Here is a 144,179-nt window from a genome sequence, read left to right as displayed (position 1 = left end):
TTCCACTTCATTTCCTTCCTTCCTCCTTCCCTCACTTCTTTCTTTCCTGCATTCCTTCCTTCCTCCCTTCCTTCCTTCTTTCACTTTTCTTTTCTATTCTACTATTTAAAAAATAATGCTGCATTCTGATTTCTAGTCCTGCATGTAAGGAGCTGAACCACAAGGAAACAGCTGAACAAACTGAAAACCTAACTCTTCTTAGATCCATCAGAGAATTGAGGTCACAGGCAAACCATTGCCCTGAAAACAGGAGAATGGCAGAAAAAGAGAGCTCCAGCTTCCCTGGAGGAGACACCCAGGAACAGAGGCTCTCAGCTGGAGTCAGTACCAGCAGGAATGCGTGATCTGTAGCTGACAAATTGCTAGAGTCTCTATGTGCTAGCCTGAGAGCTAAAGACTCTCAGATTTTATCAGTGGAGGCCCATGCTTTCCTCAGTTTTACCTCCAAGCGTTCCACCAAGTTCCTCACTGAAAAGACCAGAGAAAATTTCCCTTCATGCTTTCAGGAGAGAAAGGGGAAGAGTACCCAGTTAAAAATATGCCCAAAGTGTTCCGTTCTTAACCAAGGACTATGTGCAAAAGGAACTATCTTACAAGCAGCTAACTAATGGGTTTTACAAGAGCCTAAATGACATGGGGGAAGGGAATGGTGAACCACAGTCCCCTCTAGCCTTCCCGTCTCTTCTAAGGGTGGGGGGTGGATGTGGAGGGTGGGGATGGGAATTGGGAAGGCACTTGTGGGGATCGTAGCCTACAGGCCCAGGCTCACTGAAAGACTGAGACCTGATCATAGGATTATAGAATGCTTCCCGTCCTCCCACACCTTACTATGACATCAGTAGGGCTCTTACACAGTGACAGAGGACTGCAACAGAAAGAACTGCAAAGTCTCAGTCTTATTCAAGAAGTCTCTAGGAAAATCCAGAGACAGCAGGGGAGACCCAGAGGAAATTTTCACCTCTGACATCTACAGCTACAGCAAACAGTAAACACAGCCTGACTGCTACCCAGATAAACATAAAACCTCACATTAAAAGGTCTGTTAACCTCAGTTCCTTTTACCGGGTACACCATGTCTGACTTTCAACAAAAAAAAATTACAAGGCACGCTAAAAGGCAAAAACAGTCTGAAGAGAGCAATAAGCATCAGAACTAGACTCAGATATGGCAGGGATGTTGGAATTATCAGACCAGGAATTTAAAATAACTATGATTAATATGTTAAGCACTCTAATGGAAGAAGTGGAAAACAAGAGTGAACAGATGGGTAATGTAAGCAAAGACATAGAAACTATAAGAAAGAAACAACAGAAAATGCTAGAAATCAATAATACTGCAAAGAAATGAAGAATGCTTTTGACGAAATCATCAGTAGACTGGGCACAGCTGATGGAAAAATCAGCAAGCTTGAAGATATGTCAATAAACTTCCAAAACTGAAATTGAAAGAGAAAGAAAGAGTGAAAAAGATGTAACAGAATATCCAAGAACAATGGAACAACTATAAAAGGCATAACATGTGGGTAATGAGAATACTAGAGAGAAGAAAGAGAGAAATAAACAGAAAAAAAATATTAGAAGTAATAATCATGGCTGAGAATTTTCCAAAATTATTGACAGATTCCAAACCACAGTGCTTAGGGGAAAATTTATAGCATTGGATGTATAATATTAGAAAAGAAAAAAGATGTAAAATCAATAATCTGAGCTTCCACTGTCGAAAACCAAAGTAAAAGAAGAGCAAATTAAATCTAAAGTAAGTAGAAGAAACGAAATAAGAACAATTAGAGCAGAAATCAATGAAATTGAAAACAGGAAAACAATAGAGAAAATCAATGAAACCAAAGGCTGGTTCATTGAAAATTTGATAAAATTGATAAACTTCCAGCCTGGCTAATAAAGAAAAATAGCAGACACAAATGACTAATATCAGAAATGAAAGAAGGACCATTCTTTCTTTAAAGAAAGAAAGGTATTAAAAAGCTATAAAAGTGATCAGAGTGGTGGAGTGAAATACTTTGAGGCTCTTTCCCCCCAAAGAAACTTTGAACAACCAGTAAGAACTGGCAGAAACATATTTCTCAAAACTCCAGGAAAGAGTTAAAAGACTGCAAAAACAGGGAGAGTGGCAAATCAAGAGAAAGTCTACTTTAAAAAATGGTGGGACCTCATGGCACTCTGGCAGGCACCAGCTTGGTGCAGAGCCAGCCTGCACTCCCAGTACAGATCCCTGGTCATTTCTGGAGGTATCAGAGTAACCCTGCACACATACTGGGAGCATGTATGTCTGACCCAATGTGTCCAGTGGTGGTCTCAGGGACTTGCTAGCCTGTAACTTTCCCTGCCTATAGATCATATAGTTCACAGCATTCTCCTACAGAACACTGTGGGTGAATGGTCAAATTGTGCTACAGGGAGTAAGGGATTGCTGCCTGTAGGACATACCATGCAGTGCCCAGGACCATGAAGAAACTGTTTCCTAGGGAGGAGGGGTCATTTAGAACCACATAATCAGAGAATTCCTAGGGCTGTACATGCATACCCAAGACAAGATGCATATGCAGAAAGGACCAGGCCTGGTGCTGTTCTCCAAACTCACTGAATGGATAAACCCAGAGTGAGAGCACTCACATAGATCAATCTGCAAAGACTGGGAAAGGTGTTTTCTTTTATTATTATTATTTTTTTTTTGTTAGCTCCTCACATTCAAGGAAAGCTCTGACATAACACTAGCTGGATACATGTTTAAGGAACAGAAAGTTCAGAGTCCAAATTCCAGCAATAGCACATTAAAAAATCAAAATACCCAGGCTTCAATAATAAGTTAGAAAACATACAAAGAAACAGGAACCAATGGCCCAGGGAAAGGAGAAGAGTAAAGCATTAGAAATCACCAGTGAGGATGACCAGACTTGTGACATACCAGATTAAGACATAAAAAAAAAAGTTCCTAAACATGCTCAAAGATCTAAAGGAAAATATGGACAAAGAACTAAAGGAAATCAGGGAAACACTAGATTAACAAAAAGAGAATATAAATAGAGAGATGGAAATTATGAAAAGGAAGCAAACAGAGCTGACATCCACAGTAACAGTAAATTAAAAATTCCCAGCAGATTGGAGCTGGCTGAAGAAAGAATCAGAGAATTTGAAGATAAGACAGTTAAAATCAGTCTGAGGAGCAGAAAGCAGAATGAAGAATACTACATAGAGCATGAGGAATCTGTGGGGCACCATCATCAAGCATACAAATAAATACATTGTAGGAGTCCCAGAAGGAGAAGAAAGAGAGAAAGGGGCAGAGAGAATATACAAGTAAATAATGGCTGAAAACTTTCTAAATCTAACAAAAGGCATGAATATACACATCTAAGATGCTCAACAAACTCCAGACAGGATTAACCCAAATAGATCCACACCACATTCACACTGTTGAATGTCAAAGACAAAGAAAGAATTCTGAAAACCACAAGAGAAAAGCAGTATGTCACATACAAGAAGCCTCAATAAGATTAAGTGCTGTTTTCTCATTGGAAAGCATGGAGGTAAGAAGCAATGGTCAGAAATATTTAAAATGCTGAAAACAAAAACTGCTAGCCAAGAATTTCATACCAGTAAAATTGTCTTTCAAAAATGAGGGAGAGAGGTGGGGCAAGATGGTAGCAAATGGAGGTGTGGAATTTGGTTCATCTTCTAGGGTAGCTAGTAAATAGCCAGAAACTGTCTGGAACAAATGTTTGGGGGACTTCTGTGACCAGACATATATTGTACACAAGTCTGGAATGGGTGGAAGGGCCAAGAAAACCATGCAGAACTGTAAATAAGTCTTCCAATCTGTGGAGGCTGGCATCCCCCCCACCCACCCACCCAGCACAAAAGGCAGCTCTGGAATCACTTCCCCAAGGGAAAAAGAAGCAGTCTTCATCAGGAGCAAGGAAGGTAGCACAATCAAGCTCCAACTGCAGATTTAACTAAGAAATTCAGACTGCCTAATACAAGCTCCAAGCCCAGATAAACAGAGAAAGGACAAAAGGAACCTGGAGCTCTCTCAGTGGCAGACAGGAAGTGGGGCTGATGGAAAGCAACAACAACCAAAACAAAAACAAAAACAAAAACAAACAAATAGAAAAACCAGAGGTGTTTGGAGTTGGCTGGGTGCAGAATACTAGAAAAAAAGGTAGTGCCTCTCCCCAAAAGGGGCAAATAGAACCAGGTACCAACTCTGGCTCTTGATTGATGAACTGGGGGGCTGCAGACCAGCTCTGAAAAGTTGTTTTTTGTTTTTTGTTTTTTACTTTTTAGCATAAACAAAGCAGCAGACTTTTTCAATTGTCAGCACTACCCCAGGCAAGCGAGGGGATAAGGACTATCTGAGAGACAAAGTACCTAGTCAGGTGAAGGAGATAATTCCCTGAAGGGCATATCTTCCATAAGAAAGGGGGGCAGGGCTCTCTGTTCTGGTTTGTTAATGCTGCCCATTATGCAAAATACCAGAAATGGATTGGCTTTTATAAAAAGGGGCTTATTTGGTTACACAGTTACAGTTTTAAGGCCATAAAGTGTCCAAGATAAGGCATCAACAATCGGGTACCTTCACTGGAGGATGGCCAATGGTGTACAGAAAACCTCTGTTAGCTGGGAAGGCACGTGGCTGGCGTCTGCTCCAAATTCTGGTTTCAAAATGGCTTTCTCCCAGGATGTTCCTTTCTAGGCTGCAGTTCCTCAAAAATGTCACTCTTAGTTAGCACTTGGGGTGTTTGTCCTCTCAGCTTCTCTAAAACAAAAGTCTGCTTTCAAAGGCCATCTCCAAAATGTCTCTGTAAGCTGCAGCTCTAATCAGATTGTCAAATGTCAAAGACAAAGAGAATTCTGAAAGCAGCAAGAGAAAAGCAATCCATTACATGCAAGGGAAGCTTGATAAGACTGTGTGGATTTCTCAGCAGAAACCATGGAGGCAAGAAGGCAGTGTTATGACATATTTAAGTTACTGAAAGAGAAAAACTGCCAACCAAGAATTCTGTATCTAGCAAAACTGTCCTTCAAAAATGAGGGAGAGTCTAAAGTATTTTCAGACAGACACTGTGAGAGTTTGTGAACAAGAGACTGGTTCTACAAAAAATTCTAAAGGAAGTGCTACAGGAAGATAGGAAAAGACAGGAGAGAGAGGTTTGGAGAAGGGTGTAGAAATAAAGATTATCAGTAAGGGTAAAAAGGGGAAAAATAAGACATGACACATAAAATCCAAAAGACAAAATGGTAGAAAAAAGTACTACCTTTACACTAATAACATTAAATGTTAATGGATTAAACTCCCCAATCAAAAGACATAGACAGGCAGAATGGATTAAAAGACAGGACCCACCTATATGCTGTCACATTTTAAACCCAAGAACAAAGAAAGGTTGAAAGTGAAAGGCTGGTGTTTCAACCTAGCTTAGCGCCCAGACTGAAGAACACACCAGGCATGGAGTTGGATACGTGTTTAATAGGAGTTACTTACAGGAGTTATGGTTCCATGGCAGCACTTGGCCAGGAAAGGTGGAAGTTTGTGCTCTGCAAAAGCAGAGAGGGCCAGGGGGTGGTTCATAAGGGTTAGGACAAGGGATGTGTGAGAACAGAGTTTCAGCAGGGTCTTGTTTCACAGGGTGTGGAGATTTGTTATCAACAGTGATCCGGGGAGGGAAGTTTCAATGCTTTGTTTACATTTTTTTTCCTCCCATGGGGAGGTCTGATGACTTTTAACATCTGTCCTGGTCAAGTAGGCAGCTTTGTGAAATCACAATGGAGGGGAGGGGGCCCAGGTCCTGGGTCCCCACAGTCCACTCCCACATAGCAGACTATGTTGACCCATAGGACAAACATTGCATCCATAGGCAACAGAACACTGGAAGTCCCCCTGACAGAGACAACAAATTCACAGAGATGCTTTCATGGCCAAGAAAGGGAATCAATTCATTTAGACAAGGGGTCTACTGATAATTGCTGAATCCTGCTAGGCCAGTAGGATAGTTCACAGTCCAATTCACAGGGGTCACAGCCCAAGGAAGGCTGGTAGCACCTGAAGATGACAAATCCATGGAAACCCAACATTGAGTTCAATTGTGGGTGAAAGTTACTGCAGCCCACTGTAGGAAGGTGTTTGCTAGGGTGTGGTGGAGAAAAAGAAAGATGCTTATGGGGAACAATAAGGGGTAATTACATGCTAGCGATCCATTAGTTGACAAGTTACCAGGCAGAGGAACATTAGGGGAGGTTGTAAATACCAGATACTCCCCCTCTGCAAATCTTGAGTTTTCTATCATTACATTAATTGTTAATCGGGACATAAGAAGGGTCCACATGGTTATGCATAAGGTTTCCATGGGAATAGGAGGCCCCTGATTGGTGATAAAGATTTTATCAGGCATTAGGTCTTATTACAATATTTTGGGTAACTCTATTCCTCAGGGACTTAGGACTCCTAACCAACATGGCTGCATAGGCCAGTTCCAAGATCAATTGACCTCATTTTCCCCATTTTGTATGGTTTGAGGCACAGGCAGCAATTTCCCCTTTAGGTTGTTATGTGTTTGGCCCTTTAACTTGGATTTTTAATACTTGCATTGGTCCCACTGTTAGCATTTCAATAGGAGCTGGGGCTGCAGCTATTGGTGTGGAGTTCAGGCAGGTTAGGACCTGATGAAACCTTTTTGTTATAAAGATTTTATAGCCCAAAGCCCATGCTTGGGTCATTTGTCCAGTGAAAGGGGTCCCCCAATCACTATTTGTGTAGGTATGCCATACAGCAGGCACACTCTTTCCAAGCAGCTGATGGTGGCCCACGTGTTTGCCTTCCCCACTGTGAAAGCTAACAAAAGTCCTGTAGTCATGTCCACAGCAGTAAAAGCATACCTCAGTAATGGAAGGTGACTGATAATAATCCATGTGTTACATCTGGTGTGGTAGCCTATGTGGTTGACACAGGACATTGGCAGACATCCCAGATGTCTTTCTACAATTCTTGTCATTTCAACAGCTACCTCAGGTACAGTAACTTTAGCTGTTTAATACTCTGTATAAGACACTGGTCTGAGAATCTCATGCATTTTTGCACTCAGAGGGCTAAGATGAAAATACTGTGCTCTAGCAGGTAGGCTTTCCATTTGATGAGTGTGTTCAGTTGGCACTGCCAGAGCATGTCTTAGAAGCCTTGTCAGTCACCCACCCCTGAATAGGGATGGCTATTTTTAAGTTGACTGGGCATCTCTGTGTCAGTCCCTCCACTTTCAATAAGGCATTATATGCAGCACACAATTGCTTTTTTAGGGGGCTATATCTCAGTTCTGTCCCTTTCTGTAATGGTGACCAAAGCCAAGGGGCATTCGTTCAGAATATTGCCTCTGCCACAGACTTTACCCAAAGCCAATGTTAGCACTGACTACATCCAATTCACAGGGCAGGTCTGGATCTATGCTCCCCAGTGCTTGTGTTGTGCTATTGCCCTTTTTTGCTTTTTTAAATGCAGCCTATTGGGAGGTGTTCCATTCCCAATGATACTTAAAAAAATAAACAGAAAGATACAAGTGCTACAGAATATGTGGAGAGAGAGATATACTTATTCACTGTTGCTAGGGAAGTACAATGGTGCAGCCCCTCTGGAGGGCAGTGTGGTGGTTCCACAGGAAGCTAAGCATGGGGTTGCTATATGATCCTGCAACTCGTCATTTGGTACATACTTGGAAGAACTGAAAGCAGGGATAAGAACAGGCATTTGCACAATAGGGTTTATTGCAGCAGTATTCACAATTTGCAATGGATGGAGGTGGCCTAAGGGTACATGGAGGACAGGACAATAGACAATAGAAGAAAGAGGCATAAATAAATATCTCTGGTGAGGGTAATAATATGGATAATATAAATGTTGGTACTACAACTTGAACTTGATAACTGCTCTTAAGGTGGTTAGGTGATTACATAAGTCAATATCCTAGTTCCTAGGAAATGTACATGTCAATATTAAGTGTTCAAAGAGCATGATGTAAGCAACCAACACTCAAGTGTTCAGAAAATGGATATAGATAGACAGAAAGATAGATGATAGATAAAGCAAGATAGATAGATGGATATTGCAAATGTGGCAAAATGTAAAATTTGGTGGATCTGGGTATCTGGGAGCATAGGGTTATGCTGGAATTTCCTGTATGGGGTTTGTATATTTTTTGTAACTGTCTTTTAAGTTTGAAAGTATTTCAAAACAAAAAGTTTTTTTAAAAGGATGTAAAAATATTATGAAGAACTCTGCCCACAAATTTGCCAACTTAGATGAAATGGACAAATTCTTTGAAAGACACAACTTACTGATACTCATACCAGGAGAGATGGGTAATCTGAAAAGGTGTATATCTATAAAAGAAATTAAATCAACAATTGTGGTCTTCCAAAAGAAAAGGCACCAGGCCCAGATGGTTTTGCTGATGAATTCTACCCAACAGGTGAGGAAGAAGTTATACAAATTTTCTACAATTTCTTCCAGAAAATAGAAGCAGAGGGACCACTTCCTAATTCATTTTATGAGGCCAGCCTTACTCTAATACCAAAACCAGAAAAAGACAATATACAGGAAGGAATATTACAGACCAATATCTCTCATGAACATAGTTGAGAAAACTCCCAACAAAATATTAGCAAATCAAATCCAACAATGTACAAAAAGAATTATAAATCATGAGCAAGTGGAATTTATTACAAGTATGCAAGGTTGATTGAACAGCCAAAAATCAATTAATGTAATCCACCACATCAACAGGCTAAAGAAGAAAGAAAATCATATGATCATATCAATAGATGCAGGAAAGGCATGTAACAAAATCTCATACACATTCATGATAAAAATGCTCCGATAAAAAATCATTCATGATGACAACTAGGAACAGAAGGGTACTTCTTCAACTTGATAGAGAACATTTACAAAAATCCTACCATCACCAACATACTTAATGGTGAGAAACTATATGCTTCCCCCATAAGATCCGGAACAAGGTGAGAATGTCCCCTCTTATTACTCCTTTCAACGTTGTATTGGAAGTTCTAGCTAACCCAATTAGATGAAGAAAAAAAAAAGGAAATAAAGGTATGCAGACTGGGAAGAAAGAAACACAACTGTCTTAATTCACATATGATATGATTGCCTAAGTATAAAATCTCAAAGAATCTACAAAACAAAACCTAGAAATAAAAAAGTGAAATAGCAAGGTTTCAGGATACAAGGTTAATATACAAAAGTCAATTGCTTAACTATATACCAGCAGCGAATAATTGGTTAAAATTTAAAACACAACACCATTTACTTTAGAAAAAAACACAAATACTTAGGTTTAAAAACAACAATGTATATACAAGATTTAGATGAAAAAAATCAACAAAACTTTGATGAAAGAAATCAAAGATTTTCATAAATGGAGAGATATTCCATGTTCATGGTTAGGAAGACTCAATATTATTAACATGTCAGGTTTTTCCAGCTTTGTATATAAATTCAACACAATTCCCCTCATATTCCCAGTAGGTTATTTGGTGGATATTGACAAATTGATTCTCAAGTTTATATGGAAAGGCAAAAGACCCTGAAATAGCCAACATCATACTGAAGAAGAACGAAGTTGGAGGACTGACAGTATCCAACCTCAAGATTTACTGTAAAGCCACAGTGATCAAGACAATATAGTATTGGTAAATGAACAGACAAATAGACCAATGTAACAGAATAGAAAGCTCAGAAATAGACCCACACAAATAGTCAACTGATCTTTGACAAAGGAGCAAAGGCAATTCAATGGAGAAAGGATGGCCTTTTCAACAAATGGAGCTGGAACAACCACATATCCACATGCAAAAAAAATTGAATGTAGATACAGACTTTACACGTTTCACAAAAATCAACTCAAAATGGATCACAGACCTAAATGTGAAACACAGAACTATAAAACTTCTAGAAGACACCATAGGAGAAAATCTAGGTGACCCTGGGTTTGGCAGTGACTTCTTATATACAACCCAAAAGCACAATCCATGAAAGAAAAGTTGATAAGTTGGACTTCATTAAAATTAAAAACTTCTGCTCTGTGAACGACACTATTAAGAGAATGAAAAGACAAGCCACAGACAGGGAGAAAATAGTTGCAAAACTTATATCTGACAGAGTACTTGTATTCAAAATATTAAATGAACTTTAAAAATTCAACAAGCAAATAAACAACCCAATTACAAAATGAGCAAAAGAGCTGAACAGGCACTTCACCAAAGAAGATACACAGATGGCAAATAAGCATATGAAAATATGTTCAACATCATATGTCATTAGAGAACTGCCAATTAAAATGACAAGATACTACTGCACACCTTTTAGAATGGCTAAAACCCAAAACACCAACATCAAATGTTGACAAGGATGTGGAGTAGTAGGAGCTCTCAAATGTTGCTGATGGGAATTCAAAGTGGTACTACCACTTTGAAAGACAGTTTGCCAGTTTCTTAGAAAGTTAAACACAGGCCTACCATATGATCCAGCAGTCATGCTTCTAGGTATTTACCAAAGGAGCTGAAAACTCACATCCACACAAAAATTTGCACGTGAATGTTTATAGAAGCTTGATTCATAATCACCCCAAATTGCAAGCAATTGAGATGCCCTTCCATTGATGAATGGGTAAACAAACTGCAGCACTTCTCTACAATGGAATATTATTCAGCAATAAAAAGAAATGAGCTATCAAGCCATGAAGTCAGTCTGAAAAGTCTACAGAGGGAATGATTCCAACTAAGTGAGATGAGGAAAGGGTAAAACTGTAGAGACAGCAGAATATTAGTGGCACAAAGACTTGGAAGGTGTAATCCCAATCTCAATGAGTTGATGGTCTGGTTGGAGGATCATATAAGAACACAGATGATGAATAAATACAGCAAGTACCATAAGCTGCAATGAGTGTCAAGATGTGTGTCTGGTTATGGATGAGAGGCAAAATTCCTCAAAGAAGATGGCATTTGAAAGGAGAATGAAGGGTTGAATGGAATTTTCATTAGTGGAATTAAAGGTAGGGGTTGAGAAATACAATAACACAAAGAAGGAGTGAAACTGTAGGGATTACATGATAAGTTTAAGAACATTAAATAGTCAAAACTGGTTGTCGTAAATGCTACCGAAATAGTGCGTGGAGGCTAAAGAAGAAGTCAAAGAACCCTGTTTCTCTGTGTCCCCAGAACATAATGCAGCATGTGACAAATACTTGGTGATCAGAGAGTGTTGAAAAAAGATCAAATTAAAACATGCATTAAAATAAAAAAAAAAATCCAAGCACCGGGACAACTATAAAATAGTAATAATATCCAGCAGCATTTATTACTGTTGAAACTGCTGGGTTAAGGCAAGTCAGGTGAAGGCAAGGCTGTGACAAGGAAGAGTATTGTGCAGTGAGAATGAATTGTACATGAAATGAGTGGAAAATAAGTTTGGAGCCATATAGGAAAGCTTTGCATGCCATCCTGTGGGATTTGGACAGCATCTCAAATACAACAGGGAATCATGAAGGTATATGGTCCCATGGTCTTGATTTAGTAGCAAACATGAGGGGGTCAGTGTGTGGAGAAGTGATGTGGAGTTTACATTGAAACTGCACTGGCCATTCATTCATCATGATGAGCTATCTGACCTCAGCTCTGCACTTGGCCTTACCGGCCCATTGTCGTGAAGCTTTAGAGTAGGATCTGGGGACACAGGAAGAAGAAAATGCTCAGGTGCATCAGGAGGCACCCCTCATGGAGATGAAAACCTGCCGCAGAACAGGATGCTGTTGGCCGTGTTGTGCCTGATGAAGAAAAGGAAGGGATGGTCGGCACAGAACCGCGGCCCTGACTCCAAGCAGCATTCCACAACCACCATAGCTGAGGCAGCGGTGGCTTCCGTGCCCTCCTCGTTGACTTCCACAAAACTCTTGTGCACGAACTTGGACAGGAACACGTCTCTCTTGGCTGACATTGCAGAAAAGTCTGCCTTGGCCTCTTGGAAAGCGTCAACTATTCCCAAATGTTGAAGCACAGATTCCATGTCGTAATTCTCTTCCAGTTTAAATCTTGGAAGGAAAACTTCCACTTCAGTACTCCTCATATGATCTGGTTGAGTCCAGGCTATGAGTTTCTCGAAAGTGAGATGCTTTTCCACCTGGAAGACCAGAATGAGACTTTAAGGCTCCCGCTTCCATGCATGTCTACACGCGCACCTACCTACTCTTTCTCCTCTGGCAAGATGGGTGCTGATGCCAAAACAGGGTCTGCAGCAACTTTATCCACCAGGGAGTATGTGTGACCCGGTATCCCACTGCTTCCCAGGTGCATGCACACCTTCCTCGCCAAGTAGGGGACACACCCAGCAGCCTTGAGGTGCAAAGCCTATGGTGGCTCCTCCACTTACCCACAACTTCCAGGAGAAATCCTTTATTCTGACAATTGCTAATATCTAGATGTGCCAGTCTGGATGTATTATGCCCCCCAAAATGCCATGTTATTTAATGCAATCTTGTGGGGGCAGACTATTAGTGTTGATTAGGTTGGAACCTATTGATTGAGTGTTTCCAAGGGGATGTGACTCAATCAGCTGTGGGCAATAACTTTGATTGGATAATTTCCATGGAGGTGTTACCCCACTCATTCAGGGTGGGTCTGAATTAAATCATTGGATCCATATAAAAGAGCTGACGAACAGAAGGAACTCAGAGCAGCTTAGAGAGACATTTTGAAGACGGCCATTGAAAGCTGATGCTGACATTTTGGAGAACACCATTTTGAAAAGCAACCTGTGAGCAAGTAGACACCAGCCACATGCCTTCCCAGCTAACAGAGGTTTTACAGATGCCAATGGCCTTTCTCAAGCGAAGGCACCCTTTTGTTGATGCCTTACCATGGACACTTTATGGCCTTAAGACTGTAACTTTGTAACCACATAAACCCCCTTTATAAAACCCAGACCATTTCTGGTGTTTTGCAAAACAGCAGTATCAGCAAACTGGAATAGGAGATGACTAGGTTTTGTTGTTTTTTTTTTTTCCTAACTATGCTTATTTTTCAAGAAAACAAACCATTACTGGTAAGAAAAAAAGACAAGGGAAAAAAAAGCTGCTGCGTGGCCCAACCCAGAAGGGAAATCTGACAAGCAGGAGGATTCTGCATGGTTTCTGGAGAAGACATGTCACAGATAGGGTATTGGGCGGAGTGGGAAAATGGGTTGCTGCTTGGGTCATAGAGACTCCTTCACACCTAAGTAGCCTATTATCTACTGGGTAGAAGATTTGCTCTCTCAATCTAGTGATCCCTGTTGAAAAGAGAAAGGAAAGTGGGGAGGCTGCATTTTGGGTGCTTCTAGCACCTCAGCCCCCAGCCCTGAGCTTCACATTTCTGTGGCTCCAGCCCTCCTTCTCTCCCCTTGTTAGTTCAAAGTATAATCTTTTCTCAGGCAATATTTCAGGTTCTGAGTACAGCAAAGGTTCTTAGATGTTAAAATAATAATGTCAATATCCATGATTATGACATTGATAGAGGGCTTACAATGTGCTAATCTTGCAAGCTGGATTATCCCATTTTATTCTCACAATACCCCCATCAGGTAGGTATTTCACTAGCCCCATTTTAGAGATGAGAAAACAGAGGCCGAGACAGGTTAAATAATTTTGCAAGGCCACACTAACAATAATAGGAGAAGTGGGTCTCAAATACAAATCTGATTCCCAAGCCCATGTGCCCGGACACGGCTCAGCTGCCTGGCCTACCCACCTCAGCAACCTGGCAGTTAAATACACTAGATGTAAGTCGTGCACGAGTTCTATCTGAGAGAGAAAGGACCTGATGGGAGTCACTGGATTCTTTCAGCAGAAATTCAAGTGGCTAGAATGGCAACCCCATCTCTCACCATGTTTAGGTCCACATCGTCATCAGGAAGCAGAATGACCATGCTCAGCTCATCCCCTGCGTAAGGCAGTTCCAAGATCTGGGCACACACCTCTTTTACATAGGTCATTTTAAATGTAGATTCCTGAAACATCATCTGCACTGGCTTTTGCTCCTTCTGATGGGAATGAGCAGAGGAGCATAGAATTAAAAACGGATGCTAGAAAGAGGCAATATAAATTTCTGAAAGCACAGCAGTGGACTCCGCCTTTCAGCTAGAACCCAGGATAGAAACAATATTTGTGCTGTAGCCAGCACTTGGAAAAGGTCCATCAGCAACTCCTCCTCATTATTAAAAGACATGCAATATTAGTCTGGGAAAGAAAATGTTTAATTAAATAAAGTGTGATGCTCTGTATTTTCCAGAGGGGTAGTCATATTTTTCTCATTTAAAACATGCTCAGCATGTTTTACCTAAGAAAACATCTAAGAAATTAACATAATCAAATAAATTAAATAGAAAATCATATATATATATATATATTTAATAAAATTTGCCTCTTCTGCTTTATAGTATATAATTCAGTGGTATTATACTCATTATTTTGTGCAACCATCACCACGATCCATTACCAAAATATTTTCTTCGACCAACACAGAAACTCTGCACCCATTAAGCAGTAACGCCCCATTCACCCCCATCCCTCTAGTCCCCAATAACCTCCAAACTACTTTCTCTCTCTATGTATTTGCCTATTCTGGATTTTTCATACAAATGAATTCATACTATATTTCACCTTTTGGGTCTGGCTTATTTCATTTAGAATAATGTTTTCAAAGTTCATCCTTGTTGTAGCATGTATCAGAACTTCATTCTTTTTTGTGGCTGAATAATATTCCATTGTGCAGATATACCACATTTTGTTTATCCGTTTGTCAGTTGATGGATATTTGTGCTGTTCCACCTTTTGGCTATTGTGAATAATGCTACTGTGAACATTGATGTACAAGTGTCTGTTTGAATCCCTGTTTTCAATACTTTTGGGTACATAACTAGGAGTGGAATTGACAGGTCGCACGGTAACTCTATGGTTAAAGAAAATAAGTTTTTACGATAATCGTTACTGATGAAAGTGGAAAGAAGCTGATGAATTTACACAACGTGGATGGGAGTGTACATTGATAAACCCCTCAGGAAGCTGCCTGGCAACCAGTATAAAGAACCGTATATGTCTTCATGCATTTTAATCCAATTTTCCAAATGCTGATACTCTAATAAGGAAATAATAAAAATACAAAGGAGGTATATGCTTGCAGAAGTTAACTGCATTTATTAAATTAATTTTTCAAATTGATATAGAACATCTATTAGAAAAATTAAAATATTTTCTAAAATCATTGCTAGAAAACTTCTCTTCTACTCCTTTGTAACTAGAGGGCTGATATTTTAAAAATTTATTTAAAGGAAAGTAAGTACAATGTGATGGTTAAGTTCATGTGTCAACCTGGCCAAGTAATGGTGCCCAGCAGTTTGGTCAAATGCACAGGCCTAATTGTTACCGCGAGGACATTTCATGGACTTAAATCATCCTTTTTCCAGCACTTGGAAAAGGTCCACCAGCAACTCCTCCTCATCATTAAAAGGCAGATGCAACATTAGCCTGGGAAAGAAAATGTTTAATTAAATAAAATGTGATGCTCTGTATTTGCACCTATGACTGATTCCATCTACATCAGCTGAGGAGATTGCCTTCAACAATGAGAGACATTTCATCCAATCAGCTGAAGGCTTTAAAAGGAGAAGTGATGACTTCAGCAGTCAGAAGAGAGAATTTTCATCCCTTCCCCAGCTTCTCTTGGGGAATTCACTGAAAACCTTCATTGGAGTTTCCAGCTTGCAGTTTGCCCTACAGAATTTGGACTCGTGCATCTCCACAGTTGCATGAGACAATTTTATAAAAATCTCATAATATTTACAGATACCTCCTTTCGGTTCAGTTTCCCTAGAAAACCCTGACAAATGCAAATACAGTATACCTGATTTAAAAAAACAAAAAAGAGTGGTTTTATCTGTTTTCCAATGGCATTAAAACAGCATATTTTTAGGGGCTGGGGGACTGGGCAATTTTAATGTTTGCCTCAATTGGAGTTATACTTCACTGTGAAGATCAAGGATTCTATCTTGATAGTACGAGTATGAGAAAGCTGTAAATACTGAATTAATAGGACCAGTGGCACCTTTATCTGGCAGGAAGTGTGTATAATTAAAATACATATTATTATAATTTTTAAAATACCTGACCATAAACATGCTTTCTCATTCTCTCCCCCTACTCTACCCTGTGTTCACACCTCTATATCACACTATCGTAACACCTGCATTTTACTTTCTATCTAAATAATTTGGGCTTAAAGGGAAATTTTCAGTTTCCAGAACTGAGTGGCAGCAATGAATATATGAGAAATTATCAGAGGCAGTGAGGGCCATGATCAAATGCAAAAAAAATTATGGGTAGCAAATTTTTATTCCTTCCGCTTTTTTCTAATGAGTTTAAAAATTCATTTAGAAATATGTTAAGTACAAACTCTAACTGGCCATTTAGGCTTTTACAAAGTTAAATTGTTCCATTCAATTTCATCATCGAACTAGCAAGATATTGAAAGCTTCTCCTCACCTGGTTAATTTTAAAAGGCATTTTCCGCGTGTAAGTCTTGTCAAACTGCTCATTCCACCTTCCCTTGAAGTAGATGGCGTTGACAAGAACCAGCCTGGTTTCTGGACCAAGGGAGTCACTTGGTAACAGCTCTCTAATTTTACCTTTCAAGAAAAAGTAGAGACAACATGCAGTTGATGTTTATAAAAATGTAATAAGTAAACCACCAGAAAGCTACTGGCAGCTCCTTGATCATTAATCAAGAATGAACCGCTCTTTTCCAAATATGCTAATCTTGAGTCGTAATGAACAGACATCAAAAACAACACATATGAATGGTATTCATTATCACTGGCACTTGGAGAACATCCACAAAGTTGATGAGGGTGAAAGACTTCTACATGACTCAGGGAAAGCAGGTTGGTAGAAGGTGGATGCAGTGCACCAGGCTGGAGAACAAGTCGAGCAGGAAATGAGAGATGAACCAGAAGGGTCTCAGTTCACTCATATGGTTAAACAGAGCTTTTGATCCAGTGCTCCAAGAACACATCTGGTTCCACCATCCTAGGACCACATGTGGACACATCAGAAGCAGCCAGAACGAATAATGCATGGAGAGCTAGCTGGCAGTGGGCCAGGTGGGCACATGAGGAGCTTCCGGAAGCCTCTAGAGCAGATGTTACTATTTGATCCTCTAAACAGAGCATCCATCGAGTGTCTTGGGAAAAGGTTATTCGGGGCAAGTGGAAGGTATTCCCTTTGTCTCCTGGATGTCCAGGTGTACCTTTTCAATGACCTAAGAGAATCCCTGCTAAATTCACTATCCCAAGAGGGCAGAAGTGGCAAAATTCCACTTCTTCCTGCAAGAAGAAATGGGGAGATAATTGCTATGTCTTTGGGGAAACTTAAAAGCTTGCCCTCTAGTTCCTTACTGTCTCATTTATTAAAAAAACTGGAACGCTCCTAGTGGTACCAAGTATAGTTGGTGTGCAGTGTTTTGCCTGGTTCGAACATCACACCATCATCGACCTTGGGTACCAAGGATGGAATGTGTCACTCTCTGAAACAGAAATGAAAAGACTCCTTCTGTGGGTATTTTCAGTCTGTGGAACTGACCAACTCTGAGGGAGGGTTTGTAGATGACGTGGAAGTAGAAGGAGACTTATCCAGTCTAATTAAGGGGGGCTAAGTGGAAGACATGAACGATAGGCAGTGGAATAAATAACATAGCGTGTAGTATAAAGGAGGGAGGTGGTAGAAGTCCACATAGAATCTAGACAGGGAGACTAAAATGAAGACTTGCTCATCAGTCTCTGTCTATCAGACACGATGGATCAGCCTGACAATGCAAGCATTACAGGTCAAGTGAAAGTATTTTTCAGTGCAAGTCATTAAACTGGAAATCTTGCCTAAGTTCCTTCAGAGGCTTGTATCAGTTCCTCTGGTCTTGGGAGAAATGTTGCCAAAAACCCCATGATCTGACTCACAAGATTCAGTATGTCAAGAGGCCCAGCCAGTCAACATCATCCTGAGCATCTTAAATACTAGTGAAATCAGAGGAGGAGGGGGAGGGGGAGATAAAGTAAAATTCTACCTTCCGTCTTTCCTGAGACCCAGGTGTTTATATGCTTCCTGGACTTTTCTGCAGCTGTGATAAAGGACAGCCCCTCCAGCTCAGTGTGGTAGAACCGAAGGCAGGATTCCTGAAAGGTCTTTGGAGAGAACGTGTTGAATGAAGCTGCATTGCTAAGTCAAATGTCAGCAAAAGTTTCCAAAAGTTCCAAACCTTATATACTGTTTATGAGAAAGGGCATACATGCATCTGAAAAATGATCACCTCTTAGTCTAGTTATTACAATTTTGGACTTTATAAATAGGTATGTACCAAACCATGAATAACCAGAGATCAATAAATGAATGTCACAAGTTGTCAAATTTTAAATAATTTGAGATATGAAGATAGAATTATGATTACACAATAAAATTTACCATAAGTTTCTCAAGTTCCCTAGGGGCTTTCTCCCAGCTTCTATACTAGTTCATTGTTCTATCCATTCTACTCACTGAAAGGAATTCGTAAGTCTTTTCTCCAAAGAGCCTGCTGGCTGTTCTTAGCAAGTACTGAGTGCCAGGTTTGTTAATTTCATTGAGAAGAAACTGGAAACCCTTATGAATGTCTTCCCCAGCATTTAAAGAAAGTGCCTGTTGAGAAAAATAATGAAGTATCAGTATTATTCTTTGGTCTCAAAAAAAAAAAAAAAAAATACAAGCAAATTTTTTCTCAAATATTCCATACAATTTTTCCTTTAAAAGATGATTGTTTTTATTTTTATTGAGAGTTTAATACATACTAGAGAAGCAACACCAAGTGGAGGGGGAGAGGAGTGGAAAAAGAAACAGAGAGAGAGAATGAAAGATAAAATGATTTGGCTATTCTGCTTGAGTAGATCTCTCTTATTTAAAAGATGAACAATAGGGGAAAAATGAGAAGGGTGAGAGGGGTTCTGAAGACAGGCTGTTATAAAATCCTGCATCCCAAGGAAAGCTCTCTCTAAGGGTTCACTGGGCATCCTCAAACACGAAAATGTGAATCAGATTGTAAGCAAAAAGAAACCTACTCTAAACCTCAGAGAATGACCAGGAAGTGGAAAATGACTTAAATGAATAACCCCTATAAGAATGTTCTCAAGGGAAAGGAAAGTCACAATGAAACCCAAAAAACACCCACACAGGTTTGCAGCTTGCAGTGGTACAAGCTTTTAGATTTTGTCCCAGGCACAGGTCTCCTGCCCATTTGGGTAAACCTTTCAGGGACAGGGATCGATTCTTAATTATTCATTAATTTGCAGTACCCAGAATACTGTCTGGAACATTCCAGGTGTTTATATTTAAATGTTTGTTAAACCGTTTTAACTTGTGCTTATACAAGTCTGTGCATATAGTTGCAGTACATGTCTTTTTTTTTTAATTAAGTTGTGGGTTTACAGAATAATCATGCATAAAGTACAGGATTGCCATCTACCACCCTATATTTTCCTTTTTTTTTTTAATTAATGAAATTGTAGGTTTACAGAAAAATCATGCATAAAATTAGAGTTCCCATATGCCACCCATTATTAACACTTCCATAGGTGTGGAACATTTGTTACAATTGATGAAAGCACATTTTTATAATTGTACTTATTAACTATAATCCATAGTTTACCTTAGGGTTCACTGTGTGTGTTGTGTAGTTCCATGGAATTTTTAAAAATTTTTATTCTAGTACCATAAATACAACCTAAAATGCCCCCTTTTAACTACTTTCAAATATATAATTTAGTGCAGTGAATTGCATTCACAATGTTGTGCTACCATCACCACCATCCATTACCAAGTTTGCATATTTGCACATTTCTGCTTTATTCCCTTACTGAGCTAGAAAAGCATGTTGGCACATACACTACTCAAAATAGATATTAATCCACCCTTCCTTACCAGTGAATAATTATAGTAACAAAATCTTTTCTTCCCAAAAAAGAGATAAATTTTAGTGGCTTAAGTTTAAAATATTTTTGGTATCATTTTCTAAGTAAAGATGAAATGCTAGTGCAAAATTCTGATAGTCCTCTTCCAGGTTATTCATCGGGGAAACTTTTCCCCAAAACCTCACTAAAGGAGACTCCCTGTCTTCTCCTTTCCATCTCTTTCCCCCAATCTACCCCATCTCCTGAAAAGAGCACGTGTGTGCATGTGAGTGTATAATCACGCATATGTGCATACATGTGTGTGAGTTAGTGTGCATGCATGCACATGAGTGTGAATGTGTGTATGTGTGGGAGCATGTGAGCACATGTGTGTTAGAGTTGTGTGAATGAGTGTGTGAATGTGTTTATGTGTGTGTGCATTTGTGTGTTACTGTGTGAATGAATTTGTGAGTGGAGCACGCATGTGTGTGAGTGTGTATGTGTGGTGTGCATGTGGTGTGTGTGTGTGCGTACACACGCCAGGCTCCCCTGGCCCAGGCGTCCTCCATCAGCAGTCTCCTGGGAGTGAGGTATGAACTGATGACACGGCACAACAGCTGAGGAGCCAATCCCTGCTTCTGGAGGACAGGCGCACTTACCTGGGCCATCTCAGCCGCCGTGTTTCCTTTTGCCCCTAGCAGGACCATGGCCAGGGCTGAGGAGATGCTCACAGGAGAATAAAACACATTGTGTGAAGGGCTGTCTTGACACAGTATCTTTAAAAGGCGGATGGCAAAGGTGCCATTTGCTTCAGAGAAAGCATCCATGGTGCTGGGTCTGGAACCGGAGAAAGAAGAAAAAAGAGAAACCCACCTCAATGCACCCCATGAACGTTTATCGTCCTACTACATGGCAATTTTAGAATGTCCTTTTTTTTTTTTTTTTCCATTTTAAGGTCATACATAGTTTAAGTGGGAAGAAAATCATTTACTGCTTGCTGCTCTCCATCTGCAACATAAATCTAGATTTTAACGTAATGGGCTAAGTGTGCTGGTGGCAGCAGATCAAATTTAACCTGAACACCTCAGGGCAATCAACAGAACTGGCTCCTGCACAGACAAGCACATACATGCACACAGCATCCTGAGAATAAAGCCACAGGGAGCTGCAAACTCAGATCCTTTTTCTTGAGAACCAATTCCTGGCATCCCGGGGAGGGGGGCAGGGAGGAATGACAGAGGGTCGGGGAGAAAAGAGGAGGAAAGCCCAAGTGATAAGCTTCTTTGTTCTCTAGTCTGGTCTCCAAAACACTGTGCTTATTCTTGCCGTCAGTTTAGGAAGGGTCCTTTTTGCTTTTCAGGTGTGTCCCAAGCCATGGATTTCCAGCTGAGATGCTAAGCAGACCCAGAGATAGGCTTAAAACACCATCTAGAGTCAGCAGTAAGGCAGAGAGGGCGCTTCCATCCAAAGGATGTCAGATATGTACAAGGCTACCAGGCAGGCCTGTGGTTACACATCTGAAACTGAAAGTATCACCCGCCACCCACCAGCCCCAGCCCCGCCTGCCTCCAGCACAACATAGAATAGGGACCATCACTCAGAGGCCCTTGGCAGTCTCCCTGCCTCCTTCCATCTCTCCCTCATCCCCCAACACCAGTCACCCACCGCCTTGTCCCACCCCTAAACACCTCTGGAATCTGTCCACTTCTCTTGTTCCTGCATCTGGTCTCCTCAACTGCCTCCCTCCCACCTGAGATCTGGGGGCCTCGGGGCTCCACCCTGTAACCAGCCTGTGCATACCAAAACGCAAGCTCATCTTTTCATCCCTTGAGCATATAAAGCTCAATGCCCAAGTTTATTTCAATAGCCTCCCGGGTGATCCTCTTCTGGCCCCCTCCTCCTTCTCCAGCCGTGCTCCCTCTCACAGCCTCTACCTCTAGCCATCCGGAACCTCTTTCAGTCCATCAAAATCACCTCTGAGTCTTTGCAAACATGGTTGGCCCAACCTAGAATAGTCCTCGCCCCCGCGCCCTTTCACCTGGCTCATCTCACTCATCCTTCCAGGCTCTACTATAAGCATCCCGGCCTCAGGAGGATCCTGGAATCCCTACCTAAGCGAGCTCCTTCCCATCCTACACATCTTGGCCACAGTCCGTCACTACTGTCCCCTCCAGACTATAAGCTCCTGAAGGCAAGGGCCGCGTCTTGTACCCCTAAAACGGAGCCCAGGAGAAAGGAAAGGCTCAGTAAGTTTGCGCTGAATTCATAAAAAGGATTGGGAGGACAGCTGCAAGGATGCAGATGACGGGTGAGAAATGGAGAGGAGACTGAGCAGGCAACGCAGAACCGGGCTGCAGGGGAACGGCGCGAGGAAGCAGGGAGAGGGGTGGGTTAAGAGGGACAGCGCGTGACTTGTCAGGTGTCTCATAGCACTGGCCCAGCTAAACCCCAGCTCGGCCATCCACCAGCTGTGCTCCAGAGCGCGTTTCTATTTCTGAAAACACAGAGATAACGGCGCCTCCTCCGGTCTCTTTGTTCTGCCCTAGCTGCGCGGCCTCGGTGCTCATCTGTAGCGGGGGATCCTCAAACCCGCCCTCGTCATCACAGCCTGGATTACAACCTCACTGCCCCCACCCGGACCTCCCCGCGCGCCCCACCCGGCGATGCGCCCACCTGCAGGGTCTCAGCGAAGCGCGGTCTCCCGCAGCTCTCCAGGCCCGAACCGAGGTGCCCGAAGACCCCGAGGGGGCTGCGGGAGCTGATCTTGCCGCCCCACGGGCCTTATAGCAGCCTCCGCGGTCTCCGCCTGGCCCCTCCGCTTCGCGGTACTTCCCAGCTTCCTGCCCCCAAACCCTGGGCGGGGCGCGCGCGCGCATACGCCGGGGCAGGGAGGGGGGACTCGTCCTCTCAGAGTCCTGCGGCTCAGCCCCGGCGCCACCTCGCCAGGGAAGGGGGCAGCTGACGCCCCAGCCCCGCACGTGATCCCCTCCCCGACCCCCCTATGCTCCGGAAACCACAGTTACGCACCTGGGCGGGCAGCGACCACCCGTCGGTCCCCCTCTGCGGGACACAGAGTGAATAGAGCGCGCCGCTCCCAGCTCCTGCCAGGGCGACCCCAAGCTGCATTCTGAAAGGGAAAGCGATTTGAAATTTACTGATGGCTGGAAGCTCGTGATGCAGTTATGTGCGGAGATATACTGGGATTCCGGGAAGAGGCGAGAGAATTTGGAGTTCCGTGCTTTTCTACTTACAGCCAGCAAAGGTAGAGTGGCAGAGTCCTATTGCAGCGTAGGAAGGTGCTGATGGATCTTTGTTCCGCGCTCTTGTCTTATATTTATGAGGGATTCCGTTAGAACCAAAGTATTTGTTCCAGATGCCACAACTGATCAACAGCCAACCTCGCCCTTGAACCCAGATAGGGAACCAGGACTCCCGGTACCTGAGCTCTTTGCCACGCCTGGTGATGGGGCGGTGGTGTCAGGGTGTGAGCCCCTCTTTCATTCTGCTGCAAGGCCAGAAGCAGATACTGACTCAGACTGGCTGGGGCCGTTGATCACAACTTCTGGGGGTTCAGAGTCCCTGGTGGAGCAGAGACCCACACTTTTCTCATCACCTCACTGTGCCAGTGGCACCCTTAGGCTGGTCACGGAGGCCCCGCCGTTGGAAGCATTACATGTTGACACCATGATGTCCAGAGGAAGAGAACAAAGCAAATGGCTTCCTCGCTGAGGCAGGGAGCTTTTCCCGGGAGCCTTGTCCCTCGGCAGATTTCCCTTCTGGTTTCAAATTAACCAGAATGAGTGCATTCTCCTTAGGGCCTGAGTTAGGGTGAGGCAAGTGAAGTAACCAGGGCACAAAATTTAAGGAAGCACATACTCGTATGCTCCAGCCCTGCACTTGCACGACCCTGCGAGTGAGCATATCCTCAAAATGTGTGCCCCAGCTGCCTTGCTCTACCTCTTTCTTTAAATAACAGCTTTATTGAGATATAATTCACATACTATAAAATTCACCCTTTGAAAGTGTACAATTCGGTGGTTTTTAGTAGATTCACAGAGTTGCACAAACACCACCATTTGTGATTCCTGAACATTTTCATCACCCCCAAAAGAAACACCATACCCATTAGCAGCCACTCTCAATTCCCCTATCCCCTAGGCCCTAGCAACCACTCATTCACTTTCTGTACCTGTGGATGTACCAGCTGCAGTCATTCATACAGTAGGATCATACATTTTGTGGTCTTTGGTGACTGCCTTCATTTTACTTAGCATAATCTTTTCAAGCTTCATTCTCTGGCTAATTTTCCATTGTATGCATTTATTACATTTTGTTTATACATTTTTTTGCCATTTTTTAAAAATTCAATTTTATTGGGATATATTCACAAACCATTCAGTCATCCACAGTGTACAATCAGTTGTTCACAGTACTACTATATAATTGTGCATTCATCACCACAATCAATTTTTGGATGCGGGTAGCTGAGCTTGTGCCTCGACTTACCAGGCCTGGGCCAGGGGACCTGATATCACCCCCTGGGGAGGGTAGTAGGTACGGGCGTGAGTGCCCTCTGCAGCCCCCCCGAGCCTGGGGAGCGAGGTCAAGGCAGCTCCCTTTTCCTCACCCAAAATGCCACTGGCAGGGGAGGCTTGCCGGAGGAAACCGCCTTTCTCCCAACTGCCCTTTCCCCTCTTCCTTATCTTACCCACATACTCCCTTGTGCCAAGGCCACTCCTGCCACCGCCAGTGCGCATGCACCGTGGCCAGAACAACCCCCGCCCGCTGCAACGGCTCCTGCGTCCTCTCAGAACCAATCCTAGCCCCTCTTCCTTCAGTATTGCCATTTTAGGCTACTTCACCTCCTTTCCAGCCCTGCCCCTCTTACCAGCCTATATAACCTGTAATCACCCCTGAATAAATCTCTTTGGCGCATACTCCTACTGGATGAAGAGTGTTTTTGTCCTTATCGCCGCCCTCCACACCTTGCACGCCTCTCGCCGAGGACCCTGGCCACGTCCTCCGCCTCGCCCTCGCCTCCGGGAAAGAGCCCCCGCCGCCGGTACCCTTTAAGCAGCCCCGAGAGCTGAGGGCTCGGCTACCGGCCGCCACTCCCCCTAGAAGCAGTAACCCCGACCGCATTTGGACATTTTTGTTACCTCACACACAAAAAAATAAGAATAAAAATTAAAGTAAAAAAGAACACCCAAAACATCCCACCCCCCCATCCCACCCTATTTTTTATTTAGTTTTTGTCCCCATTTTTCTGCTCATCTGTCCATACACTGGATAAAGGGAGTGTGAGCCACAAGGATTTCACAATCACACAGTCACACCATGTGTGCCAGTTTGAATATATTGTGTCCCCCAAACGCCATTATCTCTGACGTAATCTTGTGTGGGCAGACGTTATCAGTGTTGATTAGATTGTAATTCTTTGAGTGTTTCTTTGGAATACACCCCACCCAGCTGTGCGTGATGACTCTGGGTAATTTCCATGGAGGTGTTGCTCCGCCCATTCAGGGTGGGTCTAAGTTGATCAGTGGAGCCATATAAATGAGCTGACATAACAGAAGGAGCTCAGTGCAGCTGTGAGTGATGTTTTGGAGAGGAGCTACAGCCAAGAGGGACACTTTGAAGAAAGCACAGGAGCTGGAGATGAGAGAGAGTTTGAAGACAGCCTTTGAAAGCAGACTCTTGCTCCAGAGAAGCTAAGAGAGGACAAATACCCCAAGTGCAACTAAGAGTGTTATTTTTGAGGAACTGCAGCCTAGAGAGGAATGTCCTGGGAGAAAGCCATTTTGAAACCAGAACTTTGGAGCAGATGCCAGTCACGTGCCTTCCCAGCTAACAGAGGTTTTCCGGACACCATTGGCCATCCTCCAGTGAAGGTACCTGATTGCTGATGTGTTACCTTGGACACTTTATGGCCTTAAGACTGTAACTGTGTAACCAAATAAACACCCTTTTATAAAAGCCAATCCATCTCTGGTGTTTTGTATTCCAGCAGCATTAGCAAACTAGAACACCATGTAAGCTATATAGTTATACAACCAACTTCAAGAATCAAGGCTACTGGATCACAGTTCAACAGTTTCAGGTATTTCCTTCTAGTTATTCCAATACACTAAACACTAAAAAGGACTATCTATATAACACATAAGAATAACCTCCAGAATGACCTCTCAAGTTCATTTGAAATCTCTCAGTCACTGAAACTTTATTTTTTAGTTTCATTTCTCTTCCCCCTTTCTCAATACCATGATGCCAAGACCAGGCTCATCCCCGGGAATCATGTCCCACATTGCCAGGGAGATTTACAACCCTGGAAGTCATGTCCCACATCGTGGGGGAGGGCAGTAAGTTTATCTGCCGAGTTGGCTTAGAGAGAGCAACAAAAGAGGTTCTCTGAGAGTGACTTTTAGGAATGATTATAAGTAGGCTTAGCCATTCCTTCGCAGTAACAGGCTTCATATAGGCAAGCCGCAAGATCGAGGGCTCGGCCTTCTAAATTGGTAGTCCCCAATGTTTGTGAGAATATCAGGAATTCCCCAGGTGGGGAAGTTTTTCCACATTTTCTCCAATCCCTCAAGAGGGCTTTGCAAATACATTTTATTCTCTGCCCAAATTACTCTGGGATGTACCAGGGTTTCACAATAACCTGTACAAACCAACCAGATTTCACTCCCTATTCAAAGTTCCATGTAATTATGATATTTGAATAAACTGATCATACAAGTTAAGTTACATAGTGTGCTACAGAAAATATAGGTTCTGAACCAAATAAACATCTCTTCTCTTTGTCTCACATAGAAGTTGAAGTTTTGAAGCACAGTCAATATTGTCCTTTACCCTTTAGTCTGATTTACCTTAGTTCAAACCATGTCCATTTTACTCATATTTCTAATTGAAGACTGATATTTTTTTCAGACCCTTTAACATTTTCTGTATGGTATAATGCTGTCATTCATAGCTGCCGAACTCTGGCACTGAGTCTCAGTGTCACACAAATACCCAAAGTTCCGGGGATCGACCAGGTTATACACAAAGAGTTCAGCAACTCAGAATTCAGAAATAGCCTTTACAGCTCAGGAATAGATGTAACTGCTGTAAGAGCTTACAATCTAGGAACATTTACAATAAGCCTTCTCCTGATAATCTGTGCTCAGATTTCTCAGAGTTTGCGCAATATAGTTAGTTCATATTAGTGAGGCATTATAATGTTTGTCTTTTCATTTCTGGTTTATTTCACTCAACATACTGTCCTCGATGTCCATTCATCTAGTTGCATACCTCACAACTTCATTCCTTCTGGTAACAGTTAAATATTCCATTGTGTGTATACACCATAGTTCACCATTCTGTTCATTAGTCGATGTACCCTTAGGCCATCTCCATCCACTGTGAATCGTATTGCTACCACAAACCCCACTGTGCAAATGTCCCTTTGTGTTCCTGATTTCAGTTCTTCCAAGTATATACCTAATAACAGGGTTGCCAGACTATATGAGAACCCCATGCTTAGCTTCCTGTGGAACCACCACAGTGCACTCCAGATGGGCTGCACCATTTTGCTTCACCACAAATGGTGATTAGGTACATCCTTTTCTCCACATCTTCTCCAGCACTTGTATCCTTCTGTTTATTTTTTAGACAGTTTTATTCACACACCATACATTCCCTCTTAAGAAAACAATCAATGGTTCCCTATATAATCATGTAGTTATGTATTCACCACCACCGTCTATACGAGGACATTTCCATGTCTTCCACAAAGAAAGAGGAAGAGGCGAAAAAAAGAAAAAAGAAAGAAAAAGAAAAAAATGACAACTACCAAAAAAAAAAAATACAAAAGAAAAAATAAAATACAATAAAAAAGTCAGACAACACCACCAATGCCAAGAATCCCATACCCCTCCCTTATATCCCCTGCTTATAGACATTTAGCTGTGGTATATTGCTTTGTTACAATTACTGGAAGTATATTACAATGTTACTGTTAACTATAGACTCTAGTCTGCATTGATTGTATTTTTTCCCCAGTACCATCCCATTTTCAACACCTTGCAAAGTTGACATTCATTTGTTCTTCCTCATGTATATTTGTATATTTGTATATTTGTTTATTTAATCACAATTGTTAACCACTCTAGGTTTCACTAAGTTATACCATCCCAGTCCGTATCTTCTATCTTTCCTTCTGGTGTCCTTCATGTCCCTAAGCTTCCTCTTTCAACCATACTCACAGTCATCTTTGTTCAGTGTACTTACCATACTGTGCTGCCATCACCCAGTATTATGCTACCCATTTCTAGATCTATATAATCAATCTTGTTGAACATTCTGTACTCCTTCAGCATCAAATGCCCAATCTCTACCCTCTTTCTATCTCCTGGTATCTTTGTTTCTACATTCTTCTCCAAACCTCTCTCTCCTGTCTTTTCCTATGTGTCTGTAGTATTCCCTTTAGTATTTCTTGTAGAGAAGGTCTCCTGTTCACAAACTCTCTCAGTGTCTGTTTAGCTGTAAATATTTTAATATTTTAAACTCGCCCTCATTTTGAAGGACAGTTTTGCTAGATATAGGATTCTTGGTTGGCAGTTTTTCAGTATCTTGAATATATCATACCACTACCTTCTCACCTCCATGATTTCTGCACAGAAATTTGCACTTAGTTTTATTGCTCAGTGCTGTAAGAGATTTTAAAATCTGTGTCCCTGGTGGGAGGGTTCCCATCTGCTGATTCTGTATCTTTCCCCCACTCAGACTGAGTGAAGGAGAGGGAGAGGACCAGCTGGTCTGGGAAGGAAGATTGCTACCTGATATTTCTTCTCTTTCTTCAACTCATCATTTGCAGGGTCCTTCTCCAGTCTATATCTGTTTCAAACAATTCAAAATTGTCCTTTTTTGGTTGAACCTATGGAGAGAAGTTTTCAGTAGCTGTTTACATTGCCATGTTGATGATGTCACCCCTATCCATTCATCATTTGATAGACATTTGGATTGTTTTCATGTTTGACTATTATGAATAATGCTACTATAAACATTCATGTACAAGTTTTTGGGTAGATATACATTTTCAGTTTTCTTGGTTATATACCTAGAATTAGAACTGCTTGGTCAAATAGTAATTCTCTAACTTTTAAGGAACTGCCAAACTGTTCTCCAAAGCTGCTGCATGATCCTACATTCCCACCAACAGTAAGGTGGCTTTGATTTTTCCACATTCTTGCTAAAACTTATTATGGTTTGTCTTTTTTATTATGGCCATCCTAGTGGATGCAAAGAGGTATTTCATTGTGGTTTTGATTTGCATTTTCCTAATGACTAATGATATTGGGCACCTTTTCATGTGCTCACTGGCCATTTGTTTATCTTCTTTGGAGAAATTTCTATTCAAATGCTTTAACCACTTTTTAGTTGAGTTTTTTTTTATTGTTGAGATGTGTGATGCCACATTTTTTTTAAGAGGGTCATTATTCATGTTTTCTTTATGCATTTTTAAATACTGCCATTTTTATGTTTATATACACATAAGACACACATATATACATGTAAATATGCAAAATGTCTTGAGAACATAGACTATATTTCTCTTTATTAGTTAATTCTGGTTTCATATAAATGTTCAAATAGCTAATTAGGTCCAATTCTAATTATTAGTAATGAGTAAAATAAATTCCAGTTTCCAGAGTTCAGGTCAAAAAACTAATCCGGATATATTACCGTTTCCCAATACTCTAACATATTGGACTAAAAACGTAATTGATACGTAGTAACTGCACATTTTGAGAATTTGTTTTCCTTATCATCATTAGAAACATACCAACACCAATACATTTCTTTATGTAGATTACTTCAAGAGGTATCTCAAACTTTAATAAATAATTTAAAGACTGGCATTCCAGAGCTGTAATTCAGAAAATCACATTTTAATCAGTGCTCTATTAATGGTCTTTTTTTCTACATTTGCAAGAAAAATCTAGACAAACCAAGATTTCCTAATGTTCCCTTGAAAAGAGAGAGGGAGAAATAAATTTCAAAATATGACCAATAAATCTGCTTTACATTGCTGGAAGAAAAAGAATACCTTCTGAAATATGACAGTTACCAATTTTTGTATGTGATTTTGTCCATCCAGAACTTAAGATCACATAACTAAACATTACAAAAGTCAGAACTTTTTAAAATATGTGAAACAAACTATCTAGGTTACAAAAGATTCCTATAACAAACGAAATAAAATCTACACACTTGATTTCCATATATTTTTCCTGCATAATACAGCAGGCTAACACGGCATAACTTCCAAGTCACATCAAGTGATTTTTATCTTCTCACATTCCAAATGAAATGCTGATGGCCTAAAAATTAGACAATTTGCCATAAATGACAATAAGCAAGGGTAGCACATATCATCAGTAAGTTTCTTTCCAGGCTATCAAATGTCACAGCTTGTGTTTTTTCTTGTGATCCAAAAACTGGCAACGTTTTCACTTCATCCACTCTATTCTTAGGTATTTGAAAAGTGGGTGTTATCCATCTACCACAGGAGCACTGTTCACCACACCAATTGAAGGAACCCAACTTGGCCCTGCATTTTGGGGCAAAACAGCTGTGCATCCATCACTCCTAACGAAGTCAATTCCATCCACTGTACAGGTTCAATGAAATAAGATGCACATTGAGCCTGACTCCCTGTTGTAGGCATGAAAGATGATATCATTCTCTTGCACTTAAAGGCTATAGGGCCTTCCTTCATTATGATCCAAAATGCTAGAACTTCGAAATAAGGATCTCCTACACTTTCTACATTTGCAGAGAACCTCATCTTTCAATCTTTGTGAAGTGGTGGTTGGGTCAATTCTACAATTCTGGATACTTCTCCGTAAACTTTCGTAAATGATACTTCTTATAAATTGCACTAGAGGTATTCACTTCATATCTCATTGCCTGGTATTTCAGTTGCCACACAAATTCCTCATTCATCTTAGCCTCTGGTTTGACAGTCTGGAAGTTTTCATAAGCTTTTTCAAAGGTAAGTTGGTAAGTCTTCATCAAAAAAGCAGTCACTATAGTGACACTTCTACTGACTCCTGAATGACAGTGCACCAACACTGCACGGCCCTCAGCACAGACATGGTCGATGAAAGCCATGCAACGATCCAGCTGACTGAGCGGACCGGTCTCAGGTTTGTCAAGCGCTGGCACGAAGAGGCAACATAGACCTTCCACCTCAGGCCCCACCATGAAGCTGGGCGCTACTGAATCCATCAGCACGGCAGTGATGCCCACCTCCTTGAGAAAGTCCAGCTCCATGACGGCCATTTCCCAGCCCAGGTAAAGCCTGGGCTGCACTTGCTGCATGTGCCCAGCAGAGCTGGCCTGGCTAGCGCTCTGGCTCTGAAGCGGGGCCCCATGGCTCCGGTCCTGAGGCTCCAACATGGCGGCACCCAGTGGCCAGGCCAACGTCAGCCCTACCATCAAGTGGGGCGACTGGCTAGAACATCCCTCCCCTGGGACCCGCCGACCTGCATGGTGCAGCTGCACCACCAGGAGGACCACATCCACCCTAGAATGTGAATTTACAGGAGAGGGTGATATTAACACTGCTGTGGTAGAACTAAGTCCCATTCAGGGTGACTTTTAGTGGCCCTCCCCATTTCCTCACCAACCCCTCACTCCTACCCATTTCCCTACCCCTACCCCACGCCCATCTAATGATAGAGGATAAACTTCCCTAACTGATACTGTCAGAAAACATTCTAAATTGACACCACATTTTTAATGAAGTGTGTTCTAATGTGCTTCATCATCTCCATGCTGTATCTTAAATCTTCTCAGACACTTGCCCACTTTGTGTATTAATTATATCTTCTTGTGATGGTTAATCACAGAATGAGCTGGAAAGTGGAAACTGACTTAAATGAATAATCCCTATGGGAAATGTTCTCAAGGGAAATGAAAGTCGCACTGAAAGTAAAAAAACACCCACACAGACCTTCACATGCACACAGTGATGGTGTGTGCAAGGGCTCGAGCTCAGCAGTGGCACAAGCTTTTAGATTTTGTCCCAGGCACAGGTCTCCTGCCCATCTGTGTAAACCTCTTGGGGACAGGGATCGATTCTTAATTATTCATTAATCTGTAGTACCCAAAATATTGTCTGGAACATTCCAGGTGTTTATTAAATGTTTCTTAAATCATTCTAACTCATGCTTACACAAGCCTATGCAAATAGTTATTTTTTCTTTAAATTAAGTTGTGGGTTTACAGAACAATCATGCATAAATACAGGATTCCAATCTACCACCCTATTTTTCCTTTTTTTTTTTTTAAAGACGTTGTAGGTTTACAGAAAAATCATGCATAAAATAACAAGAGTTCCCATATGCCACACTATTATTAACACCTTGCATTGTTATGGAACATTTGTTATAATTGATGAAAGCACATTTTCATAATTGTGCTATTAACTATAGTCCATGGTTTAACTTAGGGTTCACTGTTTGTGTTGTGCAGTTCCATGGATTTTTAAAAAATTTTTGACCACATTCCAATATATAATTCATTTGCTGTTCATGACATTCACAATGTTGGCTTACCATTACCATTATCCTAGTGTGTCTATTTGCATATTTCTGCTTTATTTCCTTACCAAGATAGAAAAGCATATTAGTACACACACTACTTGAATAGGGAACGTTATATATCACTGTTAACAGTGGTATTGCTGGGTGGTGGAAGTGTGGAAATTGGAGGGGAGAGCAGGAGTGGAATTCAACCAGGACTGTTGCTTCTGCAGCTCCAAGCTAACCACTGACATTGGCATTAGCTCGAATCCTCCAGGATCTATCACTCATTCTGTTTATCCAGCAGGAAGAAAGAAAGAGGGGGGGATTTCCACTTACATCTTCCCCCTCCCTTTAGCAAATAGATGAATGTTCTCTCCAGTGGCTGCTGTTTTTGGCATCAGTTCTATTCCTCGCCTCTCCTGATACTCATCTTTATTGTTAACCATGACAGATCACACATCAGAACCTTTCAACCCCATCAGAGAAACCAGGAAATCAGGCCAGCCCCACCCTCATCTTCCTATGTAGCCTTTGGCTGGTGTGGACTCCTACCCATCCGTTGTGAAACTTTGGGTTTTGCCAGCCAACTGTTAAACACTGGTAGCCTAAAGCCAGTCATGGTGGGGTCGTTTATGCCACAGGAATTAGCAAATGTCACCAACCAGGGTTTCTCCCCTCCCCACCCAGAGAACCATTTACTTGCACACTATCAATCCTGCTCACCCACCTTCCAAGTTTGCTTTCTCCCCTCCTGAACTCTCCTCCTTTTCTGTCATGGGAAGAGGGATCCTCCTGTCTAAGGTGAATTCCTCACCTGTGCTCCAGACCCTTGCTACACAAGGTATGCTCCATGGACCAGTAGCATCCACATCACCTGGACTCTTGTTAGAAAGGCAGAATCTCCTGAGTCAGAATCTGCATTTTAGCAAGAGCCAGAAGATTCCTAGGCACATTAGAGTTTGAGAAACACTGCCTAGCTCAATCTCTACTCTTCTTCCAAGACTTTCATTCCACAATTGTTGGGCCCTCCACTTGCCCTCCCCTTCAGAATAAAGGATAACGTACTTAGATTTCTGGAACACTCTCTTCTTAGCTTCATCAAAATTTGTCCTCACTGACAATTCCACTCCTAACTATGTACCCAAAAGAAATGCATGCACGCGTTCACTGAAAGGCAGGTAGTGGTGTTCACCCAGCACTACTTGTAATGACCTTAAGTTGGAAACTGCTCAAGTGTTATCTATTATATGAAGTTGAAGAAATGAGCTCAGGTTGGAATCCAGACACTCACACTCACTACCAAGGGCTTAAGACCACGAGATGGAGGTCGGTGTTGTCATGGAAAACAGAATGACAATGACCAGCTGGCCCCGACCCCCACAAATTCCCACTGCACCCCCACCTCTGCATAGGACAGCTCTGGGGCCTGGGTGAGCCCACATACCCATTTTAGATTCAGCTTGCTTACACATTATTTGCTCTATCTTTTTCTCCTAATGAAACCATGTGAAATTAAAATTAGCTTACTGAAAAATGAGCACAGCTTCCTAAGTTTAAGAAAAGTGATACACTTAAAGAACCCCTAAGGCACAGATAAGAAAATTTTTATTTCTGTGCCTTTATGCTGATAAATGTAAAATCCTCATTTGTATATCTTAGCATTGAGTATAAATATTACCAGGTGAGAGACCAGGTTGGCAAATATAGAGAAATAAAAACTCTCTACATTATCTTTGGGAAAAGCTGCATATTTTATCTTTTGAAAAGCTACATTGAGAAGCACTCCCATGTGGTTTATAATTAAAAATCATTTCTGCAAGTTAAGAAAAGCATTAACTAACATTTATGTCTTCGGAGTGAAGATTTGGTTATAAAAGTCAGGCCAAAGTTTGTTTTCTTGAGGGAGAGGAACTCAGCAAGTATTGGACCCACCATTTTTAAAGCTTGCATCAAATACATGTTATACTTTTATGTTTTTGAGCACTATGCTATTATCAGTCTGATGGAAGCCAAATTCCAAGCTAACAGCTGTTGAACACTGCCATTATCACATCCAGCAGGGAGTGTAGACAAGTGTTTTTAAAGTTAGCCTCAACCTCTGCTGTGGTTGTTTGGAGTTATGTATCCCAGAAAAACACGCTTTTAATCTTAATCCATTCCTGTGGGTGTGAACCCATTGTAAGTAGGACCTTTTGATGAGGTTACTTCAATTAAGGTGTGACGCAACTCAATCAGGATGGGTCTTAAGCCTATTAATGGGGACCTTATAGAGATGGCCACACAGAGAGAAGCCATGGGGAGCAACCAGAAGCTGGAAGTCAATGGAACCTGGAAAAGAAAGGAGAAGATGCTGCTATGTGTATTGCCATGTGACAGAAATGCCAAGGAACCCCAAATTGGCTGGCCAGCGAGAAGCTACTGACTCTAGGAGGAAGCAAGCCTTCTAGCCTCTGAAACCATGAGCAATAAATTCCTGTCGTTAAACCAACCCATTGCATGGTATTTGTTTTAGCAGCTAGAAAACTACTATATCTTCAACACACTTTTTTCCTTGCATTTAGAATTGTTTAGCCCTGAATTTTAAGGCAATCAGTAATCACTGACATTGCAGGAAGGTGTCTAAGTAAATGAAGACATCGAAAACATAAAACAAAAGTAGCTGCCCCTATGTTCTGAGACTTAGAAGAAAAGTGTCTCTAATCCAAATAATATAGTCATAGATAGAAGGTGAATTTGATTAAGGATGCAAAAACAGTACTATCAATATAAAAATTGTTTCAGTTCTTCTTCTCTCTTAACCCCAATAAAAGATATTGCAGGGGTCATGAAATCCATTCAAAAATAGATTAAGATTCAAGATATTTAAATACATTATTTGTTTTTCCCATTCAAAATCTTTCCCATCTTATCAGTTTAAGAAAGTTAAGAAAGCAGCAGTATATCTGAAAAAGATTGATTTTTCAATCAATCTTTTAATCAACCTGGTTGACTTTAAAGGGCATTCCCCTCATGTACTTTTTGTCAAATTGCTCATTCCTCATCCCGTTCAAATAAGGAGCATGCACGAGACCAGCTTCATTGGTGAATCAACTGCCTCAACACCACTGAAATCTTAACCTTTAAAGAACATGAGAAAATTTTATTGCAGTTTGGGGGTGAGTGTAGGGGACAGACATTCTTTTACAAAAATCCCCTGATGTCTAAAGCTGAGACTTGATTGAGAGCTGGGATGGAGTCCTGTCTTTCTGCCATCTGCTGGGTGGTGCTATTTAGAAGTGTGCTCACTTCAACCACATCTTTAACTTAACAATCTCGAAGTCAACAGGGAAACCATTGTTTTGCTTTCAATTTACAGATGAAGAAATTCAGAGTCAGAACATTTGTCTGACTTGCTACCCAGCTCACGCAGGTAGAAAGTGGCTAAGCTGAGATGATAACCTAAAAGTCTTAATTTTGGTTCTTGGGCTCTCAACCTTGGCACTATAATTTCTCGATCTTGGTGCCATAATTTCCCAACCTCAGAGCTACTAACATTTTAGACTGGGAAATTCTTTGTTGTGGGGACTTCCTGGGTATTACAAGATGTTTAGACAGTAGTGCCCTTGCCCCTAATTGTGATAACTATAAATGTCTTCAGCCACTGCCAAATGTCCCCTGGGGGTCAGAATCACCCCCAGTTGAGAATCACTGCTCTACACCAATTGTTCTGGTTTGCTAATGCTGCCTTTTCGCAAAACACCAGAAATGGATCGGCTTTTATAAAGGAGGTTTATTTGGTTACACAGTTACAGTCTTAAGCCCATAAAGTGTCCAAGGTAACACATCAACAATCGGGTACCTTCACTGGAGGATGGCCAGTGGCATCCGGAAAACCTCTGTTAGCTGGGAAGGCACGTGGCTGGTGTCTGCTCCAAAATTCTGGTTTCAAAATGGCTTTCTCCCAGGATGTTCCTCTCTAGGCCACAGCTCCTCTTCAAAATGTCACTCTTGGTTGCTCTTGGGGTATTTGTCCTCTCTTAATTTCTCTGAAGCAAGAGTCTGCTTTCAACGGCCATCTTCAAACTGTTTCTCATCTGTATCTCAGCTCCTGTGCATTATTCAAAGTGTCCCTCTTGGCTGTAGCAAGCTCACTCCTTCTGTCTGATCTTATATAGTGCTCCAGTAAGCTAATCAAGGCCCATGCTGAATGGGCAAGGCCACACCTCCATGGAAATTATCCAGTGAAAGATCTCATCCACAGTTGAGTGGTCACATCTCCATGGAAACATGCAATCAAAAGTCTCCAACCCAATCAACACCAATACATCTGCCCACACAAGACTGCATCTAAAAGAATGACATTTGGGGAGACATAATACATTCAAACTGGCACACCAATGTTGCACACCAATGTTCAAATCTCATTTAAGTGAGAGAGGCTTCATGGGATGGGAAATATGGAAGTTGGAGAGAGCAGGTTACCTGAAACAGCTAAATGAGGCAAAGGGATTAGAGGACATGAAGAGATGGGCCCAAGTTGAGTTGTCAAATGAGAAGGAGACAAAGAGACCCCAGAGTCCCCACCAGGTCTAACATTCTGGGATGACATGTGGGTGCTCAGCCTGATGGAGGAAGGGATGTGAGCAGCTGTGATTGGGGAGGTGACTGATACAGAGGGAGAGTGAAATGCAGAGAAGCTGCTGGGTTCCTGGTCACTCGGGACTGCTGGGTCAATTGGAGAGCAGGAGGTGGCTGGACAGATGACATGAAAAAATGGAAGGCTCTTCCCTTCCCATGACAATTGTTTTATTGGGCATTGCTGCTGGCTGGCACACAATGGGTGTACAATCAAGACTAAGTGCATGAAATGAGTACTAGGTTGGCCCATGAAGAAATAACTGATAGAATTCACATCCCCAATTTTTTTTGTAAGTTTCTAAATTTCCTGGCAAGTATTTGGGGTGCTTAAAAGCATGACCTCTTTCTCTCTGTGCTCTGGTCAAGGACTGGCAGAAGTATTTCTGGTGAAAGGGTGTGTGATCTGAACACCATGGGCTCCACATAAACCACATCCCCAGAGTGTGGAGTAAATTCAGAAAAAGTCTCCCTCTGAGAGCAAGCAGCCACAGTCTAGTTAAAACGGATGGAGAGAGCTGCGGGTAGAAATATTGAGCCATTCAAATTACCACAAGGAGATCCCATGAAATGTGGTCATATCCAGGCTGCAATTTCATTGAAGCCGGCCTGTTGTCAGAGCCTGGTAAGGGGCCCCAGATAGTAAACAAAAAGAGCCCCAAAGAGGAAGTATTTGGAGAGGTTTTACCAGTACTGTCCAGAGGGGAGGTTCTAATACTGGGTTTAAGTAATTCTTAAAAACCACTACTTCATGACCTGATAATCCCAAGAGAAATAATAGAATTGCATTGCTGGGCTGAACACCTGGGCAAACACATGCAGGCAGATCTCAGGTAACCCGTCCATCCAGGTACCAACACTGCAGAGGCCACACCCCATCCCATCTTGGCCTCTCTGTCCTTCATCACCCCAGTCCTTCTGAAATTGAAATCTCCCACCCTCAGTCTTTTCTGTGACCCAGTCATTTAAGTGTTGTCTGGCTCCTTCTGTATCTGTACCAAAGGACAGCTTCTCTAGCTCTGCCATCTGGAACTTCTGACAGGATTCCTTAAAGACCTACAGAAAGTAATGTATTGAGTCTGGCTCTATTTGGCATAGGTTTCCACAACTTTGGATGCCAATTTTTTTCCTTCTGAACGTATTTCTGCCATAAATGCTTACACAGGTCAAGCTGCATTTTAAGACTCATTCATTCAATTGATCAAAAGTCATTGACCACCAACTGTGAGCTGGATGACAGATGCCTCATTAAAGACACGCTCCCTGAGACAGAAGTGCACATGGGTGGGGGTGGCCAGGCACAAAACACCCCACAAATATCCCTGCCAGACCCTCAAACTCCACGTCGACATTCCATTCAAGCTTCTGTCTCTCCCTCTGGATGTAAGCCCCAGAACTGCCCAACTCTCTTTTACTAATTTGTACAGCATTTGCACCAACCACAGTGCCCAAAACATGTTCGTTGAATGATTGAGAGGTTTCATAGTGGGACTAGATTATCAAGAAATCTTCTAGATCTCCAAGCAGACAAAGAAGGAAACTGCCTTTTAGATCTGGGTCGTCATGGTAGTTTGGGAGATCATGGACCAACGAAGGTCCTTGGGGAGCAGAATGTGATAGGTCTGGAGACTGAAGTATTGTGCACGCGCGTGTGTGTGTGTGTGTGTGTGTGTGCACGTGTCTCAGGGGAGAGGAAATAATTGGGAAAACTGACCAGAGATTAGCCTTACAATGTATACCGGGGTTGAATCAGGAAGGGCCTTATATGCAAGACATTAAAGCTCCAGGATGACTCACCCCATGATACCTTGGTTTCAGATGTTACATGCTTGGTAACTGGCTCCCATCCTCCACTCATCTCCTATTCTCAAATGTTTTAGCTTCTACAGAAGAAAGAGGATGAAGAGGAGAGAAGCCAAGCAAAGTGAGAAAGACGTGTCCCCAATATTCTCCAATTACATATTCACAGATGAAGCTGATGTTCAAAAATGAACACCAATGAACCAGGAGATTAGTGGAATCACTAGTGCAGCCAAAGGACCCAGAACCATCCCCAGTGAGAGTTAAGCCTAGAGCAGGCAGCCTCCAAGGGGTGGCATCCAACAGTGGTGAGGACAAGGATGACATTGAATCTTGAAGAAGAACCCTTGGAACTCCCAGCCAGTAAAACAGCCATTTCATCATCTCACAATAGCATTATCCTGCACATTATGAGGTAGAATTTCTTTGGACTTCACTTAGTGCAAGATGGCAGGGTTTCTCTGGCTTCAGTAGATAGAAGTGACTCAGATGTAAAACTTCAGTTTGATTAACAGTTTTTTATTTTAGAAAGGCTCTTCTGTCAGCAGTGTGGATTTATGAGATGGGAGGAAAGGCCAGGCTGGACTTGGAGAGACCTGCTAGTTAAAATAATAGTGAAGGAGACATGGGAAGAATCTGAACCCAGACACTGGCAGCGATGATTCAGAAGAGAGGGCAAATTTATGAGACCCAAAGAGGCCTGCTGGGCAGAAGCCAGCAGGACACCCAGAGGTGAGAGTTCCAGGATGGCTAAACAACTGCATTGCATTCAACATGTTGGACAGTGCTTTCAGCCAAGGACAGGAAATACAGGGGGAGAAGCAGGTGTGGGTGCAGGAGGAGGGACAGATGGAGATTGACAACAGGGAGGACTGTATCAGAAACCATTTTTTAAAAGACATGATTCAGAAGCAATCTTAAAATTCAAAATTATAACTGCAGATGGGTGATTCTGAGCCCATTTTTAAGGCAGTCAACTTCTACTTTATTCTCTGCTCTTCTGTGGTGGTCTGTGTGAGCTCTGCTTACTGAAAGGAAATGACACGTTTTCCCCCCATGGAGTCTGTTTTCAGTTCTAAGGAAGTCCTGAATGCTGGGTTTGTTTTCAGTGAGAGGCAACTGGAAAATTTGGTGATTATCTCTAACTTTGTTTAAACAAAGTGCCTGCTCCTAGAAAACAGACGCTGACCTCCAGCACCACCCTCTACTTCCCCAGAGAGCTCCTTCCAAACAAATCTGTACACCGGAAAGTTATGTAGTTTTCTATGTTAAAAGGCATTAGATTTAATTTTTAGCACAGGGTTTCTTAACCACAGCTCTGCGGATTATTTAGAGCATTGTTAGATGCATTCCTCACCTGTACACAGCAGACAGAAATACCAAAAATATCTCCAGACATTGCCAAATGAGAAGCAAAATCCTCCCCAGGTGAGAACCTCTGATCCAGCAGATTTATTCTTGCCACGAAGGCATGATCATAGGAGCGAGACAGAACAGATTTCACTGTGATTCCATCTCACATGGCCCAGAAGTACATGAAAGAGCAGAAATGAAAATGAAAATGTTTCATCAGCAATTTTACAGAAGTTCTCTAGCCCAGATCTGAGTGAAAAGCCCGAGTGAGAATTGAGGTGGTTCCTCTATCTTCTTGCACCCCCAGCCCAAAGCCTGGCTCATGCAGTGAGCAGGAAGAAACCACTCCTGGGAGAGCTCCATCTGGGGTCTACAGATGCACCTCAGGAGAGCGTCCGTACCCCCCAGTGCTATTTGCAAAATGTTCTTCCCATTGCAATTTTCTGGGACACTTGCACCAGTTTTCAAAAAAAACCTAAGATGCAAGTTGGTTAAGGACCACTTGCCCAAAGAATTCTTCACTACCTCATTTGTAAATAAGGTCACACAGAATCCATTCCAGATCAAGCAGATTATGTATTCTGTCTTAACTTGCCAGGGCTGCTGTAACAAAGTACCACAGACTGGTTTGGCTTACCAGCAGGGATTTATTGTCTCAACAGCTCTGGAGCTAGAATTCCAAAATCAAGGTGTTGGCGGGGCCATGCTTCCTCTGACGTCTGTAGGGTTCCGGTGGTGGCTCGCTGGTAAGCCATAACCCAATTTCTGCCTCTGTCTCATGGTGGTTCCCTTCTGCTGTCTTCTCCTGACCGTGTCCAAGTTTCCTCTGTTTATAACGACTCCACCCATATTGGATTAAGGCCCAGGCTGTTTCAGTTTGGTTTCAATTTAACAACATCTTCAAGGATCTTATTTGCAAGTGGGTCATATCCATAGGGTTAGGACTTTTAGTTCCCGTAGCTGCTCAAGCAGATATCAGGCTTAAATCCAGGGATGGCTTAAACAATGGGAATTTCTTAGCTCGTGGTTTCGAGGCTAGGGAAAAGTTCAAATGAAGGCATCATCAACGTGATTCTTTCTTCCTGAAGACTGGTGTTCTGGGGCTGGCTGCTGGTGATCCCTGGTCCTGGGCTCCTCTGTCACATGACAGCCTCTTCCTTCTCTTCTGGGTTCCATTGACCTTCAGCTTCTTGCTTCCTGTGGCTCTTTCTCTCTGCGTCTGAATTTCATTATGCTTATAAATGACTCTCGTAACAGGCTGAAGACCCATCCTGAATGCGTTGGCCTCATCAAAAGGTCCTACTTACAATGGGTTCACACCTATAGGAATGGATTAAATTTAAGAACATGTTTTTCTGGTTTACAAAGCTCCAAACCACACAGACTTGAACATATCTCTGTGGAATTCAGCCCATAACATGTTCTCTCTAAATATCTCCTGGAGGTATATCCTCATTTGCATTATATTCTTTCACTTATGAATACACTAAATCGCACACTAAAAAGAAACCATCTTATCAAAAGTTCATTTACACAGCTGCTTTTTAATTTGAAATGCAATTTTAACAAAAGTTTAATACATAACAACATTGAAATTCTTTGCCTTTGTGCAGAATAGAATTATAGTTTCGCGTTTCTTATCAAAGATACAATTATGCTATAGTATATTGATGTTTTTATCTAGAAACAATATTTTGCTAATTGAATTGGCCCCATAAATGCTATGAGGAGATTATCTGTCCTGCTCAAGCCACCTTCTACCCACATGTTCCAGTTTGCTAATGCTGCTGGAATGCAAAACACCAGACATGGATTGGCTTTTATGAAAGGGGGTTTATTTGGTTACACAGTTACAGTCTTAAGGCCATAAAGTGCCCAAGGTAACACATCAGCAATTGGGTACCTTCAGTGGAGGATGGCCAATGGTGTCTGGAAAACCTCTCTTAGCTGGGAAGGCACGTGACTGGCATCTGCTCCAAAGTTCTGGTTTCAAAATGGCTTTCTCCCAGGACGTTCCTCTCTAGGCTGCAGTTCCTCAAAAATGTCACTCTCAGTTGCTCTTGGGGTATTTGTCCTCTCCCAGCTTCTCCGGAGCAAGAGTCTGCTTTCAACGGCCCTCTTCAAACTGTCTCTCATCTGCAGCTCCTGTGCTTTCTTCAAAGTGTCCCTCTTGGCTGTAGCTCCTCTTCAAAATGTTGCTTTCAGCTGCACTCAGTTCCCTCTGCCTGTCAGCTCATTTATACGGCTCCACTGATCAAGGCCCACCCTGAATGGGCGGGGCCACGCCTCGATGGAAATATCTAATCAGAGTCATCACCCACAGCTGGGTGGGGCATATCTCCAAAGAAACACTCAAAGAAATCTAATCAACACTGATAATGTCTGCCCACACAAGATTACATCAAAGATAATGGCATTTGGGGGACATAATACATTCAAGCTGGCACACCACACCTGTCCTTTCTCCATCACTGTCCTTCCCCCTCCTCATACCTGAGACCACCTTGTCTTTCCTTAGCTGGTGGGAAGATACAGAAAGAACAGCTCTATGGAAGTACCCAATGAAACATGGCGTTATGCACATCCTGATCCCTGGAACCTGCGAATACTACATGACATGGCAAAAGTAACTTTGCAGATGAAATTCAGGTAAGGAAGGAATCTTGAAAGGGGAGAGTTCCTGGATTATCTGGCTGGGCACGATGTAATCACAGGAATCCTTACAAGAGGAAGACAAAGAGCGAGTCAGAGTCCCAGACGGTGATGTGATGATGGAGTAATGTGGGGCTACAAGCCAGGAAATGCTTCTTCAAATGTGATTCCAGAGCTTGAGTTCTCAATCCCTGCACTAAAACTTCCCAATTGCTATTATTTCTCTCTGTTTGGCATCTCTCACACAATTCATAAACTATGTTCTACGAATAAAGAATATCACTCAGCCACCACATCATGAGAAAACAGATGGACAGATTTCACCAGATCTGGAGGGTTTGTCTTGGACAGCCTGACCTAAAATATAGGCTACTTGGGAGACACAAAGTTTACTTGGATCAGGGGGGCTCCAAAGAGTCTCGCCATTTTCCACTAGATTTGTTGAAACAAGGCTGACGAGCCACCCAGAGAGACCTTGGGGTACGAACCAGGGAGCCCACATCATGTCATTGGGGATGCTTTGAATTAAAGGCATTGATTTGGTATGCAGCAACAGCTTCTCCTAGGGACAGCCTAGATAGCACACTCCCAGGCACGTAGCATCAGGATTGACCCATGTGGACCCTGGAAAGGAGAAGAAACAAATGCCCCCAGAGAGGGACTTTCTTCCCAAAGCAAAAGTTACTGCAGCTTACTATTAATTACTATAATTTTAGCAAATTATTATTAGCCAGCATTCATTGTTTATTTCTACTCAGCCTCTCTTAATAACAGTGGCAGTTTGGGCTGGAGTAGTTTGATAAAATGTTCAAGTCCATCCACTCCTCTGTTTCCCTGGGTCTCTTTGTTGTTACTATCGAGGACATTTGGGAAAACGAAGGATAAACCTTCCCTAATCCCATGACCCTACAAGCTATTTTTCTCTATTATGTTATTCTTTTTTTTTCATACACATGTATATTTTTAGCACAAACATTGTAAAATTATACAAGAAATAGACCTTCCAATTTGGAAAACTGGAAAACAAGCAAAAAAAAAAAAAAAAAAAATTACCGGAAACTCCACCCAGAGATAAGGGCTATCAGGCATGAACTCATTTTTATAAACAGATAAGGCAGCATCTGACTGTTCTTCCAGCTTCTCAGTGGACTCAAAAGTGCCTGGTGCAGCGGTTTTGAAAGCATACCCCTTTAAGACCAAGGACAGGACCCCTTGGTCAAGGGCACAGAGGGAGAGAAGCAGAGCCCAGGGGTGGGTTGGGGGCTGCAGGACAACTTTTCAACCAGAGCATCTGCATATTGCATGCTTTGTTTTAAGCATCCTCCTAAAATATTTTTAAGAGGGAGTGGCCTCCAATTAAAAAAAAAAAGTATGAATGTCAATCTCTAGATATAGAATAGCCCAAACCATAGCATATTCTTTGAGGTTTGAAAACACAGCATTAAACCATCAAACCAAGAAAACACAGTTGTGGAATAATTTGCACAGCAGTATCCTACACATAGTAGGTTATTCATTATATGACAGAACATTCAAGTTCCTCAGAGAACCTTCTGCGGCACTGCTTTAAGATATTGGAAGTCTGCAAGACCCACGACAGAGCAGGGCCGTCCCGCTACATGCAATTTCACCATGTGCTGGAGAGTGTTTGGGAAAATGAAGGGCTAGGAGGTGGGAAGGAATATTCAAATTTCATAGCACTGGGCCCATGGGAGGTGGCACCTGTCAGAGACCAAAAGAGGGAGAGAATTAGGTAAACTGGAGATGACAGTGTACAGAGACACAGAAAAAATCTGAATTTGATCCAACCTGAGCATGCAAGCTTGGGACACTGCGATAGTCCATTTCACACATCATCTCTAGGCTATGGTGTCTAGTTGTTTGGTCATACACTGGCCCAGTTGTTGCAGTGGAGGTATTTTGTAGGTGGGTTTAGCATCTATAGTCCATCAACTTTAAGTAAAGCAGATGACCCTTCATCATGTGGGGGATGGAGGGGATGTTCTGGTTTGCTAACGCTGCTGTTATGCAAATATCAGAAATGGATTGGATTTTAGACAGGGATTTTATTATGTTACAAATTTACAGTTCTAAGGCCATAAAATGTTCAAACTAAGGCATCTTCACTGAAGAAAGGCCAATGGCATCTAGAACACCTCTGTCAGCCAGGAAGGCATGTGGCTGGTGTCTGCTGATCCTTTGCTCCCAGGTTCTGGTTTCAAAATGGCTTTCTTTCTCCAAAGTGTCTATGGGCTTCTGTCTCTCTTAGCTTGTCTGTCTCAGCTCCTGTGCATCCATGCTTGTTCTGCCAAGGTGTTTCTCTCTAAGCATCTGGGGATCATCTCTGAGCTTCTCTAAGGCAAACTCTGGGTTTCATCTCTTAGCTTAGCATCTCCAAACATCTTCTTTTCTGTATCTCCGACCGTCTGAGTCTGTGTCAGCCCCTGAGCTCTCTTAAGGACTCCAGTAAACTAATCAAGACCCACCCTGAATGGGTGGGGTCACATCTCCTTGGAAATAATCTAATCAAAGATCTCACCAACAGTGGGGTGAGTCACATCTCCATGGAAGCAACGTAATCAAAACTTCCCACCCACAATATGTCCGCATATACAAGACTGAATTAAAAGAACATAGCCTTTCCTGGGGTACATAACAGTTTCAAAATGCACAGGGGGCCTCATTTAATCAGCTGGAGTGTTCCCAGCTGAGTGTTCCCAGAATCAGAATGAATTCTGCTTCTAGACTACACTGTCCACCTTTGACTTCTCCTACAGACCCAAACTAAAGACCCCAACATCATTCCAGCCTCTGACCAGCCGTACAGAATTCGGACTTACCAACTCCCACAATTGCATGAGCCAATTGCTTGTAATAAATCACTTAACATATGCATATGTCTCACTGGTTCTATTTGTCTGGAGAACCCTGACTAATACACAGTTACAGTGAGAAAGGCATACACTTAGATGGGTGTTTGTGCATGTGTGTGTGTGTGTGCATGCATGTGTGTGTAATCATCATGTCTGAGCAGGCAAAGGAATGGACCAGAGTGTCACATCATCTCAACTTTACCCTTTAACGGCTCTTAGTTCCTAGCAGTCACTTCCTTCGGGCTTCTCGTCTTTCCCCTTCCTCCACTCACTGCCTCATCTCCATTCCTTTCCACACCCTGGGGCTGGTCGGGTGCATGGGATTTTGCATCCCTATCTCCCCCACAGCAATGGCACATGCAGGCAGGCACACTCACCCCCATGTGCTCCTGGGGTGTGTCCCGGCTCACTCCAGGGTGGAGAAGGATGATCAAGGTCACAGAATGACCTCCCCCCGCCTCCCCGAGGTCTTCTGGTTGCAACAGTGCCATTGGGGAACAACAGCTTCAGAAAGTTCTTATTATACATGGGAGGGCTGGATCTTTAAACCAAACAGAGCTTCCCCAATAAATCTAAAAAAGGAATTGGTTAGCATACAATACAAGATAATACCTGTGAGTGCCAGTGCCACAGTTCTGCAGTCATAAAAACACTGCAAGGTGGAAAAGTTTTCTATTTCCAGCCATTAAAATTAACCTCATTTTCCAGGTGAACAAAGTTGGTCTGGGACAATTAAATTACTGTCGTTGGGTCTCACAGAAAAAGTGCCAGAGTCAGCCTCAAAAGCAAGCCTTCTAGAAGCTTCCAAGTATGGGGCATTATTATTCTCCTGGAGCCTGTATGCCTGTGAACTGCTCTACTCTGCTCCCCCCTCCTCTCCATACACACTCTGTAGGTGAATTTATCCCAAGTACATTTGTCTAGAACTTTCCTTATATGTTTTGGGGAATAGAGTGAAAAATAAATGTCATCACACCTTAGTGGGAGATACCCACATATAAATACATGCTTGCAAGTCAGGAATGTGCTCCATAAGGGAATCATTTACAGAGTGCCAAGGAAGCCCACCGAAAGGTAGAAACCTGGAAGTTTTTCCAGAGAGGGTGGGCAGTGAGCCAGGCAGGAGTTCTGCAGGGGGTGGAATGGTGGAGGCAAGTTCTGGGCTGAGGGATAGACAGGTGCAAAGATGCAGCTGGAAGCCTGGTTTGTGCAGGGCTGGGGTGTGTCTGCAGGGTTTCCTGTGACAGATGTGGCCAGGAGACAGCCTCGGCCCTGGACTGGCAGTTTAGAGCCCCCTGTGCTGGATCTAGGAGTGTGAACTTGAGGCACCATGTGTGGTTTTTAAACAAAAGTTTGGTATGAGTATTTTGGAGTTTTAGAAAAGTAATGGGGCTCACCATTTGGTGTGGAAAGAGGCTCCTCCCTAAAATGTGTCTTCCGGTGGGCAATGAACCCCAGGGAAGTTTACATGAAAAGGCAGCTTGGAACAGGGAGGGAAGTACATTCTTTGTGAGATTTGAGAAGCACCCCAACTGCACCTGGACCCAGAGACAGTCAGGGGATGCTGCAGACACAGCAAGAAGCAGTTGCAAAGCAGAAATCAGAGTCATCAGTACACTGATTCCAGGAGATTTTATGTGAGTGGATGAAATTATCAGATAATATAGTGGAGACACAAGCCAGGATATTTACCCAGATCTGGGGAATTCCCAATATTTGAGGGTGGTAGAGAAAAGAAAAATAAGAGATTGCCAACCATCCATTGGAGATAGACTGGCAGAGATGGGTGGGTGTGTCTGGGGAGCCAGGGTGAAAGCCTCATGCAGGGTGGGTGTATCTGGGGAAGGAGGAAGTGGGGAAGACTGCAGGGGGAGGCTGGGGTGCTGGCCTAGGGAGACCCACAGGAACACCAGAGGAACACCCCACAGGACCATCCCACAGGGACACCTGCAGGGACACGCCACAAGGGCACACAAGAACACCCCACAGGGACACCCCAGAAACACTCCATAGGGACACTCCATAGGGACACCTGCAGAGACACCCACAAGGACACCCGCAGGGGCATCCCACAGGGAGACCCACAGGGACACCCTCAGGGACACCCCACAGGGACACCCCACAGGGACAACTGCAGGGACACCCTCAGGGACACCCACAGGGACACCCCACAGGGACACCCACAGGGACACCTGCAGGGACTTCCTGCAGAAACACACCAGAGGGTCACCCCACAGGGACACCTGCAGGGACATCCCACAGGGACAGCCCACAGGGACACCTGCAGGAACACTCCAAGCCTCCCACTACTACTTCTATCCTGATCATGGTCCAGTGGGGAGGTTAGAGTCAGGACATCCAGGACAGACATGGATGCTTCTTTGCCCAAGACAAGACTGGCTTAGGTTCCTGGTTAGTGTGTGCAGCATTCACATTTGGTGTGTATATGCAAGAGCAGTTTCAAAACTGGGGCATAGTTTGAAAATTAACTAAAAGCAAAACCAGAGGTTCAAGGTTTCTAAAGCCAGCAGTTGCCAAATTATCTTGATCAAACACCCATCAACACAATAAGTGAGCACCCATCCCCAACCTACGTGTATTAACTTATATGATAATGCCCTAAATCAATGCTACAAAGTACATAAATAGTAATTTAAAAGAATGAGGAACTAAAACCTTTTTATTTAAAAAGCAGTAGGTTCCTACCAGCATCATCAGGAGACTTAAAGAACCAGTGCACTTTAATTCTTTCATTTACTTACGTACTTACTTACTTACTTTTCTTTCTTTTATAATTGGTTGAAATTTATGTCAGCTTGCTGGATGACCACATAGATAACAGAACAGAAAACTTGAATGACAATAAAATAAAATCAAGGAATTTACACACTGCAGAAATAGTCTGGAAAAGTCCAAAATGGGCAGCTCCATACAATAACAAGTAAAAATCAGAAATACCTGAGGACTGAGGAGTAGGAGACTTAGTTTCCCAGAGTTACCACAATATAATACTAAGAATGTCCAGTTCTCAATACAAAATTACAAAATATACAAAGAGAGAGGGGAGAAAATGAACCTGTCACAGGAATAAACAATTCAACAGGAACTATCCTGCAGGAATCCCAGTCACTGAAAATACTAATCAAAGATCTTAGATCAACTTTCTTAAATAGGACCAATAAAATAAATGAAAATATGGACAAAGAACTAAAGAAATCAGCAAAATTATATATCAACAAAATCAGAAATTCAATAAAGAGATGTATTACAAAGATGAACCAAATAGAAATTCTGAAGCTGAGGTGTACAATAACTGAAATGAAAAATTCAATGGAGAGGTTTAACAGCAGATATAAGCAGGCAGACAAAAGGATCAGCAAACTTGAATATAGGAAAATTGAAATCATTTTGTCTGAGGACCAGAAGGAAAGAAGAATGAAAAAAAAGAAAAAATGAACAGAGGCTAAAGGATCTGTAGGCCATCATCAATGTACCAGTGTATACTTAGAGAACAAGAGGGAAAGAAAGGAGCAGAAAAAATACTTGAAGAAATGATGGCCCAAAAGTCCCCAAATCTGATGAAAGACATGAATTATGCATACAAGAGGCTCAATGAACACCAAGCAGGATAATCTCAAAGAAAGAGAGCCATTTGTGTTGAAAGGAAAGGATACTAGATAGTAGCTTGAAGCTGCATGAAGAAATAAAGACCTCTGGTATAGGTAACTAAATGGGTAAATATAAATGCATATTAGTGAATGTTTCATTTTTAACACTGCTTTTTACTTATTGCATGTTTTAAAATATGAATGCATAAAACAATCATAAACCTATTTATTAAGCATGCAATGTACAACAATAAAATCTGTGACGAAAATAACATAAAGTCTGGTGAGACAAAGAGATATAGGAGCAGAGCTTTTGTATGCTGTTGAAGTTAAGTTGATATCAACACAAACTCAGTTGTAATAGATTTAGGATGTTAAATCCTAACTCCTAAATTTAAATCCTAAATCCTAAATTTAAATCCTAAATCCTGAATTTAAGTTTAGGATGTTAAATCCTAATCCACAAAGAAAATATTTTTTAAAAAATGTGTACAGGAAATGAGACATGATTTCAAATGTTTCATTATGAAGGATCATCTAAACATAAAAGAAGGCAGTAATGGAGGAAAGAGAGGCCAAAAATAGTATAAGACATACAGATAACAATTAACAAAATGATAGAAGTAAGTCCTGCCTTATCAGTAATTACTTTAAATATAAAGGGATTAAAGTCTCCTATCCAAAGGCAGAGATTAGCAGAATGAATAAAGAAGCATGATCCAAATATATGCTCTTTGCAAGAGACTCATCTTAAATACTAAGTTATAAGTAGGTTGAAAGCAAAAGGATTGAAAAAATATGCCATGCAAATAATAACCAAAAGAGCTCTGGAGGAGCTATACTAATATCTGACAAAATAGTCTTTAGGTCAAAAATTGCTGAGACAAAGAAGGACATTAGATAGTGATATAAGGCTCAATTCATCAAGAATACATAAGAATTATAAACATATATGCACCAAAAACAGAGCCCCTGTTTTGAATTATTTATGTTGGATTTCAAGTTTGGGTCCAGGTGGAGGTCAGGTGCAACATAGTGGGAAACCAAGACCATAATGCATGAGAAAGTCAGGGGTCGATGGGCAGCCCAATCAGCTTGGGTGCATCAACCAGCAGGTGGGGAGCACTCAAGCAGAGTAAGAGGGACCCATGGGCATGTGACTTTATTTAATCCATGGAAGGAAGTTAGTAGATCTGCCACAGGAGGCAAGGGTTAATTTAAAGCAAAAGCACACAAAAAGGGGAAGGGTCTGGAAGTCCAAAGGTGGTGGGGATGGTTAGCTTATCATTTGGGACAAGCTGTGTGTACCAGGTGAGGCATGTGGGTGGTGTGGGTGGTGTGAGTGGTGGCAGCAGATGTGACTTGGAGCTCTGGGGTGCCTAGGCCCAGAAATGGAAAATTGTGTATTAACTGGGTGTGCCAGTTTGAATATATTGTGTCCCCCAAACACCATTAGCTTTGATGCAATCTTGCGTGAGCAGACGTTATCAGTGTTGATTAGATTGTAATTCTTTGAGTGTTTCTTTGGAATGCACCCCACCCAACTGTGGGTGATGACTCTGATTGGATAATTTCCATGGAGGTGTGGCCCCACCCATTCAGGGTGGGCCTTGATCAGTGGAGCCATATAAATGAGAAGGAATTTGGTGCAGCTGTGAGTGATGTTTTGAAGAGGAGCTACAGCCAAGAGGGACACTTTGAAGAAAGCACAGGAGCTGCAGTTGAGAGACAGTTTGAAAATGGCTGTTGAAAGCAGACTCTTGCTCTAGAGAAGGTGAGAGAGGACAAATATCCCAAGTGCAACTAAGAGTGACATTTTTGAGGAACTGCAGCCTAGAGAGGAACATCCTCGGAGAAAGCCATTTTGAAACCAGAACTTTGGAGCAGACGCTAGCCACGTGCCTTCCCAGCTAACAGAGGTTTTCCGGACACCATTGGCCATCCTCCAGTGAAGGTACCCGATTGCTGATGTGTTACCTTGGATACTTTATGGCCTTAAGACTGTAACTGTGTAACCAAATAACCCCCCTTTTATGAAAGCCAATCCATCTTTGGTGTTTTGCATTCCGGCAGCATTAGCAAACTAGAACACTGGGCCAAGGTCAGTGTTGAGGTGAGTGGCTTATCCAAAGTAAGACAGATGCCCAGACAGCACATATAAAAAGTTTGATAGTTATGACAGCCCCAAAATATACAAAGCAAACACTGATAGGATTGAAGGGAGAAATACACAGTTCTACAGTAAGAGTTGGAAACTTCAATATACCACTTTCAATACTGGATAGAACACTTAGAAGATCAATAAGGAAATAGTGGATTTGAACAACACTATAAAACAAGTTTATCTAATAGACATACATAGACTATTTCACCCCAAAACAGCAGAATACATATTTCTCTCAAGTGAACATAGATCAGTCTCCAGAACAGAACAAATGTTAGGACACAAAACCAGTCTCATTAAATTTAAAATATTGAAGCCATACAAAGTATCTTCTCTGACCACAGTGGAATGAAGCTGGAAATCAATAACAGAAGGAAAATCATAAGATTCACAAACAGTTGGAACAACACATTTTTATGACATGAATGGGTTAAAAAAGAAATCACAAGGGAAATTAGAAAATACTTAGAGATGAATCAAAATGAACACAACATACCAAAACTTATGGGCAACAGCAAAGGCCTTTATAGTTATAAATACCTACATCAAAAAAGAAGATCACAAAACAATAACCTAATTTCACATCTTGAAGAACTAGAAAAACAACAGCAAACTAAACCCAAAGTTAGCAGAAGAAAGGAAATAATTAACATTAGAGCAAAGATAAATGAAGCAGAGAATAGAAAAAAACTGAGAAAATCAACAAAATAAAGTAGGTTCTTTCAAATGATTAATACAATGGGCAACCTCTTGACTAGACTGACAACAAAAAAGGCAAACATGCAAATTGCTAAAATCATAATATAAATGGAGATATCACTATTGACCCTACAGAAATGAAAAGGATTAAAATGTGCAATGTATAATGCATTATACATATAAATTGTATGCTACAAAGTAGATAATTTAGATGAAATGGATAAATTCCTAGAAACACACAAATTGCCTAAACTAACTCAAGAAGAAATATAAAATTTCAACAGATGTATAACAAGTAAACAGATTGAATCAGTATTAAAAAACCTGCTGTTCCGGTTTGCTAATGCTGCCATTATGCAAAGTACCAGAAATGGATTGGCTTTTATAAAGGGGATTTATTTGGTTACAAAGTTAAAGTCTCAAGGCCATTAAGTATACAAGGTAAGACATCAAAAATAGGGTACCTTCACTGGAGAAAGGTCATCAGCATCCAGAAAACTTCTGCTAGCTGGGGATGCATGTGACTGGCATCTGCTTGCTACCAGTTTGCATTTCAAAATGGTGTTCTCCAAAATGTCAGTGTCAGCTTCCAATGGCCATCTTCAAAATGTATCTCTCAGCAGCAGCTAGCAGTGAGCTCCTTCTGTCTGAGCTTTTAAAGGGCTCTAGTGACCTAATCAAGGCCCGGGCTGAATGGCTGGGGCCACACCTCCATGGAAATTATCTAATCAGAGTCATCACCTACAGTTGAGCGGGGCACATCTCCATGGAAACACAGAACCAATAGGTTCCAACCTATTCAACACTAATACATCTGCCCCCACAAGATTGCATTTAATATGACTTTTTCCGGGGGGCATAATATATACAAACCGGCACACCTACCAACAATGGAAAGTCCAGGACCCAGTGGCTTTACTGATGAATTCTACCAAACATTTAAAGAATTAACACCAATCTTTGTCAAACTTTTCCAAAATTTAGAAGAGGAGGGAACCCTTCCTAACTCGTTCTATAAGGCAAGTATTACCCTGATACCAAAGCCAGACAAGAGAGCACAAGAAAACTATAGACCAATTTCCCATATAAATATAGAAGCAAAATCCTCAAGAATATCAGCAAGTGTTATCCAATAGCATATTAAAATGCTTATACACTATGACCAAGTGGAATTTATCCCAAGAATGCATGGTGTGGTTCAACATATAAAAACCAATCAATGCAATACACCACATTAACAGAATGAAAGGGAAAAAAACTATATGATCATTTCAATAGATGCAGAAGAGGCATTTGACAAAATTCATTGTTCTCTCCTGATTAAAACATTCAGAAAAAGTAGCAATAGAAGAGAACTTCCTCAACATGACACATCATTTACAAAAACTTCACAGCTAATATCATCTTTAATGATGAAAGACTAGAAGCTTTCCTTCTAAGATCAAGAGCAAGATAAGGATGCCTGCCTCACTACTACTATCAAACATTGTACTAGGAGTTACAGCCAGAGCAATTAGGCAACAAGAAATAAATTAAAGACATCCAAATTGTAAATGAAGAAGTAAAACTGACTCTATTTGCAGACAATGTGATCTTATATATAGAAAAATCAAAGGAATCTATAAGAAAGCTACTAAAGCTAATAAACAAATTCAGCAAAATAGCAAAGTATAGTATCAACACACACAAATCAATTGTATTTCTATGTATTATCAATGAACAAACCAAGAGAAAATTAAGAAAACAGTACCATTTACAAAAGCATCTAAAAAAAAGAAAGTATCTAGAAATAAATTTAACCAAGAAGGTGAAAGGCTTGTACACTCTAAACTATAAAACACAACTGAGAGAAATTAAAGAAGATCTAAATAAACAGCAAGATGTATCAAGACAATACCCCAAACAACCTACAGATTTAATGCAATCCCTATTAAAATTTCAGCAGCCTTTTTTGCAGAAATGAAAGAAAAGCCAATCCTCAAATCCATCTGGAATTGTAAGGAACCACAGAAAAACAAAACAAACTGAAAAAATGAACAAAGTTGGAGGATTCATACTTACTTGATTTCAAAACTTACTAAAAGCTATAGTAATCAAAAAAGAATTGTGATACTGGCATAAGGATAGACATACAGAACAGTGAGATAAAATTGAGAGTACAGATATACAACCATATGTCTATGGTCAATTGATTTTTAGCAAGATTGTCAAGACAATTCAATAGAGAAGAAATAATCTTTTCAACAAATGGTGCTGGGACAACTGGATGCCCACATGCAAAAGAATGAATTTGGACTCCTTCATTATACCACACACAAAAATTAACTCCATATGGATCAAGGACCTAAATTAAGGGCAAAATCCATCAAGTCTAGAAGATAACACTGGAGCAAATCTTCATGGCATTGGATTTGGCAATGAGTTCTTTTTTTTTTTTTTTTAATTAAAGCTAGTTTATCTTCAGTGTAAAAACATGGAGGTATAAACAAACAAGATATTTAAGTTTGTTTATTAATTAATATGCATTAGTTAAATATAATTAATGTAAATTTCCACTAATTAATGTAAATTTCCACTTCATACACACATGGATAGCTATTGTTTTAAAAATGGAAGATAAATGTAGGAGAGGATATGGAGAAATTAGAACCCTCGTGCGTTGCTGGTGGAAATTTAAAATGGTGCAGCCAGTGTGGAAAGCAGTGCAGCAGTTCCTCAAAAAGTTAAGCATATGCAAAGGAGAGGCTAGGCCTCCCTATGGTTGTGCCTAAGAGCCTCCTCCCGAATGCCTCTTTGTTGCTCAGATGTGGCCCTCTCTCTCTGGCTAAGCCAACTTGAAAGGTAAAATCACTGCCCTCCCCCCTACGTGGGATCAGACACCCAGGGGAGTGAATCTCCCTGGCAACGTGGAATATGACTCCCGGGGAGGAATGTAGACCTGGCATCGTGGGACGGAGAACATCTTCTTGACCAAAAGGGGGATGTGAAAGGAAGTGAAATAAGCTTCAGTGGCAGAGAGATTCCAAAAGGAGCCGAGAGGTCACTCTGGTGGGCACTCTTATGCATACTTTAGACAACCCTTTTTAGGTTCTAAAGAATTGGGGTAGCTGGTGGTGGATACCTGAAACTATCAAACTACAACCCAGAACCCATGAATCTCAAAGACAGTTGTATAAAAATGTAGCTTATGAGGGGTGACAATGGGATTGGGAAAGCCATAAGGACCACACTCCACTTAGTCTAGTTTATGGATGGATGAGTAGAAAAATAGGGGAAGGAAACAAACAGACAAAGGTACACAGTGTTCTTTTTTACTTCAATTGCTCTTTTTCACTCTAATTATTATTCTTGTCATTTTTGTGTGTGTGCTAATGAAGGTGTCAGGGATTGATTTGGGTGATGAATGTACCACTATGTAATGGTACTGTAAACAATCAAAAGTACGATTTGTTTTGTATGACTGCGTGGTATGTGAATATATCTCAATAAAATGAAGATTAAAAAAAAAAAAAAAAAAGTTAAGCATAGAATTATCATATGACCCAGCAATTCCACTCTTACATATGTACCCAGAAGAAATGAAAACAGGGACTCAAGCAGTTACTTGTACACCAATGTTCATAGCTGGATTATTCACAATAGTCAAAAGGTGGAAACAACCCAAATGTCCATCAACAGATGAATGGATAAACAAAATGTGATACATATACCCAAAGGAATATTATTCAGCCATAAAAAAGAATGAAGTTCTGATAGGTGAACCTTGAAAATATTATGCTAAGTAAAATAAGCAGGGTATACAAGGACAAATATCGTATGAGTCTACTTAAATGATTTATCTATAAATAGAAAATTCATGGAGATAGAAAGGAGATTTGAGGTGCCCAGAGGCTGGAGAAATGGGGAAAGGTGAAGTTGTTGCTTGATGGGGAGAGTGTATGTGTAAATTTTAAAATAAAAAAATACACAACATTTTTGTTGATCACACAAAATTTTTAAAATTTAATGAGAGCAATGTGATTGCATATGTGTTTATCTTTTTTAAACCCTGGTTTAATGTTTTGGAATACAGTAATTTGAAGACCTGGTTTTAAATTCAGTTTATTTCTAAGCTTGGATGAATGCCTAAAAGAGGGACAAGATTTCTCAGGAAAAAAAGGCTGATTTAAATGGACAAAGGCATTATTAGTTGTACTTAGTAAACCTTCACATTTGATTCAGTCCACCTATTCATTATACAAAGGTTTTTGTTTGAAATCCAGTTAGTAAAAATTCATTTATCATATGAAAATCAGCTTTTTTGCATGCTGATTGAAAAATGTTGTATTTTTATATTTTCAACAGTTTGAAGCCAACCAAACCTCTTCTTTGGGGAAGATTTTATGGAAGATATAAAATTACATTTCCAAAGTTTTTAAAGTGTCCATATATAGGAGTTATGGCACCCCCCTTTTTTTTTTAACAGTAAAAGTATATAATGTTGGGAAAACATCCAAATAGGTGTTTTCAAATGATCATTCCACATCCTTTCAAAAAGCAGGGTTTTTCCTCATTCACTGGTGAGGTACACCTTTACCTGAAAGAGCAATTAATTATATTTTTTCAAAAATATTTACTAGGTGTCATTGCAGAAGAGGTCAGCACATTTGGACCTTTTTCTTTTTAAGTAAATATGAGCTAACCCCAACCCTTTTTAAAGTACTTTGTATACAATACTAAGCAAGCCTTGGTGTTTTTCAAAAGATGTTGATGTTTGCTAACCTCCTTACTACAAAGTATTGTAAAAATCCTACTGCTAAATTTCTGGTTTTATTTTATTTTTCCAGTTACAGTGATTCTGTCCTCTAGGTGTATCCCTCACGACATCCTGCTAAAAGCAAAGACACAAAGTGCCACTGTCAACCCCATACATTAGGAAACTGATTCTCAGTGCTTGTGCTTCAGAAGTTCAAAGAGCCAACTTGCAGTTGAAATGCTAGTATCCCTGATCTGGAAGACTGCCATATCCTGCTTCCGTGGGGAGACGGGAAGGGACTGAAATGGCTAATCAGGAATTAGAAATAGACACAGACCCTCTGGTATGGAATGTCACAGTGAAATTTTGATGAGTAATTCTTGCCACCTCACAGTGTTACTTGCTTTTCAGAGTGTTTGTGCTGGTTTGAATGTGTTGTGTCCCCCAAAATGCCATTAATCTTTGATGTAATCTTGTGTGGGCAGATGTATTAGTGTTGATTAGATTGTAATTCTTTGATTGAATGTTTCCGTGGAGATGTGACCCACCCAACTGTGATAACTGTGATAACTCTGATTAGATAATTTCCATGGAGGTGTGGCCCCACCCATTCAGCGTGGGCCTTGATTAGTTTACTAGAGCACTATATAAGCTCAGACAGAAGGAGCGAGCTTGCTATAGCCAAGAGGGACACTTTGAAGAATGCACAGGAGCTGAGAGAGGAGCTGCAGCTTACAGAGCAACATTTTGGAGATGGCCTTTGAAAGCAGACTTTTGCTCTGGAGAAGCTAAGAGAGGACAAATGCCCCAAGAGCAACTGAGAGTGACATTCTGGAGAGAAGCTGAAGCCTAGAGAGGAAAGTCCTGGGAGAAAGCCATTTTGAAAACAGAACTCTGGAGCAGACGCCAGCCACGTGCCTTCCCAGATAACAGAGGTTTTCCAGATGCCATTGGCCATCCTCCAGTGAAGATACCCAACTGTTGATGCCTTACCTTGGACATTTTATGGCCTTAAGACTGTAACTTTGTAACCAAATAAACCCCCATTATAAAAGCCGATCCATTTCTGGTGTTTGTGAAAAGGCAGCATTAGCAAACTAGAACAGTGTTCTTACCCAAGAAATTCTGAAAGGAACCTCAGCACTGAGATTTCTGTAGCTGGACATGAGTGGGGTAAAGAGCACATTGGGATTAGTTCTATAGTCTCAAGGCAGGCAATGGTGATGGTTAGGTCTTATCTGAAAGACATGGACCTCTAGGTACCAGTGAGGCTGTGGGTACCTGATAAAAAAGTTCCTGACTCAGTGATTCAGAGTCTCAGAAAATGTTCTCAGCTTCACCAATGGACTTCTTGCCTCATACATCATTTCTCACATCTCTTCAACCCATACTTGGGCATATCTGCTGGCTTTCAACTCCTGATCCCACCCTTGACATGGTTTCTCGGATGGCCTTTGGTTCCTGACTTTGCAAAAATCCTGCTACTTAAAGCTCTAGTTTTATTTTATTTTTCCAGTTACAGTGATTCTGTCCGCTAGCTGCATCCCCTGCAAAATCCTGCCCCACCCTCAATCTGACCTTCCAGAACCTCCAACCCAGGTTTCCACTTGTCCAGGAGTGGCTGGAGTTCAAGCCAAGTCACGGTTTCTGGGGTGGTTTGAGATCGTGTTCTCTGTGTTGTTAAAGGAAGAAACACTCCACCTTGAAGAGCGTGTGTTAGGGTGGGTTGTGAGCGGGTAGGTGTCTTTAGCCTTCAGACTTCTTAATCGTTTACCCTCGGTGACTGGCCATCATCCTCCAGCAACAGCCGCTGTATACATTCCCCATCCACCTCCCACTTCTGGCAGAATTTTCATGGTTTTGAGAAGGCATGAGGTAAAAAAAACATTTGCCTCAGTTAATCACAGGAAACAGGAGATCATGTCATGAAACGTAAGTGTGAGAAAGCACCTGAGATTGTTGGACACTACCCCTTAACCATTAGAGAGGAGGAAAGTGAAGCAGAGGTAGTTTGAGTGATTCACTCAGGGTCACCCAGAATTAATGGAAGGTGCTAGGCAATGATCCACACAGCCTCATTCCCAGGGCAGTGCTTTTCCTCCCACACCCTGCGGTGATAGCATTGTCACAAGAAAACTAAGGAGTGTTTCTCACACATCAGCGAGGGAGAAGGAGCCTGACTGTGACGAACAAATGTCAATAAAATTTATTGTCTGGTTGTTAAGTACATTTAAGGGATGGAGTTTTCACTTTCTGTGAGCAGCTGGGCTAAATGGCTAAATTCGATCTTCTTGTGTGTGATCTGTGATGCTGTTTTTCTGAAGCAAAATTGCCGTTTATAACTTGAAAGTGGTTCTAACTGCTTCGGTGCTGATTCTTTCCAATTTTGTTTGCCTATACTAACGTGTATATTCAACTTACACAAATCTGTTCCCTATTCTTCCACCACTTCTCTTGATTCAAACTGTTACAAAACCTTCCTGGATATTATTTCGCCAGCCTTCAGAGTTAATGAATCATTTGTATAACAGCTACTTCTGACCTTTTTAGTTAACCCGCCACAAACAAATTAGTACCGCTTAGTACCAACACAGTCCTAAATTCAAACGGAGTTCTCGGCCATAAAGTGGTCATCTAGATCATCCAAAGCATGCTTATACAAAAATGTCTAGATTATTACCAAAATAAAAGCACACAATTAAGAAGAAATGGTGCAGAGACATCCTGATCCAGGGATATAAAGAACCCACTGGGTATCAATTTGCAAAACATTGCATTAATTAGTTTGCCACATAGAAGCATCTCTGGCATGATTCTATCTGGTAGCTGCCATAAGTGGCTCATTAGTGCATTTTCATTCTCTCCATTAATTCTAAGGTGGAATTGTTGAGTTTTTGGTGTTCATTATATTCTGGATGTTAAATGGTAAATATTCTGGATGATACATAGTTTGTAATTACTTTCTACCATTCTATAGGTTGTCTTTTCACTTTCCTGGTAATGTCCTTTGATATGCAAGAGTTTTTATCTTTGATGAAGTCCAATTTATCTATTTTTTATTTTATTGCTTGTGTTTTTGCTGTCATATTTAAGAATCCATGCGAAATCCAAGGGCATAAAGATTTTCTCTTGTTTTCTTGTAAGAGTTTTATGGCTTTAACTCTTATATTTAGGTCATTGATCCATTTCGAGTTAATTTTTGTGTCTGTTGTGAGGTAGGAGTCCAGTTTCATTCTTTTGCATGTGGATATGCAGTTGTCCCAGCAACATTTTTGAAAAGACTCTTCTTTCCCTATTGAATGGAATTGCCCTCTTTGTTGAAAATCAATTGGCCATAAATGCATGGATTTCCAGAGTCTCAATTCTATTTTGCTGATCTACATGTCTATCTAATGCTAGGATCACACTGTTTTGATGCTGCAGCTTTGTAGTGAGTATTGAAATTGGGAAGTGTGATTCCTCCAACTTTGTTCTTCTTTTTCCAGATTGTTTTAGCTATTCATACTCCCACACAATTCTACTTGGAATTACGGTTTGAAGCTGTATTACCCCAGAAAAACATGTTCTTAAATTTAATCCATTCCTGTGGGTGTGGACTCACTGTAAGCAGGACCTTTTGATGAGGCTACTTCATGTCAATCAGGATGGGTCTCAATCCTATTACTGGAGTCCTTTATAAGCAGAATGAAATTCAGCCAGAGTGAGAGGAAGCCACAGAGTGAGCAGCCAGAAGCTGAAGATCAACGGAACGCAGAAGACAAAGGAGAGGACAGCAGACTGCCGTTTGCCTTGCCATGTGACAGGCTAAGGACCAAGGATCACCAGCAGCCAGCCCCAGGATGCCACAGACTTCAGGGAGAAAGCATCACCTTGATGACACCTTCATTTACACTTTTTCCCAGCCTCAAACCCTGAGCAAATAAATTCCCATTGCTTCACCCACCCCATTTCATGGTATCTGCTTGAGCAGCCCAGGAAACTAAAACAGTATGAATTGAGAGCTGGCTTTTTCTGCAAAAATGGCTGTTGGAATTTTGATAGGGAAGGTTTTTCATGTTTAATGAAGTGTTCTTATTAAGCATTAAATTAAGCCAAGTTGGGCATGGTAGACCTTCATGCTGTAGCCTCTGCAGCATCTTTTCTGATAGTGTGTGAGATGCATGTATCAGTTTGGTTCCAGACAAGAGACAAAAACCACATCAGTTATTTGAACAGGGGAGAATTAATACCAAGAATTGTTAACTAGTAGAAGGGGTAAAACAAGGCCCCTCTTTCAGCGAAGGCACATTTGAATGCATCTAGCTGCACCAGAATGCCCAGAGCCATGGCTTTGGCAGGGAACCACTTTCCATGAGACCTGGTGTTGGCCTGGGAGAGGTGGCCATAATAAGAGACCCCAGAGAAGATAAATTTCCACATGCCTTTGACCACTGCCTTAGTTTGCCAGGGCGGCTATAATGAAATACCACAAACTGGTTGGTTTAAACAGGAGTTTATTGGCTCACAGTTTGGAGCCTAGAAATTCAAAATCAAGGTATCTGCAGGCCAGGCCTTCTGCAGGGGCAGTAATGTTCTGGTGGTGGCTTGCTGGCCATAAATCTCTGCCTCTTTCTGGCTTCTACCTCTGTGTCCAAATTCCCTCTGCTTTTGAGAACACATCACACTGAACTAAGGCCCACCCTGAACCAGTCTGGCCTCATCCTAAGAAGATCTTAGAAGAGCCTGTTTACAAATGAGTCCACACCCACAGGATCAGGAATTGGGACTGCAATGTGTCTTTGTCGGTGACATGATTCCATCCACCACAACCACCAAGAGAGTAAAGTTTAAGTGCTAAATTAGTGGGTTCTGGGTTTATTTTTATGAAGAAAGGGTAAGTTTTACTAGAGACATCCATAAAGTCAAGGTGTTTTCAAGTTTGCCAAAGGTCAAATTGGGATTTATGTGATTGGCCAGGTGAACAGCTTGAACAGACATCCAGCTGCTGATGGCTGACATCATCCTCCTGGAAAGTATCTAAATGACACAGAAAGTGAATCCAAGCTTTACTCTCTTAAATGACCATTTTCTTCAAAGCATATGCTTCTCTTTCCCATGAGTGTGATTTCATAGTTGGGAATTTCAAGAAAATTGGTAATAGTAATTGTCCTTGACATTCCAAAAATATGTTCAAATAACCATAAAAAGAAAGTTCTTTTTATGAGATTGGGAACACTTTTCTAAAGATGAGAAGAAAATGTACCCAAAATTTTATCTTCAGATTAAAAACAATAACAACAAAAGAAATTACATCTATCTCAAAAGGTTGCTATAGAAATACAGTTAGTTTAAGTAAAGGGCTTTGCATTTAGCTTGGCTGTTTAAAAAACAAACTGTCAATAAATGGGCCTATTACTTGTGTCCATCAACCACTGTGTTTTCCTTTAAGGTTAGAGAGCTCGCCTGCATCTAGTGATATGATCATATGATTTTGTTCCTTTATTCTGTAAACATAATAGGTGACCTTAATTTTTTCATGTTATATCAACCTTATATTCCTGGGATAAACTAAACTTTTTCATACTATCCTTGTATTATCAAGGTTCTGTCTGCTTCATACAATGAGCTAGAGAGAGTGTCCCCTTTCTTTATTCTCTGTGTATTGAGAATGATTGGAATTTTTGTGCCTAGAGTACCACATGTAGTATTTCAGTGGGAATTGGAACCCAGGTCCCATCTGACTGCAAAGCTCATCCAGAACCAACATCATTCCCAGGGCAGTGCTTTTCCTCCCATACCCTGCAGTGATAGCATTGTCTCAAGAAAACTAAGGAGTATAGATTCTTGAATGACTCCGACCTGACATCTGGTGCTAAAACCCGGGACAGAGGTTTGACTGAGGCTTGAGTCTCCGGCCCCTTAGGGGCAACAGGACAACCTCTTGGTCAACCCCGTTCAGAGTACTGACTGAGGTTTGAGTTTCCCAGCCTCTCAGGGCAACAGGGCAGCCTTCCAGTCAACTCCATTCCCCAAACTACACAGTCATTCAAGTTTCCATGCATTCAGCGGCTTGAGTCTATCAACTCAAACCACCTTGATGCAACGCCAGCTCACCCTCATGGCTCTCAAATATCTACAACTAATTCAGCCCTAGGTAAGTGACGTCTTTCTGCTCAGATCCTCCCCTTGAGAGTTTTGTTCGGTCTCCCGAGGACACCTCAGCCCACCCCAGCGCAGCTCCTCAGCCCACTCTAACGTGGCACCCGGCTTCGTAAACCTAAAAACCTGAGCACTCAGTCAAAACTCTCCAACACTCCAGGAGCATCTTTCCCCATTGCAGCAGTCAAAGTAACTTGGGGGAAGCCTTGAGCAAAAAACTGCATGCAATTTCCTGATCCCCAATGACAAACCAGGGATGCCTGCTTTGTTGTGATAGATCATACAGATCTGGGTTGTTAGTCTCACTTGAGCAATGTTTTGGGTGGCCTCTGTAAGCCTCCAAAGGAGCGGGGGGACCGTGAGCCTCTCACGGGTGATCTCCACAAGCCTCCCATGAGCAAAGTTCCCTAACAAGCAACAAGCCTCTTAAATTTCTTAAGTAATCATGGGTAATATCCAATCACTTTTAAGTGACTTCAAAACTGCATTTCCTCCTAAATCCACTCCCTTCAGATGTTTACTCCGAAATCTCAATAAACTTCAATTAGAAGAGGAGGTAAAACCAAAAAAAACTTATTCATTTCTGTAATACAATTTGGCTGCAATATCCTTTAAAACAACAAAGACGGCCAGAAAATGTTACTTTCGATTGGCAAATTCTTGCTGACTTTAATAATTTTATTCGGCGCAATGGCAAATGGTCTGAGGCTCCCTATTCTCAAACTTTCTGGACTCTTCGGTCCTGGCCAACTTTGTGCCACTCTGTCACCTCCCACCAAATCCTCCTCCTTCATGAAAAACCTTCCAAGTCTTCTGCTCCCCCCTCTATGGAAATTGCAAAACCCCCTAATCCTGTAGATCCTTTAAACAGCTTCTATTCCTCTGACCCTGAGGACAATCTCCCTCCTGACTATACTCCCCCTCCCCATTCTTCTCCAACCCCTTCCACTCCCCTCCCCTCATCCTCAACCCTTTCCCTTCCCAAACTACCCCCATCCCTAACAAGCCCTCTCTTACCTCAGATACTCCCCCTCCCAGTTCCTCTCCAACCTCTTCTGCTTCCCTTCTCTCTTCTTCTCCTCCCAAACCTACTCCTGTCCCTAATAAGTCCTATCCTACCTTAGCACCCACCTTTTGTCCCCCTCTCCCAGATTCTACCCAAACTCCCCAACCCTTTTCACCTCCTTTCACTCAGTCGCATGGTCCGGTGCCTATAATAAATCCCCCATCAAAGGGTCTGTTTCCCTCATGAGACGTAGCAGGACAGGAAAGCAAAATGAAAGTTCATGTTCCCTTCTCCCTTTCAGACTTAAGCCAAATTGAGAAATGGCTTGGGTCCTTCTCAACTGATCCAACCAAATTTACAAAAGAATTCAAATATTTAACCCAATCCTATGACTTAACTTATCAAGATGTTTATATTGTTATAACTTCCACCACAACTCCCAAAGAAAAAGATCACATTTGGGCTGCACCTACAGCTCATGCTGATAAACTTTTCTCAGAAGACCCCATTTCTCTCCACAGCATGCAGGGAACAAATGCACTTCCCACAGCAGACCCAAACTGGGACTATCAGGACCCATCCCCAGGTAAAACAACAAAAAAATGAAACATTTCCTCACTTGCATTATTGAAGGAATGAGAAAGTCAGGCTTTAAAGCTGTTAACTATGACAAAACTTCTGAAATTACTCAAGAGGCTAACGAAAACCCCACCGCCTTTCTAAACTGCCTCAATGAGGCTATTCTAAAATATACCTACATTGATCCTTCCACACGGGAAGGAGTGCTTTTTCTCCATACCCATTTTATTACCCAATCAGCCACAGATATTAAAAAAAAACTTCAAAAAATAGAACAAGGTCCTCAAGCACCCCAGCAGAAACTTATAAAAACAGCCTTTAAAGTATTTAACAATAGACAAGAAGAAAAAGAACAGGTAGGAAAACGGAAAGAACAGGAAAAAGAAGAGAAAGAAAAATGAAAAGAAAAAGAAAGAGAGGAAAGGGGGGCAGTTCAAGAGAAGGTCAGACAGGAAAGAGATGATGGCCATTACTTGCTCCTTCCCAATGCCTTGAGGCAGCCCAGGCTAAACTGGGATAATAAAAATCAAAATTTAGAGGGCTGAAAAAGTGCCGCCCTGCCCGTGCTTTCCTTGTGGTAAAACAGGCCACTGGGCCAAACACTGCACTCAGCAAATGATTGAGCAACCAGGAGGCCCGCCGCTGGGTCCTTGCCCACAGTGCCACCAAACAGGTCACTGGAAAGCCAACTGTCCCACGGCCTCTTCCAGGGGGATCAGGCAGCTATCTCTTCCTAAACAAGTGTCACCAGCTCCAGAACTGGGTGATCTCCTTAGATGAGCTGCAGACAACTGATAGGGCCTGGGCTCCAGCACTGCCCCAATGGTGATCATCACCACCACGGAACCCAGGGTAACCTTAAAGGTGGCAAGTAAAGCCTATTTTTTTCATTTTAGACATGGGTGCTACATACTCTGTCCTGCCTAAGCACTCGGGACAGCTCGTTCCCTCGTCTATCTCAGTTGTAGGCATTACAGGTCAATGCTCAGTTCCCCTTAAAACATTACCCCTAGCCTGCAGTGTAGAAAATTATAACTTCTCTCACAGCTTCTTAGTAATTCCTAGCTGTCCCACACCTTTATTAGGGTGAGATATTCTCACAAAACTTAAAGCAACCATTCAATTATCAGAAATAAATTATGGCAATAAATTGCCTCAAACCATCCTGCTCCTATCTGTGGGAGAAACACTCTCTTCCCCTGAGGAAATAGTTCTGCCCTCATGGCTAGAAAAAGCTAATCCTCAGTTATGGGACACTTCCACCCCTTCTGTCACTAAGCATCATAATCTTGTCCAAGTTTCTCTCAAGGAACCCGGAGAATATCCAAATAAACTGCAATATCCTCTCACCCCACAAGCTCTCATGGGCCTAAAACCCATAATTGAAAGACTATTAACCTCTGGGCTCCTTAGAGACGTGGCCTCCCCAGCCAATATGACTATCTTAGCAATAAAGAAACCAATGGCACTTACCGGCTAGTCCAAGATCTTAGGACAATTAACCAAGCTACCATACCTATTACTCCTATAGTTCCTAATCTGTATTCAATACTCTCTCAAATTCCCCCGAATACTATGCATTATACAGTCTTAGACCTCAAAGATGCTTTCTTTACTATTCCACTTCACCCCAGCTCTCAAAATCTGTTTGCTTTTACTCGGACAGATCCCTTTACCAAAACTTCTAAGCAATTAACATGGACAGTCTTGCCACAAGGCTTTAGAGATAGCCCACATCTATTTGGACAAGCCTTAGCCTCTGACTTACAAACACTAAATTTACATCCCAGTAAGTTGCTCCAGTATGTAGATGACCTCCTGCTGTGCAATCCCTCCAAAGCCTTATCACATGATCACACAGTCACCCTCCTCAACCACTTACAACAGAAGGGATATAAAGTTTCCAAAGATAAAGGGCAATTTTCTAAGCCACAAGTCACTTACTTAGGACCTTCCCTCTCCCCTAACAAAAAGGGCATTACCACTCAGTGCAAAGAAATGATTGTAAATATTCCCCTCCCCCAAGCCAAACAAGAACTTCTTTCCTTTCTCGGTTCAGCCAAGTTTTTCCAAAACTGGAGCCCCAATTTTAGACTTATAACTAAAAGCTTGTATCAAGCCACTGCAGGAGACCTCCGGGACCTGCTAGATGATCCTTTAGCTATTAAACATTCATTTAAACAGCTCAAAAAGGCTTTCACACAAGCTCCTGCTTTAACCCTTCCAGACCCTAACAAGACTTTTACACTACATGTAGACACTAAAGATGGTTTTGCTCTTGGAGTGTTAACCCAAACAAGTAAACCAAACACTCGTGTAATTGCTTATCTCTCCAAAGCTTTAGACCCCCCTCTTTCCTAGGATGGCCACTCTGTCTCAAAGTCTTAGCCTCTGCAGCACTTCTCATACAAGAATCTCTTAAACTTGTGTCATATGCTCAATTGTCTGTCCTCTCTTCTCATATCCCCCCATCTCTCTTAACTTTCCAAGCTATCTCTAGCGCCTCCCCTTCTCGTATTCAATCTTTACATGCCCAGTTCCTTTATAACCCCCAAGTTACAATATCCTATTCACCCACAATTCCTAACCCAGCAAAATTCCTTACTCCTCCAAAGCACCAAAAACCTAGGCATAACTGTGTAGACACTATAGATCATTTTCTCCACCCATTTCCCAATATAAAAGATTCTCCTCTACCTCCACTAGCTAACACGTGGTTTCCTGATGGCAGTTCTTTTAAAGACCCTTCTAAACAAGCCAGATATGCCACAGTATCTGCCCAAAAAGTAATTGAGTCCGGACCTTTACCCCCCGGCACCACTTCCCAGCAAGCAGAGTTTATAGCCCTCATTCAAGCTCTCAAATTAACCACGGGTTCCCCCACTAACATTTATACTGATTCTAAATATGCTTTCCATATTATTCATTTGCATCTAGCTATATGGAAAGAGAGAGGATATTTTACTTCTAAAAATTCTCCAATTATTAATAAAACTCTTATCCTTAAACTCCTCAAAGCAGCACAAATCCCCACCCAGGTAGCACTTATTCACTGTAAGGGTCATCAAAGTGGGAAAGACCCCATTTCGATGGGTAACAACAAAGCAAATAAAGAAGCAAAAAGACAAGCTCAAACCCCTACTCATCTTCTAGTGATGCCCACCCCAGCACCTGCTTATCCCACCTTAGAGCAAACAGATTTAGCCCAGCCTGGTACCACCCTCAATGAGGGATGGTTCTATGTAAATGATAAAGTAGTCCTGCCACAACAGCATGCACGAAAAATTTTAACTGACCTGCATAACCAGTTCCCTATCAGCGCCAAGCTGCTAGCCTCTCTTTTATCTCAAACCTTATGTCATCCTAACTTTTACTCAGAACTCCTGCATGTCACAAAAATATGCACCATCTGTCAGCATTCCACCCCTCAGGGCAATCTCAAACCAGCTCCTCATCCTTTTCATCAAGAGGACAAATCCCCGGACAAGACTGGCAAATTGACTTTACTAAACTTCCACCCATTAAAAAGTTTAAATACCTTTTAGTTTTTGTAGATACTTTCTCAGGATGGGTTGAAGCCTTCCTTACCACCTCATAAAAAGCTTCTGAAGTAACCACTATTTTATTACAAAGCATAATTCCCAGATTTGGCCTCCCTATGCCCATACAATCGGACAACAGCCCGGCCTTTATTTCCCAAATTACATGAGTGTCTCAAGCCCTAGGTATACATTGGCAACTGCATACCCCATACCAGCCTCAACCATCAGGCAAGGTGGAACAAATGAATGGCATAATTAAAATGCACCTAACAAAGTTAAGGACCCAAACTCAATTACCTTGACTTAAACTTTTATCAATGCACTTCTCAAAATTCAAAGTGTCCCACATAAGCCCCATATGTTAAGCCCTTTAGAAATTATATATGGTAGGCCTTTATTGCTTGGCATTCTCCCTCCCCCAGTCTCCTCCTATGGAGACTACCTTCCCATTTTAACTCAGATCAGGCAACTCTCAGGGATTATACAAATACCAATCTTCCCCAAGCTACCCAAAACCCCATTAATCCTCGTATATCCCCAGGTGATTATGTATATCTAAAAAGTCTTCAACCAAAATTGTTAACCCCTTCTTGGATGGGACCATACCTAGTTTTACTCACCATCCCAACAGCAGCTAAATTGTCAGGCTTAACATTTTGGGTTCACCTCTCCAGCTTAAACTAACTCAACAACTTGCTGAAATGAACCTTAAGATTGTAATCAGCCTGATGAGGGACCTCAACCAGTGACATCCATGCATGCCTACTGGAACACTCAAGTTTAAAATCTCCAAAATTGGCCCAGAATAGGATGAGTACTTTAGCCTGCCGTATCTGTGGCCTGGCATTTTTTATTTTTATTTTTATCTCTTCACATGGTGATTTGAGCTCTACTAGAAAAAATCCATTTTAACTATTTCCCAAAAACTAATTTTACCCTAATTTGGTGGCACTCAGCCCTATTACCCCATGCATAATCTTTCCTCTGTTCTCACCTTTTTGCAAATAATCTCTAACAACATAGCCTGGTCAGCATTCAAAGGCCCTCTCACCCTAAACACTCTTTTAGAGTTCATTACTGATCTCTGGCTTCAAGGAGATTTACAAGAATACACCCCTAATCAAATCACCTTATATTCCTTCATCCTTATCCTCCTAATAGCTGATCTTTTACATAATTAACACCCTTCCACCATGTGTATTTTCCAACTTACAATGTTCTTAACTGTAACAATACAACTATCTTCTCAACTTCAACATCCGTTTGCACCTGTCATTCAAAGCACTGCTACAACCATTAATAAGACCAGCAGCTGGATATGTCCAAACTCGATACACTCCTCCTTTCTCTCTATCTCTGCCTTTCCAGTGAGCCTGGAAACACTACTTACCATAACCCCTCAATATTATGGTTTTAAACTACTTTACTCTGATAATCAGCCTTCATATAAACTACATTACTATAACAATCAATCTCCCTCAAAAAATTTGTCTGAAAAAGAATTTAAATCCTTGCACCAAAAACCCAAACAGAGGGTCCCCAGCCCCACTGAAGCTGTACCTAAACTAGAAGACAAACCTTATTTGTGCTTCTCTCACATTTCCTCTGACCCTAAAGCCCTTATATTAAGGCATCTTAACACTTCCTTCTGTAATCATACTTTAACTTTTAACTCAACTCTACTTAAATGGGAACTTAATAATCCAAATAACCATATTGCATATGCCAATCATACTAGATTCTTATTTTGGGGATCTAATGTACAAAATGCTACAAGTCAATACATCAAAGACATAATCATATTCAATAGCTCCTTAAACAACACCCCACTTTTCGGCCTAGGAACTTGCACAGGGCAACTCTTTAATCTAACAGAAAATCATTTTACCAAAAATATAAGTAAGAAGCCTTTATGGGACTTAGAAAAGCATAGCTCCACATCAAAAGAATGTCTATGTCTAAGTCATGCCCCTAACCAGTCTCCCCAAGCTGTATTCCAAATAGTAAATAACGTTCATAGACCCCAGCACCTTCACCACCGCCACAGCAAGGGCTTTAGAAACAGAAATTTTTGTACCCAAACAACCTTAACCCAAACTCCCAATACCTCATTCCCATAAATACCAAAAAGAAATAATCTCCTTCAGCTCCTTTTCCGCAACATGATATGCCAAAGTCAAATCAGTCAGCAAGACCCCTGCAAACCTCACTTTTCTCCTCTATGCCTAGATGAACAGTTTAATGGCAAAGAAAACTTAAATCACCAAACAGCCTTTTTCCCTACTAACTCCCATTATGTCCGCCTCCAAGGATCTTCAACAGCTCTCTCTCTCATAGGCACCAGGTATTATTTCTTGTGCAGAGATACAGCATACTTGCTATTCCCAGAAAGGTAGACAGGAACTTTTGTACTATTGCCATGCTAGTTCCCAATGCTCAAATCCTAGCCCCTGCTGAAATGGCCTCTTCAGGACAAATTCCTGATTTAGGATCCTTTCTTGAAATGAGTTTCAAGAAAACCCCAAAACATAGAGAATTAGACCCCTTTGGAACACAAACTCAAATGCTAAATCCAAACTGAGGACACATCAATCCAATTTTAGAACACCTAGGGCTAGTTCACACTATATATCATAGCCTTTTTTGGTTTGTTGGTATTCCTATGCTAGAATCCTCCATTCTAAATATATCCTGAATGCTACAACAAACATGGAATGCCATTATCAAAGCATTAGAAAAACAAGAACAATCTTTAAATAGTTTAGCTAAAGTAGTCATACAAAATAGAAGAGCACTAGGTGTTCTAACCGCAACAGCAGGAGGAACTTGTGCAATAATAAACGAAACCTGTTGTTTTTACATCAATAATACAGGACAAGTCAAACAAAACTTATGAGTACTAAAACAAAATGTAAACATAATAAAAAGTCTAGCAAATGTAGGCGACTCTTGGTTAGAAAACTTTCTCTCAAATTTTCTTTCATTCTTTTCTACACCTCTATGAGCTATTCTGCTCCCCCTCATTGGGGCATTAATTATCCTTATATTAATGTTCCTTTTTGCTCCTTGCTTCTTACAATGTCTAATTAAATTTGTCAATAGGTCAATAGCAGCCGTGACAAACCAGCAAAATTCCAAAAACATACTCCTGTTGCAACAAAAATTTGAGAATTTGCTCCTGCCACAGCAAAAGCATCACTATTAGCCCATTCCAGTGGAAGATGCCCAAACATCAATTTAATAATGCTAAAGCTTGGTTCAAAGCAACTTTCCCCCAACTGCGTCCCCACACAGCTGGAAGTAGCTAAAGAAAGAACACGACGCTCCTGCTCCCTCCAAAGGTTGCCTCAAACTAAGTTAAAGCATTAACCCAAATTCAACCTAAACTTTTGCCAATTTTATTAAAAGTAAAAGGCAGGAATGTCAGATCCCAGAAAAACAGTCTAACGTATAGAAGGAATTTCTGACCCAGGGGCCCCGCAGCTTATCTCATAGAAACCAGATGTGTCATAAAGTATGGATTGAAGGCTGTTTAGAAACTCCAGTCATGGTGGTGCCTCAACCCCCAAAAGGCAGATAAAGCAAGATCAGATATGTCTATAAGATGAGGAAAAGGCCTGCTCTCTCCAAATAGATAATGCAGCTGCACTTCAAAGAAGAGTAATGCGTCAGAACCCGAGCAACCAACCAGCTCAGAAGTTGATAAGCCCTCACCCAATCAAGGCACAGGACACCACTCAGTAGACACCCTTCCCTCCCATGCAGGTTTTTTTTTTTTCCTTTAAAAATGCAGCTCTCTGCAAAGGAGAGGCTAGGCCTCCCTATGGTTGTGCCTAAGAGCCTCCTCCCGAATGCCTCTTTGTTGCTCAGATGTGGCCCTCTCTCTCTAGCTAAGCCAACTTGAAAGGTGAAATCACTGCCCTCCCCCCTACGTGGGATCAGACACCCAGGGGAGTGAATCTCCCTGGCAAAGTGGAATATGACTCCCGGGGAGGAATGTAGACCCGGCATCATGGGACGGAGAACATCTTCTTGACCAAAAGGGGGATGTGAAAGGAAATGAAATAAGTTTCAGTGGCAGAGAGATTCCAAAAGGAGCTGAGAGGTCACTCTGGTGGGCACTCTTATGCACACTTTAGACAACCCTTTTTAGGTTCTAAAGAATTGGGGTAGCTGGTGGTGGATACCTGAAACTATCAAACTACAACCCAGAACCCATGAATCTCGAAGACAGTTGTATAAAAATGTAGCTTATGAGGGCTGACAATGGGATTGGGAAAGCCATAAGGACCACACTGCACTTTGTCTAGTTTATGGATGGATGAGTAGAAAAATAGGGGAAGGAAACAAACAGACAAAGGTACCCAGTGTTCTTTTTTACTTCAATTGCTCTTTTTCACTCTAATTATTATTATTGTTATTTTTGTGTGTGTGCTAATGAAGGTGTCAGGGATTGATTTGGGTGATGAATGTACCACTATGTAATGGTACTGTAAACAATCGAAAGTACAATTTGTTTTGTATGACTGCGTGGTATGTGAATATATCTCAATAAAATGAAGATTAAAAAAAAAATGCAGCTCAGAAAGAGAGCTGAAGCCACTTTCTTTCTTTTCGCTGGCTCCCACCTGCTTTCTTCCTCTAATAAATCTTAAACTTTCTACTTAAAACTTTGACTCACTGCATTGTGTAGATTCTTGAACGACTCCAACCTGACACCATCCAGTCCGGAAACACACTTCCTTTATTGCCTTGGGCTGAGCAGTTTCAAAGGAGAATGAACTGAAAGAAGAACTGTTTGGAGAGCGGATGGGCAGAGAGGGGGGAGGAATAAGGATGGGAGAAAAGTGAGAAAAGAGAAAAACTTCGCATGTGGGAATTTCTATGACTTACAAGGAAAGAACAACTCCCACCTCCCCACACACAAACTTCCAACATATTTAAATAGAACAGAAAGCCTTCTTTTTTGTGCACTGTTTTAAATATTTTTCTTATTATACGAGAGTACGTGTTCATTGCAGAAAATTTAAACATTAAAAAAAAGTATGTTGGCCCCCTTCCCTGGCCAGCTGAGGGGCAGGGACGGAACTGGGGTCCCAGCCCGGGCCATTCAGACTGTGGCCAAGGGATCCCCTCCAGGCTCGTGGGACATAACCAGCAGGAACCAGGCTGAGGGCGCAGGCACGGATCCCACCACAGCGGCTGCCCTCACAGGTGGCCAAACTGCTGTTTCTGCTCATCTACCAGATCAGCTCCTTCCTCATCGTGCTGGTCAACAAGGTGCTGCTGACCACGTGTGGTTTCCCATCACCAGTTGTTCTTGGAATTGGACAGATGGCAGCCACCACAATGAAACTGAATGTGTCCAAGCTAAATAAAATAATTCACTTCCCTGATTTTGACAAGAAAATTCCTGTAAAGCTGTTTCCTTTTCCTCTCTTGTATGTTGGAAACCACTTGTTCAATTTGCTAATGCTGCCGGGATGCAAAACACCAGAAATGGATTGGCTTTTATAATGGGGGTTTATTTGGTTACAAAATTACAGTCTTAAGGCCATAAAGTGTCCAAGGTAACACATCAACAATTGAGTACCTTCACTGGAGAATGGCTAATGGCGTCCAAAAACCTCTGTTAGCTGGGAAGGCACATGGCTGGCATCTGCTCCAAGTTCCAGTTTCAAAATGGCTTTCTCCCAGGACATTCCTCTCTTAGCTGCAGCTCCTCTTCAAAATGTCACTCTCAGTTGCTCTTAGGGGCATTTGTTCTCTCTTAGCTTCTCCAGAGCAAGAGTCTGTTTCAACAGCCATCTTCAAACTGTCTCTCATCTACAACTCCTCTCAGCTCCTGTGCATTCTTCAAAGTGTCCCTCTTGGCTGTAGCAAGCTCGCTCCTTCTGTCTGAACTTATATAGAGCTCCAGTAAATTAATCAAGGCCCATGCTGAATGGGCGGGGCCACACCTCCATGGAAATTATCCAACGAAAGATCTCCCCCACAGCTGAGTGATCACATCTCCATGGAAACATCCAATCAAAAGTCTCCAACCCAATCAACACCAATTCATTTCCTGCCCACACAAGACTGCATCAAAGATAATGGTGTTTTGGGAGACATAATACATCCAAACCAGCACACCACTTAAGTGGATTAGCAGGCACAAGTAAATTAAGCTTGCCCTTGCCTGATGTTTACCATGCTCAGGAAGTTTACCATCCCACTTATTGTACTTCTGGAAACTGTCTTACTTGGGAAACACTATTCATTGAACATAATTGTAAGTGTCTTTACCCATCATTCTTGGTGCTTTCATAGCAGCTGGTTCAGAACTGGTGTTTAACTTGGAAGGCTCTATTTTTGTGTTCTTGAATGACGTCTTCACAGCAGCGAATGGAGTTTATAGCAAACAGAAAATGGACCCAAAGGAGCTAAGGAAATACGGAGTGCTTTCCTACAATGCCTGTTTCATGATCATGCCAACGCTTACTATTAGTGTCTCCACTGGAGACCTCCAACAGGCTACTGAATTCAAGCAGTGGAATAATGTTCTATTTATCATACAGTTTCTTCTTTCCTGGTTTTTGGGGTTCCTACTGATATTCTCCACAGTCTTGTGCAGTTATTACACTGAACATACCCATTGTCTACACTGGGATATTAGTTGGTGGAGACTACATTTTCTCTGTGTTAAACTGTGTAGGATTAAACATTTGCATGGCAGGGAGCTTGAGATATTCATTTTTAACACTGCTCAGCCAGTTAAAGCCTAAACAGCCTGTGGACGAAGAAAACATCCCTCCAGATTTGAAGAGCTAGAACCTGGGGCTTTCTGTGACTTGCAGACTGGGGGAGAGGCATGGGGGGATGTTGAGGGAGACATTCCAAACCTGGGAAAGTGAAGCAGTACATTTGGACACGGGACATACACCCAGCTTGGACAATAACGTCTGCCAAATGCAAAAAGAATCTACCTCACGTGCCACCTCATGGTGCACCATCATGGAACCTGAGAAATGTATTTATGCAAAGCCTTACCAGTTGAGAGTGAATCTTTTCAAAATAAGCTGGGTTTCCGGAAATTGTGTACATTTCAGGACCTGGTGTTTTCTATGTCACTTAAGACACCTAGTGCACTTTCTGAAGCACTTATCTACGCATCTGTGCTGCCTTTTTGTCAGCATCTCTGGCTACTTTGTGCTTTAAGAGTGGGAAAAAGGTCGAGGGTGCAATGGTCACTATTATCTTATCAGCAACTTTGCCTTAATTTCAAAGATCCCAGCCAAAGCAAAGTGCCAGATATGTGTATATATATATATGTGTGTGTGTGTTGTGTATATGTATATATGTGTGTGTGTGTATATATATATTTAGTTTAAAGTATGTCTTTATTTTAATAAAATTAGCAAATCAACTGCCAGTCAAGTCATTAGCTTTTATTTAAGTTTATATGCCAGTATCCTTTCCTAATCATCCAAGTAAAGAGAAAAAATAATTTATATCTATGTTTCTTGCTGTGATATCATAGATGGGCAGAAAACAGGAAGTCAGTTATTTACACTATGGAAAAATATCCTACCTTGGAGGGACAATTAGATATTCCTTCTGTGACTCATGTTGGAAGACCTTGGGAAAAAATTACTAAACAACTCAATGGAAAAAAAAAAATACTCAGGGTCTGCCGTGTCAACATTCAAGCAGCTCCTATTTCTTTCCTTAAACTGCAACCCCCCCGCCCCTGCCCAGATCCATTCCAGGACCTTTAAAATTCAGATCACATGGATTTTTACCAAACTACATTTTCCCCTAGGTTGGCCTGACTTCCCAGGGGAGGGGGCACCCCGGAAGGCTCCCTGGATGGATGAGTTACCCTTACCATCTACACCAGGAAGTGGACTTCTGTCAGGGGTGTATGGGGTGCAGGGAAAGGGGTCACATCAGGTGTCAGCCACCTTCATTCTGGCCCTGCCTGTGCCGTTCACCTACCGAGAAACTGCAGGTAACTCTGCCCATCCTGGCCTCCATTATGTATTTATTTCTTTTTAAATTTTATTGTGGTAAAATACATATACATAACATCAAACTTGACATTTCAGCCATTTTTAAGTGTACAATTCCATGGCATTCATTTCATTCACGGTGTTGTGCAGCCACCGTCACTGTTTATTTCCGAAGCTTTTGCATCGACCCAGGCAGGATGCTTGGTGCCCACCAAGTAGTAGCAACCGGTTCTCCTCCCCCCACTTCTCAACCCCTGGTCACCTGTAATCTATTTTCTGTCTCTAGATTTATTTGTTCTGGACGTTTCCTGTAAGTGGAATCATGTAGCGTGTGCCCTCTGGTGTCTGGCTTCTCTCACTTAGCCTAATGCTACGGGGCTCGTCCACGTTCTAGCGCATGTCAGAGCTTCCCCGCTTGTTATTGCCGAATAGTGTTCCATGCTGTGGGTGATGCCACGTTTTGTTTGTTCATTCATCTGGTGATGGACACTTGGTTGCTCTGGTCTCCACTGTTGTTTTTTTTAATTCAATTTTATTGAGATATATTCACATACCATGCGGTCATACAAAGCGTACATTCAGTTGTTCACAGTATCATTATAGAGTTGTGCATTCATCACCAAAATTAATTTTTGAACATTTTCATCACCACACACACAAAAATAATAAGAATAAAAATTAAAGGGAAAAAGAACAATTAAAGTAAAAAAGAACACTGGGTGCCCTTTTTTTTTGTGCCCCCATTTTCCTACTCATCCATCCATACAGTGGACAAAGGGGAGTGTGATCCACATGGCTTTCCCAATCACATTGTCACCCCTCATAAGCTACATTTTTATACAATTGTCTTCAGGATTCAAGGGTTCTGGGTTGTAGTTTGATAGCTTCAGGTATTTACAGCTAGCTATTCCAATTCATTAGAACCTGTGATGGTTAGGTTCATGTGTCAACTTGGCCAGGTGGTAGTACCCAGCTGTCGGGTCAAGCAAACACCAGCCTAACAATTTCTGTGAGGAAACAGAACAGGCTGGTTTATTAAATCATCAGTCAATTGACTGCAGCTGTGACTGATGACTCACCAAAGGGTGTGCCTTCCACAGTGAGAGAATGCAATTGGCTGGATTTAATCCAATTAATCAGTTGAAGACTTATAAGCAAGACAGATGGAGGACCTTCACTTCTTCTTCGGCTGCCCAGTGAAGCATTTCCTGAGGAGTTCGTTGAAGTTGCCGGTTCATTTCCTGAGGAGTTCATTGGACATCTTCCTTGGAGTTGACAGTTGCTGACGACTCTACAGAATTTGGACTCGTGCATACCCACAGTTGCATGAGTCACTTTTACAATTTGATAGTCAGAGACACCTCTCACTGATTCTGTTTCCCTAGAGAACCCTAACTAATACATAACCTAAAAAGGGTTGTCTAAAGTGTGTGTAAGAGTGCCCACCAGAGTGACCTCTCGGCTCCTTTTGGAATCTCTCTGCCACTGAAGCTTATTTCATTTCCTTTCACATCCCCCTTTTGGTCAAGAAGATGTTCTCCATCCCACGATGCCAGGTCTACATTCCTCCCCGGGAGTCATATTCCACGTTGCCAGGGAGATTCACTCCCCTGGGTGTCTGATCCCACGTAGCGGGGAGGGCAGTGATTTCACCTGCCAAGCTGGCCTAGCTAGAAAGAGATGGTCTCCACTGTTTTTGCATGTGAAATTCGATTAGATCCGTAAGTCCTCACCACCTCCAACTTTCTAAGTTTCTAGAAGCTGAGTCAGATGTGGGGCCCGGGCGGCAACTGAAGTGATTGTGCTGACACATTTTTTTTCAATTTACCTTTAAAAGTCTTCTAGAATTGCCCTTGGGGCAGGAAGAGCTCCCAAACTGTTTAATCTACCTTCGGTCACATTATCAACATCCTTTCTGAAACCCCAGAGACTAAAAATGCTAAGATTTGAAAAATGTAAACATCACTTCCTCATTTTTCAATGACAAAACCGAACCAACAAATAAAAACAAGCTTTTGCTTTCTTCCCAAAATTGTTTTTTCTAATTCTTTTTAATCTTGGAATTCTTAAAGGAGGATTATTTTGTGTTTTCCTGAAGTCTTAATATAGTCAACCTTTTGCTTTCATAGCCCAGCTGCTTTGAGGGGCTGGAGTTTCTATGCACTTTTTTCTTTTGCATTCACAACAAATGCCTTTTTTGGCCTTTTCTGAAATGACTTTTTTTAACCTGTGGCCAAGTACAGGACTTTTTCTCCTGTGTCCATGTGTGGCCAGCAGGGGGCACCCTAAGAGCAGCCCAGCAGTCCTGGCAGCTGCCTTGAAAGTTTCCATATTTGCCTTAACTCCTTCCAGCTGATGATAACCAGTGCTCCCCCACCCCAACACACACAGAGTGGGGTTCAAGGGAGTCCCCATCCCACTTCTGAATTAAAGTTACCTGGGAGCGCTGGATGCAGACAGGTGATGTCAAAGGGACCTGTGGGCCCCAAGGAGGCTGACCCAAGTTTTAGTAAAAACATAAAAACCACTAATGGGTGGGGAAAAGAAAAGTAGTTCAATTTCTGTGCTATTTTGCAGACTTCTAACAATTGTACTATAAATAAAAGTGACACTTTGTTAATTTGGAAAAAAAAAAAAGGATGTCAAAACAATGAAAATCACCCCCGATAATGCACCCTATCTGGTAAATTGAATGATGTACCCCAACATGGACATGTTCTTAATCCTAATCCACATTCCTATGGGTGTAAATCCGTTGCAGGTAGGACCTCTTGGAGATGGTATTTTTAGTTAAGGTGTGGCATCTTAACGAGAGTGGATCTTAATCTGGATTACTGGAGGCCTTATAAAGAGGACACGAAAGCCACAGAAGGGAGAAAGGAGAGGACATCACCAGTGATGGGCGGCAGAGATGCAGGCCAAGGAACTCCCAAAGATTGCCAGCAGCTAGCACTAGAATGCTACAATCTACAGGGAGAAAAATAAAACCTTCTAGCCTCAAAACTGAGACCCAATAAGTTCCCATTGTTTAAGCCCACTCATTGCATAGTATTTGTCATAGCAGCTGGGAAACTAATCATGTTAGTGTATTTCATCGCCACCTTCTCATCTCCTGGAATGCAGTAGGATTTTTGGTGCCTGCTCCCAAACCCGTGTCCTACCCATTGTTGAACAGGCCTTTAAAACCTCAGTAAAGCCTCCTGATGCCTCAGCCTCTGCTGCTCCAGGATATCCAATTCCTGTGTGACCCACTCCCCAACCCCCTGCATTCCACAACAGTGCCCCAGGGGTGACTCCTGGGTCCCAAGAAGCCCACTCCAGGCATCCCACCTGCCCAGACCTGGGTCAGTGGGTGCAGCAAGCCCAGGGGCTCAGGGCCTTTGCCCTTCCATCCCCTCCAACCTAAGAGGCCTGGGCTCCTCTCCCTCTCTCCCTCTCTCTGCTGCTTTGGTACCTCTTTTGGAATGCACCCTAAGGCCATTCCTGGCAAACAGGGATGGAATCCAGGGGGTGGGTCTCAGCACCTCCACAGGGGGCCCTGGGGATGCAGGGAGCCTTGCAGAGTGCACAGAGCCCAGCTGCACCTGCCCTTAGCTCCACATCCCAGGACCCCCATCTTGGGTTCCAACTGCATGGGCTTTCAGTACTGGAAATTTCCAAGTCCCATTTTTCAGACGGAGAATAGAGCCAGAGAGATGAGACTTCCTATCAGAGGCAGTCCCTGCTCTGGCCCTGATCCTCCTGCACTGAGCTTTCCCATGGAAGCTGCCGAGGTTTCCTGCACACCCTTGGGCAGATCTGCCTCTGGGAATGAACCAGAGCTTTGGCATTATCAGACCAGACACTCCATCTGGTTCTACCCTCTTGGTAGCTGCAAGAACCTTCAAGTACCTTATCCTGACTTCCTCATTGCTGAGGATTAAATAAAATCACCTATGAAAAACATCCAATCCTAAGCAGCAGACACCTGTGGAGGGGGGAGACGAGTGTTTTCTTACAATTAAATCCTGGGAGGATTCTACTTCATGGATGCTGACACAGCATAATGGAAATGCTTTCCAGCACGGGTTCATCGAGGATGTGGATGATGATGTGGGTGGCTATTACCGAACTGTAGTAAAACATGGAGCTGTAACTCTTCAGAGGCTGTTTGAGAGGTGGCTAAAGTGAAGTGGTTGAGTGAACCCAAAGAGCCTGTCCGAGCAGTGTGCACACTGTCTGTGTTGTTGGTCCCCTGGCATTGTGGATTCGTACAGGGATGAAGTCTTGCCGTGTTGCAGGTCTGTCAGATCAAACCCCTGACGTTCGTTTTCCTAACTTACTACTGAGATTGCCTGAAGTTCCAGATCCCAGGGAAAGGGAAGAAGAAAAACACCTTAACTCTGAGCCAGTCGTGACAATTCCACTTACACCCTGTGCCAGTTCAATGTATTATGTCCCCCAAAATACCACTATCTTTGATGCAATCTTGTGTGGACAGACATATTAGTGTTGATTAGATTTTGGAATACTTTGGGTGTTTCTATTGAGATGTGATTCAATCAACTGTGGACAAGACCTTTGGTTGGATAATTTCCATGGTGGTGTTGCCCCACCCATTCAGGGTGGGTCTGAATTAAATCACTGGAGCACTATATAAACTCTGACAGAAGGAGCAGGCTTGCTACAGCCAAGAGGGCCACTTTGAAGAATGCACAGAAGCTGAGAGAAGAGCTGCAGATGAGAGACAGTTTGAAGATGGCTGTTGAAAGCAGACTCTTGCTCTGGAGGAGCTGAGAGTGGACAAATACCCCAAGAGCAACTGAGAATGACATTTTTGAGAACTGCAGCCTGGAGAGGAACATCCTGGGAGAAAGCCATTTTGAAAACAGAACTCCAGGGCAGATGCTGGCCACGCACCTTCCCAGCTAACAGGTTTTCCGGACACCATTGGCCATCCTCCAATGAAGGTACCCGATTGTTGATGACTTACCTTGGACACTTTATGGCCTTAAGACTGTAACTTTGTAACCAAATAAACCCCCTTTATAAAAGCCAATCCGTTTCTGATGTTTTGCATCCCAGCAGCATTAGCAAACTAGAACACACCCCAGGACCCCTTGCCTGCATGCAACCTGGCTATCTGCAGGGCTGCTGAGCTGGGTGGCACACGACCGCTCTCTGTGATGGGAGCATCTCCTAATCTGAGGGCTCATTCCCCACCTGGGCGTCCTCTCCCCAGTCCCCAGGTCCCAGTTTTATAAAGAGTGCAAATAGTATACTACACAGACCAATGACCAAACCTCACCCCTGGCACCCCACTTTCCTCTTTTTAGCCCACTTGCAATTTCAGGGTCTCCTTAGGCTCCTCAGCCCCTTCCCCTCCCCATGGCCAAGCTGCTGGTGCAGATACAAAGGGTAAAGTAGCCTGGATGCAGCCAATACAGGAGTTGCAGCAGCTAAGTCAGAGCACCCTGGCCCCTAGTGACTGCAACTAGGAGGCAGAAGAGGTCCTTTCCACAGTGCCTAGAAAACAGCAGTGCTTTTCCCCTTCAACCTGATGCATCGATGAGTTCCCATGTCACCGAACATGGCAATCACGTATCGAGTAGCACAGGTGCCCACAGAAACTTTATCCACCTTTTGCTTTTTTCAGTGCTTGAAATGAAATTAAGTTGCCTGATACTTACTCATCAAACCCTCTTACTCTCTACCTCTGGGAACGGGACATGTCAAATCATCTCTGCCTCCTGACAGCAACTGGAAATCTTCCGGGAATGTTGTGATCCACAGATCCTTCTGGATGCAGACAGTGACAAATGTAGGAACATGTGGGAAATGGGACTGATTCTCCCCGGTCTGACCTGGCTGCTCTCCCCAACTCTGTGCTAGCTCCCGAGGAGCTCGCAACACTTTTGAGGATGGAGCTCCCTCGTTGGGGCTTCCTGAGGCCTGCCCCAGCTCCTCCTGGCTCTCCACTTCACTGCCTGCTCTCTCATTAGAAAATGGGGCAAGAATTCAGTGCTATGAAGTAGAAAAGAGGGAAAAGCAACACTCATCTTCTGGGGTCTGGGGGAAGAGAAGCCCAGCAGGCTGAGCACACATGAAGCCCCTGGGGCAGTGAAAGGCTAGTGTGCAGGAGTCTCAGTTGCCAGGGCTGCTACGACAAATGTCACAGACCGGCTGGTTTCTAGCAGGAAGTTATCGTCTTACGGCTTTGGAGGCCAGAGGCCTCTCATCAAGTTCTCAACAGGCCGTGCTTCCTGCCTGAGTCCGGGGCGTTCCTCTGCTGGTTTGCTGCGATCCTTGGGTTCCCTGCTTTGCAGCCCTGCCTCTGCCCCCTGCTTTTCCTCCTCCTGCTCAGTCGTCGGTGCCTCTCTCTGCATCTTCCCTCCTTATAAGGCCTCCAGTCCTATGGATTAAGGTCCACTCTGATTCAGTTTGGCCTCGTCTAAATAGGATCATCGAGATCCTCTCCACAAATGCACCCACACCTTCACTAATCTTAACATCCTGAAAGGTCCTATTTACAGCTGGATTCACATCACAGGGACATCATGGAGACTGTGAACACCTCTTTATGGGGACATGACTCAACCCCCATAGGGAGTGGGGTGGGGGCGGGGAGCACAGCTCACACATCCCTCCAGGCTGAGGGCTCTGCTAAGCGGCAGTGCTCCCACTGCCCAAGCAACCACAGGCCTCCAGGGAAGGCTGATTCTGGATCCCAAACACTGACCATTGAAGCACACAGGCACACCAGAGGTCTGAAAGTGGAACTGCCAAGCCAGGCCTTTATTTCTGCATTCTCACCAGCACATCAATAAGGTCACTTAGGGGCAGGCACATGGCTGATGGTGAGAGGAAACCGGCCAGGAGGAGGAGGAGGAGGAGGAGCCCCCTTTGGGAACCACCATTCCCTACGGAGAACAGAACCGGCCATGGAAGAGGATGTTCTTGGTCTCCCTGTGCTGGATGAAGAAAAGGAAGGGACGGTCCGCACAGAACCTGGGAGTGATCATGGCACAACGCAGCATCATGATGGCGGCCGTGGCCGCCGCCGCCTCGGTGCCTTCCTCGTTGACCTCCACAAAAGACTTGTGCACGACCTTGGACAGGAACAGGCTCTTCTCAGATGACATTCCGGAGAAGTCTGCCCTGGCCTGGTCAAAGGCGTCGGTCATGCCCAAGCTGTGAAAGACAGCCTCCAAGTCATAATTTTCCTCCAGTTTAAACCTGGGAAGGAAAACCTCCACCTCTTCTTCATCCATCATGTCTTCCCTGGTCCATTCCACGAACTTCTCGTAAGTGAGTGCTTTTTCCACCTACAAGAAGAGAGGGAGAGTTTGAAGACCTGGAGTAGTATTTTGGAAGAACTTTCTGCTGCGATGTTTGAGCTCTGTGCCCACGCTGTCAGATGCAGTAGCCGCTGGCCAGACATGAGGGTGGTGCAAGGGAAGACCTGGATTTTTTATCTCATTTGCTTTGCATTAACTTAAATTTAAGTAGCCCTCCATGTGGTGAGTGGCTACATATTGGACAGCGAAGTTCTAGAAGAGAGCACAGAGATGCTAAACCATTCAGCTAAACAATTTCACATCTCTATGCCTTGACCCTTCAGCTACAGGAACACACTCAAACTGGTGCTCTGGGACAGAAACTATAACAGACCCAGCTTAGACTACACTTGTGTGAAAGCGTCCATTCTCTCCTGGTGTTGTGTTGTGTCCTATGAAGGCGGGTTAAGGTAGCACATCTCAGCCCTGGCCTTCTCTTTCCCCACCCTCTCCTTCCCCATGAACCCATCACCAGGTTCTGTTGATACAACATCTGTAACTTCACCCCCAGTCTGGCCCTTCCCCTGTCTCCATGGCCCCTGCCTTCCTTTGGGCCCTTGTCAGGTCCTTGCTGAAATGCCAGAGCTGCCCCTCATCTGATCCACCTCATCTCTCTCCTTCCAGTTCTAAAACACAGACTACTCTCCTGCTTTAACCAACGAGTCTCCCCGCCTCGCTACCAGGAGTACGGTCTACGGGCCACAACTTTGGCCTCCCCAGGGAGCTAGTGACAAATGCAGAATCCCCAGACCAACTACATCAGAATCTGAATTTCAACGAGGTCCCCATGGGATTCATTTTAGAATTAGAGAAGCTCTGCCCTATACAAGCACTTTCTGATGGACAAAGCTGCAAAGATTTAGCAAGTTTGGGGAGAAGACTGCTGACATCACCAATGGCTTACTCTGTGCATGGAAATGAACGCAATTATGTACACCATCTCCTTCAATCCCCCAGTGACCCTCAGAGGCAGGTACTGTCCCTGTGCTCCCCAGGAGGAAGCAGGGCACTGACCTCTGACCTGGCTGGGCCCCTACCCAAGCCCCCTCCAGAACAATCACATTTCCTCATGTGTTCAGAACTCAGAACGTTATCCTTATTGCATGTAACTGGGAGAAAGAGGACATATGGGCAAACATGTTAGGGAAACACCTTCTTTCCAAGTTTCTTTCCGGTGGGGCTTGTCAGAGCCTTTAATGTGATACAATGTATATCTTTGGATCACCCAGAAGAGAATACAGGAAACGGATTCACAAACTCTTTGTTATGGGTTGGACTGTGGCTCCGCCACCCCACCCAAAAAGATACGCTGACATTCTACTGCTCAGTACCTCAGAATGGGATATTATGCTTAGAAAGGCCTTTCCCACACCGCAATATTATTTAAAATATTCTCCTGTATTTGTTACTTGTGATTTTATTGCTTTTTTGTCTTTACACAATTTTTTAATCTATCTGGAATTTATTTATGATAGGAAATAGGGATCTAATTTAGGGATCTTACTGGAAAGAGAGTTGTTACGGATGGAATTGGTTAAAATGAGGTCACACTGGAGTAGGGTGGGCCCTTAATCCAATGAGACTGGTGTCCTTATAGGGAAGAGGGAGGAGATACAGACAGAAAGAGAAGACAGCCATGTGGCGAGAGTCACAGACTGTGTTTTTATGCCATAAGCCAGGGAACGCCAAGGAACGTGGCCACCTCCAGAATCCAGGAGAGAGACACAGAACAGTCTTCCCTACAGATGTCCGAGGGAGCCCGGCCCTGCCGACACCATGATAGGATACCTGGCTTCCAGAGCTGTGAGACAACACGTGTCTGTGCACGGCACTTTGTCACAGCAGCAAACTGAGACACCTATTCAGCCAGTGACTCCGTGTTTGAGAAGCACCTGGAGAATGTGGGGTCTCAAAGGACATTCTTTAGGGAAACGCTGTACTCACGTTGCTGCCCCTGAATCAAGGTCCTGATCTGCCTCCAGCCTCTCCACCTGGCTTCGGCTTCTCCAGCCACACCTGCCCCTATACTTTGCAACTCTCACCTTCCTCCCTGGCAGCCGCCCCTTCCAGGCCTCTGCCCGCACCAGCCCTCCCCACAGAGCCCGCTCCCACCCATTCTCTCCGCACGGACTCCACCTTCTCCTTCGAGGCACAACCCAAATGCCGCCGCCTCTGAGAAGCCTTCCACAGCACCCAGCCCTCTGCGAGCTCCACCCTTTGTGCCCCGTCTGTCACTGCCCTTGGTGCCTTGCACTGTGATTCTTTCCTTACATCTGAGTGCTCCGTACCACTCATATCATGGTGATCTTGAGGAGAGCATCGTCTTTTCTTTCTTTCTTTTTTTTTTAGTAGTAGAGCTGTTTAAGTCCCCAAATCCAAAACATGTTTACTGTGCATGGTATAGAAAGAAAACAATGGGATTTCCCTGCCTCAGTCCAATCCCTAATGTGAACGATGTTAACAGTTTGGGTGCCCATCCTTCCAGGTGTTTTCTCTGCACACCTACAAGCACCTGCCCTTGGTTTCTCTTGGTTACTCCATCATGGAGAGGCAGCTGGTGGGGTGAGGAGGGTGGGGTGGACTCCAGAGCCGGGCTCCTGGGTTGGTATACCAGCTCTCCGCTAACCAGCTAACCAGTAACTTAACTGCCCTGGGCCTCAGCTTCCTCATCTATAAAGGGGATAATAATAATAACATTCCCACCTTAGAAGGTTGTATTAATGTAGTTAACATATATAAAGTGTTACTAGTATAATTTCTGCACATAGTATCTCCTTAGTAAGTACTGGCTATTACTATTTTTCTATAATCTTGTTTCCCACTTGTCTCTGTGTCTTGGAAATCTCTCCATTTCAGTACTGACAGCTCGACCGAGCCTGAATGATCGCATGACAAGTAGTCCATGGTGGGGGCTCTATCACACTTTATCTAATTACTCCCATAAAGATGGAGGTTGCTTCTGGTATTTTTACCATTGTAGACAATGCTATACTGAACATCTTTGTGCATCTACACAAAGCTGTACTACCATTCTGTAGGAGAGACTGCTACAAGTGGGGCTGCTATGTCAAAGGATGTGTGCATTAAAAATGTTAATAGAAATTTAAAAATTGCCCCAATTAATATTCCAACTGCATCTGATGAAAGCCCTTTTCTTTTAACCCTCACTAACAATAGATATTAGCAATCCTCTTAATTGGACAATTTTATAAGTGGAAAATAGTTTGGGTTGGTTTTATTGGCATTATTTTTAGTTTGGTTATACTTTCATATGTTTCCTGGTCATCTATATTTTTGGTGAACTCCTGTGCATATTATTGCCTGTTTTTCTAATTGATCTTTTTCCTTATTTATTTGTAGATATTCTTTACATATTTATATATACACGTATACCTATTTTATATATACAAAACAATTATTTTCTCTATCTCACTCATCTTTTAACTTGTCTGGGTGGTATTTTACTTTTAATGTCTAAATACAAATGTTTCAAACATTTCTTTTTGTGCTTGATATCATGCTTAGAAAAGCCTTTCCCACACCTCATTATTTAAAATATTCTGTATTTGTCACTTGTGCTTTTATTGCTGTTTTGTCTTTACATCATTTTTTAATCCATCAATTTATTTATTATAGGAAATGGGGATCTAATTTAGTTGTTTTTCCAAATAGAGTCAACTTTTTGAAAAGAAACTGCTCCCTTGCTATTTAAAAATTCTACTTTTATCATATAATAAATTTTCATATATGTCTGAGTTTATAAAACATCATTATTGTGTTCCACTGATGCCTTTGTCTCTTCCTAAAATATCACACGGTTCCACACACTGCAGATTCAAGGTACATTTTTATATCTGGTAGGGGGTATCCCAACCACATCTTACTAGATGAGAAAACACATATGAGGATAACTACAGCAGGCACTCCAGAAATATTCCTTGCCTTCCTCTTCCCTCTAGCACAGCTCCTGGCACTTAGCACACACGTGAATGCTTATCAAAACAAATAACTGATTGTCAGATGATTAGGATGTATAAGTTAGAGTGAACAGATGCTCAGGAAGACAGGTGGGAAAGTGCGTACATAATGTTTCAGGGTGGGAAGAGATAGTCCAGGCCTGGAAGGAAGGGGCTCAGATCAGAAATTGAATCGAAAGGGAGACCCAGCACCTCTAAGAAGCTTGAACTGTTAAGATTTTGTATGTAGAGGGGTTGTCATTTATCCCCGGATAGGGAAGAATGTTTGGGGAACCAAGTGCTGTGGAAAAAGGGGGAGAAGGGACTCTGTGGAGTTATGCAAGCCCATTACGGTGGTTTGAAGACATTGTGAAATGACTTAGGATGAGGGATGGGGCGTGGGGAGTGGTTGATAAAGCCTCACGCTGCCTTTTCAGTGGGGCTCTCAGGATGACAAGACTATCATTTGGAAATTTGACTTTTATGCTATTTAAACTTTGTTGACTTTTTGTTTTCACTTACATTTTAGAAAGCTCTTTTGAAACCACTGGCCTATTTCAACTTTGGAAAGACAAATGGAGAAGGGAAGGCTTTAACTGTCCTTGAACCATGTGAAATTGGGGAGCAGTGGGAGGACAAGTGTGGTGGGGTCACTGGGAATACAGCAAAGAAAACCTAAAGGGGAAGTAAAAGTCCACACAGAAAGATTTCATTAGGCAGCCCTTGTAAAATCAATCATCTCTTCTTGCCTGGAACTTTCCTTTCAGAACTCTTCTCTGCCCTAAACTTGGGGGGCTTTGTGAAATCCGTTTCAGTCCAGAAGGGCCTTTGTTGATGACGTGGTCCATTCTTGGGGCTGCACCTTATTTCTACTCCCTGACCAAGTGAGACAGGCCATTTTCACCTCCCACGAACAGCGGTTCGTTCAGGGACCCTCTCCACAGTACTGCGTTGATTTGAGAGAGTTTTCACCCTTATGCAAAAGCAGTAAAATGCTACCAAAACAAAGTCTACAGAGAGTTTTTAAAATATCTTTAAAGCAGTTTGATTTTCTCTTAATGACTATTCTGTACAGAGTGACTAGGGTTCAATGAATGAGGAAAGGAATCTTACTTAGAAGTCAGGATCGAGTCAGCACTGGGCTGGGACACCTTCTCCTAAGAACATCTACCCAGGTCTCCTTTGGCAACCATCAAAGTTTTCTCACACTTCAGGAGTTCTTCCCCAGATCCTCAACTTATCTCTGAATTTCAGAAAGTTAATACAAGTGATTGGAAGTTGTGCTAGCACTAAAATTAATTAACTGGGTAACGGGGAGAATTACTAAAGCAGAAATTCAAACGTAATTCTTTTGCCATCACAGCACAATGCTACTCCCAAAGATGAGCAGTTGCTTAACACTCATTACCGTTTTCAAATCGGTGTCTTCACCTGGAAGCATGATGATCATATTCAGCTCCTTTCCGACATAGGGAAGCATCAGAATTTGCGTGGATATTGCTCCTATATAAGTAATTTGAAACTTAGATTTCTTAAACATCATTTGCACAGGTTTCTCCTCATTCTATAAAGGAAACAGATAAACATTAAGTTGAAACATGATCCATGTGACACATGGGACATTCAACAGAGTTGGCCACTCCACTCCTGGAAATACTTTCTTTCTTTGGCTTCCAGAACACACTGGGTTCTTTCTTTTCTGGCTTGTCTTCATTACTTTGACCTCCAAAAAATGGGGTGCCTGGGGCTCAGTCATTAAATTTATTTTCTCCTGGTGACCTCATCCGGTCTCATGACTTTAAATATAATCTCTAGCCTGGACTCTGAACTCTAGACTCATATATTTCACAGACACCTGGACATCTGCGCTTGGGCATGTACAAGAAATCTGCAAAGTAATATGTAACGCTGAGCTCCTGGTGCTCCCTTCCAACCTGCTATATCTACACTCTTCCCTATCCTTACAGTCATCAAAAACATTGGGGTCACCCCTGACTTCTGTCTTTCTCTCACCCCCCATACCTGACTCAACAGCAAATTACCTTGGCTCTCCCTTTAAACTCTGACCAAACTCTACCTCCGCTGCTATCACCCCAGGCCTGATCAGCATGATAAACTCCTATGTGATCTCCCTGCTCCTGACTTTATCCCCCTCATTATTGCCAGCACAGCAGCCAGGGTGTCCTGGTAAAACGTAGGTCAGCCCACAGCACTCTTATCCTTTGGTGGTTCCCCCTCAGTCAGAGCAAGGGCAAAAGTCCTTAAGACAACCTGTAAATAGCTACGAGAGCCAGCCCCTCCCCCCCCCCCCCCCCCACTTTCTCTGTGATCTCATCTGTACCACTGCCCATGGATGATCCAGGCCCATCCCTGCCTGGGTAGCTCACATCCCCCAAGCCATACCTCTTCACTCGAACACCACCTCACCTGAAACTGCTCCCCCACCTGCCCAGACCCTCTCCTTTGTATCTGTCTCCATGTCGCCTCTGCCCTCCGGTACATGCCTATTTCTTATCCACACTGCTGTCTCCCTCCCCGAGGAACACTGAGCTTCCCGAGGGCAGGGCAGCCTCGTTTGGTCCTCTGCCCCTACAGTCCTAGCACAGTGCCTGGTGCCTACTTGGCACTCAAACAGTATCTTCTGAATATATGAATGAATGGACTAATGAACAGGAATACTGAAAGGACCAGGCAAAACTAACACAACTGCGGTGGTTTGAAGCTGTATGTACCCCAGAAACACACATTCTTAAACTTATTCCATTCCTGTGGGTGTGAACCTATTTTAAGAAGGACTTTTTGATGAGGCTACTTCAGTTTGGTGTTTCCTTTGGCAGCCAAGGAAAGTAAAACAGTTAACTTGCTAGAAAAGTACTACATTTATCACCAGTGTCTTCCCCAGCTGGGCAGGAAGCAGGCTCTGAGAACCATGTCCGTGTTGTACGCAATAAACCTCCTGCATTCCTGAATCCTTTGTAGTTTATGTAATTTAACAATAGCAGCTACTAACTTATTGAATCCTATTTTGTCAGGCACAGTCGAAGGCCCCTGATAGCCCCCAGCTCTCTGGTATATGACATTATTTTGTATTAAATGGAACAAACCAAAAATATATCTGGCTCAGCTTTTTGTCTTTACCTTGTTGGGCTCCCCTGAACTAACCCAGAGCCATGACCTCCTCCTCTTCTTTGACTGCCTCCTAACACGCTGGAGGATCAGCAAACGTTTTCTATAAAGGCTCAGATAGTAAACGTTTTCAGCTTTGTGGACCACACAAAAATTCTGTCACAACCACTCAACTCCGCTCTTGTTAGTGTGTAGAAAAGCCCATGGCCAAGTGTCCTTAAACAAACTTTGTATTCCAATAAAACCTTATTTAAAAAAAATAGTCCAGGGTGGGATTTGAGCACTGTAGTTTGCTGACCCTTACCTTAGGAGCCAAAGGATCCCAATCTTAGAAACTGAGTGATTCACTAAATATGGAATAGCGTAGACAAGTTTCATCATGCAAATTCCTAACAACTCAAAATCTGCCCTTTGAGGCCACTCCACCCACAGGCTGGTTCTCAACATTCACTGCCCCCGTTTGTCCTTTGCTTTATAGGTCAGAAAGCAGGATGGAGTCCTCCCCTCCCCATCTGTAGCGGGAGCCACAGGAAGCAGTAGAGAAGGAAGGCTTCCCCTTCTGAATAAAGTGACCAACACACAAGGAAAGGCTTTTCTCTCCGCCCTTGGTCCACCCCCTTCCTCCTGCCTGTACTGCAGGTCCACGTCTGAACCCTCGGTGGCCGGGAGGAAGAGAGCCACCTGCTGGGGGTGGCCTGGTTTCTGAGGGCGTCTCCCAAGCGCCCCTTCGGCCCAGGCCTCTGCCACCCCCAGATGTCCTGGGAGGAGAGGTGGATGCCCAAGTTTAAACTACTGTGATCTGGGTTTTCCGTTAGGTGCAGTGGCATGAAAAGTCCTAACATATATCTTGTTAAAGCAATTTCTAGGAGAGAAAAAGAATAAACTGGATTTGGTGAGAAAAATAAAAGGCCCTCTTCTGTTTGTGTGTGAAAATCTCCATAATTAAAGTTAACAAAAGAAAAAGATGAAAGAAAGAAACTGGATTTGGAGAGAAAGATAGAAGGCCATCTTCAAAGCTGGAGGTCAATAAATGTGCCTCTCCTGTGTAAATGCCCTTAGTTCATCTAAAAAATTTTCATCTGTATTACCTTTCTTATCAGCAGAAGACTGAAGGCCATCTACTTGTTTGGTGTTTTCCACGTCGGCTGTGTGCCAGGCACCTCAAAGGCACCCGTCTGCCCTCTGATGGTGAGGGGTGGGCGGGGATGTGCCCGGGGAGGCCAGCAGAGGGCGCTGGGCCAGCTCGGGGGAGGGCCTCCCACCCGGCCCGGGAGGAGGTCGGGGAAGGTTCCCGAGAGTGAAGAAAGAGAAGTGGGCACGATCCAGAGGGCAAAGAGCCTCGCACAGCATGCTGTGGAGTTCGAACTTTCTCTCAAGAGGAAGGTCTACACCTCAGAGCTATACGATCTGATTTGGGGCAGAGACAGATCACCCTGGCAACAGCACGGAAGATGACAAGGGAGCAGGACCAGGGGCCTGGAAGTCCACAGCCACCTTTGATGAGGTTCAAAGAGGAAGAGGGGGTGAGAGACAGTCCCTGGCCTGGCACGGGGTGGGGGTGGGTGGCCTGCTGCTGGGCCACCAACGGGCCGTGTGAAGTCAAGTTCGCTGAGGTCAACCTTCTTGCATGTTTAAAAACCGATACAGACACACACACACACACACACACACACAATGGAATATTACTCAGCAGTAAGAAGGAATGAAGTCCTGAAGCATGCCACTACATGGATGAACCTCGAGGACATTATGTTGAGTGAAATAAGCCAGACACAAAAGGACAAATACTGTATGATCTCACCGACACGAACTAATTATACTACGTAAACTCATAGACGTAAAATCTAGGATACAGGTTCCCAGGAGATAGAATGAGGCTAGAGAATGGGGAGTGGTTGCTTAATATGTGCAGAATTTTAAATTTTTAACTAGGTTGAATTTAAATGTTCGGAAACGGACAGAGCTGACGGTAGCACGTTATTGTGAGAATAATTTAGTGTTGAATGGTGTGTGAATGTGGTGGAAAGGGGAAGTTTAGAGTCATGTATGTCACCAGAAGGGATGTTGGAGGTTAAAATATGGGAATGTATAACACAGGGAATCTTGTGGTGGACAATGTCTGTGATTAACAGTACAAACATAAACAATTCTTTCATGAACTACAACAAATGCACAGCACTGTCACAAGGAATTAATAATAGAGGGGGATATGGGGGGAAACGTACCTATTGCAAACTATGGACTTTAATAGCAGAAATATCTTAATATTCTTTCATCAACAGTAACAAATGTACCACACCAATGCCAGAGATTACTTATTGGAGTATAAGGGTGTGGGATGTTTTGAGTTTTCTTTTATATTTTTCTCTTTTTTGGAGTAATGAAAATGTTCTAAAATTGATTGTGGTGATGATTGCACAACTATGTGATGCTACTGTGAGCCACCGATTGCATACTTTGGATGTATTGTATGGTGTGTGAATACATATCAATAAAATTGCATTTTAAAAAAACCCCATGAACCCAAAGACTGTTTCCAAGCACCTCCCGTGTTATTGCAAAATACTCACCTTGCTGATTTTAAAAGGTCTTTCCTTGGTCTGCTCTTTGTTGAACTGCTTTTCCCAGTTTCCTTTGAAGTAGATGGCATTCACGAGGATCAGGTTAGTCATGGGGTTGACAGAATCAGAAGACAGCAAGTCTGTGATTTTACCTGTAAGGAGGAATTAAAGAACTCATTCACTAAAACATTTTCCCAATTCATGCATCAGGAACGATATTCAGATGGGGACAACTTTCAACCTCACAGATGAATGTATTTCACGGTCCCCCAAAATATAACCACATAAATGGATACTTGTCCATAAAACAACAACCGCAATGAAAACTTGCAATAGGGTGTCAAGTGCTGGTAAAAAACAAAAACAAACAACAAAAAAACATCATTTGAATAAAGTACATAAAATGAACAAGTAGATGTTAATATGCGCAGGATGAATTAATAACACAGGAGAGAGAAAGAGATGATTGGTCAGTAGGACTTAAATAAAGGAACTTAAAGGACTGTCCAGAAGGTGAAAGGTGGAAGCAAGTGTAAAGAACAGTTCTGGTCAAGAACTGAAGGTAGAAAAGGGCTTGGCCAAGGGTCCAAGAGCAAGTGGATAAACTGTAAAGTATGGGACATGCCGGAGAGGGAAACAATGCAAATCCTGAAATGTGAATTTTTCCTTATGCTATTTGTGAAAAGACTACACTAACACTAACAAGAACAAAAAATCCCACAATGGTAAAAGTGTGATTCTTCTGGAAGAGGTGAACCAAATATTGAGAGACATCACGATATCTGACAAGCCAGGGAAAAGCTAGAGAAAATGTCATGTGTTGACAATACTTCAGAAGCAGATTTTTAAAATTTGCAGTTATTTAGAGAAAAAAAAAAACATTCCTGATTAGGTTTGACAGTCTTGTGAAGGAACTGACAAGAATGATTAAAACGGTATTACGATAGAACAGTGTATTTTCACCTTCTGTCTTAGCGGCTACCCAGGTGTTTATGTGTTTTCTGGACGCCTCTGAAGCATTAGCGAAGTCGAGTGCTTCCATCTCTGCTTGGTAGAATTTTTGGCAGGAATCTTTAAAAGACTGGGGGTAAGAGAAAAAGGTAATTACACAGCTGGAAAAATAACGAACACCAGTAGTCCACGTCTTCACTGCACCAAATCAGAAAATCCAGAATTTCATGATTTACATACGTAATTTACAAATATATCTGAAGAATTAACCCAAAGTCCAAAATCTGAGTTTTCAGCTATGTTTAACCTTAGCTTATAAACTAAGTGAACTAGCAGCCTGATTCTCAAATGAACTTGAACATGAACTGCCAGATCCTTTAAGGGAGTAGCTGTGTATCCAGGAGATAACTAGAAAGACTCTGAGATGCTCTGATTACAGAGCCCATCGCTCCTGACAAACCACTGCATCTGTTGAGCAAGGGGTAACACAGAGAGATTACACCAGGGTCTCTGGTTCCCTCAGTAATATGGGAACAGGCCAGCACTTCTACCAGAACCTTTTCTGATGGAAATGTCCTAAAACCATCCATCCAAAATGGGACCCCATGTGGCAACTGAGCACTTGAAATGTGGCCAGTGCAACTGAGGAACTGGAGATTTAATATGATTTCATTTTAATTAATTATAATGAAATTTAAATAACCAAATGTGGCTACAGCTACATTTTGGAGGGCTCAGTTTCGGACTTTGACCAACCTCCCAAAAAAGTTCCACTATATTTTGTTAATATATTCTATGACCTGATAATGATATTAGTGAACACCCACGTCACGCCAGATACGAGTGGAAAACTGGATGGAAACCAAATGGGCAGAAATAACTAATTTGTTGATAATGTGCCACTAGGATGGTTTCCCAAGATTTCTTCTGAGCAGCTTATGGCTAAATTATTATTTCCCATCTTCAGAATGTTTTTATCGACTTGACATTTATCCTTCAGTACAGCGTTGACAGGCACGGTGACACAAGATCATGAACACACATTCTGGATGTACTAGCTGTGAGACCCAGAAAAGTTCCCTAAGCCTCCATGTCCTGCCCTGGCAATGAGGACACACGGTAGCTGCACCACAAAGGGTCGCTGTGAGGACCAAAGGAATTACCATCATTATTGCTGTTTTATATAATATATGGAATTCCCAGAATGCTCCAGGCCCTGGACTAAGAGATCTATGACCATCGATTCATTTTATCCTCAGGTAACCTAGGCATTGCCAATTATTCTGGTCCTGTGTGTTTGCCAAAGCTTTCGACAAATGTTTAAATCTCTCAATCTAAGAAAATAGTCTGGAAGCAATTGATCACTCACATATTTATAATGTATTGCACCCTTGGATGATTTTTGCAACTTGAAGCACGTTTGAAAATAACTGTGTGTTCTTTAAATTACTATTTTTTTTTTACAAGCGATGACTAATCAAACTAAACAAATACCTACTTACATTTTGCTATTGGTATTGGAGTCTTGGAATACTAAATAAATGAGAAATAACTGACAAATATTTCTTGTACCTTTATTTTATATTTTGATACAAAAAGAATATTTTAAATATCAATACTTTCCTTAAAATATACACCAAAAAAGAAAAAAATAATAAAAGAAAATAAGCTAATCCTTTGTGTTGATTGTAAGTTTTGCTTTTATTTATATAGAAGGATTATAAAAAGATGATAATAACCTAGAAAGTAGCCAAGGCTGATAAAAATAAGTAAAACTGAGTTGTAACAATTACACTATCATGCACAAATTTTACTAATGCTTGACCTTAAGCTTTACTACTTTCATTTCATACCCATTTGTTTTGAACTACTGATTTGGAGTCCGCAACAAGTTTTTAAAATAATGAAAAAATAATCACACAACAGAAGGAGCTTGATATTCCATACGTATAAAGAATTCTTATAAATCAATAAGAAAAATGCATACAGCTCAATAGAAAAACATGCAGAGGATATAAGCAGGCAATCTGAGGAAAAGATACAAATGCTCAAAAAACATCTAAAAAATGGTTTAATTTCAGTAATAATCAAAATTTAAAAGGTTAACAATATGCAGTATTGATGGTGGTGGTGAAATGAGCACCCAGTTAACATCTCTGGAGAGAACGTAAATGACTACAGAGCTTTGGAGAACAATCTGGCAAAATTTAATAAAACTTCAAAGCTTCATTCCCTTCCTCCCTTCTACAAATCCATCTTAGAGTAACGAACACACATATGCACAAAACCACATGAGACTACTCACTGGCTGTAATGGCCCATATTGGATACGATCTTGAGTCCCCTCAGTGGGGGAGTGATTTAATACATGACGGAACGTCCGCATTTAGGAATACCAGGCAACAGTTAACTAAGAGTGAGGGAGCTCCACCATATACTCGGATGGAAAGAATTTAAGACATATTTTTAAGTGAGAAGAAACAAATTATGAAACAATATATGTGGTATAATGACATCATGAAGGGAAAAACCTTACAAAATGTTTTCTTTATGTGCAGAAGGATACACATCAAATCAATAAAGGGAGTGACAGGTTGTGGGAAAGAGATTGTTGGGGACTTTTGCTTTGTCTGCTTCATTTGCATAGTCACATAACAAGAATATGCACACATAATGCTGGAAGAGTTTTTTTAATGAGAAAAAAATCATGAAAGCATTAACAAATAGAGCCAGTGTCAATAGCCAAAAATAAATTTTAAAGAAAGCAAAATATTTACATGTTTGAAAAGTTGAGCAGGTCTCACAGTATACATAAAATGATCAACATATGAAAAACAGTGACTACAAATATTCATTTTGACCGCATGTTTGTTTTGGCCGATTCACCTCAAATTGTGTGACATTCCGTGTTAGTTCTTTTATAAACACCACCTCACTTGAGCATCACGGAAGCCTGGACAGGATTTATTATGAAGCCCATTCTTCAGAAGACAAATCTGAAGCAGAGTTGAAGGAGCTGCATGTGCTTAATGGATGGCACTGGAATCAGGCCCTGTCTGTGTGAAATCTTCCTCCCCTTTCAGGGGAAACAACAAGTGTGACTTACCGAGAGGAAATCGCAAGACTTTTCTCCAAAGAGCCCGTTGGCCATCCTAAGCAAGTACTGAGTGCCAGTTCTGTTAACCTCAGAGAGCAGCGACTGGAAACCTTGGTGAACATCTCCGCCTCCGCTTCTGCTTAAACAAAGGACCTGAAAGCAAAAGCAGAATATAAATACACTTCTTTATATTCCCTGACTTCTAAGGAGTGGGTACAACCCAAACTCAGCACTGAGGACTTTCCAGAGCCTTCCCACAGCTTGAAAGAACACAAATCCAATTAAAGATGGAAAGTGTCTTGAAAACCACCATCCAGGTTCCCTACCTGCAACTCTACTAAGCCTCCCTGGAATCATATCCTGCAGGAAACCAGAGTCCTCCAAGTATTGGCTTGAGGAGAAAGCCCTTTCTCAACCCCTAATAGGAGGCCTCAGGCTATTTATGCTCAATTTGTGGCAATCTGTCCACAAACCTGGCTGCAGACAAGACCAGTCCTCCCACTACTACAGAGGCCTGTCCTCCTACAGCAAAAGCTGGAGTCTCTTTCCCCTTCCCTTGGATGGAGGCTGGCCTTGGGGCTTGCTTGAACAACAGAATGCAACAGGGGAGACACTGATCCAGGCCTGGTCCTTAAAAGGCCTGGCAGCCTCCACTTTCATTCTCTTGTAACCCAGCTGCCATAGTGTAAGAAGCCCAAGCTGCTCTGCTGGAGACCATGTGGAAGGGCCACGGGACACCACCGCGAGAGAGCTGCTTGCAGGGGAGCTGAGGCCCCAGCCTATGGCCAGACCTGTGGGAGGAGCCTTCTCAGATCATCCAGAGAAATGGGCTGCTGCCACAGCTGCAGGAGTGAAACTGGCCAGCACCATGTAGGGCAGAACACCCCAGTCCACCCAGAGAGGCTGAGAAATAACCATAGTTTTGCAGCAATAGATAACACATGCAGCAATTGTATGTAGTGTGGGTTCTGCCATAACAAAACCTAAAATATGTGCCTGGAAGGACAGCAAAGAAATTGCTGTAAGAGGCTGAGAAAAGGGGGCTCATGGTGCAAATTAGCAAAGGAACTGCTAACACTGTCACGTGCAGTAATGGCGGGGGATGGGAGTGGGAGGTGAGGTGGGTGGAAGGGGCTTGGAAACTTCCCAAGTGAAGGCATGGATCTGCCTAAAGAGAATTCCAAGAATACTGTTGCACGTGCCAATTGGTTTCTTTTAGATGCTTGGGTCGGAAAAAGTACCAGAGGAGAAACTGGAGCTGGAGAAAAAAATGGTTCCATTTTCAAGCAGAATAAAAGACATATTTCCAACCCAGGACTTACTGGGTATAAAATAAAAATGTTTCTTATTCCCAACTTCTCCAGCTGGCAAATGATTCTAAGGCAAGAAATAGCTTCAGGGCAGAGATCAAACACAAAGCACTCAACTGAGAAGCAAGATGAAGATGCACTTTAAAACCTTAGAAAGATGAAGGCAGAGCCTCAGAGATTCCCTTAGACCAAAGGGCTTCTGATGATCTTTAGGACAATTTTCCCACCATCCCCGGACTCCCAACCCAAAATACAGAGTCCTGTCTCAAACAGAATTGTGGATGTGGCTTTTATATAATACAATGAATTGTAAATTGATATAGAGAAAGCCCGTAAAGGTTTAAAGGAGTTGTAGCAGCTTGGACTAAGAGGAAGCGCCTCAGCCTCTGGGTTCCCCACTTTCTGTGGGCAGGAAGCAGGCTGAGAGAGCTACTTAGCAATCAACATGGGCCATTGCTGATAGAAAAGGAAAGGAGTTGCAGAGAGCTAAGCCAAGAACACCAAAACCAAGCCAAGGACCAAGAAGGGCAATGGATCAGGAATGACCCCCAGGAAGCACAGTGTGGTCTAATCATGGAATGTTCCCTGCCCAACACGTACCTGGCTGGATTTGGGAATTGTTGTGATTCAGTGGCTGCCATGAGCCTCCTGCGTTCCCCACCTGCCTTTTTTGAATGGGAGTATCTACTGCAGTCATCCTGTCCCATCTCACCACGGCATGTTGGGAGTATGTTTGTGTATGGATGGGGGCAGATCATTTGTCTTCCTAGTTCACAAATCTCCGCACCCACGGAACCATAGTGGTAGACTGAATTATGTGCCCCAAGAAACACATTTTTAATCTTGAGCCATGTTCTTGTGGGTGTGAACCCATTGTAAATAGGACCTTTTGAAGATGTCATTTTACTAAAGGTGTGGCCCAGCTGATTCAGTATAGATCTTAATCTGTATCACTAGAGGCCACATAAAAAGAAGAAACTAGAAGCAAGAGTCAGAGAAGGCCACACAGGAAGAAGCCAGAAGTCAGCAGAAACTGGAAGAACTGGGAAAAGAGAGGACACTGCCATGTGCCAGGAGGCAGAGACACAAGCCAAGAATTGCTGGCGGCCAGCACCAGAACTCTGCAGTCTCCTGGGAGAAAGCAAACCTTGCCAATATCTTGATTTTGTACTTCTTGTAGCCTCAAAACTGTGAACCAACACATTCCTGTTGTCAAGCCCAAACCAACTCATGGTACTTGTTAATGTAGCTCTGGCAAACTAAGACACATATGGAGAAGCTGCATCTGAAGAGCCTCAATAGCACCTATTCCTGGACTTCAAGCCTGGGCCTGATTACATAGGGGGTGAGGCTTGAGGGTATTGGGGGGGCTGAGTGTACTTCTTCTGTGGAGGGATGTGGGTCATTAGGGGCCAGAGGGCAGACCAGGGTCGTCACCGGTGGCCCCAGTGAGCCCTGCCTTCAGTCCTTGTTTTAGTTTCCTTGGCTGCTCAAGCAAATAACAAGCAGTGGGTTGGCTTAAACAATGGGAATTTACTGGCTCATGGGAATTTACTAGTTAGGAGAAGTGCAAACCAAGGCATCATCAAGGTGATGCTATCTTCCCAAAGACCAGTATTCTGGGCCTGACTGCTGTTGATCCCTGGTTCTGGGCTCGTCTGTCACATGGCAATGTGCATGGCGGCCTCTCCTGGATTTCTCTTTCAGGTTCCATTGACTTTCAGCTTTCGGTCTGTCCCTCTGTGCCTTTCTTTCTGTCTAAATTTCATTCTGCTTATAAAGCACTCCAGAAATAGGATTAAGACCCATCCTGACTGGGCTGGGCCATACCTTAACTTTAGTAACCCCATCAACAGGTCCTACTTACAATGGTTCACAGCAGTAGGATTGGATTAAGTTTAAGAGCATGTTTTTCCAGGGTACATCACTCTAAACCACCCAATACATACACCCTACTGTAGCCCCTCTCACCTTGACTGTGGACTTACCCAGGTGATGGGCAGTAGCCTATGGGGTATTAGCAAAATGACCCAAACAGAGGCTTAGTAAGTGCTTGCACACACAGGCCTATCCTCGTGGAACACTCCCTCCCGGAACCCAGTTATTATGCTGGAAGGAAGTCCAGGCATCCCTGCTAAAGAGAGGCCACATGGAAAGGCCCCAGTGGATGAGGCACTGCATAGAGGAAAGGCCATGGGATGAGAACTGACACCCCCAGCTGAGCCTCCAGCTGGACACGGCTGCAGAGTGACTCCAGCCAAGTCACAGAATTGTGACATGGTGAATCACCTTATACCATTAAGTTTTGGGGTGTTGGTTACTCAACAACAAATAACTGAAACACCACACTAGCAGAGTGACCGTTCAGAGCACTTCCTCTGGGATGTGAAATGTGGAAGACCAGCTCCACTAACAGACTGACAACGTTGAGCATTGCCTTGAAACGGCGTCAGGTACCTGGGCTATTTGGGCTGCAGTGTTTCCCTTCGCCCCCATGGAGACCATGGCCAGTGCCGCCGAGATGCTCACGGACGAAAAGAATATATTGTGCGAGTTGTTTTCACCCAGCTTTTTCAAGAGGTTTAAGGCAAAAGTGCCATTTGCTTCTGCTAGAGTATCCATGATGGCGAGCCTACAACAAAGAATTTAGAAGCAAATTTAGATGTACATGAATCTAGGCTTATGCATCTACTGCATTTTCACTCTGTTTATCGATCCTTGTAGTTGAGCCTTTGTTCAATGAACAAATAGGTACACACTTAAGTATTTCCTTTTGAGGCCCCAAAATCATTCTGTGCATTTCTAATATTAAGTGAAAAAAATCAATAGTAATGTTTATAATAGGATTCCATTTTTCTAAAAAAAAATAATAATAAAGCTACAGGACTCGATTCTGTGGTCTGAATGTTTGTGAGCAAGGAGAGAAGGTGGAGGGTACACAGGTGGCTGGTAACTCTTGTTAGTTCTTGGGGATGGAATTTTAATTAGAAAAAGGGTTATTCACTTGTTTACACCTCTGGATTGTTGGTTTGCTGTGCAGACATATGTATTATTTTATAATTTGAAAATAATTTGATATGATCAATTCAATCACCAATAATACAGGAAAAGATGGTTGAATGTTTTCATAATGTCGGAGGACCCCATTCCAAGGATAACCTGAAGCTCAAAATAAAAGGTGATTAACTACATACAAAGGTGTAAGAAAGCACATTTTGACCCTCAATTCTCCACGGAATGTTGGAAACCTACAAATGTGTCAAAGCCAGCATCTAAGCTGGGGTCCCCAGGACCCCCTGCTTCCACAGGCCCAACCCTCCCTCCATTCTAGACATTGATGGACCTTGGCAGATGAGTCACATAGTGTGTATGCTACAAAAACTTTGTGCCATGGTCAGCGGGGTGCATGCTCACCTCCACCTCGAGATTAAAGTGGGGTGTCAGCAACCAACCAGGCTGCATACCTCCCGATAGCCCCGCATCCAGGGCATTTGTCAGTGGGCCCCTGGCTGCCCCAGGGTTTGACGGGGTGGGGCAGGAGCATCTCTATAGGCAGGTCATAACCACCGATTCATGAAATGTTCAAGCAGAACAGTTCTTTACAGATACCTGTTATAAAACTCCCTATTGTACTGATGGGGAACCTGAAGTTCCTAGAAGCAAAGTGATGAATCCCAGTGACAATGTCCTATCTTTCGCCCGCTATTCAAGAAGCCATTACTTCCAGAAGAGCTGGGCAGGTACAGAGGAAAAGCGTGTGCTTGCTTTGACATCTTTTGTAAGCATTTATCTAATTAACATTTCCCCAGTCAGAGAATTCTAGCATTCTAAGATACTCCCAATGACTCATCTCAGAAGTGGGTGAAAACCGAAAGAGTGAGGAGAGTGGGGAGAAAGAATGGGCATTTTCTTGGAGGAGGAGAGGGGGAAAAAAGACACAAAAATTAATTAAAGAATTAACCAACCTCTTCTTTACCAAGCATGCAATTAAATTTTAACTGTGGGCGGCAGAACAGTGGCCCCCAGACATGCCCAGGTCCTAACTCCCAGAACCTGTGAAGATGTTACATCATATGACAAAAGAGCATTTGCAGATCTGATCAAGTTGATCCTGACATGGCAAAATTATCTTGGATTATCTGGGATCATTTTGGATTACTCTAAATGTAATCACAAGGGCCCTTATAAGAGGGAGACAGAGGAAGACTTGACAGAAGAAGAAGGCAATGAGACGATGGAAGCAAGATGCTATTCTGCTGGCTTCAAAGATGGAGGAAGGGGCCGTGAACCAAGGAATGTGGTGTTAGAATCTGGAAAAGGCAAGGAAACATATTCTTCCCTACAGCCACCTGGACACTGAAACAGATTTTGGACTTCTGGTCGCCAGATCTCTAAGAGAACACACGCTTACTGTTTAAGCCACAAAGTTTGTGGTAGTCTGTTACAGCAGCTGCAGGAAACCAATACATTAGTTTAGTAAAACACCTGCTGACTTTGGTTCATCATTTTTGTTTAAACCTTTTGTTTTCAAATCCACTTTATTCACAGAGAACAGTTGGGACATGGGGCACTCCTGATTTGCTGAGACTTTCCATTTGTATCTCAGATTACTAATTTTTAAAGAAAGTACTAGACTGTACACATTACCAAAATTCTTCTGAACAAAACTGATTCTTTGATGATACTGAAATAACTTCAGGATCTTGCAGTCTTCAGAACAGAAATATGAACAAAAGTGACCACTATATGCGACTATGGCAAAAGTGTACGAATTTGGTTTGTTTGAATTCTACACAAGCAAGAACTGCTCACCGATCAATTTTAAGAAAAACAATCTGTAAAACAGGAGTAAATCTAGGGACCTTCTGAATTAAGATTAAGAAAAGATAAAGTACCCCAAAGAGAGCACAGTCCTACATGTTTCTGATACAACAGGTGTCAACCTGCAGGCTTTCAGCTGCCTGGCTGTAAGACAGTTTACTGGGCTCATAAAACAGGGCTTGGTCCATAAAGGGGAGGCTGCAGATGAAACGGCTTCAATGAACTGAGAAAAGACAGGTTTAGTGGCCCCTGCTTTATGAGGTTTGTTACCAGTTAAACTGGCCAAGAAAAGGCCCTACATGTTCCCCCTATCCCCCTACAAGACTCTGTTACCATCTGCACACATTTTCCCCTCAAATGGTGAAGGAACAGCGACCTTGAGTGAAAATTCCAAACTGGCTGTGGCCCTCAAGAGATTTGCTTTGGTCATTGGCCTCTATGTCACTGACCTCAAAAAGGCAAACCTGCCTCCCCTACCCCACCACAAGACACCCCCAAAGGGGTCAGAATAAACTGGAAAGCCCTCAGCCCACTATGAGTGGCCCAGAAGAAATCAGGGTACATGTGCTTCATTGCATAAAGGGAATTTAATGCTGAAAGACCAATAGTGCAGCAATATAGAGCAGCTTTGGTCATCTACCCTTTAAAAAAAAAAATACTGAACTGGGAAAACCAAGCCAGGCCATTCAAAGGAAAAGGCGAGAGTCAAGGAGACTGTTTAAAGACCCAGCCTCCAAACAAATCACCTCATTTCCTCCTAGAAGAGGAAGGGAATATACCAGATAATCTGAAACCACTTCCATCTCTAATATCCAACAACTGTTAACATTCAGAATGAAGAGAAAACGTTACCTCGATTTTCAAAGGCCACAGTGAAATTATATCATTCCATTTCTTGGCCGAAAATGACTGCTCATAGCCATTAAAGGTAAAATTGCTAAATTACAAAGAACATCAACCAGAAATCAACGATACCCTGGAAGTTTACCAACATATGCGGTGATGATCTGATAGCGGAAAAAAGTGAATCATGAAATAGCTTTGCCATTCTTCACAAAGGCCCTTAAATCAAATAGAAAACTATACTTCCTTATGTGACAAAGTGCAACTGCTTCATCCTCAGTGATAAAACATTAGAAGCAGCCCCTTTGTTCCCCAACAGGAACAAGATAAGGACATGTTTATTTAACCTGGTTCTAGATAGTTCTGGCTAAGGCAAATACAATTCATGAAACAAAATGAGAAGTAAAATGATCAGACGGGAGACAAAATAAGCACAATTAGCAAGCTGTTTCCTAGTCCACCTCAAGAGCAGACAGAATCAATGAAAAACTCTTAAAACTGATGAGAATTGGGAGTCAAAATCAAATATGCCGAAGCAAATTAGGTTCCCTATATATCAAAAATAAATAATTAGATGATAAAACAGAGAACAGGGTCCCTTCACAAACAAGAACTTAAGATAACTTGGGAATAACCCATGTCAGTCCTTTATGAAAAAAAAAATTTTAATGTACTGAAAAATAGTGGGGGGGGGGGGTAATGTTTCTAAGTAGAAGGGCCAAATAAGTAAAGCTGTTAATCTTCCCAAATTAATTTCTATTTCATGGTGATTCTGATTCACATCTTATGTACTTCTATACTTCATAACTCAACACAATGATTCTGAACTTGAAGAGATCAGGAAATTTTGATAAAAGAGTAAGATTGCATTAACCCAGGATGTATTAAATGTTAACATTTATAATAATTTACATAGTGTGACAGGAGAAAGACAGGTGGTTCAAAGGCACAGATAAAAGACATGTCAGAAGCAGTGTTTGCTATAAATGAGATAATAAGATAGCAAAAACAACACAAGTCAACAGGAGATGATTACTCTTGAAAATGTGTTGGAAATCTCTTGATTTTCTGCAAAACATTATGTTTTCATTATTACTTAAACAATACAATTAAACTAGCTTCAGATGGATTGAATATTTAAATGTAGAAAATAAAATCATTAAAAATTAGTAAATGTATCTTATCTTGGGATAGAGTGGAACTTCCTAACATAAAAAATAATTGAAAATAATCACAAAGTTCAATATATTTGATGAAAAATATTTGATGTCAGTATATAAAAAGACGCCATAAAAACCCAAAAGATGACAAAATGAGAAACATTGTTGCAAAAAAAATCTTTCATATGTCATTTAAAGGGCTCAAAAAAAAGCTGGTAAGAGAAACAGACCCCAGTAGAAACATGTACAAAGGACCCTAGCAAATTTACAAAAAAAGAAAAACAAGAGCTAATAATTATATTTAAAATGTTTAACCTCAAAGAAAAATAATAAATTCCATTTTTTGAGCATCTGCTCTGTGTTAGATCCTACAAGAGTGCATTTCTTGAAAGATCTCCTGTACTCCTTAAACCTTTGGAAGTAGGTCCTGGGAAGTTCTGCATTTTACAAGGAAAGAAACAGCCTGAGCTGTGAAGTATCTTATCCTTGGATTACAGGGCTAGAAGAAGAATCGGAATTGGAAACCAGGTCTACAGGACTCTGGAGTCACTCTTTACCACTATTGTATTCAGCCTTCCAAAATAAAGAGCATGAAGAACAAATTAAAGATACCTGTTTAAAACATGAAATTCTCAAGTACAGAAGCCACTGATTTCCAATGCTGGCAAGGTAAGAAGGGTATCCCTTCCTACACTCTGCAAATTGGAACACCAATATTTCTGGACTGTCAATTAGAATTATGTAAAAAAAAAAAAAATTAAGGGAAGGAAGGAAAGAAAATGCCATGAAAACATTCGTACCTTCTGAATCAGAAATTCCACTTCTAGGAATTGCACTGAAGGAAAAACTCACAAATATGGATAAAAATATTATGTATAAAGACTACTGAAATACTTCATATGCTACAGAAAAAAATATCTTTAAATGCCCCAAAACAAAGAACCAGTTAAGATTCCGTCACATTCATGATGGGATATCATTGAAGGTCCTGATTCTTTAAACAAAAATCACAGTAATGCCACGGGAATATTAAATGGAAAAAAGATATAACTCTATAAAAACAATTTAATCTTAGCTATGTAAATTAGCAAGAAAGGTACAAGTAAGCATAATTTATAGATTGGGATGAAATGCTGTATACCACGTTTCTGGGTAATGGGTAATTTTTATGTTTTCTTATATTTTTGTGCATTTTCGTATTTTTTACAATATGCCTATATTTGGGGGGGGTCATTTTTCTTTTTATGAAATTAATATGCAAGTAGTCAGCTGAAAACCATATAATCCTGAGAAATAGAAAATACAACCGGCTCCTTCCCAGCCCTTCCAGCTCCCCGTAAGCAATCACTCACAAGGTTTTATATTCTTTGTACTGGTATTTACCTCCATATTTCTTAATAATACATGAATACTACCTTTTTCAGTCTGATAATCTTAGACATTATTTATGCCTTCTTATTTGGGGGCTGAGGATTTAATTCTCCTTATACAGCTTGCCCCACTTGCCTTCTCCTACCCAGTGCGTGCTTTATTATAATTAAATATTACTCACTGCTAAACCGAGTAGTGTACTATGAACGCATTCCTGTTTTCATATAACCTTTTCCTTCTGCTACTATTGCTTCCCCCTCTACCTCCATTTCTTTACTTTTCTATGAACCAAAGGCAAAGTTTTCCCAAAGGTCCTATAGATCAGTCAAACCCTTTCAATAATGCATTCATATTCCCAAACACAAGGAACCATCTACCAGGTCCATTTTTTCTCTCCCCCAGTCTATATCTCTGCTGGGGAATGCATGGTTCTTTGAAGTCCATGGGATTTTCAATCCCAAAGAGGAATTTTCACAAGCAGGGGATAACTTGTCCTACTATTATACTTTAGCTAATGGCCAATTTATTGTTTGTCAATCTAGTAAAATTATTTTTTCTCAAACATTAAAGCACACTGCTTATGCAGAAAATAGATGATTTTTTTTCTTAAATATTTAAGCACTGATTAAACAGATTAATATCTCAGATTTCTCAATGGTGTCAGCACCTTTAAAAGCCAACTTACAAATTTCACAAATCTTTGTAAACATTTGAACTTGCAAATCTAATACATCAAGACTTTGAAATCCAGTACAATGCACTCTCCTAAGACTTTCAAATGTATTTTAAAAATACATCAAACAGTACAATGATTACAAAGCATTTCTATACTTAAGTCAAGCCCAAAGATGTTAATATCATGGGTTTAATTTATTTTATTTTTGTTGTCTCTTTTTATACCTTCCTAAGCTGAGAATAATACTTATTTCAATCATTTTCTGGAGTTAAATTAATTTTAACAGACCCCCACCTTCCACCTAACATCTGTCTGTGCTGTTCCAGCTGCTTTCCCCCAACTATGCTTCCTCTTTTTACAGGCAAACACAGCTGACTAGTTAAGGGGAGTGTGAGCTTTAGTCCTTCACTGGCATTTCCCAAGGCTCCGGCCAAACACCAGACTTCGGTTTCTTGTTGTCTCCCCTTGAAACAAAATACTATTTGAGTTTTCCTCTATCTGGGCTGCAAAACCCAGATTCTATCATATAATTCGGCTTGCAGTCTTCAAGTTTAACGCTTAGGCCTTTAGGTTGTTTTGTGTAGCTACCGAGCTTATTAACCTGGGTTCCTATAATAACTAAAATTTCACATAGCAAAAATGGAAGCATCGCCACAGAGCATTTCCTGTAAACAGTTACTGAAATTCTTTTGTGCCTTTTTAAAGCTCATCTTGTTTAACTCATCTGAATGGACTCCCAACTTGTTTTTACAAACAATATATTTCAACTGTTTTTTTCCTGGTGTTCAAGTTGGGAGTCTCTTTAAATCACTTATCTTTTACCCTATCTGGAACATCCCTGCTCTATGGCAACAAGGTCTTACAGGCCCATTTTGATGTTCTAATCCAAAGATGTGGTATCAACCCCTCTCTTGGTTTCTTTTAGTGGGGAAGTGTTGTAAAGTACAAAATCCAAATACTCAGGGAGCATATGAGTTCTGGCGCTGGCCAAAAATACTACCGCCGTTATTAGGCAGGCCAGTGACAAAGCTGGGATAGATTTTTCTTTTTAAGTCCCTGCTATATCATGCTGTAAATAAGACTGCCATTTAAAGTTCTTAATACACATGACTTTTCTAAAACATAACTGCACTTAGAGGCTTTCATCTGAGTGGTTTCTCTTTCATTACATTTAGGTGTTGCATCAACCACTATTTATCAAATTACTCCCCTCTTTCATGTTGGATCCATTGCTCATCAGCATGCTGCAAGGCTGTCTCACCTGAGTAGCCTTGTACCAGTGTCCTTTGTTTTGGACCCAATGTCCCCCTACTTCATGGTTTGTCCCCTTGTTTTGATGGAGCAAACCATCTGATAGCTTGCTATGACAGAATACATACATTTTGATTTCTTGCATGTCTGAAAATGTCTTCCTTCTACCATGACACATGATGGATAGTTTGGCTGGTGCTGTTTTCTAGGTTGCAAACCATTTTACCTCCAGATTTTTGAAGCATTGCTTCTTTGCTTCATTCTGACCTTCAGTTTTCTGTTGAGAAATCTGATATTCCAAGTCCAGTTCCTCCACACACACACCTTCTCTCCCCTCTCCCACTCTCTGGAAGCTTATGAAATCTTAGCCTTATTCCTAATATTCCAGAATTTCACAAAGACGTGTCCTTTTGTGGGTCCTGCTCATGGATTTTGCTGGACACTTGGCAGGCCTAGCAAGTCAACAAAATTCCCTTTCAGCTCTGGGAAACTTTCTTAAAGCATTTCTTTGTGAATTTCCTCCAACTGTTTTCTTTTTCTGTACCCCCTATTAGTCAGGTAAGAGAACTCTTGGGTTGACTCCCTCATCTGGTTCTTCCCAATATTCTTCTGTCATTGCAGACACAGAAAACGATATTTGGATGGCACCATAGATGGAAAAGGCTGCTTCTGCGGAGGTGACCAACAAAGAGCTCCAGCCACCCCAGGCCCCACCAAGCCACCCTGAGTTGGAGGGATCAATATCCAGACACGTCTGTTACCCCACCAAGGCACGAGGCCTCTGCACACAGAGCTCTGCCCTCATCTTCATTTCCCATCGCTCTGACATTTTGTTCCATTTTCTGGAAGATAACTGTGCCTTTATCTTCTAATTTTTCTCTTTTTTTTTTAACTTGTCATATTTTTAATTTCCAAAGACTCTTTCTTGTTCTCTGTCGTTCTTTCTTTACAACCTTCTAATTCATTCTCTGAGAACACTGAAGACAGTTTTATCGAGTTCTCTTCTACTCCCTGCATTGTCTCTTTCCCTGGGGTCTTTTTGGTACTGTGGTTGGTGTTTGCTTTTTTTCAGGTCTCTCTCTTTCATATTTAGGCTTTCTTGGATATTAGTGCAAACTTGAGCAGAAAATAAAAAGACGGAAAATTCTGTTTACACAGGCAGGGCGTGTCAGCTGGTCTGCAGTGTGATCAAGGGGTCAGGAGCTTTCTGTTGGAGAAAATAGCACATGGAGGAAACCTCTGGTCCTGCTACTGGTGTTCTGGAAACAGGCAGGGTGGGGACCGAGAGGGCTTTCACTTCATCTGAAACACTCTTTTTTCAGCCCAGAGCCTTCTGCACCCCCTTGCAGTGCCTGGGCTGGGCTGGGGAGAAGGGGTGTCCTTGCATTCCAACCATCAGTTCCTCTAGGGGTGAGGCCATGACCTTCTGGGAGGTGGGTGGGTAAGGCAGGGAGGAGGGTGGCATCTGGGGTCAAACTGCCCTGTGGACAGACTCTTCCAATGCCCTGCACTCACCCCTGCCTCCCAGGTAACTAGCCGGTCGGTCCAATGTTGAGGGTCCGAGGCAGGGGTCTTCCTCCAAGCTGCTAAATCACTTAACCCTCCCCTATCCACTCTTCTCCTTCAAAAGTCAACTGGAATCTCTCATCCACTGTTTGTCTTCTCTCTTGTTTCCTTTGTTCTTGTGTATAAATGCTCTAAAAAGCTATTTGACTGACATTTTAGCAGGGTTTTATGAGAGAAGGAGATAAATATGTATGGTCACAACTTTGCCAACTATTTTTGTGAACAGAATAAAACTAGATTTTAATGTTTAAAAGCCATTTTTTCAGCAATCACCCAGTCCCTCTTCCAACTATGAAACAGATGCCTAAGCATTGAGTACCAGTTTTTAAAATCCTACTTGTTTGTCCTGAAATATGAATTTGAAAGTAATCCACCACTATTCCATAATTGTGAAATAGTTGCCATTATCACTTTAGAATAACATATAAATCCTTAACAATGAATCATAAAAAGACTAAAGAGATGCTAATCCAAAAAAAAAAAAAAAAGAAAAAGACACTCAAATTTTAAGTTTGCCTCTCGCTAAGATATTCCATATGTCAAAAAAAATTATAAACGATCTAGTGAGTTTTTATGTTAAATACTTTTTTTTATCTCTTCAGTGCAAGTACCAGTCATAAGAATGCATGTTTCACAGGCAATCCCATTACAAACTCAAAGACCTAACAATGGCTTTCCAAGTACCTACTTCTTTAGCTTACTACTTTAGTCTTAGAAAATAAGATAACCAAAAGCATCCTTCATATATACATGCTTCATATATAAACACATGCAGCATATATACATTATACATATATACACCTGAAAAATTCATTATACTTCTGAATTATTTACTGCTTTAAAAACAGTGTGCCTGTTAAAAATAAAGTCAATATTTAGTCATGATTATAAAACTGGGTATTATTAAAGGTTTTACTACAGTTATACGTAAGGGTATATATGTATACATATAATTTTTTAAAAAATCTAGCAAATCTATTCTAGCATCTTTTTCCCCTGTAACATCACCAATTAAGATTCATAATTGATTTTATTCCACTGTCTTGGTAATTATTTAAGATATTGCTATTTAATTGTGCCTCTTGCCATCTTGGACTAAGGATGCCTAATTTCCTATAAATTTTAACCATTTCAAGATTGGCTGAATGGAGGCTTGGGCTTCCGCTCTGTCACTACCTGTATTTTCTTGAACATTTAGTGTATGTGTGCATGTGTGTGTGTCTGTGTGTTTTCTCTGAGCATCATTCACCTAATACGTAAACGGAGAATGATTCCATTTACTCTATAGGCTTACTGGGAGGATTAAATAAGATAAACCCTGGCACATACTGGGTATTCAACAAATGGTAGGCAAAACTATGTTATTTTTTTTTTCTTTGGGTGTCTCTTCCTAACCCCAAGTCCAGAAAACGTGGAAATATAAGGTGTGTGGTCCCCTATGGGGCCTCCCAATGTACACTTGGTGAAATGGAAGAGGCCCTTAACATTAAGTAGAAAAGAACGGTGACTCCTTTATTCCAATCTACCGCACTGTTACTTGGAGTTAACTGCAATTCACTGAACTGTAATAAAATACCTCAGATGGGCATTGGCCTGTATCATTTCAGATACTCAGTTTACACGTCCAAGAAGAACTAAATCGCACCCTTTCTCTGTGATGGCACAGTCACAAGGGATGCAGTTACTCAAGCGTCCTCGTGAACTACTGCCACACACCCCGTGGGTACTGATAGCGGTGATCCACGTTAGTCACCGCGCCCATTATTTAACCCCAGTCATCCAGGGGACCCCAGGACCTAGAACCAAGGTCACATCACACCACATCAGTCCTAAACCACGGTGGGGGGCGCAGCAGGCAGCGTGGCCCCGGCCGTATTCCTGTCACCAGCCCCGATAGGCCTGGAAGCAAAAGTGCTTGCCCGCACCTGACCCAGCTTCCCCTAGCACCTGGGTATCCCTGACAGTGTCTGAATATTAATTTTCCATCCTTTAGTTTTCAAAACTGCGGGGGGAGGAACCTAAATGCCCATTTTATCTCCCCTACAAACTCCAAACATAACTAAAACGTCCCCCATGCCTCTTAACCCTGAAGACACTAAATCTCGTCCTATGTTGCCCGCAGTGAGTTCAACAGAAAAAAAAAAAACAAAACAAAAAGTAACGAGATCTGGAAAGGCCCTCACGACTGTCTGCGCAGCTCCGAGGGCTCTCGAAAAAGCTGCGGGATTCGCCGGACTCCTCCGCAAATGCCGGAGCCGGCGGGGAGGCCCACGCACTGGGGGGCCCACCGCGGCCTCCGTCCGGCCTCCAAGCCTCGGATTCCCAACATCCGGCTCCGTGCGCCGCGATCCCGCGCGCTTCCGGGTGCGGGGTCACCCGTGGCCGGAGATCACCTGAGGCAGGAGTAACCTGCGGCCAGGGGTCACCTGGGCTGAACGTCACCTGGGGACAGGGGGAGAGGGCGGGCGGGGGACCCCGGTGGCGTGAGGGTCCCCTGTGGCCGGCGGGCCCCGCGCAGCAGCCCAGGAGGCTCCGCGCCACTCCCATCCCGGAGGCGGCCGCCGCCCCCTCCTCTTTCTGCAACTCCAGCGCGACGCCCGCCCGCCCTGGGTCCTGCCGGCCTGCGGCGTCACGCGCCGGGGCCCGGCGGCCATGCACAGCTCACCCTGCAGCGTCTCCGTTCCCATGGACTGCAGGGCTCCGCACGGGAACCCGAGCCCGGACGCCGCCCTCGCCCGCGCTCCCCTCCTCCGCGGCCCAGCTGGGCTCCCGGCCCGGACTACGTTCGGGAGAGGAGCAGGAGGAAAGGCTGGGAGCCCCGCGGGCGGCGCCGGGCGCTCTGCGGGTCCCTCCTTCGCCAGCCCGCCCCGCCCCGGCTCCAGCCCGTTCCAACGCGACCACCCAAGGAAGTCCCGTGGGGAAGCGGGTCCCCGAGCCAGGAACGTACCCCGCGGTCTGGGCGCCGCTGCCGGGGAGCTAGGCGAGAGAGCGCGGAGCTGCGGGGAGGTGGCGGAGAAGGGGCGCCCTGGGCCTCAAATACTGGCCGGGAAGGGGGAGGGGAGGGGCGGGGGCGGGCCCGGGAAGGCGAGGACAAGGTGCCGGCAGCCAAGGCCGCCCACGAACACTGGGCGGGACGGGTGGGACCGAGGGAGGTGCACGGGGTGGGGGGACAGGCGGTGCGTCCCGGGACGGCGCTCGGATCTCGACCCCAGTCCCGGGAGCCCGACCGACCACCGCAGGGCCTGTGGGTCCTGGTTGCATTTATTTGGTCCATTTGGGCCACAGGAAGCCCCTGCCGTACCAGGCATCGCGGACCGAGTGGGGTCAGATGAAGGCCCTGCCTGCCCAGTGGGGCGTTTCGATGGGGGGGGGGGGCTCGGTGCGCCCATGCCCACCCACCGCCCACCTGGGCATGTGTGTTTGTAGAGATAATGGCTTCAGAAAAGTGCCGGTCCGTGCAGGACAGAAATGAGAAACGAGCAAAGTGTTTTTAGTGACCCCAGGACTCCTCTCGCCCATAGGAATTAGACTCCAGGGTGTTGACAAATTTTACGGATGAGCATGGAAACCCTGTCTGCCATTTTGGCAAAACAGTCCTGGTGGACAGAAAGGGATCAGGTGACTGGAGGTAGGGAAATACCGTCCAGGGTTTTTAAATGAGAAGCTCAGTTTTGGAAACTTCAAACCACTTCCTGCCTCCTCCATCCTTACCCTAAGCCAGGGTTTCACCCGCACTATTGACATTTTGATCCAACAGTTGTTAGTTGTCGGGAGGTGTCTTCACATTGTACCGCGTTTAGCAGCATCCCTGGGGCCTCTACCCACGAGATGCCGGTAGCAACCACCACCCCATCCCCCAGTTGTGACTGTTTTTATTTAATTTTATATTTGGAGTACTGGAACCTAAAGGAATGCTCAGAGATATCTTACTTCCACCCTTATTCTCTCTGATCATTTTCACCCCAGTTTTATTATCTTTTTATTGTTCCAAATACTGCTACTACGAATAAACTAATGCAGTGTTTGCAGATTTTAATGCACATACAAATCAACTAGGGGTGTTGTTAAAATGCAGATTTTGTTTGAGTGGATAGTAAGATTCAGCATTTCTAATAAGCTCCCAAGTAACTGATTCAGCTACTTCACAGATCACACTCTAAGTAGCAAGAACTAGTGTGAATAGCATATATTTTTGTTAGCTATTAACTAATTCTCTTCTATGGGGATTGCATCATTTTGTACTCTTAACCAGCTATGCATGAGTGCTTCTTCATAGCTTTGCTAATCGTGTTACTGTCAAACTTCTGGATTTTTACCAATCTGATAGGTGACAGATATTATCTCTGGGTAGTTTTAATTAGCATAATTAGCATTTATTTTATTATGAGTGAGGCTGAACATCTTTCATGTGCCTAAAAACATTTCCTTTTATTCTGTTTGTGTGTTTTTTTACCCTCTGTGAACTGTTCAATAATTTCGTTCACTTTTTTTAATTTTTTAAAATTTTTTTTTGTCTTTTTCTTCTTGGTTCTTAATATATTGACACAATTGGTCCTTTGTGATATAAGTTACAGATATTTTCTGCCCATTTGTCTTTTGTTTTCTCACTTTGCTTCTGATGATTTTGACATACAGCTTTTTCGGTAGCTAAATTTAATGATATTATTTCTTTATTGCTTCTAGATTTTGAGTCAGTTAGACTTTCTCCAGATTATAGAGGTCACCTGTGTTTTCTCCGAGTCTCTGTATGGTTTCATTATTTACGTTAAGATTTACATTTTTACATTTACATTAGATTTACACTAGATTTTACGTTTGAGTTTAAAATTATAGGAATCTAATTTTAACTCTTTTTGCAAATGGCTTTCCAGTTGTTCCCACTCCATTTATTAAAAAATCCATCTTTTTACTAATGTTTGAGTGCCACTTTTATTACATACCAAATAGCTTTATTTATTTGGGTCTATTTCTGGACTTTATATTTGGTTTCATTGGTCACAGTGTTTATAGAGATTTTGTGATGTGGTTTAATATCTGGTAGGGCTGGTCATCCTCATTGCTCTTCTGTGTCAGGGAGTCTCTGCCTATACTTGCTTCTTTATTTTTCCATATAAACTTGAAAATCTACTTGTCTAGCTCTATAAAAACCTTGTGGGTATATTTATTATAATCACTTTGAATTTATATATTAATTTGTGTTGAATTAACATTTCTACATTTTTTTATCTGTCCTATCCAAGAACATGCTGGGTCTTTCTATTTGTTTAAATATATATATTTTTATGTGTGTGTGTCTTTCAGAAGTGTTTTCCACTTTTCTTCATATAAGATTTGCCCATTTCTTGTTTATTCCTAGGATTTTAACTTTTGTTGATATTATAAATAAGGACTTCTTTTCCATTATATTTTCCAACTGGCCTTTGTTTGTGTATGAGAAAACTAATCGTTTTTCTCTGTTAACTTCATAACCTGCTGCCTTACTGGATTCTCTTACTATTTGTATCAGGGTTTTTTCATTGATTCTTTTGGGACTTTGGGCTATGCTATATCACCTGCAAATAGAAATAGCTGTACTTTTTTCTCCAATTTTCATGTCTCTAATTGTTTTCTCTTGTTTGATTGCATCGGCTAATATCTGCAGTAAATTAAATTAAGTAACCAGTTGTGTTGTTGATAATTACAAAATAAGAGGGTGAGCATATGAAGCTAGCATGGAGTCACAAGAGAGCAAGTCATTTCTAACCTCATTTGCTTTTTCTGAAAATAGGTTTACTTGGCAGGGAGGCCTAGTAAGGCATTCTATAGTCCGATATTCTTTACCATCCTGCCTAGATTTAAATTAGGATGAACAACTGTTTCCAGAGTATGTGCATTATTAATTCTAGGATCGGCATCCTCCTAGAAAGATACCTCTAGAATTAAGTTGTTGAATGCAAGTTTATTACATTTTCATAATATAATGTCCCAACAGGCTTAGAACGAAAACTAGAATCAAAACCAAAAGTAATCAGATTTTTCAAAAAGTGGAAACAACCAAGATGTCCGAAACAAATGACTGAATTAAAAAACCGTGGCATATCCATACAAAGGGATATTATTCAGCCATAAATAGTAATGAGTTGCTGATACATGCTACAACAGGGAACCTTGAAAACATGTTCTGGGAAAGAAACTAGCTACAAAAGGCCATATGCTGTAGGATTCCATTTACATGAACTGTACAGAATAGGCAAATCCATAGCCAGTGAAAGCAGATTAGTAGTTGTCAGGGGCTGGGGGTGGTGAAAATATTCTGTAATCAGATGGTAGTGATGATTGATTGTACAACATTGAGAATGTGCCAGAAGTCATTGAATTGTATACACTTTCATTAAAATGGTAAATTTTATGTTATATGAATTTACCTTGATAAAAAGAAATTATTTCTAGTCACTAAAAAAAAAAGTAATCAGATTTTTTAAAATAAATGGTATAAGTATGCAATTAGAGAACAACTCTGATCACAGTTCATGTGACAAATGTCTGGGGTTTTAGTTGACTATAACTGAATACGAAACACTTTGAGTTGGCACCACTGCAAATTCTTATAGGACCTTCTTCCTCCTCCTCGTAGCCACTGATTTACAGATAGTTAGGGGATGCTGGCGTTCTTTACTTAGATTGACTGGCGAACCAGTCTCCAGAGCATCATGGCTGAAGGTGTAAAGGTTACTGTACCCGTTTGTATATATTATGTCCCCCAGAAAAAGCCATGTTCTTTGATGCAGTCTTCTGGGGGCAGACATATTAGTGGGGATTATGTTGGAACATTTGGATTAGGTTGTTTCCATGGAAATGTGCTGCACCCAACTGTGGGTGATAACTCTGATTGGATAACTTCCATGAAGTATGGGCCTTGATTAGTTTACTGGAGCACTATATAAGCTCAGACAGAAGGAGCGAGCTTGCTACAGCCAAGAGGGACACTTTGAAGAATGCACAGGAGCTGAGAGGAGCTGCAGATGAGAGACAGTTTGAAGATGGCCGTTGAAAGCTGACTCTTGCTCTGGAGAAGCTAAGAGAGGAAAAACGCCCCAAGAGCAACTAAGAGTGACATTTTTGAGGAACTGCAGCCTAGAGAGGAAAGTCCTGGGAGAAAGCCATTTTGAAACCAGAATTTTGGAGCAGATGCCAGCCACATGCCTTCCCAGCTAACAGAGGTTTTCCGGACACCAGTGACCATCCTCCAGTGAAGGTACCCAATTGTTGATGACTTACCTTGGACACTTTGGCCTTAAGACTGTAACTTTGTAACCAAATAAACCCCCTTTATAAAAGCCAGTCCATTTCTGGTGTTTTGCATCCTGGCAGCATTAGCAAATTAGAACAGTTACCACTTTGCCACCACTCAGAGGTCTTCTGTATTTTTCTCTTTCCCCTTGTGCTGGTTTGGATGTATATGTCCCCCAAAATGCCATTATCTTTGATGCAGTCTTGTGTGGGCAGGAAGCATATTGGTGTCGATTGGGTTGGAGACTTTGGATTGGATTGTTCCATGGAGATGTGACCACTCAACTGTGGGCGAGATCTTTCACTGGATAATTTCCATGGAGGTGTGGCCCCACCCATTCAGCATGGACCTTGATTAGTTTACTGGAGCACTATATAAGCTCAGACAGAAGGAGCGAGCTTCCTACAGCCGAGAGGGACACTTTGAAGAACACACCGGGGCTGAGAGAGGAACTGCAGTTTACAAAGAGACATTTTGGAGACAGCCATTGAAAGCAGACTTTTGCTCCGGAAAAGCTGAGAGAACAAATGCCCCAAGAGCAACTGGGAGTGACATTTTGGAGAGGAACGTCCCAGGAGAAAGCCATTTTGAAACCAGAACTCTGGAGCAGATGCCAGCCGCATGCCTTGCCGGCTAACAGAGGTTTTCTGGACGTCATTGGCCATCCTTCAGTGAAGGTACCCCCTTACCTTGGACACTTCATGGCCTTAAGATGGTAATTTTGTAACCAAATAAACCCCCTTTATAAAAGCCAATCCATCTCTAATGTTTTGCATTCCAGCAGCATTAGCAAACTGAAACACCCCTCTTTTCTTCCTCATTCCTACTGTTGAAACATTAATACTTTTTTGGTGCTGGATCCCTGGTGGAAATGTCTACCTGGGAAAGGGAAGCAGGAATGAGTCAATGGAATCCTGGGTCTAATTCTGTGTCTTTATTTTCCTTGAGGCTTTTCAGTGTTCTGGGCTTTCATGATACTGATCAAAAGCGGGGGGGTTTCTCTGCCCATGCACGCAAATGACCATTTCCCGAGACACCAGAATTCCAAAGAGAGGAAGAGTTTATTCCTTAAGTGTGAAGCAGGAGACTAGATGGCATATCAGCTTAAAAATCTGTCTTCTCAAACTGTAGGAACTCTGATAGTTTTATAGTTTCAAAGGTGGGCAGGTCTCCCCACTACGTGGATCTTAACACCCAGGGTAGTAAATCTCCCTGGCAACATGGAATATGACTCCCAGAGAGGAATCTAGACCCAGCATTGTGGGATGGAGAACATCTTGACGAAAAGGGGGATGTGAAAGGAAATAAAATAAGTTTCAGTGTCAGATTCCAAAAGGAGCTGAGAGATCACTCTGGTGGGCACTCTTACGCACAATATAGACAACCCTTTTTAGATTCTAATGAATTGGAATAGCTAAAAGTAAATACCTGAAACTATCAAACTACAACCCAGAACCCTTGAATCTTGAAGATGATTGTGTAAAAATGTAGCTTACTTTAATTGTTCTTTTTCGCTTTAATTTTTATTATTATTTTTGTGTGTGTGGTAATGAAAATGTTCAAAAATTAATTTTGGTGATGAACACAATATATAATGATACTGTGAACAACTGAATGTATGCTTTGTATGACTGCATGGTATGTGAATATGTCCCAATAAAATTGAATTTAAAAAAAAAGATGGGCAGGTTTTAGGATAATGAGCACAATGGTTTGAGATTACAAGATTAGAGATGATCTAATTATTGAGCAGGTACAGATTGATTACAATTACATGTTAAGAAAATGGCAGCCTTAATATGATGATGGGCATGATTTTTAGCATTACAATGAGGTAAAGGTCACTTACAGGTTAAGGTTTAAGCTTCTGTGCATGTCACGCAGGCCAATTTTGGTTAGATCAGCTTTATCTACTAAGATAGTTTAGGAATTGGGGAGGGTTAGTTCTGGGCTGACTCAAGTTCCTTCATTAATAAACATTGGCGGTTGTCTTTGTGATTATAAGACTATAAAGTTGTAAAACAGGAAAAGGGAGTATAAGTGGGGCCAGTCACAGGTTTTTATAAAATAAAGGTTATATAGTTATATAATCATTATCAAAGATCAAGGCAGGTGGATTACAGTTCAGTAATTTCAGGTATTTCCCTTTGGCTATTTTACAGTGTATGAGAAAGTAAGAAAAGCATCTATATAGTGATTCAGCAATCATAATTATTTGTTAATTCTTAACTCTCGGTACATTCACCCTCAGAGTGTCCCAAGGAGGTTGTCATGGAAGCTGAGTATTGTGGGACTCTAAGCCACTCAGTCCCAAGTGATGGCTGAAACTCAGGCCAGGAGGAGGCTCGAGGAAGAGATGATGGTGCCATGTCAGATGACAGTGAAGAAGAGAAAGAAGGAATGTTGATGTCAACAAAAAGACTGGACTCCAGAGGTCTTTTTCTTTCTGATCCCAGCATAATTGGTTCTGGGTACCAACCCTGACTGAAAAGAGATGGCTCCCACTCAATAATAAAGTGGTGTTCCCCCCACCCCCAAACTTTCCTAGGTGGGGGGCTGGCTCAGTTTTGGTTTCAAGGGCTTCAGAATTCCATGTAAAATAAAAGCAAACAGAGCCTTTTAGGTGTTTGCAAGGCAGTCTGAATTTACAATCAGTAAACTGGAAATGAAGATTTACCAGGGTACTAAACACAACTAAGTTTAACTCATGAAGTCAGAGTTGTTACAAGTAAACATTTTGTTTTGCTGTGTTTTGTTTAAAATAGTCCCCCTTTCAAATGTTGGAAATAATAGGTTGTCAAAAACACATTCAAAAAGAATGTTGCAACCAGTTTCCAGCTTATTTAACAAAAAAGCCTGGCACTCTGACTCACCCATGGTGGGTTCAAAAAACAATTTAAAAGCCAGTGTGAATAGGTGCATTCTGTTTTGCCGACATTTCAGCTCTAATACGAAAGGAACAGAAAGGCTGTTCCTCTCAAACATGGTGACTGTTTCTCTGTGACATTTACATTAGGGAAAGGTTGTTCTCCATGTAAATTTTTAGTTTTGCATGGATTGGCCAACTCACAAAACTTGAAGAACATGTCAACTTTTATGTCAGTGGTAGAGATGGATTTGCAGAGATTTAGCCAAACTTAAAAAAAAAAAAAAAAAAAAAAAAAAACAGATCTCAGTGATTTGAGCCAGGTAAGGCTATCTGTCTAATAAACCATGACCTTTGATGGGTAAAAAAAATAATAATCCTAATCAATGAAAGCATCTATGATCAGATGAATTGCTTAGCTATCAACTAGCTAATTCGCTATTAATGAACTAAGTACATAAATATTTACCACAGATCTACAGTGCAAAGCATTGAGATGAGTGTGGAGCTGGAAACCCTACCCTCAGCAGAGAATGTAAAATGAGCTGCCAGGCAAGTAACTACCAGCCCCTGTCTGTTTTTCCTCCTAAAGGCATAACCCTGCAATGTTTCCAAGGAACAGTAGGAAGTCATTCAAGTGACACGTGGCCTTACCTAATCAGCAATGTTACGATACTTAATTGCTCTTCCTAGGTAACGTCCCAGCAGTTCTTCTAAAGAAATGGTGGCAGACACTCCCAGTGACTCACCTGAGAAAGCTGTCGAGTCATGGATCCCTTCGCCCCCAGGCTAGGCAGCAGAGAAAGCCACCTTGGGCCAGGAATATGGAGGAGGTCATTGAAATGCCTGCCACGTATACCTTCTGCCAGGACGAGGCCAGTTTAAAATAAGGTATTGCCAAGTCAGCAGGATGTAAGAGGCTGGTGGGGCTGCAAGCAGGGGGCAAACAAAGGACTCACACTCCCTCCCCTTGGGAGCTGGGAACCCACTTCCCAGGAGAAGATTATTTGAAAGACTGAGGTCTCTAGTTTTCTACCCCAGAAAACTTTCTCTTGAAACACAGTTTAAGGGGCTGCTGACAGGCTGCTCTCTGCCTCTCACCGGCCACGTGTGCATGGCCCGGAGGTGCACTCCAGGCTTCCCGGACCTCTTTAAGGACAGTGTGCGTAAGGCCCTAGACTCTGAGCCCTCTACCCCCACCCCATGCCCACCCCACCCTTCTAGGCTTGTGAGGACAGGCCCACTGCAGCTCACACTCTCCCTGCCCCTGAACTTGCTGCAAAGAGCTCAACCTCTTTCCAATGTGTTCTGAGACCCAGGCCAAGAACCTGCCTTATTTCCTCAAATATCTTAGTGGACGGTCAGGCACCAAGGCTGGGGCATATTTTTCTGGATGGGCACCCCCAGCTCTCCTTCCAGACTCCTAGGACAAATGCTACAGAGGATTCCTGGCCCCCACTGGCCACCTCTCCCTAAATTGTGATTGAGGTAAAGCCATTGTCCTTTCATATAAATCCACCACTGATTTTTCTCCTCCCTTACTGGAATTCTTGGGAAAATCCACCATGAGTTTACCTCTCCCACTCCCACGATGAAAATCAGAGTAATTCCTTGATGAGGGCCAAGGACCCCATAGATGCAACCAGGCTGTGCTCTTCTGCTCCCCTTTGTAGTTTTCTATTATTCCATTTTAAGAAATGAGAAAAAGTGATTTTGTTTTTTTCCCCAAACCACTTTTCACTTTCAGATGCGTGGACCCCACAGCAAACTCATACCCTCCCTCACTAGATAAACAGGGCTGGAAAACCATATAGAACAAATCAGTTACTAGTCCCCCTAACCTAACGTGTTAAACATTTATTAGTACTGAGCACTGCATCAGGCCAGAGAGTTGGGGAGTAAAACAGAACAAAGCCAGGTGCTTCCTCTCTTCACAGCACAGACCAACAGGATTGCATTTAGAGCATGGAGAGTGGCGGGCTTATAGGATTGAGGGCACGCAGCCACGAGGCCAGGATGGAAATGTCTCTCTCTGGGCGTCAGAATGGATTTGTGGGGTGTCGGTGGATCTGGGTCCTGTTAGGGGAGCCATTTCCCAGGGGGAGAGTGGAGAGGAAATGGGGGTGCATGGGCAGAGGCTGGGGGATGGGCGAGGATGAATCAAGGTCAAGGCCTGGACTGGGAAAGATGTCCTTTTCCTTTCTAAGGAATTTGGGTTTCATCCTTCAGGCGCTGGGGACCATTACAGGATTTTCACCCAAGGAGTAGCATGATTAGCTTCTTTCTTCTTTTCCCTTTCTCCCTCCCTCCTTCTTTCCTTCCTTCCTTCATCCCTCCCTCCCTTCTTCCTTCCTTCCTTTCCTTTTTTTTTCCTTTGTCTCTTCCTCCCTTCATTTCTTCCCTCCCTTCTTCCTTTCTCCTTCCTCCTTCTTTCTTGCTCTCTTCTTCTCCCTCCCTTTCTCTTCCCTTCCCCTCCCCTCCTTTCCCTCCCTCCCTTCCTTCCTTCCTTCCTTCCTTCCCTGTGATAAAACTGTATAGAGAAAGCTCTGGACCCCCTCAGAGCCAAAAAAAAAAAAACACAAAAAACAAACAAAAATGCCCTCTGGAGTTTCGTCTTTATCTTTTGAAATTTGAAATCACCACTAAGGCAGCTGATCCAGATAGCCAGTCAAGCTCTGAGTTCATTACGTTTGACCCAATACAAAATAAAGCCCACCTGCCCTAAACCCACCCCTATAAGATGGACAAACCCTGGTCCCATTAATAGAAGCCAAGCTAATTTCCTTTCTATATCTATAAAAATCTTTTGCCATCCCTAGAACCCAGAAGCCACTTCCATTTTGGCTTCCTTTGTTGCAGAAAACTTCAGTGTCCCGAATAAAATGCTGTAATCTGCAAACTCAACTCCAATTTGTTGTCCACACTTCCTTCCCTCCTTCCTTCCTTTTCTTCTTTTCCTCCCAACTCTAACATGGCACTTAGGACAGATTGGATGGCAGAAGAGAGTGGCAGCAGGGCCAGTTGGGAATGGGCTTCAGTAGCCCAGAACACAAGTAATTTGGGCCCAAGCCCAGGCCCAGACAATGGTGACAGGGGGCTAACTGGGAGACAGAGATCACAGGATATAGTGGTGAATTCTGGGGAGAGACAAGGGAAAGAGCAGCAGTTTTAGTCTCCCAACTCCGATAATTGGATGCATGAGTTCCAGATGACTTTTAGTCTCCAAACTTTGATAATTGGGTGGATGATGATGTAATTAATGGAAAGAGAGAAGCTGGGGGCAAGTATCAGGTGAGTGTCAAATAAAGAACGGGTTGGAGTCAAAAGGGATTTAGAGTGTTTGTGAAACATTTAGGTAAAGATGTCCAAGAGACGATCAAAATAAAGTCTGCAGTATTGGAGACAGGTATTAAATGAAGCCATGGGGTGCATTGGCCTGGCAGAGCTAGTATATCAGATGGCAGAGGCCTGGGGGATAACAAGCAACATTTTAAAGGATGGCTGGAGAAAGAGGATATAGCAAAGAGGATTGAGAAGGAGACGACAGAGGAGAACTGGACAAAGGAAACAGTGGTCCATAGCATCAGTGGCTGGTGCTAAGGGAAGAGGAGTGTTAGAACTGAAAGAGGCCATTTCACAATCCCAGGCCATTAGCTACCTTCTTGAGAGTAGATAAGATAGAAGCCAAACTGATTGGAATCCTGGCATAAAAAGAGACACATGGAGGCAGCCATCTTGGACTGCCTTTCAAGAAATTCCTTGCTGAAGAACAAGATAGAAAGAGTGATAACTAGAGAGAGACGTAAGGATGATTTTGATTAACAGACAGAATCGAGTTTAACATGTCATTTGCCCTCTCAATGGCAACAATCAGAAACAGCTAGTAAAATAATAAGAAATTAAGAAACAGTCTTTGCTTTAAAGGAAAACCTACACTGAAAAATGACTGTTTTCGCAAGATTACAATTGTGAAGCAAAGCAACGATGCTCAGTTCTATCTTGACTATTTTTTTTTTTAATTATTTAAGGTCTATCTTTAATCCAGTGGCACGAATGAAATTTGCATCTTTCCACCTGACTTGTTAACCTAGTATCTAAAAGATGAGTGCCTACAGAAATAGTGTAACTGAGAAGTTAATAAATGATTATGATTACTGAATCATTATATAGATGCCTTTTTACTTTCTAGTATATTGTAGAATAGCCAAAATTAAATACCTGCATCTGCTGAGACTCACTGAACTGTAACCCAGATACTTGATCTTTGATAATGATTGTATCTTTATCTTATGATGGTAAAAACCTCATGATAACTCGCCCCACTTGTACCCTTTTATCCTATTTTACAACTTTAAAGTCTTGTGATCACTAGACAGCCCCTTAATGTTTATTAATGAAGGAACTTGAGTCAGCCCAGAACTAAACCTCCCCAATTCCTGAGCTGTCTTACTAGACAAGGCTAGATCTAACCAAAATCGGCCCGCCTGACATGGGCAATAGCTTAAACCTTAACCTATTAGTGACCTATATCTCATTATAATAGTAAAAATCACACCCATCATCATATTAAATCTGCCAGTTTCTTAATATGTTCTGTGATTATGCATGTAATCAATCTGCACCTGCTCAATAATTAGATTATCTCTAACCTTGTCATTTCAAGCCATTATACTCACCATCCCAAAACTTGCCCATCTTTTGATACTATAAAATTATCAGAGTTACTACTGTTTGGGAAGACAGATTTTAGGTCCCATAGGCCATCTGTTCTCCTTGCTTCATGCTTAGCAATAGACTCTTTCTTTCTTTGGAACCCCAGTGTCTCAGGTATTGCTCTCTTGTGCATATCAGGCAGAGATCCCCCACATTTGATTGGTAAAAATAGGGGTTATGAAACTTGGAGCTGGTTCATTTATTTGTGATAGATAGGACCTGAAATCTAGAAGATTTTTTTCAGAATCTAGGTTTCAGTTATTTCTTTTTTTAAAAATTATGCTGTCATTTTTTAAATCTGAGTTAAATTAAGAGAATCTTGCTACTCTGGAGGGTTTTTTGGTTATTGTTTTTAATATTTCTGTTCATAAGAATTTAAGAAATAGCTAAATAACAGTACGTGTTTCTCTTCCTCACTCTTTTTCCTCATCATGAGAAGCTCATCTTCTTTTGGGGTCTGGAATTAACTTGGGTGATCTACTTCAAAATAGAAATGGAAACAATTAGGTACAAACAGAAAATAAAAGACATCTAATTGGAAAGGAAAAAGTAAAACTATCTCTATATGCAGACGGCATGAAGCTATATATATAGAAAATCCCATAGAATCTACATGAGAACTACTAGAACTAAAAACAAATTCAGCAATTAGCAGGGCACAAGATCAACACAAAAATCAGTTTCTATACACCAGCAATGTAGTACCCAAAAAGGAAAACTACAAAATATAGCTATAAGAAAGAGACAAACAAAAAGACCTATATAAAGAAAGACATCCATGTTCATAGACTGGAGGACTTAATTTTGTTAGGGTGGCAATATTCCTCAATGTGATCTATAGACTCAATGCAATCTCTATCAAAATTCTAACAGCCTTTTTAGAAGAAATTTGAAAAACTGATCCTCAAATTCATATGGAACTGCAAGGGGCTCCAAACGGCCAAAACAATATTGAAGAAGTAAAACAAAGTGGGAGGACTCACACTTTCCAATTTCAAAACTTACTATAAAGCCACAGTAAAACAGTGTGATACTGGCATAAGACTAGGCATATAGACTGATGGAATTGAATCGAGAGTCCAGAAATAAACCCTTACATCTATAGCTAATTGATTTTCAACAAGGGTGCCAAGACCACTTAATGTGGAAGGAATAGTCTCTTCAACTAAGGTGCTGGGATAACTGGAGGACCACAAGCAAAAGAATGAAGTTGGACTCCTACCTCACTTCATATACAGAATTACTTCAAAATGGATCAATGACTTAAATATAAGGGCTAAAACCGTAAAAAATTCTTACAAGAAAATGTAGTAGTACATCTTTATGACCTTGGGCTTGGCAATGAATTCTTAGACTTGATGCCAAAAGCATGAGCAACAAATGAAAAAAAAAAGATAAATTGACCTTCATAAAAATTTAAAATGTTTGTGTATCAAGGGCATTATGAAAAAGTTAAAAGACGACCTTTGGAATAGGAGAAAATATTTGCAAATCATATATCTGATAAGGATTTAAAGATCCAGAATGTATGAAGAACACTTATTGGCATGGCTGGCAGTCCCACAGATCTGTCTCTTGCTTCAGCAGTGTTTGGATGGAACAGACACAGGACTATCTTGCCTGTCAGCTTCAGACCACCCTCCACCCCCCTCTTCAGTTGCAACCTCCAGACCATCTTCTCAGGCATATCCTGCTTCCAGGACCAGCTAACATCATTTTTTTATAGTTAGGTCCTCATTGTCAACCAACCCTTAGCTCCCAGATATGTCAGAATTATCCTGCAGAAGTGAAGGCCTCTGTTAACCACCCATCTCTGGGCCTCATCCACCTACCTCTCTCTGGGCTTTTGTTTTGACTGCGATGATGTGGCTATGGAGGGCCTGGACCCCTTTACATGAATTGACTAAGGAGAAGCCCAACAGCTCAGAGAATCTCTTGAAGATGCAAAACCAGCAAAGTGGCCACACCCTTTTCCAGGATATGCAGAATCCATCCCGAGATGAGTGGGAAGCTGCCAAGGCCCTGGAGAAGAACCTGAACCAGGCGCCTTTGGATCCACGTGCCCTGGGTTCTGCCAACACAGACCCTCATCTCTGACTTCCTGGAGAGCCATTTCTTATGAAGTGAAACTCATCAAGAAAATGAGCGACCACCTGACCATCTTCCCATCCTTAGGCTGGCCGCCCCACAGGCCAGGCTGGACAAGTTTCTCTTTGAAAGACTCACCTCATGGATGACTAGGAACCTCCAGAGCACAGAAACCTTTTGGAGGCCCCTCTGCATTTCCCTGGCATCCAGGCTTCTCCCTGAGCCCCTCCCTTCAGCCAGGAGGCATCTTTTACACCAGCCACCTTGCAGCCCTCTGTTTACCAAGAGTGAACAATAAAGCTTTTTGCAGCAAAAAAAAAAAGAACTCTTGTAATTCAGCAACAAAAAGACAGCCATCCAGTTAAAAAAGGGGCAAAGGACTTGAATAAACATATCTTCAAAGATGATATACAGATGACCAAGTAAATGAAAATGTGTTCAACATAACTGGTTGTTAAGGAAATGTAAATCAAAACCAAAATGAGATACGATTTCATACTAGGATGACTTAAAAAAACAAAAACGGAAAATAAAAAGTGGTGGTGAGCATGCAGACAAATAGGAACCCTCGTGTATTTCTGGTCAGAATATAAAATGGTGACGTCATTGTGGAAAACAGTCTGCTTGTTCCTCAAATAGTTAAACATAGAATTACCATGTGGCCTCGTGATTCCACTCCTAGGTACATACCCAAGAGAAATGAAAACATATGTCTGTGCACACAGAGACTTGTACACAACTGTTTATAGCAATAGTATTTTGTAGTGGCCAAAAAGATGGAAGTGGCTCGAGTGTCCATCAGCAGATAAGTGGGTAAGCAAAATGTGGTCTATCCATACAATGGAATCTGTATATGTATGTTTTATTAGAGACACAGTAGGTTTACAGAAAAATCATGCAGATAATCCAGAGTTCCCATATATCATTCTATTATTAACACCTTGTGTTAGTGAAGTACATTCATACAATGCGATATTATTGAGCCATAGAAAGGAATGAAGTTCTGATGCATGTTACAAAATCGATGGACCTTGAAGACATTAAGTAAAAGAATCCAGATACCATACATTGTATGATTCCTTTGATATTATACATCTAGAGTAGGTAATCCATAGAGACAGCAGATTAGAGGTTACCAGGATATGGGGAGACCAAGGAAAATGATTACTTCATGGGTACAGGGTATTTTTTATGTGGTGATGAAAAAGTTCTAAAATGAGAGCAGGTGATTGCACAACATGGTGAATACATCACATACCACTGAACTGTACACTTAAAAATGGCTAATGATATGATATGTAAATCTCACCTCAATTAGAACAGAAGTTGCAATTTTAGTTTTTGTTTCCCGTTTCTTCCCTAGCCCAAGTAATTTATAGTGTCACGTTGTCATTAAATTCCAATTTTATTGTAATGTGAAAAAAAAATACAAATGGAGGGCAAGCCAGGTGGGAGCCCATTGTCTAGGGATGGATAGGGAGCAGCCCACTCTGGGCAGCCACAGAGGTCTTTGCTGAAAGGAGCTGGACCTCTCTGGTTAAGAAGCTCAGGGAAACTGCTCCCTCCAATGCCAAGTTAGAAAGACTTACTGCACTTCACTGAGTAGCTCTCACCTGGGTCCTATGGCAATGAAGCTCCTAAAATTAAACCAACCAACAAACCTCAAAGGATGAGGGAGTGTGAGAGAGAGAGCAGGGCTCACCAGTAATGAGAGTTACTCCAGCTATGGTGAAGTCACACACAGGAGGCCAGGGTGGGAGGACAAAGAGTGCTCCGGTAAATACTTGCAGTACTGCATGGTGACCTTGATAGCCCAGGAGTGGTGCCTCTGTGGCTAAGCTTAGGGCTCAGAGATGAGATCCTCTTGAAAACCTCTTGGCATTTGCATCAAGGGCAAGGGATTTAATTTCACAATGTGGGGCGGTGGTGTGGGGGTGTCAATGAATGAAAGCATAAAAGGGCATGAGATATGCATTTCCATTGTGCCTGCTTGGTGAATTGTGGGCAGAACTTTCCATTCTTTTTAAACAAAAGTGGGCAGTTTCTGCACTTTCTCGGCACCCACTCCAAACTGATGTAGAGAAACTCAGCCAAATCTAAATCTTACCAAATCGTGGGCATGATGAGATTTTCCTGGAAGGTATCTGCTCACTGAGGCCCAAGGACAAAACAGATACAGTTGAGTGAGAGACTGTATCTTCTGACACCCCTGCTGCCTTCCTCTCTGTCCCCCCTCTGCTGCCCCCACAGATACTGTGCCACACCCCCAACACATCCTCTCTTTTCCAGAACAGTCGCTTCACAAAGACTGTGAGGAGTTCTTGTCAGGTGAGTTATCTAAGCAATACATGGGCCAAGTCCATCAGATCATTTAAACTGTTAATCTTTGGATAACTTGACTTGTGCACATCAGCTTTAATAACATTATTACATGACATCCCTGGCATTTATGAAATGGTAACAGTGACTCTCAGCCTGATGGTGTGAATCACTGTTTCATTCATTCATTCATTCCACAAACTTGTATTGAGCCTCTACTCTGGGCCAGGAGCTATGCTAAGGCCTGAGGCTGTGAAGTCAGAAGACAAGGTCCCTGACTCCAAATGCCTCCTGTCAGCTGGGGAGATAACTCTGCAAACTACTGAATAGCAGAGTGGTGCTGTGATGGCCTTATGTGTAAGGGACAAGAAAGAATAGAAAAGGCAACAGCTAAGTCTGGCTGGGGTAACCCAGAAAAGTGGCACAGAGGCTCTAACAGTTGTGCTGGGATCTGAAGAAAGGATGAGCTGACCAGGTGGCAAACAGGAAGAGGGTAATTCAAACTAAGAAACAGGGTGCAGTGGGTTGAATCATGTCCCCCATAAACCCCAATCCTGTGAATGTGATCTTAATTGGGAATAGGGTCTTTGTAGACGTTATTAGTTAAAATAAGGACAAAAGGAATCAGGGTGGGCCCTAATCCAATATGACTGGAGTCCTTATAAGGAGGGGAAAGTGGACACAGTAAAAAGTGACAGGGAGACAGACGGCCATGTGACAGAGGCAGAGGTTGAGTTATGGATCGCCAACAAGCCACCACTAGAACCTTACAGAATTCAGGGAAAGCATGGCCTGCTGACACCTTGATTTTGGACTTCTAGTCTCCCAAACAACGAGATGATAAATTCCTGTGGTTTAAGCCACTCAGTCTGCGGTATTTGATACAGCAGCCCCAGAAGACTAAGGCAGGGAAGCAGGCAAAAGTGTGTCTACCTAGGGAGACAAATAGATTACCAGTGTCATTAAATATGAGGCACTGTAGACTGGACTCATCTGAAGTGCTTTATCCATCACGCCGACAAGTTTGTTTTATCTTATGGACATCAGGGAACTCCTGAGGAGCTCTGAGTCGGGTGGGTCCTCGATCAGAGTGAGCTACTGGAAAGAGCACCCTGCAGCCCAGAAGACAAGGAGGGTGTGAGGGTGACAGGAGGCCAGGAGACCCAGGCTGCCATCATGCAGGTGAAAGGTGGCACGTGGGAAGGAGAGAGTGGCAGTGGGACAGAGGGAAGGGCTGTTTAAGCAGGACAATGGGACTCAGGGCCTGTTGGAGCAGAGGGGAAGGAAGGAGGAATTGAGCAAGACTCCCAGGCTATGGGCTTGAGCCAGCAGTGGGTGGTGGGAAACAGGAAGGCAAATGAATCTGGCGGAGAAAGAATTTTGTCCTGACATGCTACAGTTCCAGGGAAAGCTTAGGGAGAGATCAAGGCACCAGATGTAACTTTGAGAGCCTTGAGAAAATGGGTGTAGCTAAAGTCATGGGTATGGTGAGATTTTCCAAGGAAACGCCAATCTCTAAGGGGTGGGTGGCGAAAGAGGAGCTAGAAGAAGTTCAGGAGGAGAGCCAGAGAGGCATGAAAAGGATCAGGAAAGAGTTACCAACAATAAATAAAAGAGCAGAAAGGCATAAAGGCAGGGTTGAACACTTTGGGGAGAGGTTGGGGCCCTGGAGGGATGGGGATGGGGTGGCCATATTGAGTGGCAGCATCTGCGTTTAGGATTGAACAGGTGCGGGACTTGATGGGTGACAGGCAGTCATCCCCTAGGACACCGAAGGCTGCAGAGTTGCAGACGATGGTGGCAGAGGGACGGGATGGCGCGGAAGCTGAGTCAGACGCTCAAAGCCTCATTGCCTGGTCCTGGAACGACCCGGCTGCCGGGAAAGGAGGGGTGGGGCTGCGGCCACCTACAGGCCTGGGAGAGAGCAGGGAGAAAGGACGCCAACTCCGCCTCCGCACTCCTGGAGCTGGGGGGAACAGAACGTGCGACCTCGGCGCGGGTGTCCGTGGGGCTCGGACCAGGGGGGAAGGGGGCCCGTTTCCAGGGGAGGGGGACTTCGGTATGAGGGTGGATTGTGAGGCGCTGTTGGAGGAGGGGGGTGCGGAGCAGTGGCTGCGGAGATCCAAAGCGCAGAGAGGATGAATCAGAGCTGACAGCGCACAGGGAAGTGAGTCACCAAGTCACCAAGGACACGCATGGAACTCCCCGGTCCGGCGGAGGGTGGGGGTGGGGGTAGGAAAGGATGGAGGAGGAAAGAGGCGGAATTAGACAGAGAAAGAACCCGACACTGGGTCCCGAAAAGTGACAGACACCACCGAGCTTCAAAGGGTCTTGCCCAGGGTGCTGGGGTGCGGCGCGGCCACCGGCGCCCCTCGAAAAGTCCTTCCCGCCGCGCCACGCCCCTGGCCCCCGACTCTTTCAATATTCACGGCGCACGCAGCTGCGCCCCTGCCCTGGACCTTGAGTCCATCGCCCCGCCCCGCCCCACCCCCGACCCCTGCCTCCAGCCCCTGGCCCCACGTCCTTCCCCCCTTTGCCTCGGGTCTTGGTCCCCCGCACCCGCCCCTGGCCAGGGTACCCTCCCGCCCCGCCTCCCTCAGGAGCCCTGGGCCCCGATGCCTTCCCGTTCGCCCTGGGCTCGCAGGAGCCCGCGCTCCCCTGCACCTCTCCCCACCCGCCCCAGCTCGGGTTTCGCTCCGCGGCGCTCGCCATTAATTCTGCATCGCGGTGTGACCGCCTGAGCCCCACCATGTCCAAGGGCGCGCTCTCTCCTACCTGGGCCCCCAGGTCCGGGAGGACGGGGCTGGGGCCGAGGGGCTTGGGGAGCTGTGGGCAGCAGATCCTAGGAGGAAGATTTACCCCCGAGTCCAGTCTGGACAAGGGACATCGCTCACGCCCTGGTAGTTTCCACCACAGCACCCTGTTTGTTTCCTGCGCGGCGCTGAGCACCATGTGTAACCGCTTTTCTTTGTTCGGTGTCGGCTTCCACTAGAAGGCACTTTCCAGCAGAGCAGCCAGGCCTCAGCGAGTGCCTCAGCGCTGGGATAGCGCCAGACCCTCATCCCTGGAGTGGGAGGATGGAAGGTCAGGCCGGAGGAGGCTGGAAAACTCGGGAGAGACGCAGCAGCCAACCCAGGTGCGCTCTGTTCCCAGCTAGGGTTCAGCGTGGGATAGTGGCCTGGAATCACTAACAGGAACTTACAACGGGAAGTGCTTCTCACGCCACATCTGACCTGCAGGGCCACCCTCAGACCACTGCCAGAGCAGCAGCCCCTGCCCTTGCCAAGGTGAGAACCTTGCACCAGTGAGATCCATCCAAAGTCACAAAACCACAGGACCGTCTGGGAGGGTTGGGTGAGGAGTCTGTGTTCACAGCAGTACTCAAGCCCAGTTTTCTGCTTTGCTCAGGTTTTAGATATTTGAGATCTTAGCTACACCTTAGACCTATTGTACCCCATTTTTCAAAATAAAGGTAAGATGTCATGGAACCTAAACCAAAAGGTAGAGTTCTCATTATCCTATCAGATTCTTTAAATTCTAGATGCACCTTGAGAGGTTTTGCTGGTCACTTACTATTCTCAGAGTTGTTCAAGTAAATGTTGCAAAGCTTTGCTGTTCTTGTTGGGAGAGTCCAGCCCCACACTCAAGGGCTGACCTTCCTGTCTGCTCTTGCTAACAGGTCCCTAATTGAGCATACTTGGGTAGGTTGTCCGAGGCCCAGGGCCCTGCACCTGCATCCCAGGGCCAGCCCAGAGACTTCTTGGAGCTGTTCCCACCCCAGACAGCAGTATGCCCCTGTGAAAGCTTTGATCAGTGATGTCCTTCCAGCTGACCCCAGCTTTCTAGTTTTCAGTCCTTACTGAGCATTTTTCTCATCCCCTAAAATTTCCTTCTGGTTTTCCAGTGACTTTAAGGATTTATTGATGTTTTACAAATTGTTTTCAATTTCAAGGGATTTGATGGGAAGGCTTTAGCATGAGCTCAGTTTACCATTTGCAACTGGACTCTTCCGTCATAGTTTTTTTTTAATTTTATTTTGAAATAAATTCAAACTTACAGGAACAGTTGCAAAAACAATACAAAACCCATACGCAGAACTCCAGCATACCCCAACCCCCCTCCCCCGATACCCTGATCCACCAACTTTAACATCCTGTCACACCACCATTTCTTTCTTTCCCTCCCTCCCTCCCTCCCTATCATCCATCATCTATTGCTTTGTCTTCAGAATGTATGAGAGCTAGCTGCACACATCCTTGAACAAACAATATAATTCATATCTACAATTCCCGTGAACAAGCACATTCTTTTATGCAATCCCATTAAGCGTGGCTAAGGAGTTCAAGAAATTCAACATTGATACAAAGCTTACATTCTATATTTCCTTTTTTGTTTTCTTATGTCCCAACCACGTCCCTTTGAGCCTCCTCTCCTCCATCCTCAGATCCCCTCCAGGATCATCCTTGGCATTTAATTGTCATTACCTATTTAGACTGTCTTTTTCTTTTTTTTTTTTCAATTGTGGAAACATATACAGTCTAAATCTTCCCATTCCAACCCCTCCCTAGCATTCCATTAGTGGGATTAATCACATTTAGAATGTTGCAATGCTATCACCTTCCCATCATCCATTACTAGAAATTTCCCTTCACCCCAAACAGCAACCCTACACTGATTTCTTAACTCCCCATTGCCCCTTCCCCCACTTCTCGTAACCCATACTCTATTTTTCATCTCTATGGTCATATTCTCTGATACTTTGTGTTTACTGTGGGGCTTAAATTTAACCTCTTAAATCTATAACAATCTTGTTTTTCTTTGATACCATCCTAACTTCAATAGGACATGTAAACTATGTTCCTATACTCCTCCATTCCCCCACCTTTATGTAGTTCTCATCAACAATTACATATTTTACATTGAGTCCAAAGCACTGATTTGTCATTGCAGTTTATGTATTTTAGATCCTGTAGGAAGTAAATAGTGGAGTTACAAATCAAAAATACAGTAATATAGGTATTTATATTTACCATGTGATCTTTACTGGAACTCTTTATTTCTTCATGTGGTTTCAGTCAATTGTTTAGTGTCTCTTCCTTTCAGCCTGCTCAATTCCCTTTAGCATTTTTCATAGGACTGATCTACTGGTGATGAAGTCTCTCAGCTTTTGATTATCTGGGAATGTTTTCATCTCCCCCTCATTTTTACCCTCCAGTTGTTTGTGAATTTTCTAAGACTCTGATGGTTATTGACTTCTATTTGTATTCCATTGTGGTCAGAGAATGTGCTTTGAATATATTCAATTTTTTTTTAATTTATTGAGGCTGTTTTATGTCCCAGCCTATGGTCTATTCTGGAGAAAGATACATGACCACTAGAGAAGAATGTGTGTCCCGGTGATTTGGGATGTAATGTTCTACACGTCTGTTAAATTTCTCTTTATCTCTCTCTCCTTTCTTTGTTTCTCTGTGGGTAGGGCTCCCTTTAGTATCTGAAGTAGGGAAGGTCTTTTATTAGCAAAATCTCTCAGCATTTGTTTGTCTATGAAAAATTTAAGCTCTCCCTCAAATTTGAAGGAGAGTTTTGCTGGATAAAGTATTCTTGGTTGGAAATTTTTCTCTCTCAGAATTTTAAATATGTCATGCCACTGCTTTCTTGCCTCCATGGTGGCTGCTGAGTAGTCACTACTTAGTCTTATGTTGTTTCCTTTGTATGTGGTAAATTGCTTTTCTCTTGTTGTTTTCAGAACTTGCTCCTTCTGTTCGGTATTTGACAGTCTGATCAGAATATGTCTTGGAGTGGGTTTGTTTGGATTTATTCTATTTGGAGTTTGCTGGGCATTTATGCTTTGTATATTTATATTGTGTAGAAGGTTTGGGAAGTTTTCCCCAACAATTTCTTTGAATACTCTTTCTAGACCTTTACCCTTCTCTTCCCCTTCTGGGATACCAATGAGTCTTAAATTTGGACATTTTATTTTATCTATCATATCCCTGAGATCCATTTCAATTTTTTCGATTTTCCCCCATTCTTTCTTTTGTTCTTTCATTTTCTGTTCTGTGGTCCTCGAGGAGGCTAAGTCACTGTTCAACTTCCTCTAATCTTGTATTATGAGTATCCAAAGTCTTTTTAATTTGGCCAATAGTTTCTTTTATTTCCATAAGGTCTTCTATTTTTTTATTTACTCTTGCAATTTCTTCGTTACGCTCTTCTAGGGTCTTCTTTATGTTCTTTATATCCTGTGCCTTGCTCTTCTTCATGTCCTTTATATCCTGTGCCATGCTCTCATTGTTTGTCTGTAGTTCTTTTATTAATTGCGCCAAGTACTGTGTCTCTTCTGATCTTTTGATTTGGGTGTTTGGGTTTGGATTCTTCATATCATCTGGTTTTATCATATGCTTTAAGATTTTCCATTGTTTTTGGACTCTTGTCATTTGCTTTACTTGATAGGGTTCTTTCAGGATATAAAAAATACCAATCTCTAATTTGTCAGATCTACAGCTTGGTGGCATACACTTTCTCTGACTAACCAGCAGATGGCGTCCACAAGTCACCTATTCCCCTCAAGTCAGTTCTCCACAACTTTGTCTTTGTGGTGTGTGGGGATCTGATTCTTGTAGGGTTCAATTGGTGAACTAAGTTTGGGTGTTTTGTTGGTGCTGTCCGCCCTGAATGTGAGACATACATCTGGGTGGTTAGGGAGGCAGGGCAGCTTTAATAGTCAAACCTTCCAGGTGTTCCCGGAGATTTAAGGCTGTTGCAAGAGTGTAAGCTTTCATTTCAGTCTTGCCACAGATTTTCTCTGCCGCTGACCCACAAGTCCTTGGTAATGGCATAGGGTCCCTGGGATTTCCGAGCGGGCCCCCCTTCTTAGCCGTGCTCTTCCAGGACCTCTGCTGAGAGAAGGCTGTGCCATGTCACTAGTGCATGCCAGCCCTCCAGGGAAGCCCTGGGCCGCTGGGCCATGCAGGGGCATTCCCAGCCTGCTTTAAAGATGGTTGAATGGGACATGTTAATTTCCCCCTTTTCGCACAGCTCTGCCTTCCCAGCTCTGGGACAATTAGCTGTGGATGCACTAAAGGCCACTGTCCACAGCCAATATTGTGGTGTGTGCACGGTGCTGCAGGAATCACTCCCTGTCACACTGGGACCCTTGGCCCAGCTCTGGACTATAGCTCCCACCCCCGGGCAGGAACGTCTCCAGCCTGCTGGGGAGATGGCTGCAAGGGATGCAGTTTCTTTCTCCTTTTGGGTCCCCTCTGCTCCCCTGGTCCCAGGACAATCAGCAGAGGGCTATCCTCCATGCCAGACACTGAAACGTTGGCCCAGCTTGCTCCTGCCATGCTTCACCGCGTGGTTCTCACCACTGTAACCACAGCTGCTCCGGTTTTTTTTTCTTTTTTAAAAAAAGAACTAGTCCATTTCCAAATGCCAACACACGGTTTCCCCACACCGCAGCGTGGCCACGGGACTTTCAGCCAACTTACTCACTTGTTTCAGAATGCTGACTCCCAGTCTCACCAAATGCATGGTCCCTGTAGATTTAGCAGACATTGTTTGGCTGGTGCATAGCTGGAACTGGTGTTCTGGGTCACTTTCTGGCTTTTGTCTAGTATTTTTCACAGAGGTGATTTTTCACCCTGTCTCACCTAGCCACCATCTTAGGTTCTCTCTCTTCCATCATATTTTTAAATCTACAAATGGTGAGCCTCTCTCCTTCCATGCCAAAGCTCAGTTAGCAGAATTGTTCCACACACACTTCATTTTCATGTTGTTGCAAAAGTAATTTATGTCCTTGTAACAATTCAGAATTACAGGAAGTAAAGAGTGAAATATTCCTCTCCTTTCTCCCCCAGACACCTTTGTGTACAATAAAATATGCATATGTGAAAATATCTATATATTATGTAAATGGAAACATACTATATGTAAAATGACACCTGCAGAATAAAATTTAAAAGAAGAGTCCCCTACAGGAACTGAGACACTACCCTAAAATAGTTTTATTTTTCCCTGAGAACGAATGAGTTTAACAGACATCTCAGTAGATTATTAGCTACTGTTCCTAAGGTCTGTGACCCTTCCAAAAAAGACAGGCTGTAAACATTTGCATGGAGGGAGGAGAACATGTAACATCATGTAACATCGGCAAAATTCCCCACTTCCAGCCTCGTATACAGACACACACACGCATACACACTCATCTTCCAGATGACTGCAATTTGTTTTGCAATCATTCTTTGCACTAAGTCCCAGTTTGAGCCCGTTTCCCCCTCTGGTCTGTAAGGTAAGCTCTGTGACATCTGGCAACTAAGGACCAGTGCCCGTTTCTGCAGGGAAGTGCCTTGTTGCCCAGAATAGCTTTGGACGTAGAGCCAGGTGCTCAGTAAACACTTTTTCCTGAATGGATTGTACTGAGCTGAAGTTTCTAGGATCATCCTTTCTCCTTTTTTATTGTTTGTTTGAGATACATTATGTATAACATTTTCGTCAGCCTCTGGAATAGCGCTTTGCTGCTCTAACTTTTCTCTCGTTTGGTTTCCATTCTCTCAGTTCATGATTACCATAATTTTCATTTAAGCTCACAGTAATACACAATATTTAACGACTTTAAATGATCACAAGCACAGGTGTTTTCTTTTATTGCTACTTAATGCAAGATATTATAAATGGAAGCAAAACGTTTCTTAAAAATATGATAAAACGGCATCTTGATGGCAATCTATGACAATTTTCTATCTTTGGTGCTAAGGCACAGAACCAGTCTTTTACCCTATAATACAGGACCAAGATTTGATACAGAAATGAGATTTTCTTATACTGAGTCATACACTGTTCATATCAGATTCAGCCTTTAATTTTGTTAGGTGAATATAGGAAAAACAACCTACAATGATGAAATCAGTGTCTAAATTAGAATAATTGCTAATGAGACTACCATGAGCAGTTGAGTATTAGGAGTTTTCAAAGAAACTAGAAAAACCCAATTTTCTGCAAATCTTAGTATTACTAAGAACATCTCCTTATAACTAACAGCATATTTATACACATTGGAAATTTACTCTTCTATTTTGTTAAGATTTTTAAAAGCAGGGCTGTTAGTGTGATTAAACTTTTACACATAATAATCATTACTTTTAAGACAGTTTTCATTCTAGAAGAATTTTAATTCATAGAGAAGTTGAAAAGAGAAAATAGGGAGTTCCCATGTACTGCTCACCAGCTCCTCCTACAGGTAACATCTTACATTATCTTGGTACCTGTGTGTCAAAACTAAGAAGCCAACATGGGGACATTACTATAACTAGATGCCAGAGTTCATTTGAATTTTGCTAGATTTTCCGTTAATGTCAGCATGAGTATTTTAAACATATTTGGATAGCAGAAAAGGGAGATTAAATTTTACCAGGGTAATTCATGAACCTCTAAGTGATATTCTTGAGAAATTTCTTGTTTATCAATACCATATCACCTTTAACTATATATTATATTGATGCACTTGAAAAATCAGGCCTCGGTCAAGGGTTTTCTTCACTAAGTGATGTATGGGAAATCTAAGTGACAATGATAACACAGTGAACAGGTAGCTCAAGAATTACAAGACACTCAACTGAGTAACATAATGTTTCTGAAATGAAAAAAAAAAGAAAAACGTAAATAAAAGTCACATTAAGACAAAATGTTAAGTGGTAACAAAAAGTCATTCTCTCCAGCTCTATAGATATGACAGAATTTCTAGAATGTATTATTTCAAGATTTATTTACTAAATTCAAACATGGAAAATGTCCAGGCGACAAGCTGGTTTTAATATAATTGTGTTTTTCCATCTCATGATGCATTTTTCACACTGTAAGATGATCTTGTGTGGTGGAAAAAGAACCTTCCATAAAGAGAATCCTTTTGGTTTTGCTGTGCCTGGTAACAAAGAATTCAAGGGAGTGGAGTCTAATTCGAATGCTGAACTCGCTCCCGGTGCCAGATGTAGCCTCTGTACCTTGTTCACTTATTTCCACAAAAGAATCATAACCCTCTTCCAGCTTGAACTTGGGAGGGTGCAGCTGCTCCTGTACACAACAGCTTAGAGTTGACAGTGTTTCCAGGCTGCAGGTTTATGACCAAGGGAAGAAGAGTCCATGATTCTCAAGTGGAATGAGAAATATTGGTTTAGTGAAGTCCATTAGAAATGCATATAGTCTAGGCTTTACACGGATGAATTAGGATCAGTCCTATTCCCCAGGGACAGAACATGCACATCTGGAAATTTGGGGATTGGGTAATGAGATCCTACACAATGCTGTCCTTCAGAATCTTGCTTAGCAGATTGCTAGTTCTCAGAGACATTGATTGAAAATGAAAGCCCTTCTATAATAGTGAGAAAGACTTCAGCTCTACACTAAAATACATCAATAGAAATGGGCATTTAGATGCCACTACACAAAAACATACAAGCCAGGACACATTGTATGCCACAGCACAAAAAAGCATTAATTCTGTTAACGTGGGCAACAGCTCTTTGAAAACAAAATCAGGGATAACATTGTCTATACTGTGTAATCACAGCTACTATGAAAAAGAAGAGAAAGAAAAAGCAGTTTTACTATCCTACCTGCTAAGACAAATATCATACAGTGGGTTAGATTAACAACAAGAACTTACTGACTCATGGTTTCAGGGGCTACAGGCTTGCTTCCTCCCAGAGCTGGTATCTTCTGGCTCGCCCACAGTCTCTGAGGTTCCTTCACTTTTCTGCCACATAGCAATATATGTGGCAGCATCTTCTTTCTCTTTCAGGTCCTGTTGACTTCTAGCTTATGACTGCTCTCTGTAGCTTTTCTCTCTGTAGCTTTTTTCTACAGGGGCTCTAGTTATAGGATTAAGACCCATCCCGATCAGGTTGAATCACACCTTAACTGAAGTAACCTCATCTAAAGGTTCTATTTGAAGCAGGTTTAAACCCACAGGAATGCATTAATATTCAGAACATGTTTTTCTGGGTTACATCACTCTGCTGCATGCACAAATCTTTAAAAGGGTAATGACTTGGGTTTGAGGATGCTTTTCCCCTTTTTATATTTTAAAATGTACATATTTAAGAGGGAAAAAAAAGCATAAGTTTGATTTTTTAATGACAGGTTTATTGCAAAACCCATGTTGCCACTTTGAGAGTTTGTTTAGGCCTCAGTCTCGTGTGTCAATGGCATATTTGTAAATGATGCATGTAAATAATGGGGGAACAGCTCCAGCCCAGGAACCTGCATTCCTAGGAGGCCTTACCCTACAAGGGTGAAGAATCAAAGAGTTCATGTTCACACTTAGTCTTACATTTACTTTCCTTTCCAGTATCACAAGTTCTATGATACAATCTGAGAATCTTTTGAACACCAATAAGGCCATGGAAGCTTATACGTATTGTGTCTAGGTGTAGCATATACGAAAACTGGACACTATGCAAAGAAAGAAAGACCACCTATTGCATAAGAGACTAGTATTCAGTTTAGGCATACGAATTGTTCAGAAACATGGTGTGATGGTTTGAAGCTGCATGTACCGCCCCCCCCCCCCCCCTCCAAATACATGTTCTTAAATCTAATCCATTCCTCTGGGTGTGAACCCATTGTATGTAGGACCTTTTGATGAGGATTCTTCAGTTAAGATGTGCCCCAGCTCCATCAGGATGGGTCTTAACCCAATACTGGAGTCCTTTATAAGAGAATGAAATTCTGACAGAGAGCAAAAGCCACAGATGGGGCAGCCAGAAGGTGAAGTCAACAGAACCGAAAGAGAAGGGCGATACCACGAGGTGCCATGTGTACGTTGCCATGTTACAGAAACGCTAAGGAACAAGGGTTGATGGCAGCCAGCCCCAGAACACCACAGTCTTGGGAAGAAAACGTCACTTTGATAATTGTTGGGGACGATTAAGGTAGCATGTATAAAATCCACCCTCAGCGATGCCGGAGATATGCAACATGACCGCTAGGGCTGATGCAATAGCGGCTTAAGTTGCCCTCAGCCTTCTACGGAAGTGATAGCCGTTCGCGCCTAAGATTTGCGCCTAGAGTGCTAGCTTTACTACCTGCCTTCTACCCCAGCAACAGTAGCCACCAATCCTGTGCTAGCCTTACATCTGCCATCCGCCCTAGCAACAGCAGCAGCCAATCCTAGACCACCACCCGCCTTTGCAGCCACCAATCCTAGGCCGCCACCCGTTCGTACTAGCCACTCCCTCTACCTTAGGGTATATATACCCTGCCTCTTCAATAAAGTTTTGCAGCTTGATCAGAAACCTATTTTGTTGTCGTTCCTCGCGTCTCTTGTCCCGTACCATTCCTCCCTCACAGGATTTGGAGCTTCCATTGAACGTCCCGCCGGCCGGGACAGATAATGCCTTGATTTGGACATTTTCCCAGCCTCAAATACGTAAGCTGATAAATTCCCATGGTTTAAGCTGAGTCATTTCATAGTATTTGCTTTGAGCAGTCTAGGAACCGAAAACACATGATCTGACCAAATTATGTCGGGCTTAATAGAAATTTGGCTGATCAACAACTTCAGCAGTACTTGAAGATGGTACTGATACAGACTACTTCCCCTGAAGATAGTTTACTTGATAAAAATGTTTCTAAAAGTTCTGGAGGGCAGTTTAATGCTTTAAATATATACACATATATCTAAGGCTAGTTTAACGCAAGCGATTAAAAACTTAATCTCCAATTCGGTAGGACCTACCAGAGGGAGAGGAACTGGACTGGCTGAAATTTGCTACGATCAACCCCCATGACTTTGTGACTGACAAAGAGCATCCGTGTCTTTTGTACCTACCTGTGTGTGCTGTGACTGTGTGTTTGAACCACTGCCTGTTAGAGATATTCACAGGCTATATGTAACCTTTCTGAGTAATAGAATATCATCCTTAAAGAGTTTGGTAAAGCTTTGGTGATGTTGTGAAGGTAAAGCACCCAGCCTTCAAGGCATCTTGTGTGCCTTCCTCACTGGAGCCAGAGACAGGAAGACTTTATGCTTTTCCCTGTAGGCTAAATACTGGACCCATCTTCACATCAGACAGATGTGTGTCACTACCTGCCCCAGTCCACCCACCAGTGTCTTCTGGCAGCAGTATGCACAGGCTGAGGTCACGGCTCTTGCAGTAGAGTTGAAGGCCCTTGGCTGGTGGCTTTTCTATGTGAAATAGTTGATATTTTGTTTTCATCACTGTCATCTGCACTGGTTTACTTGCAGACGCTTTGCATCAAGCACTTGATTCTTTATCATTGGTTCCCAGTTTTCTGGGACAATGGATGAAACCAGTGGCCCTCTGCTGAATGCTCAGTAAAGTTATCCAGACCTCCCCTTCTGGAAATATGTACCTTAATGGACAGTATCACCAACAGGGGATCTACCACTTTCATGGCAACCTTTGGAAGACATGGCAAGGTGGATTCTACCCAACACTTTAAGTAGTGTGTGATCTTATGCAAACTACATAAATACCAAATGATTCACAAGCTAAGGTACATTTCCTATGCCAACTTTTGAGAAAATGTTTTAATATTATAAAAACTGAAATTCAGATGCTGTAACCATGTTATTTATCCATTGTGTGTAGGGCTGAGTGTCCATCACAAGACCCCACACTTCTGCAAAGCTGGTGGCCTCCCACCCTGGGCTCTCCACTCAGAGTCCTCCAGGACACAGTGATTGGTTCAGGGATGAGCATGTGAACGCCACCAGCCAGAGTCCTCCTTGAGAGCCTTCTGTAAGAGCTAACGGTAAAGACTTTCACTACCATTACGGTAGTGAGGCTGGAAGGCCAAATATGGGTGGCCATATTCCCTGGCCATATGGATAAATCCAATCTTCAGTAGGAGAGAATAAATCCAACACACAGCGGGAACCAGAGCCAAGAGATGGAGAGATGGAGAGACAGAGAGAGAAAAAGAGATCTGAGATTTTGTTTTGAGACTCAAGAAACTCCACTCCTATACTTCCCAGTTCCCTGTAACTTCATATTAGCTAACACAACTCCCCATTCTGTAGAGCTAATAGTATGCTCTTCTATCACCTGAAACTGAGCATTCCTGACTAACACAATAAACTAGGTAAACATGCAGCTCATTTTTAGTTGTCCAGGCATACTGATGCTTACTGGGTTATGTGTTCAGTCCGTCTCCCCCTTACCCACTGTTCTCATTTGCTAATGCTGCAGAATGCAAAACACCAGAGATGGATAGGCTTTTATAAAACGGGGGTTTATTTCGCTACACAGTTACAGTCTTATGGCCACAAAACGTCCAAGGTAACACCTCAGCAATCAGGTACCTTCACCAGAGGATGGCCAATGGCGTCTGGAAAACCTCTGCTGTTAGGAAGGCAGCTGGCGTCTGCTCCAAAGCTCTGGCCTCAAAATGGCTTTCTCCCAGGACGTTCCTCTCTAGCAAGCTTGCTCCTCTTCAAAACATCACTCACAGCTGCACTCCATTCCCTCTCTTTGAGTCAGCTCATTTATATAGCTCCACTGATCAAGGCCCACCCTGAATGGGCGGGGCCACGCCTCCATGGGAACATCTCATACAAA

At 42.5% G+C, this 144,179-nt stretch overlaps 3 protein-coding genes and 2 pseudogenes across 7 annotated transcripts; 2 read left to right on the top strand and 3 right to left on the bottom strand.

The window, feature by feature from the left end:
- Positions 1 to 7,744: 7,744 nt before the first annotated feature.
- Positions 7,745 to 23,137, bottom strand: SERPINB9 (serpin family B member 9). Of its 2 annotated transcripts, none has more exons than XM_037843549.1 (7): positions 23,038 to 23,137; positions 20,670 to 20,847; positions 18,629 to 18,766; positions 18,159 to 18,276; positions 16,586 to 16,728; positions 13,933 to 14,088; positions 7,745 to 12,192 (listed from the first exon to the last, which is right to left on the bottom strand). In XM_037843549.1, the coding sequence occupies exons 2-7, from the start codon at positions 20,835 to 20,837 to the stop codon at positions 11,788 to 11,790; spliced, it is 1,128 nt and encodes a 375-aa protein (XP_037699477.1). In that variant the 5' UTR covers positions 20,838 to 20,847; positions 23,038 to 23,137; the 3' UTR covers positions 7,745 to 11,787. The 2 variants fall into 2 exon arrangements, with proteins under 2 accessions (XP_037699477.1, XP_037699478.1); XM_037843550.1 differs by lacking the exon at positions 23,038 to 23,137 and adding an exon at positions 22,684 to 22,851.
- LOC119540856 lies at positions 20,836 to 24,413 on the top strand. Its single transcript, XM_037844757.1, has 3 exons — positions 20,836 to 20,922; positions 21,938 to 22,256; positions 22,557 to 24,413. Exons 1-3 carry the CDS (start codon positions 20,836 to 20,838, stop codon positions 22,970 to 22,972), a joined length of 822 nt encoding a protein of 273 aa, XP_037700685.1. The 3' UTR covers positions 22,973 to 24,413.
- Positions 24,414 to 30,545: 6,132 nt separating this feature from the next.
- Positions 30,546 to 31,455, bottom strand: LOC119539030 (annotated as a pseudogene).
- Positions 31,456 to 73,393: 41,938 nt separating this feature from the next.
- LOC119540855 lies at positions 73,394 to 75,161 on the top strand (annotated as a pseudogene).
- A 7,926-nt stretch (positions 75,162 to 83,087) lies between these two features.
- Positions 83,088 to 140,444, bottom strand: SERPINB6 (serpin family B member 6). 4 transcript variants are annotated; one of them, XM_037843741.1, is made up of 7 exons: positions 140,261 to 140,444; positions 101,117 to 101,291; positions 97,359 to 97,502; positions 94,265 to 94,382; positions 93,311 to 93,453; positions 89,023 to 89,178; positions 83,088 to 83,646 (listed from the first exon to the last, which is right to left on the bottom strand). In XM_037843741.1, the coding sequence occupies exons 1-7, from the start codon at positions 140,377 to 140,379 to the stop codon at positions 83,242 to 83,244; spliced, it is 1,260 nt and encodes a 419-aa protein (XP_037699669.1). In that variant the 5' UTR covers positions 140,380 to 140,444; the 3' UTR covers positions 83,088 to 83,241. The 4 variants fall into 4 exon arrangements, with proteins under 4 accessions (XP_037699669.1, XP_037699670.1, XP_037699671.1 ...); XM_037843742.1 differs by lacking the exon at positions 140,261 to 140,444 and adding an exon at positions 113,295 to 113,431; XM_037843743.1 differs by lacking the exon at positions 140,261 to 140,444 and adding an exon at positions 113,013 to 113,157.
- Positions 140,445 to 144,179: the final 3,735 nt, after the last annotated feature.

This window comes from Choloepus didactylus, chromosome 7 (assembly GCF_015220235.1).
Source record: "Choloepus didactylus isolate mChoDid1 chromosome 7, mChoDid1.pri, whole genome shotgun sequence".
NCBI classification, from domain to species: Eukaryota; Metazoa; Chordata; class Mammalia; order Pilosa; family Megalonychidae; genus Choloepus; species Choloepus didactylus.
The sequence above is the reverse complement of the archived record's forward strand: the minus strand, read 5'-3'. Positions and strand labels throughout refer to the sequence as shown.

What these genes read in the sequence shown, in the direction of transcription:
- SERPINB9 (XM_037843549.1), bottom strand. Translation starts at nt 20,837, where the DNA reads ATGGATGCTTTCTCTGAAGCAAATGGCACCTTTGCCATCCGCCTTTTA. An exon ending in AGACTTACGAATTCCTTTCA is followed by an intron (nt 18,277 to 18,628) that starts GTGAGTAGAATG and finishes TTCTCTCCAAAG; the next exon opens with ACCTTTCAGGAATCCTGCCT. An exon ending in GGTCTCAGGAAAGACGGAAG is followed by an intron (nt 16,729 to 18,158) that starts GTAGAATTTTAC and finishes TTTTCTTGAAAG; the next exon opens with GTAAAATTAGAGAGCTGTTA.
- SERPINB6 (XM_037843740.1), bottom strand. Translation starts at nt 112,676, where the DNA reads ATGTTGGGAATCCGAGGCTTGGAGGCCGGACGGAGGCCGCGGTGGGCC. An exon ending in AGTCTTGCGATTTCCTCTCG is followed by an intron (nt 94,383 to 97,358) that starts GTAAGTCACACT and finishes TCTTACCCCCAG; the next exon opens with TCTTTTAAAGATTCCTGCCA. An exon ending in AAGACACCGATTTGAAAACG is followed by an intron (nt 83,647 to 89,022) that starts GTAATGAGTGTT and finishes CTCTTCTTGTAG; the next exon opens with GTGGAAAAAGCACTCACTTA.
- LOC119540856 (XM_037844757.1), top strand. Translation starts at nt 20,836, where the DNA reads ATGGTGCTGGGTCTGGAACCGGAGAAAGAAGAAAAAAGAGAAACCCAC. An exon ending in GTTTATCGTCCTACTACATG is followed by an intron (nt 20,923 to 21,937) that starts GCAATTTTAGAA and finishes TCCCTCTCACAG; the next exon opens with CCTCTACCTCTAGCCATCCG. An exon ending in CAGGAGAAAGGAAAGGCTCA is followed by an intron (nt 22,257 to 22,556) that starts GTAAGTTTGCGC and finishes GTTCTGCCCTAG; the next exon opens with CTGCGCGGCCTCGGTGCTCA.